The 119,469-nt window shown below is 38.7% G+C and overlaps 3 protein-coding genes and 4 pseudogenes across 3 annotated transcripts; 6 read left to right on the top strand and 1 right to left on the bottom strand.

Annotated features, from left to right (window-relative positions):
• The first annotated feature begins 7,472 nt into the window (after positions 1-7,472).
• LOC110258949 (olfactory receptor 1J4-like) lies at positions 7,473-8,420 on the top strand. Its single transcript, XM_021082240.1, has one exon. It carries the CDS (start codon positions 7,473-7,475, stop codon positions 8,418-8,420), a length of 948 nt encoding a protein of 315 aa, XP_020937899.1.
• A 679-nt stretch (positions 8,421-9,099) lies between these two features.
• Positions 9,100-10,018, top strand: LOC106508425 (annotated as a pseudogene).
• Positions 10,019-29,598: 19,580 nt separating this feature from the next.
• Positions 29,599-30,842, top strand: LOC100519758 (olfactory receptor 1J4-like). Its single transcript, XM_021082270.1, has one exon. It carries the CDS (start codon positions 29,693-29,695, stop codon positions 30,632-30,634), a length of 942 nt encoding a protein of 313 aa, XP_020937929.1. The 5' UTR covers positions 29,599-29,692; the 3' UTR covers positions 30,635-30,842.
• Positions 30,843-41,324: 10,482 nt separating this feature from the next.
• LOC110258957 lies at positions 41,325-42,590 on the bottom strand (annotated as a pseudogene).
• A 7,382-nt stretch (positions 42,591-49,972) lies between these two features.
• On the top strand, positions 49,973-99,466 carry LOC110258964 (annotated as a pseudogene).
• On the top strand, positions 76,682-78,440 carry LOC110258962 (annotated as a pseudogene).
• Positions 99,467-117,028: 17,562 nt separating the features above from the next.
• On the top strand, positions 117,029-118,807 carry LOC110258961 (olfactory receptor 1J4-like). The gene has a single exon (XM_021082249.1). The coding sequence runs from the start codon at positions 117,591-117,593 to the stop codon at positions 118,533-118,535; it is 945 nt and encodes a 314-aa protein (XP_020937908.1). The 5' UTR covers positions 117,029-117,590; the 3' UTR covers positions 118,536-118,807.
• The last annotated feature ends 662 nt before the right edge of the window (positions 118,808-119,469 follow it).

The following is a 119,469-nucleotide window of genomic DNA, read 5'->3' as shown; positions in this document are numbered from 1 at the left end:
TATCTGAGTACTGTAGCCTAGCCAAGTTGACAGGTAAAATTAACCATTATTGTAGAGTTTTTGGTTCTCTGTCTGATTTGGGAACCCACTGGAAGGGATTCAATAGAGGAATAATTTATTTTTGTTTCTTTAAAAACACCAAGATTTTTGGAGGTATAAGTGACATACAATAAACTTCATATAGCTAAAGTATACCATTTGACTTAGAAAACTGCACATAGGACTACCATATGATCCAGCCATCCCACTCCTGGGCATATATCCAGATAAAACTACAACTCAAAAATATACATGCTCCACAATGTTCATAGTGGCACTGTTCACAATGGCTAAGACTTGGAAATAACTGCAATGTCTGTCAAGGGATGAATGGATACAGAAGAGGTGATATATATACAGAATGGAATACTACTCAGCCATAGAAAGAATGCAGTAATGCCATTTGCAGCAACATGATGCATATAGATAGTCTCATACTAAGTGAAGTAAGTCAGAATGACAAATATCATGTGATATCACTTACACGTGGAATCTAAATTATGGCACAAATGAACCTAACTAGGCAACAGAAGCAGACTCGTAGACAGAGAGAAGAGACTTGTGGTTGCCAAGGGGGGGGGGGTATGAATGGGAAGATTGGGGTTAGTAGATGCAAACTATTACATTTAGAATGAATAAGCAAGGAGGTCCTACTGTATAGCAGAGTGAACTATATTCAGTCTTTTAGGATAGACCACAATGAAAGCGAATATAAGAAAGTTTATGTTGTATATATACACACAGATGTGCATGTGCATGAATGCACACACACACACACACACACACACACACACACTGTGTTACTTCGCTACCCTGCAGAAATTGGCAAAACATTTTAAATCAAGTATACTTTAATTTTTAAAAAGGTAGAAAAAGAGTATACCATTTGACCAGTTTTGACCTGTGTACACACCTGTGGAACTCTCACCACAGCCATCAAGTTCATGAATTTCCCTGATGCCTACCCTCCTTCCCTCACTTTGCTCCTCCCATCTGTCCTCAGCGGACCTACTAATCTCTTTCTATCACAAGGGTTAGTTTGCATCTCCTATAAACTTATTTCAGTGGAATCATACAGTGTGTATGCTTTTCTTGCTATCTTTACTTAGTGTAAACATTTTGAGATTCACTCATGTTCCACTGTACTAAAAGTTCATTCTTTTTATTGATGAGTAGTATTCCACTACATGGCAATACCAGAGCTGCTGCATCAACACACATTTAAAATTTTTTATTATTGTAAAATTTTAAATATTTTTAGTTTTTAAAATATCTCTTTATCGTCTAAAAAAATTTTGTTACTTTGTTATTTATCAGATTAGATCCCTAGCCTTTGAACCTCCATATGCCATTACAATGTTATGTTAATTTTGAATGTACAACAAAGTGATACAGTTATACAAACACATACACACACATGAACACACATATATTCTTCTCAGATTCTTTTCCCTGAGAGTTTATTAAAAACTATTGAGTATAGTTTCCTGTGCTGTATAGTATGTCCATTCATTACTAACAGTAAGTCCTTTGATGAAGATTTGTGGTGTTTCAAGCTATTATATAAAACTGTTAAATCAATAATAAATGATAGGAGTTACCACCATGGCTCAGCAGAAACATAACTGACTAGTATCCATGAGAACAAAGGTTCAATCCCTGGCCTTGCCCAGTGGGTAAAGGATCTGGCATTGCTGCGAGCTATTGTGTAGCTCACAGATCACAGATGCAGCTCAGATCCCATGTTGTTGTGGCTGTGGTGTAGGCCAGCAGCTACAGCTCAGATTAGACCCCTAGCCTGAGAACCTCCATATGCCAAAGGTTTGTCCCTAAAAATACAAAAAATAAAAATAAAAATAAATAAATAAATAAATAAATAAATAAAGGCTATTAAAGTTCTTATGAACATTCTTGTATAAACCTTTCTATAATTATTTTTTTTCTTTTTTATTATTTTTTTATTTTCCCACTGTACAGCAAGGGGATCAAGTTATCCTTACATGTATACATTACAATTTAATTTTTTTCCCCACCTTTTGTTCTGTTGCAACATGAGTATCTAGACAAAGTTCTCAATGCTACTCAGCAGGATCTCCTTGTACATCTATTCTAAGTTGTGTCTGATAAGCCCAAGCTCCTGATCCCTCCCACTCCCTCCCCCTCCCATCAGGCAGCCACAAGTCTTTTCTCCAAGCCCATGATTTTCTTTTCTGAGGAGATGTTCATTTGTGCTGGATATTAGATTCCAGTTATAAGTGATATCATATGGTATTTGTCTTTGTCTTTCTGACTCATTTCACTCAGGATGAGAGTCTCTAGTTCCATCCATGTTGCTGCAAGTGGCATTATGTCATTCTTTTTTATGGCTGAGTAGTATTCCGTTGCGTATATATACCACCTCTTCTGAATCCAATCATCTGTTGATGGACATCTGGGTTGTTTCCATGCCCTGGCTATTGTGAATGTGCTGCAATGAATATGCGGGTGCACGTGTCTCTTTTAAGTAGAGTTTTGTCCGGATAGATGCACAAGAGTGGGATTGTGGGGTTATATGTTGGGGTTATATGTAAGTTCTATGTATAGATTTCTAAGGTATCTCCAAACTGTTCTCCATAGTGGCTGTACCACCTTTCTATAATTATATCCATACTTTTACCTTTGACAAATACCTAGTAACATGCTGAGTATATGTTTAAGTTTTTTAAAAAAATTTCAAAATATTTTATATTCCCCCAAGCAGTGTATGAGTGTCCCAATTCCATCATATCTTCAGTGACATTGAGAGCAGCAATATTTTCAATTTTATCCAGTCCAATAGGTGTGTAATGGTGTAAACCAGTTTACAGACCTGGAACCACTTGATTGAAGGGGTGTTTGTGTTTCTTTGGAAAAAAATCCTGTGGCACTTGGGTATTTTTTAAAACTTCTTGAGTCTCCCTAGCTCCATGCATGATTCTCATCATTCCGCAGTACCTGTCACCATTTACCTGCCATTCATTTTGCATTAAATTTTTTTTTCTCTACCTTCTCCCACTTGGATGTATGATCTCAGAGAGGGATGTCTGTTCATGTTATTATCTGTTATGTTTCTAGAGAATATATCAGTATTATATGTGTGGGAACCTTAATAATTATTTAAGTGAATGAGTGAATGAATGAAAAGATGAATTCATTCAAGAGTTACCACTCACATTTGCCTATTGTGAGCCATAGCTGATCTCTAGTGATACAAAGACATTGATAATAAACCTTAACATTTAGTAAGCTTTTGTTAAGTGCACATTTAACCATCCTTCAAAGTCACAGAAAGACAATGATAATTATTTCCACTTTGAAGTAACTGAGTCTCAGTGGTCTTTCATAAGAAATTCAAGCAGGCTCTCTTAGTATGGGATGAACCCAGAGTCTTTTTTCCAGAGTGTTATATTCAATCCCCCTTCCTCTAAACAAGGCCTAGACTGTGCCAACAAAACCTTCCAGGGGAGTGGGAAGATGTGCACATTTTAAGAGGCTTTGTATTCTAATGAAAGCCTGTGTCAGTGTTGGGGAATCTCATCCACTTCCTGTGCCATACACTGCCATTGGGAGAAACTGTGCTCATGACACAGAGTCCTGAACCAATTTGGAAACTCCTGCTTCTCATCAGATACTTGACTAGAAGCCCAAAGTACCACTCATACCAGGGACACTTTCTCCTGTGAAACCAGGTGCAGCTCAGCCCCTATGGACCCTAATCATCCTCCTTCCTGAGGGGCCAGGAGGGAATTGGGCAGTTGACCCAGTGGACTGCTCCTCTAGTTGGGGACTTGGGATAGATTCCCCTTGGGTATCTTTAGGATGGAGAAAAGGAGAACTTGCACATGGCTTTGAAGCTGGAGAACCAACATGAGAGTTTGTACAGGTCCTCAGGCCACCAAGGTTTGCTTTTTTTCTTTGGATTCTGGGTCTTCTGGGAAAAAAGTGAGGATTCAGGTAACAGAATGAAGTAGAAGGTATTTGAACTCAGAGTGCAGGTATAGCTCAGAAGGAGCCCAGAAACATCCCTAGTTGTGCATGTATGTCTCTGTTTAAGAGAGTGCATGACCATTAGAGAAAGCGTGTGCATTTGTGTGTGTATATGTTGTGTTTCTCAAGTCTATGTGTGTATGTGTAACTTACAAACACACTGAATGCTACACACTAGGATATACAGAGGTCAGGGAAGCCTGGACATTTCATCAGAGTGTGCTTATTCTACATGCATCTGCTGTTTGTGTGCTGTGTGTAAGACCTTGTGCACTACGAGTGATTTGAATATGAATGACTTGTGTTGACAATGCTTTTGGTCTAAAATGCCTGACAGTTCTGTATGTGTAGCTGTGTTGTCTGTGTGAATTTTGTTTGTGAGTTTTGCATAGATTTGTGTGAAGCTGACTCAACCCTAATTGTATTTATCCTAGTGAGAGTATAAGCCAGATAAATCTATAAATCTCCTTTTATCGAGTGTTTCTGTGATATTGTGTGAGTTCTTTTGTGTAACAAATCCACACCTTGACTTCCTTCACACAGAAGAAGTAAATATCTGTGTGTGTGTTTTACATTTTCACATTTTTTATTCTCCACTTGCCTAAGACGAGAATCCACACAGTTCCACAGAAAACCTACTTTGCAGAATATTGTCATCCATTTTTCTGTGATTTGACTACTCCAGCACGGCTGCTGGAAGCTCAATGTTTTTGACACCTGCTTCAATTTTGATAAAACAGTTTAGAAATAAAATCCTCATTTCTGCGGTCACATATGTGGACCCCCAGATCTTTATCTTTTCCCCACTTAATGGATTGGTGGCCTTGGGTTTGACCATTGCGTTTATCAACATCCAGTGCTCTCACATGGGATCATGCTATTTGCTGACAGTCCTTGTCTGTAAGGTGCATAAGAAGCTAGGGACATTGAAAGCAGTTAGCAAACTTTAGCCTCATGGAGACCCTAAGCATTGACTCTCCATTTCCTTTTGTACATGGGACAATATTTGGCATGAATATGGGAAAATCAAGCCCATCCATAGTCTCTGTCTCTCAATGCCCCAGCCCTAGTTCACAGTCTGTCTCCTCTTCACTACTGAGCAATTATCCAGCCATCTCTTTGCACTTGGTGCTGATGGAATCAAAGTACCACATGTATTGTTCCCTTCTGTTCCCATTGCAGCTCCTGGGTGTCATTAGAAGCTCTTGTTCTCCTGCAGTTGATATGTGAGATCCTTGGCTAAGTCTATCCCAGCAGCTTTCAGTGAGATGTCTGTGCTTGGAAGGAGAGTAAAAGTGCCTGGTCCCTCCTTGTACCCCATGAACTGAATCAGTTAATGATCCTGAGCAACTCCCTGGTCTGGAACAAGCATCAGCTGACAGATTTTACACAATGTCAATTTCCTATCCCAGGCATATTTTAACATTTAACTTTAATTTTTTCACATTTGACTTTAGCATTTCTACCCCCATAAAAATGGGTGGATTCTTTCTCTAGTGAAAAGATGATCAGAAAATCAAACTTTGAAGGAGTTCCTGTAGTGACTTAGTGGTTTATGGACCTAAGTAATATCCATGAGGGTGTGGGTTTGATCCCTGGCCTCACTCAATGGGTTAAGGATCCAATGTTACTTGAGGCCTTGTGTAGGTCACAGACACTACTCACATCCCTAGTTTTTGTGGCTGCAGAGAAGGCAGGCAGCTGCAGCTCAGATTCAACCCCTGGCCTCAGAGATCCCACATGATGCAGGTGCAGCCCTAAAAATCCAGCAAAATAAGGAGAAAGGAAGAAAGAAAAAAGGGAGAAAGGAAGAATGGAAGGAAGGAAGGAAATCAGGCTTTGAACCAGCCTCTCTTATGCAATATACATGTGAGACTGCTTAAATGATTTCACTATTCCTGTTGGTAAAATGCAGGGAAAAAAACACAGTCTTCTCTACTTCCAAGAAACAAATAACATTTGATGGATTGAATGAAATTGAAGGTGTATGAAAGCCATTGGCAAAATTTATAACATGTGTGGACAGTTAAGTGAGCAGGAGCACTCATTCAAATCCTGAAATAGGTCTTCAGGTCCTGCCTATTTCTCTCACTAAAGAGAGGGAGAACTGTAGGGTCATAGGAGCAAAGATTCCAATATATTTTTAATAACATGGGAGAGAATTGTGACTGCAGCAGTTACTAACTATAATCATGCTAGTTTTCTACTCCTGAGTATGTTTTTAATGATGTTTTATTTGTTTGTTTATTTGTTTTACAGCCACATCTAGAAGTTCTCAGGCTAGGGATCAAATCAAAGCCACATCTGTAACCTATGCCACCACTTGCAGTAATGCTGGATCCTTAACCCACTGAGTGAGGGCTGGGGTTGATCCCACATCCTCAGAAAAATGAGGTCAGGGGTCCTTAACCTGCTGGGCCACAAGAGGAACTACTCCCTTCTTGGACTGTTTAAAACTTCAGTGAAGCAATCGTGCAAAAATATATGCCTGCCATAGTGTTTATTAACTGGGAATTATTATCAGTCTGAAGATCAACATTGGTAAATGGTTCTGCTCAAGCAGGTAACTGAATTCTAATAGACACCCCAATCCTTCAGTATCTCTCATCTCTCAACCCCATCTCAGATTTCAATTGTCTTCCTACTGATGAATATCCATATATGAGCCAACTAGAAAGATGAGATGTAGACAGAGATGGATGGAGGTACATGCACTGAAGTAAGGTTTCTCTCTTGGCAAGAACATAAGCATGTGTTAACACAAATTCCACCAGAGAACTTACTCCAGTGACAGGATATGAGCTCAGAAACTCACCTGAAGAGTGTGACAGCTCCAATAAGTTAACATAAATTTTAGTCACTTCTGGTACTTTAAGCTGACCACTTCATAATAGTGCTTTGTTAAATTCCTGAACTGGATACTATTGTTTTGGGGGGGGAGGAAGTCAGATCCTCTCATAAAAAATAATCTATGAAATTTTTGGTGTTTATTTTATGGTGGAAATTGTTCTTATATATTAACGACATTGAATTAGAATCCTTCTTGTTAATTCTAAGAATGTGTGATATTGGCATTTTCACATTATAGAGGGACAACCTGAGGCCAAGAGAGATTTAGCATCCCAAGTCTAAAATGAGAAAGGGGTGGGACCAAAATCATAACACAATGAATCTGGCTTCAGGTTCACACTGTTAGTCAGTCCTAAGTCAGCTATGCTCTCGAGGGTTAGTATTATGAGGAAAAAGATCCCATAGGTCCTATTTAATCTTGTATGTCCAATTAATAGCTTAGTGTAAGAATCATGGTTGATTAAAAAGAAAAAAAATAACTTATCTCTTGTTTTCACAGAAAAGAATCATGTCGACAGTATGTCATTTCCTTTGGCAAATGGTCATAAAAGAAATGCAGGCAGTTATTCTTTTTCTCCATGAGAAATTGTGAGACACTAGTGTGGAAACCAAATCTCAGTTTTAGTGTCTCTGATATTCCCACTCCCACCCTTCCCCAGAAAACAGGACAGGAGCATGAGGAGGGACAACCAGAGCAGCATGTCCGAGTTCCTCTTCCTGGGCTCCACATCCATCGAGAGCAGCAAGGCATGTTCTTTACCCTGTTCCTGGGCATGTATCTGATCACAGTGCTGGGGAACATGATCATCATCCTTCTCACCAGGCTGGACCCTCACCTCCACACACCCATGTACTTCGTCCTCAGCCACCTGGCCCTTACAGATGTCTCCTTTTCATCTGTCACTGTCCCTAAGATGCTGATGTACATGCAGACTCAGAATCAATCCATTTCCTGTGCAGCATGTGTAACACAGACATTTTTTTTCCTATTTCTTGGTTACACTGATAACCTTCTTCTTGCAGTGATGGCCTATGACAGGTATGTGGCTATTTGTCACCCTCTATGCTACACAATCATCATGAGGGAGGAGCTGTGCATATGTCTGTTGGCTGGATCCTGGCTCCTCTCTTGTGCTGATGCCTTGATACATACCCTTCTCATGGCTAAATTGTCTTTCTGTGATGACATCATCCCCCACTTCTTCTGTGACCTTGCTGCCCAGCTTAAGCTGTCCTGCTCAGACACCTCTCTCAATGAACTGGTCTTATTCACTGCAGGAGCTTTGGTTTTCTTTTTTCCATTGACTGGGATCCTGGTCTCTCATGGCTGCATTGGGGTCTCCATCCTGAGGGTCCCCTCTACTAAAGGGATCTGCAAAGCCTTGTCCACCTGTGGCTCCCACCTCTCTGTGGTGTCTCTATTCTATGGGACAATTATGGCCCAGTACTTTTCCTCCTCACCAGGCCAGTCCCATAACAAAGACATCATTGCTTCTGTGATGTACACATTGTTCACCCCATGCTGAACACTTTCATCTACAGCCTGAGGAACAGGGACATGACATTGGTTCTGGGGATTCTTTTCAGAAACAGTAATCTTTTTGCCAAGTGAGAATCACCTAACCTTGTTCTTATTTTACTCATTGACCATGCTAGTATATCCTTCTAAAGTTGTGTGTTGAACACCCATGTCTCTATCACTTTTCCTCACTTTCCTTTAAATAGATATGTTATTGGATCAGTCTCTTTCTGTTTAGTCATATCTCTTGTCCATTTATTCTTCCATAGCCCTAAATTTGCTATTGCTCACAATACACATTCATCTTAAATTCTTCAAAGCACCAAACTCCTTTGTGTGCATATGTGTGTTTAAATTTTGTTTTGTTCAATGTGTTATATTATTATTACTTTTGGGTTTTACAGATTTTTAAAGTGTGTATATATATTTTAAGTGTTAATATGGTCATCTATTTGGCATTTCTTTTTAAATTTTAGTTGATTAATTAATTAGTTTACTTGAAGTATACTTGATTCCTCCTGTGGCTCCCCATCTGCACAAAGCCTCAGAACATGTTCTTTGCCCTGTTCCTGGGCAGGTACCTGGCCATGGTGCTGGGGAACCCCCACATCATCCTGCTCATCAGGCTGGACCCTCACCTCCACACCCCCATGTACTTCTTCCTCAGCCCCTTGGCCCTCATGGGCATCTCCTTTTCATCTGTCACTGTCCCTAAGATACGGATGAACATGCAGACTCAGGATCAATCCATCCCCTATGCTGGGTACATTCCCCAAATGTAATTTTCCATAGTTATCTGCTGAGTTGACAATTTCCTTCTTACAGTGATGGCTTATAACAAATATATGGCCATTTGTCACCCTCTCCACTATAGTGCCATCATGAGGCAGGAACTGTGTTTCTCTTTAGTAGCTGGGTCCTGGTTTCTCTGTTGATTCCATATCCTGTTGCACACCCTCCTCTTGGTCCAACTGTCTTTCAGTTTAGACAATATCATCTCCCACATCTTTTGTGTCCTCGCTGTCCTCCTGAAGTTGAGCTGTTCAGACACTTCCCTCAATTATATGGTCCTCTTTACTGTGGGAGGAAGGCTTTTTATCCTGCCTTTGTGTAGAATCTTGGGCTCTTATATTCTTATAGGGACTGTAGTTCTGAGGGTATCTTCCACCAAGAGACTCTTTAAATTTGTTCCACTTGTGAACTTCTATCTCTTTGTGGTGTCTTCATACTATGGGACACTTGCTAGTGTTTACTTTTTTTCTCATCATGGAATTCCAATGACAAAGACATAATTGCTTCTGTCATGTATGCAGTCATTAGTCCCTTGCTGAATCACTTCACCTAGAGCCTCAGGAACAGAGACATAAAAGAAGCCTTAGACATATTCATCCGTATGCCTAACTTCTTGAAATGACAATCACTAAATCCTCTTATTGCAGTCATGAGGACAGTGAGATGTATCTCTTAAAATTATCATATGGTTGGCAACTCTGTGAATTTAAATGAATATTCACTCAGCTGTCATATATAGTGTTAATGTGTCAATAAGGTCCAGTTTGTTAATCGTATTGTTAAATATTCTTGATATTTAATTTTTTCTGCTTCTTCACCTCTTAAAAATTTGTGAAAAATCTTATGCAAAATATATCACATAATTATGATTGTGGTTTTGTATTTTTCTCCTTTTATATATGTTAACTATTGCTTGTATATTTTGTATATGATGTTATTGAGAACACACTGATTTATTATCATGTTCTGCTCCTTGTGGACTGATCTTCTCTGTAAGATGCACTAAAGTTGGCTTGCATTGGTTTCAAGTTGATTGTTAACATCTCTTTTTAGCTCCCACATCAATGACACCGAGCTGGCAGTTTGCAATCATCCATGATGGGCAAAATTACACTACAGAATTTGGCAAATGCCACAAAATAGTGCCCTCCTATGATAAGGATCCTTTTCTTATTCATTACACAGCACACCATTGGATTTATAGTGAGAGGAGATACCTCCTTAGCCATGACTTCTACCCTCACAACTCATTTTCTTCCTCTGATGTTAGTTTAGATATACAAGTTTGTTGTTATTTACCATATATTTCTTTTCCATCACTTTAAACTTTCTTATGTCTTTATATCTGGAAAGTGTTAGTTCTTAACAGTGTAAGTTGGGTTTTGATCTTTTTGTGTAGGTTGACAATCATTGTGTTTCTGGATAATTTGGTCTATTAACATCTAGTGTAATCAGAATATATTTGGGTTATTTTTCATTCTATTTGTTATTTTTGTATCTCCCCAATATATTATTTTTTTTCTACCGTACAGCATGCTGACCCAGTTAACATACATATACACATTCTTTTTTCTCCTATTATCATGCTCCATCATAAGTGACTAGACATAGTTCCCAGTGCTACATGGCAGGATCTCATTGCTAATCCATTCCAAAGGCAATAGTCCACATATATTAACCCAAAGCTCCCAATCCATCCCACTCCCCCCCTCCCCCTTGGAAACCACAAGCCCCTTCTCCAAGTCATTGATTTTCTTTTCTGTGGAAAGTTCCATTGTGCCATATATTAGATTCCAGATATAAGTGATATCATATGGTATTTGTCTTTCTCTTGCTGACTAGCTTCACTCAGGATGAGAGTTTCTAGTTCCATCCATGTTGCTGCAAATAGCATTATTTTGTTTTCATATTTATTCTCACTTATTTTATCCCTTTTGATTAATTGAATGTATATTTTGTTATTTCATATCCCCTCCATTAACTTATTAGTCATGCATTATTATTTTATTTTTCTTTTCTGTGTTTTATGTAAAGGTTATGACTTGATTTTTCCTAAAAAAATTATTGTGGCACAGTTTACTGCACAACATGAAGTTTACTATTTTAACCCTATGAGGCATATATTAGGTGGCATTAATACATTCATCACTGCTATTTTATTCTAGGGCTTCAAAAGGGAACTATGAAACATCAATGAAGTTGAACACTTCGTAGCTATGAAAAATAATGGCAAAGATACCTGTGAATCAATATGGAGGGATTTCTAGGATATATTAATTAATAGGAAAAAAGCAGTGCATAAAAGAGCATCTATAGCATGCTACTTCCTATGTGAAAAATAAGGGAAAATAATACATACATTAATCTTCCCACTGAGCAAGATAAGCATACAGGGAATCAATTTGAAATTAACGAGACTGCTTATCTTCAGGGGTAGGGGTGGGAATAGGATAGAAAAGATGGGGAGATGAGTATATTTATCTGTATAGCTTTGACTATATTATCTTTCCAGACTAAAAAATAAAAAGAAAGTTTTGGAAAATAAAGCAAAATATAATAAAGTAAAAAATGATCCTAACATATTTTGAGTTAATACCATAATCAGACTAAAGGGGAAAATAAAGTAATTAAGTTATTATTGAACAGTAAATTTTGTCTATAATATACTCTCACAATAATGGAAGCACATTTTTGGGTATGCAAATTTTTTGGAATTATTTTGTTATTAACAGTGGTTTTGGATCAAGATTCTGAAATTATGTATATTCAAAGATTAAGTAAACAAGTAAACGTATTGAAAAAGGGACTGAATCCTCACTGGAGGAAGGGTGTGATGTACATGAAAAAAGAGAGGCTAGAAAGAACTCTGTGGTCTTGAGCTAGAATTGAAGATATCAACTAGAACTCATGGGTTGCAATGTGTACAAAAAGATTGAAATTATATATCAATATCTGTTTGGTTCCCATCTCCCATTCTTTCTGTCCCACTCCTGACTCACCTCTTATGGATAACCATTCCTTTAATTTGCTTGTTTCTATTTTCTACATCCTGTGTTTCTGTTACATATGTTTCCTGGCTCTATTCTCTGAGATATTTTATAAGCCTTATATGCAATGAACACATGCAATGACAAATTTGATTTTTGAGTATGAGTGTCCTCTAACAGGAACCAAAGGTACTTAGAAAAAAATGTCAGATTCTAGGGCTGGGACCAGGACATGACAAGACCAGGGAAATTTTGATGAACTTGAAAATAAAAGGTGCTCAATGAATCATGGGGAAACAGGAGCCAGCTGGAAGGTCTCCCATTGGCCAAATCTAGAATAGTTAGAGCTTCAAAATGAATAATATAATTAATGGGTTACAACTCAAAGAATAAATAAGAATTCATGAGTCCATGTTCATATAAATAAATCAATGAAAAAGTAAATGGTTGTGGAGTAAGGGGAAGTTCCTTCCTATAGGAGAAAGAGCTAATCAACACAGAGGAAATGATCAAATTAGAAAATCACCATTTGGCCACCACATTTGCAATAGTTTTTTCAATATAAGTATAATCAATGGATGTTAGATGTAGTGGGTGAAATTGTATTAAGAAAAGTGTTGTGGTTATACAACTCAAAATATCTACCAAATGAAACTTAATTACAAAGTTTAAAATTGTATCTTACTGTAGAGAACATGGCCGAGGGCATCATAACCAGTTAAGCAATGATGAAATCACTAGTAATTCAAAATTTTTTTTTCTTTTTAGGGCTGTACCTGTGGCATATGGCAGTTCCCAGGCTAGAGGTAGAATCAGAACTACAGCTACCAGCTGACACCACAGCCACAGCAACAGCAACACAGGATCCAAGCTGCATCTGCAACCTACAATGCAGCTTGTAGCAATGATAAATCCTTAACCCAATGAGTGAGTCCAGGGGTACTAGTCAGGTTTTTAACCCTCTGAAGCGCAAAAGGAACTCCAAAGAATACAAATTCTTAATGAAGCTTCTACAATTTTTGAAAAAATCTGGGAATGTAAAGCCTACATTTGTTAATGGATACAATGAACCATGGGGTTGTGGGTTTGATCCCTGGCCTTGATCAGTGGGTTGAGGATCCAGCATTGCCATGAGCTGTGGTGCAAGTCACAGACACGTGGCTGGGATCCTGCATTGCTGTGGCTCTGGCATAAGCCAGTGGCTGCAGCTCCCTTTAGACCCCTAGCCTGGGAGCCTCCATGTGCTGTGGGAGCAGTGCTAGAAAAGGAAAAAAAAAGGACCAAGAAGCTGCCCTAAATTTTTTGTTAACTTACCTGAGCTCTCACAAACTTCAGGTGAGTTTCTGAGCTCATGTCCTATCACCAGGGTAAATTCCCTGCCTGAACTTGTCTAAATGCATGTTTATCTTCTTCCCGAGTAATAAACCTTAATTCAGTGCATATACCTCCATCAATCTTCATGTAAACTGGTTCGTCCAAGTCATCTCACTAATGGATAGTCATCATTAGGAAGACACCTGAGACTTGAGATGGGGTTTAAGAGCTGAGAGATCCTGAAAGATCAGGGTGTCTATTAGAATTCAGTGACCTGAAGACCAGCACTATTTCCCAATATTGATCTTCACACTGATAATACTGACAATTAATGAACTCTATGGTAGACAAATACTAAAAAAGTTAAGAGAAACAGTTTAAAAATTTTAAATTTAAAATTTAAAAATAACAAAAACATTAAAAAATTTTTAAATGTGAGTGGATACAACAGCTATGGTATATCCTTAAAATAGAATACTACTCAGCATTTAAAAGAATGAGCTATTGATCCATAGTACAACCTGAATAAATCTCAAAATACTAACACACAGTGAAAGAAGGAAGCAAGAAAAGAATACACACTGAATGAAAGTTTCCGCTGAAATAAGCTTTTAGGAGATGCAAACTAATCCATGCGACAGAAACAGATTACTGGTTCCCCTGAGGACATCTAGGAGGAGCAAAGAGAGGACAGGAGGGTAGACATCAAGGAAATTCCTGATCTTGATGACTGTGGTGGTAATTTCATGGGTGTGTGCAAATGTCAAAACTAGTCAAATGATATACTCTATTTTCTTTACCTTTTTTAAATTAAAGTTTATTTACATTGTTGTGCCCATATTTGCAGTATAACAACAAGACCCTGTCCCATAGATATACGTTCCCTTTCTTATATTCTCTTCCATCATTGTCTATCCCAAGAGACTGGATATAGTTCCCTGTGCTATACAGTAGGACCTCATTGCTTATCCTTTCTGAATGTAAATTTTGCATCTCATAACCCAAAACTCCCCATCCATCCCACTTCTCTCTCCTCCCCCTTGGAAAGCACAAGTCTGTTCTGTACGTCAATGACTATTTCTATTTTATAGGTAGGTTCATTTGTGTCATGTTTTAGATTCCACATGTAAAGGATGTCCTATGATGTTTGTCTTTTTGACTTATTTCACTTAGTAAGAGACTCTCTATATGCATCATATTGCTGCAGATGACATTACTGCATTCTTTTCTATGGATGAGTAGTATTCCCTTCTCTATCTATACCACCTCTTCTGTATCCATTCATCTCTTAATGGACATCTAGGTTATTTCCAAGTCTTGGTTATTATGAAAAGTGCTGCTATGTACACAGTGGTACATGCAAGTTTTTGAGTTGCAATTTTATCTCAATATATGCCCTGGAGTGGGATGGCTGGATCACATTGTAGTCTTATACTCAGTTTTCTGATCAAATAGTAAGTTTAGGTATTAAAGTTTATTGTATGTCATTTATACCTACAAAAATCTGGGTGTTTGTAAAGAAACAATAACAAAATCAAGTATGGCTCTGTTATCCCTCTATTGAATCCCTTCCAGCGGTTTTCAAATCAGACTGAGAACCAAAAATGCAAATATGATGGATAATTTTTTATGTCAACTTGGATAGGTTGCAGATATTTGATCAAATGCACTTCTAGATGTTTCCATGAAAGTATATTTGTGGGTGAGATTAACATTGTAATCCTCAGACTCTGAATAAAGCAGACTGTCCTCCATAATGAGGGTGGGCCTTATCAATCAGCTAAAGACCTTAAGAAAAAGAATGAGCTTCTTCAAAGAAGAGGCACTTCTGTCAGCAGCCTGCCTTCAGACTCAAACTACAACTTTTCCCTGGGTTTCCAGCCTGACAACCTACCCTGCAGACTTTATACATGCTGGCCTCCATAGCCAATTTCTTCCTTACTTTCTTTTCTTCTTTCTTTTTCTTTTTTCTTTTCTTTTCTCTTCTTTTATCCCCTTTCCTTTCCTTCCCTTCCCTTCCTTTCCCTTCCTTCCCTTTCCTTCCCTTTACTTTCCTTTTTTTCTTGTCTCATTTTGTTTTTCTTTTCATTTCCTTTCCTTTCTTTTCCTTTCCTTTCCTTTCTTTTCCTTTCCTTTCCTTTCCTTTCCTTTCCTTTCCTTTCCTTTCCTTTCCTTTCCTTTCCTTTCCTTTCCTTTCCTTTCCTTTCTTTCTCTTTCTCTCTTTCTCTCTTTCTCTCTTTCTTTCTTTCTTTCTTTCTTTCTTTCTTTCTTTCTTTCTTTCTTTCTTTCTTTCTTTCTTTCTTTCTTTCTTTCTTTCTTTCTTTCTTTCTTTCTTTCTTTCTTTCTTTCTTTCTTTCTTTCTTTCTTTCTCTCTTTCTCTCTTTCTCTCTTTCTTCTTTCTTTCTTTCTTTCTTTCTTTCTTTCTTTCTTTCTTTCTTTCTTTCTTTCTTTTTCTATCTGTCTTTTTTGCTTTTAGGACCACACCCATGACCTATGGAAATTCCCAAGCTAGGAGTCACATTTAGTTGTAGCTTCTGCCCTAAGCCTCAGCCAGAGCAATGTAGGATCCAAGCTGCCTCTTCAACCTATACCACAACTCACAACAACCCCAGATGCCTGACACTCTGAGCAAGGCCAGGAATTGAACTCACATTCTCATGGATGCTAGTAAGATTCATTTCCACTGAGTCAAACAGGAAATTCCAGCCAATTCTTTAAAATCAAAATCTCTCTCTCTTTTTCTTCTTTTTTTGGCCATCCCATAGCATACAGAAGTTCCTAGGCCAAGAATCCCATAAGAGCTGCTGTTGCAGTCTACACCACAGCTGTGGAAACTGGATCCTTTAACAAATTGCAGAGATGCCACCAATCCTATACTGTCACAAAAGGAACTCCATAAATCTCTTTATCTTACACACACACACACACACACACACACACACACCACACACACTCTTTGTTCTCCCTCTCTGGAGAGTCTTGGCTAATACATTTACTATGACCTTAACTGCCCTATGGATCTGGTCCTCTGATATCTCTGAAATTATCACCCACCATCCCTCTCCCACTTAATCCTGTCCAGGTACAGAGGCTCCAATAATATCCATCCCTGGGATAGACCAGGCACCCTCTCCCTTCAGAGTATTTGTAGGTGCTGATCTCCTTGCTTTTGCCCAGGTAGCCCCATGGTTCACTTCCCTGTCCTTGCAAGTGTCTTTGGATGCTACCTTCCCCATGAGCTCTACCTAGACCACATGGTCTTAAAGTATGAACCCCACACCAGCACTCTTCCTCTCCCACCCACCCCCATTTTTGTTTTAGTTTAGGGCCAAACCCCTAACTTATGGAAAATCCCAGGCTAGGGGTAGAATCAGAGATGCAGCATCTGGCCTATACCACAGCCACAGCAAGGCAGGATCAGAGATGGGTCTGTGACCTACACTGTAGTTCACAGCAATGTTGGTATATGTGTAAGTATATCAGTGCAGGCAAAAAATATGAAAAAAATATGTCTGTGTTACACACTCTCCTTGAGCAATGAATTGATCTTGAGTCTACTTCTTCATTAGCCTCTTAGGGACAATGGTAGGTGAAAGAGAGATATCTGTGAGGACCCAGTGGCTGAGGAAGTAATACACTGGGGTTTGGAGGAGAGGTTCCAGCCTGATGAGCAGGATGATGAGCAGGTTCCCCAGCACCATGGTCAGGTACATGCCCAGGAACAGGGCAAAGAACATGCCCTGCTGCTCTGGCTGGATGGGGAGCCCCAGGAGGAGGAACTCAGACGCACTTCTCTGGTTCTTCCTCCTCATACTCCTCTCTTGTCTGCTGGCATGAATGGAATAGGAGAGAAGCAGAAAATATCACTTATGATTTACAGCAGCAAGGTAAAGAGGAGGCTTTTCTAATGCTAAATATGCCAAGGTCTGTCTGCTTTGCCATGACCCTACAATTACCCTTTAAAGTGAATGGAATCATCATGTGATATGAGAGAACTTACTATCAGATAAGTGAGTTGAATACAGAAGAGAAACTGGATAAGTGGCATTTTTTTCATCATTTAGGAGAGAGTCAGCCTCTTAGTCATCATTTGCAGCTATGTATAATTTGTAGATAAAAAAATGACTTGGGACAGGAATATAAAATTAAAATCTACGTAATTTACATTTTGTTCCTTCACTTTTAGAAACAGACATAAGTCTTGACCTTCAAATTGTTAAATACTGGAGTTTTGAAATATAAATCTATTAATAAGTTTATTCTGAGGAAGTTTCTATGACATATAGCCAAAGCAAAGTGGATCAAAAATAGTCAAAATGTACATCATATAAAAGTTGAAGAAAAAAGAAGCAAACCTGTTGCTTGGACTCAAAATGTCCTGGAGCTCAGTATTGAAATACCTCTGCTTGAAAAACTAAAAATATTACTGCCAGTTATATATATTTTTGCTAGTACTTATGTTTATCTTTATTCTACATCTTCTGAATCAACAAACTCTCTATCCAATCTCATAGGATAGAAAATGATAGAAGATAATATGCAAAAAAGAATGTATATATAATATATATAGTTATATAAATAATATATATAAAGTATATATAAAGTGTGTGTGTGTGTGTGTATATATATATATATATATATATATATATATATATATATGACTGGGTGAGTTAACTCTCCAGCAGAAATTGACACAACAGTGTAAAGCAAATATACTCTAAAATATAATTATATATATACATATGTATATATATACCAAAAAATACCCTCTCATGACCTCATCTACATGCACAATCTAAAATCTAAAAAGCTCTTATGAGGAAAGTTCACAGATAGAAGCAAAGATTGTCTCCTCTATCCATCTTCAGGAAATAGGAATAATAAGTTACTTAAAGAGTTCATGGAAGTGCTGAGCACATATGTTCACATACACATGCACACACACACACACACACACACACACACACACACACCTGCTTCTTATGAAAGATATGCTATTCTGCTCTGAAATTTATACTCAAGTGATCTAGATGCCAGGAGTATGGACTGGCTTCTCACCTTTTCTGTAGGACACCCAGAGACCAGATATAATCACAACTCCTATGGTCCTGAATCTCTCATTGGGATCAGAGAGAAAAGTCATGATCCTGGAACTTTCTCCTCTTTTAGTTAATCCCCTTCAGAAATGGAGAGGTGAAGACTATGCTCTACCCACCAGGAAGAGGACACAAGGGGACAGGGCACCAAGCTCTTTGTAAGAGATAAGCATTAAACCTGTGTTAATTGCTCAGTATTCCTCCTCCTGCCTCCAGGACAGATGCCATAAGGCAGTGGTCCCTAAACTAGGGAGCTTGTTAAAGAAACAGATTCCAGCTCCACATACAGTGATACTCATTCATGAGGCCCGGGGCCAGGTGAATCTCAGTCAGATGGTTCTTAGGGAAGACTATGAGGCAACACTGTCCTTAGGAAGAGTTAGCAAGAAGATGCCCTGTGCATGGGAGCCCAGAAGGAGATGTGGGGAGACCTCCTTCCTGGCCCTTCCTATGAGATTCTTGTTTCCATGATAGATCATAGCCTAGGATGGGAAGAGGGATTTTTCTCCCCAGTGGACATTCATATTTGATTTACTGCTTTTAAAATTAATTCTGCTTCCTGATGGAAATCCAAATAAAACAGAATTGAAAATAAAGGATAAGGTCAAAGTGCTTCACCTTTCCATTCATTTTTATCTTCCTACCATGGTTTACATCAATTTTATGTTTTAATAAATGGAACTTATTTTATGTGGTATTTTATACTATTTTATATGGTAATTTATTATAATAGTATTTGCATTTCTACTTTAATGCTCATCAGTACATATGTCTACTTATTATTAGCTGATAATTTGTTGAATTAACACAAAGATTCATAGTGAAAATTTACTAAAGATTATATTATGCTTTGAAATCTCTTTTGACAGTTATCTGATGAAGGTAATACTGTTTTATTAAATTCTGAAATTTGATACTAGTTTTGGGGGTATACATATCCTCTCATAAAAATACTCTATTTATTTTTTGGTGTTTATTTGATGCAGGACAGTGTTTTTATGTATTTATGCCTAACAAATTAGAATCCTTTATGTTAACTCTATGACAATATAATGATGATGGCATTTTCACATTTAGAGGGACCACACAAAGCCAAAGAGAGATTTAGCATGCCAAATCCTAGAGCAAGAAAGGGGAGGGAACAAAATCATAACACAGTGAATCAGGCTTCAGGTTTACACCTTTATTTAGTCCTTGGTCAGGTGAGCCCTCTAGAGTTAGTATCCTGAGGAAAGAGGTCCTGTATGTTGTATTTATTCTTCTGCACCCAAATAGTAGCATAGTGTCAGAAACATGGCTGATTAAAAAGAGAAAAAGGGAAGAATTTTCTCTTATTTTCATTGAAAGGAATCATGTTGAGTATTGAGCTTGTGTCACCTGCTTTGACAACACTAGGTGATAAAAGAAATGCAGGCAGTTTTTCTTTTTCTCCATGAGAAGGTGAGAGACCTAGTGTTGTGGCCACAAACATGAATTCAAAGCCTCTGATATTCCCACTCCCCTCCTTCCCCAGCAGACAGGAGAGGAGGATGTGGAGGGAGAACCAGAGCCATGTGTCCAGGTTCCTACACATGGGGCTCCCCATCTGGCCAGAGCAGTAGGGCATGTCTTTGCCCTGTTCCTGGGCATGTATCTGACCATGGTGCTGGGGAACCTACACATCATCCTGCTCATCAGGCTAGACCCTCACCTCCACACCCCCATGCACTTCTTCCTCAGCACCTGGCCCTCATGGACATCACCTTTTCATCTGTCACTGTCCCTAAGATGCTGATGAACCTTCAGATGCAGGATTAAACCATTTCCTATGCAGGATGTGTAACACAGACCTATTGTTTTTCATGTTTTTTGGTTGCATTTGTAAACTTCTTGCAGTGATGACCTATGACAGGTATGTGACTATTTGTCACCCCCTATGGCAGGAACAGAGACATAAAATAGGCCTTAGAGATATTTGTCAACAGAAGTTAGCCCTATTGAAAATATCTATAAAGGCTTGTTTTATGTCTCTGTTCCTGAGGCTGTAGATGAATGGGTTTAGCATGGGAGTAATTACTACATACACAATGGAAGCAGTTATGTCTTTGTCATTGGAGTCCCATGATGAGGAGAAAAAGAAAACACTAGCAAGTGTGCTGTGGTATAAAGACACTACAAAGAGATTGGATCCACAGGTGGAACACACTTTAAAGAGTCTCTTGGTGGAAGAGACACTCAGAACTGCGGTCTCTATATGAATATATGATCCCAAGATACTACTCAAAGGCAGGATGAAAAGTAACAATCTCTAATTCCTCTTATTGCAATCATGAGCACAGTGAGATTATCTCTTTAAGTTGTCATAAGTTTGGCAACTCTAACTTTAAATGAATATGCATTCAGCTGTCATATATCGTGTTAATATATCAATAAGATCCAGTTTGTGATTTGTGTTGTTAAACATTCTTTAATTTTTTCTGCTGCATCATCTCTTATAAAATATGTGGAAAAATCTATACAAAATATGTCACATAATTGTGACTGTGCTTTTGCCTTTTTCCCCTTTCAGACATGTCTGCTTTCACATATATTTTTTATACTATGTTATTGAGAACACACCTATTTAGCATCATGTTCTGCTTTTTGTGGTCTAATTCTTCTCTGTAAGATGTGCTGAAATTTGCTTGCATTGACTTCAAGCTGATTGTGAACATCCCTTTTCAACTCCACCATCTATGACAACATTCTGGTGGATTGAAATAAGCCATGATGGACATAATTAAACTATGGAAATTGGCAAGTGCTACAAAGTAATGCTGTCCTATGATAGGGAGCCTTGTCTCATCCACTGAACAGCACACCATTGCAGTTATAATGAGGTGAGATTTCTCTTTAGCAATGGCTCCTACCCTCACATCTTATATACTTCCTCTGATATTAGTGTAGATATACCAGCTGTCTTTTGGTTGGTGTTTATATGGCATTTCTTTTCCATCATTTAAACTTTTTAATATCCCCATAGCTGTTAAGTGTCAGTGGGTAACAGTGTAGGATGTGTTTTATTCTTTTTATGTAAGTTGCCAATCATTGTATTTCTGGGGAATTTGATCTAACATCTAATATAATCAGATTGTATCTAAATTTATGTTTTCCAAGATTCCACATATTTTCTAAATGAGACATCTGATTTCATATATATTCTCACTTCCTTTGATCCTATTTGACTAATTAAATATGTATTTTGTTATTCCATATCCCCTTGATTAACTTAGTAATCATATATTATTATCATTTTGTAAATCTTTTTTGTTCTTTATGTAGAGATTATGACTTGCTTTTCCTTAATTTTTTTTATTATGGTATAATATCCTACAAAACATGAAATTTACCATTTTAACATTTTGAGGTATATAATTGTGTGGCCTTTAGTACATTTCTCACTGCTATTTTATTCTAGGGCTTCAAAAGGAAACTCTGGAATATAAATGCAGTTGAGTACTTTGGTAATTTGTAGCTATGAAAAATAATGGCAAATATACTTATGAATCAATATGGAGGGATTGCCAAGATATACTATTAAATGAAAATTAGAAATGCAAAAAGAGCATCTACAGCATGCTACTTCCTATGTGAAAAAGAATGGAAAATAATATATACATATATCTTCCCATTGAGCAAGAAGAAACACAAGAGGAATCAATTTTAAACTAATGAGAGTACTTACCTACAAGGGGTGGGGTGGGAATAGGCTAGAAATATGGGGAGGTGAGTATATTAGTTTGTATAGTTTCAACTGTTTTAACTTTTCCCTACTAAAAAATGAGAAGAACTCAATGGGAAATAAAGCAAAATATAATAAAATAAAAAATGAGCCTAACTATATTTTGAGTTCACACCATAATCAGACTAAAGGGGAAAATAAAGTAATTAAGTTATTATTGAACACTGAGTTTTGTCTATAATCTAGTCTCAGAATAACAAAGGAACTGTATGCTCATTTTTTTGGTAATCCAATTTTATGGGCTGGAATTAATTTGTCATTAACAATGGTTTGGTTTCAAGTTTCTGAAATTACATGTATTCAAAGATTTGGTAAATAAGTAAACTTGTCCTGGAAAAGAGAATGACTCCTGAATGGGAGAAAAGTGAGATTCACATGGAAAAATAGAGGCTAGAAAGAACTCTATGGTGTAAAACTACAGTTGAAGATCCCAGCTTGAACTCATAGGTTGTAATGTGTATAAAATGAATGACATTAGATATTGATATCTGTCTGGTCCCATCTCCCATTCTTTCTGTCCCACTCCTGACCCATCTCCAAGGGGTAACCATTCCTTTAGTTTACTTGTTTTTGTTTCTACATCCTGTTTTTCTTTTATATATGTTTCCTGGCTGTATTCTCTGAGATAACTTAGAAGCCTTGTAAGCAACAAGCACATGTAATGCCAAATTTGATTTTTGAGTATCAGTCTCCTCTAACAACAACATAAGTTACTTAGAAAAATGGCTGATTCTAGGGCTGGGGCCAGGACATGACAAGACCAAGAAAAGTTTGCTGAGCTTGAAAATTATAAGGGTTCTATAAGTCTATTCAGGGGAGGGTGAGGGAGGGACTGGGTGCTTGGGGTAAATAGATGCAGAATATTGCCTTTGGGCAGGATCAGCAATGGGATCCTGCTGTGTAGCATGGAGAACTCTGTCTAGTCACTTATGTTGAAACATGTAATGTGAGAAAAAAGAATGTATACATCTAATTGTAACTGTGTCACCATGCTGTACTTTAGAAATATATATATATAAATTTAAAAAAAAGTGTTCTATAATCACTGGGGCACAGTAGCCAGCTGGAATGGACTTGCATTGGCCAAATCTTGAATAATTAGAGTTACAAGATGAATAACATCAGTAATGAGTTACAACTCAGAGAATAAATAAGAATTCATAAGTTCAAGATAATATAAATAAATCAATGAAGAAACACATGAATGTGGAGTAAGGCAAAGCTTCCTATAGGAGAATTCAGCTAATCTGCATAGAGGAAATAATCAAATTAGAAAATAACCATTTGGCCACCACATTTGCAATTGTTTCTTTCAATATGTGAGTCATCAATGGATGTTAGATACAGTGGGTGAAACTGTATAAAGAACAGTGTTGTGGTTATACATTTTCAAAATATCTACCAAATGATAGTTAATTGCAAAAGTTGAAATAGATATTTACTGTAGAGATCCTTGAAGACACCATATTAATCAACTGATCAAGGATAAAGTCACTATTAATTAGAATTTTATTTTTCTTTTTATGGCCACACCTGTGCCATATGGAAGTTCCCATGATAGGGGTAGAATTGGAACTGCAGCTGCCAGCCTACACCACAGCCACAGCAACAAGGGATCTGAGCCACATCTGTGGCTTACAATGCCCACCTGCAGCAATGCAGGATCCTTTACCATTGAGCAAGGGCAGATATGGAACCTGCATTCTCATGGATATCAGTCGGCTTCTTAACCTACTGAGTCACAAAGGAACTCCAAAGAAAAGAAATTCTTAAAGCAGCTGTGCAATTTTTGAAAAAAAATCTGTGAAAATAAGGCTAATGTGTGGTATTAATTAGGTAACATGGGTAAAGTCTTTAGCCTAGAGCCAAAATATTCATTAAAATGTTCAGCATTCTAGCACCAAGCAGACTTACATATTTTTATTGAAATAGTTTGCAGGGCCTGGGTAGCTCAGTTAGTAGAGCATCATGCTTTTAATCTGAGCATCCAGGGTTCAAGTCCCTGTCCAGTCACTTTGTGAAGTATAGTTCATGAACAATATTACCTTAGTTTCAGATGTTTTATGTGGTGATTTGACATTTTCATACATTATGAAATGATTACCTCAATTATTAAACTATTAACTACCTATCCCCAAAATATTTTACAGTATTATGGATCACATCCTTTATGCTGTATATTAAATCACCATGACTTATTTATTTTATGACTGGAGGTTTGTTTCCCATCATTCCCATCACCTATTTCATCCCTCTCCCCGAGACACTACCCACTCTGGAAACCAGTGGTTTCTTCTCTGTATTTATAAGTCTGTTTTCATTCAGTCTCGTTGATATGTTTTTTTAATTTGATATTTATCATTGTCTCTCTGTCATATTTCACAGAATATAATACCTTCTAGATCAATCCATGTTGTTGGAACATGGCTGTGGATTGTGATATGCACTTGATTAACTCCCTCATGTCCAAGGTTTTGCCAACAAATGTGGCAAACATTTATGTCTCCATAATGGGATGGCACAGAAGTTGTTTTTACTGTTGGGGATTCACTTTCATGCTTTTGTGTGTATATCCAGTTTCACAGCACCATTTATAGAAGAGACTACCCTTTCCACATTGTGTGGTTTTGGTTCCCTGATTAAGGATCGATTGATCATACATGTGTGATATCTGGGATCCATATTCTGTTCCATTTTTCACATGTGTATTTTAATGTCAGTAATATTCTGTGTTGATTTCTAAAGTTTGGAAGTATAGTTTGCAATGAGGAAGTGTGATGCCTCCAGTTCTGTCCATTTTGCTCTAGATGGTTTTGGCTTTTGTGGGTCTTTTGTGGTTTCACATGGATGGAATAAATGGTGGTGATGGGATGTGAGCTCCAACACACTTCAGGGTCAGTGGTGTGGGAAACTCAAGATCTGGTCCTACTCTGGTCTTTTCTGCAGTGGATGGAATGGCAGATTTCCATTGTAGGTTCTTCAAAGTTCAAGGGTGTTCCTGGCCTCTCCTCCTCATGAGGAGGCAGAGAGAAGACTGATGTAGACATTAGAGAAATCTTCTGGGACTCCTGTAGTTCAGCCCCTTTGGTCCCTGCACTGGATCCATCTCAAGAGGAAGGCAAGAAATTGGACAATTAACTCCATTGTCTTCTTCTCTAACCAGAAGCTTGGGGGTGTGGCCTCTGGGATCTCAGTCCTGTCGGTAAATGTGGAAATTTCCATCATTGTTTTAATTCATGTAAAGAGGTGGGGAAGTGCTAAATATCCTCCTACCATGGAGGCAAAAGAGATCATTTCTCAGATAGTAACCTGGTCCAGCACAGATCACAGCAAGTTTGGGAACCATCACTTGGCCTAGATGTGTGTGTTGATGTGAAGACTAGGAGAAAGAGGTAGAGAAAATGTGTGTTTATGTTGCTTGTATAACCATGTGCTTTTAATGACTGATTCACACACTGGCATACGTGGTTCCACCAACCTCAAGTGGCCATAACATTAAAATTAATTTAAATGATCTAAAAGTAAAATGTGGATCCTTCTGTTGCACTACTTATATTTCAAGTCTCCAGTAGCCACATGAGACAAGTGCTACTGTATTGGGCAACACAGCTCTAGAGTATTTCCCTCCTTGTGGAAAGTCCTAATGTACAGTTCTAATAATAGACCATGGAGTCTGAAAATATGCAATACATGTGTGTGTACTTGGGTTTCTGTGTGCATGTTTCTTCTTTTTATGTTATTTGTGTGTTGGGTTTGTCCATAAGTGATTCTTTGTTCATGTAGTGGAGTTTCTGTGTGTGTCAGTGGTTTGTGAGTTGTGTGGGTGACTGGATGTGGTCTTGGTGTGTTATTTATTTTTAAACAGTTGTGAGATACAGTTGACATACACAAAACTCTACCTATTTAATGTACATTGTTTTGAGGCCTTTAGAAACACTTGTGCACACATTATGAAACTACCACCAAAATCAAGATCATCAATATATCCATTTCTTCTCAAAATGTCCTTGTGTCCTTTTCTTATGGTAAGAAACCTTAACATGAGATCTACTATTTTAAGGAATTCTTAGGCGCACAGTATAGTATTTTTGACTCTAGGCATGAAGCTGTATAGCAGGTTTTTAGAACTAATTCATCTTGTGTAACTGACACTTTATTTCAATTAAATATCAACACTACATTTCCCCTTCCCCTACCCTTGGTGACTGTCATGTACTCTCTGATTCTGTGAGTTTCTCAAAGTGAAATCATGCAATATTTGTCTTTGTAGGACTGGCTTATTTCAATTAGCATAACATCCTCCTGATTCATACTTATTGTCAGAAATGGCAGGATTTCCTTTTTTAAAGGCAAAATTATAGACCATTTTGTGTATTTGCCACATTTATCCATCCACCTGTTGATGGACATGTGGATTTTGTCTATACTTATCTATTGTGAACAGAGCAGTAATGCACATGGGAGAGGAGATACATCTTGAAATCCTCATTCCAGTCTTTTCTGGTCTACACCCAGAAGCAGTATTGCTGGATCATGTGGAAGTTCTAATTTAATGTCATGGGGAATCTCAATGCCATTTTCCATAATGGCCGCACCATTTTACATCCCCACCAACAGTGTAGATGTGTTCTTATTTACATGTTTTTAAAGTTGTGTGACAAAAGATTTCATTTTAAACTTGTAAATTAGTTGGTATGAGTCCATATAAACCTCACTTCCAACTTGAATCAGCATAGGTTGGAGAGGGCCAAAGAGGAGCACCTGGATTTTGTTTTTATGTCACTATGTGTCATGATGAATGTCTGTTTCTTTGTATAACACACTCACAATCTACTTTTCCTCTCCTTGGATGTCTGTAGAGGAGAGAGGGCCAAGTGAGGGGCTTGGAAATATGTGTATGCATTTGACCTGCTTAATTACCTCAAGGCTGACTGTCCCTTTCTCACACCTCTGGACATAAACAGGCAGCAAAGTCCTATTTATTTTAAGTTGTTGGCACTATGTCCAGATGGTTTGAAGGCTCCTGAACTTCTCACAATATTCGCTATTGATGTTTAATGATTTCCACATTTCCACTCTGGGGAACAAAGTGGGGTCAGTTTAGAAACCTTGTCTATTTAATCAGATGACTGTGAATTCTGATGTAGGCCCTCGGTCTTACAGCAGCTCTAATATCTTGGAGCTCTGGTCACTGCATCAGGCAAGTTCTCATGTCCCCCACTTTGCATGTATGCTCAGAACTGAGTCATTTTAAAGCCCTGGTTATGATAGTGAGAAAGAGTCAATGGCATATACGAAGGAAGCTATTCCTTTGAAAAAAAATTAAAAATGCAATGAGTCAAGTTCTGTGAATCCAGTCATCTTCAAGGGCCATCCATGTTCTGGACCTGTACTGTTTTCTGGATATGAGAGCGAGACCTCAGAAGTAAACACATATTTTTGGGAAGCTACTTTATCTTGATTGATGGCCTCCTGTATCTTTGTCATCTTTAGTTTCTAATGTCTGCTTACTGATCCTGCCCAAATCATGAGATTATTTATCTATTTATTGGGTCATTTTCATTTTGATTGCTAATTTTTTTTCAATATTTGTTGACATGATATATTTTCTAAATTAAAAAAGTATTGTGATAAAATATATGTAACAATATTTAACATTTCAATAATTTTTGCATACATTTCTGTGGAATTAAGTAATTCATGTTTTTCTACAACCACCACCACCATCCGCCTCCAGAATTTTTACTCTTCCAAAGGGGAAACTCTGTAACCACTGAAAAATAACTCCTCATTTTCCACCCCACACCACCCCATGGCAATCACCATTCCATTTTTTGTGTCTATTAATTTTACTCTTCTAGGAATCTCATATGAATGGAATCTTTCAGTATTTACACATTTGTGACTCCATGATTTTACTTAGCATTAGGTCTTCAAGGTTCATTCATGTTGTGGCTGTATCAGCATTTCTTTCCTTTTTTAAGGCATAATAGTATGCTGTCTTAAATATGGGCATATAAATACCTCTTTGGCCCCTGCTTTCAATTAATCTGGGTATACAAGCAGAAGTAAAATTCATTAGTCATATGGAAATTCCATTGAATTTTCTGAGGAACTTTTTTATTTTTGGCTCTCAGCTTTATTTTAATTTTTTACATTTATACATTCTTTTTTCTCACATTATCATGCTTCATCATAAGTGACTAGATATAGTCCCCAGTTCTATACAGCAGAATCTCATTGCTTATCCATTCCAAAGGCTATAGTTTGCATCTATTAACACCAAATTCCCTGTCTACCCCACTCCTTCCCAGGCTGGGGCCATTTGCTTTGATGGGAACAATAGCAGAGCCTGATCTCTGCCCCCCTCCCCTTGCTCATCATTTTTTTATCTATAATGAGTTTTACTATTTTCATTATAGCTGGTTTACAGTGTTCTGTCAATTTTCTACTGTACAGTGTGATGACTCGGTTAAACATAAGGTATAGATTCATCCCAAGTGATTAGATATAGATCCTAGTGCTATACAGCAGGACCTCATTGTCTATCCATTCCAAAGGCAACAGTCTGCATCTATTAACCCCAGACTCCCAGTCCATTCCACTCCCTCCCCCTCCCTCTTGGCAGAGGAACTTTCTTAATGTTTGTCTTTTCCTTCCTCCCTTCCTCCCTCCTTCTTATCTTATTTCCTTCCTTCATTTATTTCATCTTCTTTATCTTTCTTTCCTCCGTTTTTCTTCTTTCTTTTTTCTTTCTTTCTCCTTTCTATCTTTCCTTTTCCTTTCTTTTTATCTTTTTTTCTTTCATATTTCTTATACTCATGTTAATAATAAAAATTAACTTCTGTGTTGACCACTTTTTTTGTACATGGTACATTAATCTACCAAATAATGCTTAAGTGGTGTGACTGCGTATATAATATCCATCCGTGTGTGTGTGTGTGTGCAACACAGACAAAAGCACATAAGCAGCCTGAATATAGAGCCATTGGAAGGACTGTGCTTATTTATTACTCCCTCCCTACTGTCTATCATAATATTCCCACATTGTAAAAAAGATAATGAGCTGTTTTTTATATCTACTGAAGGTTTTGATTGAAGTCATATATTTTCTCCATGTGATAGAGTCAGTGTCCAGACAAATCAAGTTGTGTTGCTTTCACCAGACTGGATGAGGCATCAGTGTGTGAGTGCTGTGCAGGGAGATCTGTCTGTACACTGACATACTCATTCTGAGAAACCTTGTGACACTTGATAACTGATATGCTCAGTACGGCTAAATTCTTGGAATTTCTGACTGCTCTTCATTCTCAGAAGAGAGAAAATCAGCATGAGGAGGGAGAACCAGAGCAGCGTGTCCAAGTTCCTCCTCCTGGGGCTCCCCATCCAGCCAGAGCAACAGGACCTGTTCTTTGCCCTGTTCCTGGGCATGTATCTGACCACAGTGCTGGGTAACCTGCTCATCATCCTGCTCATCAGGCTGGACCCTCACCTCCACACCCCCATGTACTTCTTCCTCAGCCACTTGGCCCTCACGGATGTTTCCTTTTCATCTGTCACTGTCCCTAAGATGCTGATAAACATGCAGACTCAGGATCAATCCGTTCCCTATGCAGAGTGTGTAACACAGATGTATTTTTTCATAATTTTTGCTTGCATTGATAACCTTCTTCTTGCAGTGATGGCCTATGACAGGTATGTGGCCATTTGTCACCCTCTACATTATACCATCATCATGAGGGAGGAGCTGTGTCTGTGTCTGTTGGCTGGATCCTGGCTCCTCTCCTGTGCCATTGCCCTGACTCACACCCTCCTCCTTTCTCAACTGTCCTTCTGTGATGAAAACATCATCCCTCACTTCTTCTGTGACCTTGCTGTCCTGCTCAGGCTGTCCTGCTCAGACACCTCTCTCAATGAACTCATCATATTCACTGTAGGGTCTGTGGGACTCATTCTTCCACTGAGTGGCATCCTGGTCTCTTATGGATGCATAGGGCACTCCATCCTGAGGGTCCCCTCTACTAAAGGGATCTGCAAAGCCTTGTCCACCTGTGGCTCCCACCTCTCTGTGGTGTCTCTGTTCTATGGGACAATGATGGCAGTGTACTTTTCCTCCTCATCAGGCCAGTCCCATGACAAAGACATCATTGCTTCCGTGATGTATGCAATGGTCACCCCCATGCTGAACCCTTTCATCTACAGCCTCAGGAACAGAGACATGACATTAGCTCTGGGGAGTTTTTTCAGAAACAATAATCTTTTTGCCAAGTGAGAATCAGCTAACCATGTAATTACATACTCACTAACCTTGTCAGAAATGCCTTAAACATTTATATTGGTCATTCATGTCTCTAATACTTTCCTAACTGTCCTTTAAATGGTGATTGTTACTGGATCAATCTCTTTCCTTTTAGTCATATCTCTTGTCTTTTAATTCTTCTGTAACCCTAAGTATATCATTTGCAACAACACACACTTAATTTTTTGTTTTGAAAACAGTGAACTCTTCTGTTTGTATCTGTATGTGTTTTTAAATTTTTGGTTTTTTTTCATATGTTATTATGACATTTGGCTTTGTACAGTTTTAAAATTATATATATATATAATTATATATATACATAATCATATATATATATGTATACATTTGAAGTCTTATGGTCAGCTATTGGCCATTGGTTTTCCAATTTTTAATTGATTAATTACTGTGATATACATACACATATGACTTACAATGTTGTATTAATTTCAGGTGTAGAGCAAAGTGATTCAATTTTACATATATTATAGGTATATATTTTTATGGTTGTTCTCCCTTATATGTTATTACAAAATATTGAGTGTAGTTCCATGTGCTATACATTTGGTCCTTGTTCATTATCTACTTTATATACTGTAGTGTGGATATGTTTTCCTAAAATTCCTAATTTGTCCCTTCCCCCTTTCCTCTTTGGTAACTATTTTCTCTATCTGTGAATCTTTTTCCGTTTTGTGTGTAAACTCATTTGTATCATTTATTTAAATACCACATAAAAACAATATCCAATGATATATGATTTTCTCTGTATGGTTTACTTCATTTAGTATAGTAATCTATAGTCTCATCCATGTTGCTAAAAAGACATTATTTTATTCTATATATGGATGAGTAATATTCTATTATAGTATGTACCACATCTTCTTTATCATTCATCTGTTGATGTACATTGAGTTTGCTTCCATGTCTTGGCTTCATAGTTTCCAAAGCTACAACCATTCAGTTAAGTTTCTAATGTTTAGATTTAGAAAAACCCCAAACTCTTACCGTCTCAATCTAGTATCAAGTTAACAAAGTACTTCTGTTCATTTTCTAAACCTAAATAAACTTTAATTTGATTTTGATTTGACAATAGAAGAGCACACAATAGTCAATCTAATTACAAAATTTCCACATTCCAGGAAGACTAATTTCCCCCCTAAATTAGATGTTTATGTTTAGAACAGTCTATAGCTCTTGGATTAATTTTAATCTTGGAAATGAGTTTGTCTTTTCCCCAGAAATCTCACTTTTAATATGAAAAATCATAATGCATGAATTACAATTTATATATACCAAAATATCTATTGCATTACCACTATGTGTCAGGCAATGTCCTATATTCTGGGAATACATATAAAAAAATATATCACCTCATAGAGTTTACATTCAAGTGCTCCTGATCCAGCTCATTATGCTCCCTTTACTCCATACAAGGTTTTAACCTTCTAAAACACCATAAAGTTTTCTTATTTTTAAAATTGTCATGATTGAAAAAAAAAATGTTGGGGACTTTGTGTTCTATAAATAATGATATTAATGATATGTAATAGCTCAAAAGGGCAGTACATTGATCAAATGTATTCATTAAAATCTTGAAATTTTATCAAAATAAAGTATTATAATAATTAAAATATTATAGTAGAAAAAAATAAATAAAATTGTCACCTTTTTTTACTGAGATGAAAATTCTATAGAAGATGGGTTTATATGTATGAAATAAATACATTCTAGTTTTTTTGAAGCTAAAATTGTCTATGAATAACGGAGCCATAAAAATTGTGGAGGAAGGAGTTCCCATCTTGGCTCAGTGGTAATGAACCCGATTATTATTCAGGAGGACATGAGTTTGATCCTTGGCTTTGCTTAGTGGCTAAGGATACAGAATTGCTGTGAATTGTGGTATAGGTTGTAGATATGGCTTAGAGCCCGTGTTTCTGTTGCTGTGGTGTAGCCCGGCTACTGCAGGCTGATTTGAGCCCTAGCCTGTGAACTTCCACATGCCATAGGTGTGCCAAAACCTCCAAAAATAAAGGGGGGTGGTAAGAAAGAGAGCTGGGTTGTGGTTCATAATTAAATACCATATGGTCTAGGTAGAGCTCATTGAGAAGGTAATATCCAAAGACATTAGTGATGGCAGTTAAGGCAGCCAAGGTGATATGTGGGCAAAAGCATGGAGATCAGCACCTAGAAAAACTCTGAGATGAGATGGTGCCTGGCCAATTCCAGGGACATTAATGGGGCCACTGTAACAGGATGGGATTAAGTTGAGGAGGGATGGTGGGTGATTAGTTCAGATACCAGTGATTTGGAGGCACTTTAGGTCATGGTATGTGTATTCATCAAGATTCTCCAGAAAAGTAGAACAAATACGGTGTGTGTAGTATGTGTGTTTGTGTGTGTGTATTAGAAAGAGTGATTCATGAAGTTCTTACTGTCACACAAGGATTGTCACATTTCTGCAGCAGGTTAAAGGATGTCATTGCCACAGATGTGGTGTAGGTGGCAAATGCAGCTCTGATATTATCTTTGGCCTGGGAAATTCCACATGCCATGGGGAAGCCAAACAAGAAGAAAAAATAGAGATAGAGAGGGAGAGAGATTTATTTTAAATAATTTGCTATTATAATTTTGGAAGTTAGCAAGTATAAAGTCTGCAATGTAGATTTGCAGGCTGGAAACCCAGGGAAAAGTTGCAGTTTGAGTCTGAAGACAGGCTGCTGACAGAAGTATCTCTTCTGTATGGGAGGTCATTCTTTTTTTTAATGTCCTCAACTGATTGATGAGGCCCACCCTCAGTATGGAGCACAGTCTTCTTTATTCAGACTTTTTAGATTACACTGTTAATCTCATCTGAAAAGAAACCTTCATGTAATTATCTAGAATTGTGTTTGACCAAAAATATCTGGGTGCTGTAGCTTAACCAAGTTGACATATAAAATTAACCATTACAGTTTATTTTTTGGTTCTCAGTCTGATTTGGGAACCCTCTGGAAAGGATTCAATAGAAGAATCACATGACCATACTTGATTTTGTTATTGTTTCTTTAAAAACACCAAGATTTTTGGAGGTATAAATGATATACAATAAACTTGATAGAGCTAAAACATATAATTTGACTCAGAAAACTGCATATAGGACTACTATATGATCCAGCCATCCCATTCCTGGGTATATATCCAGATAAAACTACAATTCAAAAAGATACATGCACCACTATGTTCAAATAAGCACTTTTCAAATTAGGCAAGACATGGAAATAAAAAACCAAAATGACCATAAATGAATGAATGGATACAGGTATGTGAGATATATATATATATATATATATATATATATATATAGAGAGAGAGAGAGAGAGAGAGAGAGAGAGAGAGAGAGAGGGAGAGGGAGAGGGAGAGAGAGAGAGAGAGGAATACTATTCAGCCATTAAGAAGAATTAAATATGCCATTTCTAGCAACATGATGCAAGTACATATTCTTATCCTAAGTAAAGCAAGTCAGAAAGACAAAGACAAGCATCATATGATACACATATATGGGGTCTATAATAAGGCACAAATGAACCTGTTTACAAAACTGAAGCTGACTCAGACATAGAGAAGAGATTTGTGGTTGCCAGTGGGGAAAAGGATGGACAGGTAGTTTAAGGTTAATAGATGCAAACTATTACATTTATAATGGATAAGCAATGAGGTCCTACTGTACAGCTCAGAGAACTATATCCAGTCTCTTGGGATAGACCATGATAGCAGAAAATATAAGAAAGGGAGTGTGTGTGTGTGTGTGTGTGTGTGTGTGTGTAAATATGCATGCCTGGGTCACTTTGCTATGCTGCAGAAGAGGGCACAACATTGTAAATCAACTATACATTTATAAAAAAGGTAAAAAAATGAAGTATACCATTTTACTTGTTTTGATATATGTATACACTCATGAAACCATCACCACAGCCATCAAGATCAGGAATTTCCCTGATGTCTATACTCCTGCACTCTTTTTGCTCGTCCCAGCTGTCCTCAGGGAAACCACTAATCTGTTTCTGTCATATGGAGTAGTTAGAATCTCCTAGAAGCTTATTTCAGTGGAATCATATAGTGTGTAATCTTTTCTTGCTGCCTTCTTTCACTCAGCATAATCATTTTCAGATTCTTTTATATTCTACTGTGTATCAGTAGCTCTTTCTATTTGTTACTGAGTAGCATTCCATTGTATGTATGTACCACTGCTGTTGTGTCCACTCACATTTTATAAGAACACTGTAAACCAGCTATAATGGAAAAAAATTAAAAATCATTATATATATAAAAAGTTTAATTATTTATTTTTAATTTTAAAAGTTTCTGTTTATCTTTTATTTTACTTTGACATTATTTTTATTGAAGTATGGTTAATTTACAATGTTGTGTGAGTTTCAAGTGTAAAACAAAGTGGTTAAGTTATGCACACACACAATTTATATATTCTTATTATTTTAATTTTTTTTTTGGTCTTTTGTCTTCTTAGGGCTGCACATGTGGCATGTGAAGGTTCCCATGTTAGGGGTCGAAACAGAACAGTTGCTGCTGGCCCATGCCAGAGCCAAAGCAATACCAGATCTAGCTGCATCTGCAACCTGCACCACAGCTCATGCAGCACCAGATCCCTAACCCACTGAGTGGCTCCAGGGATCGAATTCACAAACTCATGTTTCCTAGTCAGATTCACGTCCACTGCTCCATGATGGGAACTCATATATTCTTTTGATATTATTTTCCATGAGGGGTTATTACAAAATATTGAGTATAGTTTCCTGGGCTATATTGTATGTCCATTCACTTACTAACAGTAAGTCCATTAATGAACATCTGGGCTTTTCCAGTACATGGCTATCAAATACAGCTGTATGAACATTCTGAAAGGTCTATGTGTAAATATACACATTCTTTTTCTTTGTACAAATACCTAGTTATGTGCTAAGAGTATGTTTAACTTTTTAAAAAATGTTCAAACTGTTTTGTATTCCTATGAGCAGTGTGTGAGTGTGCCAGTTCCATCCTATATTCAGTGACAACAAGAGTGGCAGTCATTTCAATTTTAGCCCATCTAATAAGTATGTAATGGTGTAAACCAGCATACAGATGGGGAGCCACTTGATTGAAGGGGTTTCTGTGTTCTTGAAAAAGAATTCTGTTACACTGGGTATTTAGCGAAATAGTTCCTTGCATGATTTTCAGCATTCTGCAGCACTTGTCACCATTTACATGCCATTTATTTTGCATAAATAATATTTTATGTACTCTCCCCACTTGTATGAGGTTTCTAAGAGAGGGATTTCTATTTATATTATTAACTGTTATGTCTCTAGAGAATATATCATTATTATATTTCTGGGAACCTTAATGGTTATTTAAGTGAGTAAGTGAATGAATGAACTGATGAATTCATTCAACAGTTACCAATCACATTTACATGATCACCATAGGTGATCTCTAGTGATACAAAGACTTTGACAATAAACCTTAACTTTCAGTAAGCTTTCATTAAGTTCTCATTTAACCATCCTTCAAATTCAAGTAAAGAGAGCAATTATGTCCATTTGAAGAAATTGAGTCTCAATGGCCTTTGATAAATTGCTCACATATGCTCTCTTAGTAGGCAAAAACACAAAGTCTTTTTTCCAGAGTTTTATATTCAATCCCCCTTCTCCTGAACAAGGCATAGACCATGCCCTACAACACCTTCCAGTGGAGTGTGGATACGTGTACATTTTAAGGGGCTTTGTGTTGTAATGAAAGCCTGTGTCAGTGGTGGGGAACCTGAAGAAGCCCTTCCACTTCCTGTGACATATACTGCCCTTGGGAGAAGCTGTGCTCATGAAACAGAGGACATGGGAATGGGGGAACTCCCACTTCTCATCAGAGACTTGACCAGAAGCCTAAGGTACCACTCATATCAGAGACACTTTCTCATGTGAAACCAGATGGAGCTCAGCCCCTGTGGACCCTAATCATCCTCCTTCCCAAAGGGGCAGTTGCCCCAGTGGACTCCTTCTCTAGTTGGGGATGCTGCTGGATTCCCTCCAGGGTCTCTTTACATGGAGAAAAGGAGATATCCTTGCATATATTTTTGAAGCAGGGGAACTGACAGGAGAGACCGTAAGGTCCTCAGGCCACCAATTTTTGCTATTTTTCTTTGGATCCTGGGTCTTCTGGACAGAAAGTGAGGATTCAGGTAACAGAATGAAGTATAAGATATTTGAACCCAAGCTGAGGTATAGCTTAGAAGGATCCCAGAAACCTCCATAGTCATGCAGGGCTAATAGGATAGTTAATTTCCTCAGGGCCAACAGTTAATTAGGAGCAGAGCCCAGACTCAGTTCTTCTGAATCTGAACCCAATGACTCAATTTATATCATGTACCTTTTCCTGGAAAAGATTTCTGGAAAACCTTTGTGTTCACTGGTCAATGCGTGTTTACATGTATCAATCTCTATTCAGAGTCTGAGTTCATATATGATATGTGAGTTTTAGGTGTCCTTGGTAGTTTTATGTTTGTTGAGGTTATACAAGAGTTGTTTATTCATAGTTATATGGATTATTTTGTGTGTACCATCTCATGTGTTATTTAGGTAATTATTTTTTTGAATCTTTGTGTAACTGAGCCATGAGCCATGGTTATTGTCCTGTAGATCATAGGTGATAAAGAAATTACATATAGTAATTTAAGTGTGCACATGAGTGTGGTTTCACATACAAGACTTAGGGACTTCTATTCTAATGCCTAGGAGCCCAAATAATCCTTTAACTATCTTTCAACAGTGGCTGTATCACTGCATTGGTGATCAGGTTCAGGTTCATTTCTACACCTGAGTAGGTGCTATGTACTAATGGATATGAACTGTGTACTAATGGATGTGTCAGACTGGGGCCCAATCCGCATTCTGGTCATTAAATATTTTTGTGATCTTAGGAAGTGAATTCCATTCTCTGAGGGTCATGAATCCTCACAGGAGCAGAAGAAGTTACTCTTCCTACATTAGAGTGTTATTTTGGGGAATAAGTGAGAAAAGCATACAAATTATTCAGCAAGAAGCCTGACACATAATTGGTGCTCAGTATAAAGGAGGTATTTTTATTATCTTGCTCCATGTCATGTTTGTGTCATGGAGATTCCTCTTTCACCCTTGTCTCCATCAGGACATTTAGAGGTCTGAGAAAATAGGTCCATCCAAAGGTTCCTTCTCAATCTTCAAGGTCACATTCTAAGCTCCTTTCCAGGGCTCATGGTCCAGCTGCCTCCTTCACAATGTCCTACCTGAATCAAGGATTCTTGTTGCTTCTACTCATCTTGTTCTCTTCCATTTTCTCTGTGAGGACTAACACAGTATATGTCAGGGAGTATCCATGACTCTATAGTCATCATTGTCCTCCTTGGTGGCCATGAACTGAAATAACAAGTGACCCAAGCAAGATCCTAGTCCTGTTATTATGTCCAAATGTATACTGCTTGCTTCATGACAGGCCAATAATTGAAAGACCATTTGTTGGGACAAGGAATAGGTATGTATTTGGAAAGCATGCAGATGAAGAAGTTGGTGTCCCAAAGAACCATCTTCCCTGAATTAAAATCCAGGCTTCTCTTTTCTTAAAGGTGGTTAGCACATGGGTGGTTTCTGCAAACTTCTTGGTGTTGGAATCTTTTCTTCTTACAACTGTCCACATAGGTCGGGACACAATGCTCCTATAATCTTCCAAAGAGGCAAATGTTATTCTTAGTTCTGCAACTTTTTATGACCATATTAGTGGGAAAGTGTTACATCATTAAATATCAGATGTGTGTGAATGGGCACTTCTATATATTTCAGGCTAGAGGTAAAATTCCTAACTTGTAGCAAAACAATAGATTTACAGAGGTGAAAGTAAAAGACACAAGTCCAATATGGAGTCAGATTTGTTCTTTTATTTCAGTCTGAGGTGGACTTGCTCTCCTGTCCCTATATTTGAGTGAGATTTTCCATCTTGAGTCCTTTTCAGGGCTATGTGGTTGGTAATCCTTACCTCTAACTTAACTTCTAAAGAATACTAAACTGGAAACCACCATCAAAAAGCCAAGCCACCTGAGGTAAGTAATTTATCCCTTAGCTATACTTTACACATTTATAAAATGAAGACATAGATTTGCCTTGTGTACCAAGCAGTCCTAAAATATAATTACTGTTTTGATAGGTAAAAGCATGTGAAAATCCTTTGTATGATGTATAAATAGGAGTCATAAATTTTTCTTAGTGGGAGTTAGCTAAGAATATTTTGGAGATAGGTAGCTGACAAAATAGAGTTTCTCTGGATATTTTAACTACTGAGGATGTATTTTCCATGCTGAGTGGTTAAATGCATGGATCTTGGCCAGACAGATGTGTGTTGTGATTCCAACTGATGCACTTAATTGTGTCTATCTTTGCACATTTAAATAATGTATAATTTTGTTTTCTTCTGCTTAAAATATGCGTAAGAATATTTATTAGCACTACTGTTAAGATTTAATTCGAAAGTACTTGTGAAACACAGTGCCTGGAACTACTGATATTTGGTTGGAAGCCTGGATTGGGAAATTTTATAACAGGGGATTTGAAGTGACTCAAAACATGTAGAATGGTGCTAAGTACCCTGAAAGCACATGACATAGATTTAGTAATTCTTTACATATGTAAGGAGTTTGATATTTTTTAAGAGGAAATGAATGACTGATACCTCTTATCTTGTACCTTTTCACATTTTCATTTTAGAAAATTACAGAGATTTAAACCTCTCTTGATCTAAAGATGTACATTTGAACAGAGAGACATCTCAATTCGTATTGATTCCTGTGTACTCAATATGGGAAAAAGCTGTTGTTCAGTAATTATTTATTGAATAAAGAATAAGTGTCTATTGGCTTCATTGGGAATAAAACTAGTTTAATGTAAGGGTTTGATGTATTATTGAGGCCAGAATTGGAAAGACTAATTTATTCACCAACAATTAAGAGAAGTAAAGTGCAATGTAGCCAAAATTAAGACTTTTCATAGTACGAAGGACATGACAATAATATTACGGCATGTTTACTGATATTTCCCACTTTTTTCATTTCCCAGCTGAGGCAAGAACAGCATGAGGAGGGAGAACCAGACCTGTGTATCTGAGTTTCTCCTCCTGGGGCTCCCAATGTGCCCAGAACAGCAGGGCATATTCTTTGCCCTGTTCCTGGGCATGTACCTGACCACAGTGCTGGGGAACCTGCTCATCATCCTGCTCATCAGGCTGGACCCTCACTTCCACATGACCATGTATGTCTTCCTCAGCCACTTTGCCCTCACAGACATCTCTTTTTTCTCTGTCTGTGTCCCAAAGATGCTGAGGGCATGCACACTGAGTACAAATACATCCCCTATGCCAAGTGCATAACACAGATGTATTTTTTCACATTTGATGACCTAGACAATTTCCTTCTAACCTCAATGGCCTATGACAGGTATTCCATGATTTTATGTTCTCTGGAAAGTTTCATTTGTGCTGCATATTAAATTCCAGTTATAAGTGATATCATTCAGTATTTGTCTTTCTCCTTCTGACTTACTTCACTCAGTATGAGCATCTCTAGTTCAATCCATGCTGCTGCAAATGGCATTATTTTTTTTTTATGGCTGAGTAGTATTATATTGTGCATATACACCACATCCTCCTAGTCCAACCATCTGTCAATGGACATTCGGGTTGTTTCCATGTCTTGGCTATTGTGAATACTGCTGCAATGAACATGCGGGAGCATGTGTCTTTTTAAGGAAAATTTTGCCTCACACCAGTCAGATGGCCATCATTTACTAAGTCCAAAATAAATTCTGGAGGGGGTTTAGAGAAAAGAGAACCCTCCTGTACCATTGTTGGGAATGGAAGCTCATATAACCACTATGGAGAACAGTATGGATGTACCATATAAAATTATACATAGAACTAAAATATGACCCAGCAATCCCACTCTTGGGGATATATCCTAACCATATTCTAGCCATAACTACAATTTTCACTCTTCCCTAACTTCTACCAGAGCCATAAATTAATCTACCCTTGGTCAAATTCTAATCCAACTGTTAGAATTTTAGGAATGAACTCATTTATGTTTTGGTACTGGTTAGTATCCTGAGGGATGGAATATGTAGCCTAAAAGGGATATTTTCCTCACCCATTTCTTTTCCATTATTTGGCATTAGAGGTTCTGAGGATGCTCTCTTGGGGTTAAGGTGAGCAGGAGCAGTCTCACTGGTTATGAAGAACCTTAAAAGAGAAAAAATCTGGAGGTGATTGAGGCCACAATATTCTTACCTTGTATATCTGGTAATCAGCTTCTTAGATGTACAAGTGGTGGGAGTTCCCTTGTGGTACAGTGGGTTAAGGATCTGGGGTTGTCGCTGTAAAGGTAGAGGTTGGACCCCTGTCATGGGAAGTTGCATATGCAGCAGAGGTGGCAAAAAATAAAATAAAAGTAAAGTAAAAAAGGAAAACAAAAAGTATAAAAGTACAAATGACAAGTAAACCAAGTATTGCACCTGATAATAAGCAGAAATGTATGTTTTTTGAACATTGAGGAACCTAAGGCAGTTGACAGCAAATTAATCTTGGTTTGTTGCTAGGTCTAGATTACTCAAGTTTCCTGCCTCCTGCCTGTAAACTTCAGTTTATCATCCTTTGCAGCCCCTCAAAAAATTTAAGACACCCAGACAGAGGAACATCCATTTTTATCCACAGCAAGAGGGGCCAGGAAGCGTGTCTCATTTCTTCAGAGTCAGTCCTAGCCAGCCTGCTGTGACCTCTTATCCAAGCACATGCTACACACAGAAGCACTGGCTCCAGGTACTTCTCCATACCTCCTTGACCTCTTTATTGTGGAGGCTGTAGATGAGTGGGTTGAGGGCTGGTGTGACAAGGGTGCAGAACAGAGATGCCATCTTGTCACTGTCCAGGGCATAGCTGGAGCTGGGGTGCAGGTACATGAAAATGAGTGTCCGTACATCATGGCTGGCCATAGCTGTGAGGTGGGATCCCTTGACCGAGCCCATGCACATCACAGTGCCAGCAATGAAGTCATATGACATGGCAATAGTCAGCACCATGGCTGTCTGGATGAAGCCACAGATAGCAAAGAGCAGGGGTTCATTCAGACTGGTGTCATTTCAGGAGATGGCCAGCAGTGGAGGGATATTGCAGAAGAAGATTTTCACCTCCTGGGAGCCACAGAAGCTCAGGCAGAAGGTGAAGGTCAAATGGACCATGGCACTCACTGCCTGCTCAGTCCAGATGCTCCCAGAAAGCCCAGTCACAGACACCAAGATATGGCCATGGTGTAGAGAAGAGGGTTTCCAATGGCCACATTGCAGTCATAGGCCATGGCTGTCAATAGGCAACACTTGGCATCCACCAGCCCTGCAAACACAAACATCTGGAGGACACAGTCTGCTTAGGAAATGGTGGCGAGGGGCAGCAGCACCTTGGGGCCAATAGCTGAGGAATAGCAGGCATTCAGCAGGGAGAATTTGGCCAGGGAGAAGTACATGGGTGTGTGGCACTGGGCACCCATGCAAGTCAGAAGCATCATGCCCACATTTCCCAGAAGGCTTACCAGGTAGATGGGCAGGAAGACCAGGAATAGGGTGATGTGCAGGTCCCAACAATCTGTGATGCCCAGATGGATGAATTCAGCAGGGGCATCCCTGGTATATGTGAAGTTCTCTGGCCTCATCCTGCTGAACAGAAACTGATGAAAGCAGAGGGAGGTAAGGGAAATGTCGTGACAATAATGGGGGAGAAAGCATTTTGTACTGGTATCAGGACTTGGGTGTTAGTCCTACCTGGCAACAAAATTGCTGTGTGACCTTGGACAAGCCATATCACCTCTCAGAACCTTTGTTTCTAATGCTAAGAAGTCACTTCCATTTAACCTTCATGAGGGAGGAAATCTTTCCTGTCTTAATATAATATACACAGAACTTAGAACAGAGCCTGGGACATAGTAAGTGCTCAATTGTTTTATTGAACTTTGCTTTATTGAATTTGGCTTTATCATGCTCTACAGATGGTGCTTGTTTTTTAACAAATTAAAGGTTTGTGGTGCATTTTTCTTTTTTATATTTAAAAAAGGTTTATTGAAATATAGTTGATTTCTGCTACACAACAATGTGATTCAGTTTTATATATACACACATCCATTCTTTTTTCAGATTTTCTTTTCCCATACAGATTATCACATAATACTTGATAGAGTTCCCTGTGCTGTATAGGTCCCAATCGGTGTGTCACCATCATTCCAACAGTGTTTGCTTACTTTGAGTCTCTGTGTCACATTTTTGTAATTCTCATAGTGTTTCACACTTTTTCATTATTATTAACTTTGTTATTGGTGATTTGTGATCTCTGATGGACCACCTTCATTGGTTCCCTGAAGGCTGAGATGATGGCTAGTTTGTTTGTTTGTTTTGTTCTTTGTTTTTGTTTTTAGCAATGAAGTATTTATTTATTTATTTATTTCCTTTTTAGTGCCACATCCAGAGCATATGGAAGTTCCCAGGCCGGGGGTTGAATTGGAGCTATAGCTACCAGCCTAAGATACAACCACATCAGATCTGAGCAGCATCTGTGACCTACACCACATCTCACAGCAATGCTTGATCCTTAACCCACTGAGAAAGGCCAGGGATCAAACCCACAACGTCATGGTTCCTAGTGGATTCATTTCTGCTATCCCATTACAGGAACTCCAGCAAGTAGTATTTTAAAGTTAAGGTACACACATCACTATTTTTAGGGATAATATTCTTGCATACTTAATAGACTGCAGTATAGCATTAAGGTAATTTTATACACAATGGGAAACCAAACATTGATGTGAGTCACTTTATTGCTATATTGCCTTTGTCTGGAACTAAACCCACATCTGCTTGAATTTGTTAAATGCATGAATGGTGAATAGGGTAGTAGTTAGTGTCTAAGCCAAGAATTGAAACCCTCCTGATTCTTTTTCTTTTTTTTACTTTTTGCAGCAAACATGTGGCATATAGAAGTTCCCTGGCTAGAGGGTGAGTCTGAGCTGCAGCCAAGACCTATGCCATAGCCATGGCAACACCAGATCCAAACCACATCTATTACCTATGCCTCATCTGTGGCAATGCTGGATCCTTAACCCACTGAGTGAGGCCAGGGATCCAACCTGCATCCTCACTGAGACTATATGGGTCCTTAAAATGCTGAGCCACAAGGGGAACTGCCAAACTTCATTATTCTATGTGCCTTCCCCTCTCCAGTTTCCCAAGGAGGAAAATAAGCAATGGAATGGCCAGAGTATCCTGTAAAGGTAACTAGCTATGGGTCTTGAAGATGGCTGGGAGGACATCTTCCCAATGGAGTAAGAGCTGTGAAGGGATAGTGCAGCAGTGGTTGGCATCTGGAGGAGACAGCCAGGAGGGGAAAGAATAGATTTGAAAATATTCCAGGACTGGGCTCTTCTTCTCTCCAAGCCTAAATTTTCTCATGTGTTTAATGAGAAAAACAAAGCTACAAGGATATGATGAGATCATGCATGTAAAGTATCTCACACAAAGCATGGCACATAGCAGGCTTTTAATTGTCAGTTAATTGAATGAATTGAGCTAGATGTCTTGCCTTGATACTGGAAGGAAGCAACTTTATGGCAACCAAAGGTACTGTGGTTTCCAGAAAATATAACATTGCTTCACACTCCCGTGCATTTTCACTTGTTCCTTTTGCTTAGAAATCATTTCCTCCTTTTGTGTTAAAAAAAAAAAAAACTGTCTTGGAAGTAAAGCCTTCCTTCAAGTGTCTCAAAGGAAAGTAAACTTCTCCCTTAAGTGTGCTGGCTGCACTGGAGCCTATGTCTATCACAGTGTTTCCTTATTCTATTGAACATATTACTTATGTGACTATCTGTCCTGTGGGCTTTGATATCTTTTGTTCAATATTAATTCAACAAACATTTATTGAGTCCTTGTCTGTGCTAAGTATGGCCCTGTGATTCATTTTTGTCCCTCCATGGTCTGATATGTAATCAGTGCTCATAAATATTAGTCAAATATATAAAACTGAAAATAATGTGAATTTTAATAGCATGCAGACTTGGCTTTAAGTCTGGGTTCCACCACTTTGTGGCGTGTAACTTAGGGCAGGTCACTTCACCATCCACAGGCTGTTTTCTCATTGTCAAGTGTAAAGTGGGAGATGTAATATCTCTGTTGGAGGCAAGCAATGTGCAGCACCTGGAACTGAGTAAATGCTCTTTGTACTTAAGAGGAGTTTAGGAGTTCCTTGGTGGCTCAGCAGGTTAAGAACCTGGTGTCATCACTACTGTAGCTCAGGTTACTGCTGTGGCACAGGTTGGATCCCTGGCTGTTAACTTCCACATGATGTGATTGTGGACAAATAAACAGACCAGTTTAAAAGTTTGGGACCTTACCTGTGGTTGGTGAAGATGATGAAAAGCTTCCTACAGAGCATTATTTGGATAAAAAATTGTGATTATATTGAGTTCCCATCTTGGCTTACAGGCAACAAACCCAACTAATATCCATGAGGACTCAGGTTTGATCCCTGGCATCACTCAATGTGTTAAGGATCTGGCCTTTCCTTGAGCTGTGGTGCATGTCACAAACAGTTTGGATCACCTGTTGCTGTGGCTATGGTGTATGCTGGCCACCATAGCTCTGATTCCCCTAGCCTGGGAACTTCCATAAGTGCAGGCCTAAAAATAGACCAAAAATTGATTATATAACATGTTAGTGAGTTTGTGCTGGTAGAATGTAAAATGATTTACCCACAACCATTTATATGCTATGTCTTTGACTGCTTGGTTTGATGTCAGGAAGTACCATAGACTGGGTTGCTTAAGAAACAGACATTTATTTCTTGCAGTTCTGGAGGCTAGGAATCCCAATATCTGGGTGTCAGCCTGGTTGAATTCTGGCAAGGGCCCAATTTCAGACTTTCTGATGGCTATCTTCTTACTTTATCTCATACATTAGAGACAGACAGAGCAGGTTGTCTAGATTCTTCTTCTAAGGGCACTAATTCCATCATGAGACTCCACTCTTCTGACCATATCTAAACCTGATTACCTCCAAAGGCCCCTCTCCAGGTACAACTACATTTGGGTTAGGGCTTCAACCTAGGAATTTTGGGGGATGGAGACACATTCTCCTCCTTGGTGGGGTTCACTGCTAGAGGTCAGCCAATGTCTGGGGGTAGAAAGTTTGTGGACCTCCAGCTCCACCCAACCACACATTCTCCATGAATGAAATCTTGCCAGCTGAAGTTCTGCATCCAGAATCCAGCTGGTAGCAAAGCCCTTGTGTGTGTTCATCTATTCACATGGAAGCAAACATTACTTACCATCACAAATCAGGAGCATCTGTAAAATGCAGACCATGAGACTTCAAGACTTTGAAATTGCTTTGAAATTTTGGGGTGCAAGGATCCCAAACTTTACTTAAGCAGTTACTATGGAGTGTGTGTGTGTATGTGTGTGTGTGTGCACAAAACATAGAGTGAACTCTCCATTAATTTCTCTCTGATGCCTTAGTGCCCATGAGGAGTAATCCTGACATTCAGGGACATTTGTTTCATTCCTTGAAGGAAAGAAGATGGAATTCAAAGGAAGGAATGAGATAAGATACACAGCTATGAAGGTGTGGAGTTGGGACTTGAACTCAGATCTGGCCCCAAATCCAAGTTTCTTTGTCTCTAGGCAGCAACCCTAATTAGATCTCTTAAAAGATGACCAAATTAGTGTTGCTACTGTCTTGCCTCAGTCCTGTCATCTTTAGATGAAGCACATTGGGCCAGATCAGGGTTTCAGTCTACTCTCTGGACCTCTGTCACTGGAATTACTGGTGGAGCTTTGTGAAAAACTGTATGGCTCTACACAATGGTCAGAAACTGATTCAGGACTCAGAAATTTGTACTTCTAAGAAAATATTCCAGGTGACTATAATATGTAGCTTGATTTGGGAGCAACCCCTGAGTGTCCAGAGCTTCTCAAACATTCTTTCTTTTCTCTTTTCTTTCTTTTCTTCTTTTCTTTCTTTTTTCCTTCCCTTCCCTTCCCTTCCCTTCCCTTCCCTTCCCTTTCCTTTCTTTTCCTTTCTTCTTTTTTTTTTATCTTTTATCCTTCTAGGGCCTCAAATGCAGCATATAGAGGTTCCCAGGCTAGGATTTAATTGGAGCTCTTGCTGTAGGCCTACACCAGAGCCACAGCAATGCCATATCCAAGCCACATCTGTGACCTACACCGCAGCTTGTGGCAACACCTGATCCTCAACCCACTAGGCAAGGCCAGGGATCAAACCCACAACCTCATGGTTCCTGGTCAGATTCATTTTTGCAGCACCATGATGGGAACTCCAGAGCTTCTCAATCTTTAATGCACCTAGGTAGTTAAATGTAGGTTCTGCCTCATAAGGATGGGGAGGGGCCTGAGATTCTGCATTTCTAACAGACTCCCAGGGGATGCTGATGCTGCTGGTTTGGGTACCATGCTTGGGGTATCAAGAGCCTAGGTCATATTGGATGGCATTCCAGGACACATATTTTTTTCCTCTTTTTTTTTCTTTTCAAGTTTGCACATGCATCATATGGGAAGTTCCCAGGCTAGGGGTTGAATTGGAGTTGTAGCTGCTGACCTACACTGCATCCACAGTAACACCAATCTAAGCTGCATCTGTGAGCTATGTTGCAGCTCATGCCAATGCTGGATCCTTAACCACTGAATGAGGCCAGGGATCAAACCCCATCCTCATGGGTTATTAACCTACCAATCCACAATGGGAAATCCCCCAACTCTGACATCTTAAGATTCTAGCTTGCTGGAGGGTTCTCAGCTCCTCCTGCTAGCTCCTCTCTCTCTGCTGATGACTTGGTTTTGACCCTTCCTCTCTTCCCAGGCCCCACTATACTCATGCACATTTTTAGTCTAGTGAGGCTGGACTCCTGGTATTTATAAGGATGTGGCCTAATTTCCTAAGGAGCCCCTGTTCTTATCTCATTCCTCCTTGGCACACAGACATTTTATAAGTCTCAGGCTTCTGTCACTGTGATGTTGCAGGGTTAGGGGAATGGTAGGACATAACTAGAATCTGGAGGTGGGTAATGAGTTCCTCCCACAGAGTAGGTTCTGTCCTGCCATGGGGTGATGATGGGAGGGGTTGGTGGCAGGGACATGCCCCACCACAGACATAGGAACTGGGGGACTTGTATTCTCCTTGGACCCTGAGGGAAGGGTCTCTATTTGCCTGCCAACTCCTCTTCCCATCTCTGCTGTCCTGAACTCCACAGAGACTCCCTCTCCACAACCTTTGAGGACTCCATGAAGGTGGTGGCAGGGGAATGCCCAGGATGATGCATGCATTGGAGCCTGGGGAGATTTAAAAAGTGTGGCTGAGTGGGTCCCCAGGCTCTGTGTGGTGAGGACAGTCATGCTGCTTGTTTAGAGGCATCCTCTGGGCTCCTTTTCCCCACCCATTCTCCCCACCCCCACCCCAGTCTCCAATCCATTCTTGGGACTCCATAAATTTCTTATGTTTTATGACCTTTTACTCAACACAAATTCTTTATTTGGGTCTCCTAACACTTCACATTTTCCTCTTGCCTGGAATGCCCAGCCTCTTTCTTTTTTTTTTCTTTTTATGACTGCATCCATGGCATATGTGGCATATGGAAGTTCCCAGGCCAGGGGTCTTATCTGAGTTGTACCTGCCAGCCTGAACCACAGCCACAGCAATGCCGGATCCTTAACACACTGAACAAGGCCAGGACTGAACTTGGATCCTTATAGATACTAGTCAGTTTTGTAACCTGCTGAGCTACAGTGGGAACAACAATGTTGTGTTAATTTCTACTCTAGAGCAATGTGGTTCAGTTATACATATATACACATTTTTTTTCAAAAGTTTCTCACAGGATATTAAAAATAGTTCCCTGTGCTATACAGTAGGACCTTGTTCTTTATCTATTTTATGTATAATTGTTTGTATCTGCTAATCCCAAGTCCCAATCCTTCTCTCCTCTACCCACTTTCCCCTTGGCAACCAAAAGTCTGTTCCTTATGTATCTGAGTCTGTTTCTGTTGGTAGACAAGTTTATTTATGTCATATTTTAAGTTCCACATATAAGTGATATCATGGGGTTTTTGTCTTTCTCTTTAAGACTACTATTGATCCATTTGATATTACCAGTACTAGTCTAGAAATTTGGCCTGGGGCACATGCAATCAATAACATTAGATATGAATATTCTTTTTATGTAAATCACAGTATGCAGATGACCCATCAATCTGCTGATGGGGGGATTTCATTGGTGGTTCATCATATTAAGCAACTGGTATTGTCACCCTTGTGGCATATTCCTGGCATGTGGCCCTGAAAAAAAAAAAAAAGGGATGGTCTGGACAACATTATCACTGTCTTGCAAGGAGGTGCTTCTGCAATTTTCCAGAGTGTTGTGTGTTCATACCTGATGAGACTATGAATGTATCATTTTATTAGATCACATGAGGGCGCATGTGACTATCCTGAGTCCCCAGCCTAGGGGACTTAATAAGTGATTCAGATCATAGGCTTGTGGTGGAAAAAATCTGTTACTTATTTTGGAAATCATTATCCTAAACTGTGGTTTTTCCTGCAGGAACTTTCACTGTTGCTGTGATGCCTGTCTCCAAATGCAGCCAGTTAGGCACCAGACAAGCCACCTCCAAGCAAATGACACCCATTTATGACCATTCAGAGCAATTGCAGAAGAGGGAGACATGTGAGATCATAGGAGCTGGTCACCAGATTGTTGCTGTCACCAAGCCAAATTTCAGTCTGTTCGCCTGTGGGCAGTAAAGCCTCTCCTGACACTGGGTTGTGGTGGAGGAAAGGGCAATATTTATTGCAGGGCACCAAGGTGGCTGACACTCAAAAAACCCAGTGGATGTGGAGTTTCCATCATGGCTCAGAGGAAATTAATCTGACTAGTAGCCATGAGGATGCAATTTTGCTCCCTGGCCTCACTCAGTGTGTTAAGGATCTGGTGTTGCCCTGAGCTGTGGTGTAGATTGCAGAATTCTGCATTGCTGTGCCTGTGGCATAGGCCAGAGGCTACAGGTCCCATTCAATCCCTAGTCCAGGAACTTCCACATTCCATGGGTATGACCCTAAAAACAAAACAAACAAAACTGATGGCTTTTATGGAAAGGTTTTTAAAGATAAAGGGAGAGGGTTGCAGGTATAGGACCAGCTGGCAGACATTCCTCTGATTGATTGGTGGTGAGGTAATCAGGAGTCAACATCATCAGCCTTCAGTTTCAGCCTGGTCCAGTTGCTTGTGATTTGCAAGCAGTTAACTTTTCCCACCTGGTAGGAGTTTTAGTGTTTTTAGTGCCAAACAGCTCGAAGGATATGGCTGAGAATGTTACCTGTAGCACTTTAGGAGGAACTAAAAGTCCTTAACTTTGTTTCATGGCTAAATTTTTCTTTCTTTGTCTGGCTTGATTGTTTCCCTTTCTTTCTGTATTTTTTCACTGCTCTGCTTAAATGTGTTCTTTGGAACTCAGGGAAGCCCTAGGAGGCTAATGTTTGTCTATAAACCAGCAGCAGGCTGAGGACATGGGGTGGAGCAGGGGAGGGGAGGGGTTTCATTTCCTAGGAAAACCCCCTGGGGTCCTGTTCAATTTAACCCTGAGATGTCAGAGAGGACAGAGAAGAGGTGACTGCTGATTGACCTGCAAGTTGGACTTGGGTGATTGGAGGCACTTTGACCCCACCTGTGTCTGAAATGTACACTTTGCCCTCAGTTCCCAGGCTGGGAGCCATTTTTGAGGAGGCAGCCTTGAAGGAACAGTGTGTTGCTGAGTCTCTCTGGACAATATGAATTTATGGGCCCACTGAAGGCCTCTGTAAAAGCTTTCAAGATCCTGGCCAGTGGGAGTGGAGAGCTGCTTTTGGCTACCATGACAAGTCTTGTAAGTAAATTTTCTTGCTTATTAAAACTGCCTGCTACCATTCTGGGGTGGGGGAATGGTGGCTGGCTTTTTTTTTTTCAGGAGCATGTTTGTGAACAGACAGGTGGGTTTTATACCCCCCTCCTCCATGGCAACTGAATTGCACTTTATGTGAATGGAGGGGCTTGTGTTTGGGGGTCTTTCCTGTACTCTTTATCATTCATAAGCACCTTCTCTAAGGTATTTTTCCCCTAACAAGGTTTTGGCATTTGTTTATTGTGTGCCAGAACTTATACTACATTTAACAGAAAATTTTCAGCAGTCATGTGCTTTTCAGATGGTTTCTGCTCTTTGGTTATTATGAATAGTGCTGCTATGAACATTCATGTACAAACTTTTATGTGGACATAGGTTTTCTTAGTTATATTCCTAGGAGTGGAATTGCTGGGTGGTATGTTAACTCAATGTTTGAACTTTTTGAGAAACTGCCTTCATTTTCCAAATTGGGTGCATTATTTTAAACATTATTACCACCAATACAGAAGGGTTCACCCTCCTCTAATTCCTTGCTACATTTTGATATTGTCCATTAAAAATTTTGAAAAATTTAACCATCCTAGTGGAAGTGAAGTGGTATCTCATTGTGATTTCGATTTCTGTTCCCTGATGATTAATGATGTTGGGTATTGTTCATGTGATAATTGGCCATTTGTATTTTTAAATTTGGAAAAATATCTCTTTAAATCCTTTGTACAGTTTAAAATTGTGTTATTAGTCTTTTTGCTGAAGTGTAAGAATTCTTCATATATTTTTATACAAATATCAACTATATGATTTGCGTACATTTTCTACCTTTCAGTGGGTTGTCTATTCACTCTCCTAATGGTATCTTTTGAAGTAAAAAACCTGGTGATTTTGATGAATTCTTGTTGATCCATGTTTTCTACTACCGCTTGTGCAGACAAGCAGTTTGGTGTCATACTTATGAAACTATTGCCTAATCTAAGGTCAAAAAGACTCTCACTCCCATGTTTTTCTCTAAGTGTCTTATAGTTTACACTCTTGCATTGAGCCCTATCATCCTTTTGAGTTAATTTTTGCATAAAATGTGAGGTGAATGTCCAGCTTCATTATTCTGCTTCTGACTATTCTGTTGTCTCAGCACAGTTTGTTGAAAGCACTGTTCTTTCCCCCTTGAATTTCCCTGGAAGCCTTCTTGAAAACAAATTGCCCATAAACGTGAAGATTTATTTGTGGACTCTCAATTTTCCTTTGTCTAGCATTATTCTAGTATGGCATTGTCCTTTTTAATTGAAGTCTAGTTTCTGTGTGGCAATTATATAGCATACAGGTATGCTATATATAGTGATTCATAATTTTTAGTGTTATACTCCTTTTATAGTTATTATAAAATATTGGCTATATTCCCCATGCTGTGCAATATATCCGTGTGGCTTATTTTATACCTAATAGTGTGTAACTCTTAATCTTCTGAACTGATCTTGCCCCTCCCCTCTTCCCTCTCCTCACTGGTGACCACTGATTTGTTCTCTATATCTGTGAGTCTGCTTCTTTTCTGTTAACTAGTTTGTTGTACTTTTAAAATTCCACACATAAGTGATGTCACATATTAGTTGTTTTTTTCTGACTTTTTTCACTTAGCATGATGCCCTCCAATAACATCCATTGTACTGCAAATGGCAACATTTCATCTTCTTTATAGCTGAGTAGTAGTCCATTGTGTATATACATGTATATGGATATGTGTGTGTTTGCGTGTGTGCATATACACACACATTCATTTGTCGATGGACATGTAGGTTGCTTCCATATCTTGGCAATTGTAAATAATGCTACTATGAATATTGGGATTCATATATGTTTTTGAATTAGTGTTTTGTTTTTTGGATTTTGGGGGGTTGTTATACACCCAAGAGTGTAATTGTTGGGTCATAGGGTAGTTCTATTTTAGTTTTTGGAGAAACTATTATACTTTGTTACATAATGGCTGTACCAATTTATACTCCCACCAACAGTGTAACTGGGTTCCATTTTCTTCATGTCCTTGCCAACACTTGTAATTTATTTTCTTTTTAATGATGGCCCATTCTGACAGGTGAGGTAATATCTCATTGCAATTTGATTTGTATTTCTCTGATGATTAGTGATGAGCATCTTTTCATGTGAAGTACTAAGCATGAATTAGTACTTAGTTACTTAGTTTGTAGTAAGTTTTGAAATTGGGAAGTGTGAGTCTACCAATTTTAGTCTTCTTTTTCAAGAATGCATTGGTTATTCTGGTTCTATTAAATTTCCATATGAATTTTAGTATCAGCTTGTCATTTTTTTGCAGCAAATATAGCTGAGATTTTTAATGGTGATTGTATTGAATTCAGACCATTTATTATTTCTGCTAGGTTTTGGGGGTGTTGATTTCTTAAGAATTTAAAAATGTAGAGCATCTGCTTTTTGCAAGTAGAGATAATTTCCTTCTTTACAATCTAGATGCCTTATATTTTCTTTTCTTACTTAGGCATGCTAGTTGGAACCTCTGGTACAATGTTAAATGGAAGTGGCAAGAGTTATTGTTACTCTCGGTATTAGAAGGTCAGGAATTGAAAGACTATTTAAAGGGATTGTGGAGCTCACAAGAAAAAGAGATCATGTCCAGTGATTAGAGTGGGCTGGTGTAGAGGGTACTTTTTGAAGATGACATGGCACTTTTACTAGGTGAGCTTATAGTAAAGTGTCTCAGAGGAGGAAATAATAGTAGAAAGGCCCTGAGGGAAAATGTATATGCTATATAGTGAATGAGAGCTCCACTGTAGTCAGCATCCTGGTTTTGAATAATGATGGGACCTTAAATGGAGGGGAAAAATTTTTTTTGGCCACATGCATAGCATGTGGAATTTCTCTGACCAAGGATGGAACCTGTGCCATAATTGTAACATGTATCACAGCTGTGGCAAAGCTGGATCCTTAACCTATTGCACCACAAAGGAAGTTCCAGGAAATTCTGGTAGAGGGTGAGATATGTAAGGAGTAGAGCCATCTAAATATGTAATATCATTCTAAAAGTCATATATTGTTCAGTAAAATCAAATTAAATAACACACTGGAGTTCCCTGTGGCACAGTGGCTTAAGGATCCAGTGTTGCCACTTCTGTGGCTCAGGTCACTACTGTGCCACAGGTTTGATGCCTGGCCTGATAAATTCTGCATGCTGTGTGTGTAGCTAAAAAATAATAATAAAAAACACACCACATACTAAAAGCCACTGAATTATAGACTTTAAAATGAATTTTATGCTATATAAATTACATCTCAGCAAGGATCTTCTTAAAAAATAACACATCTTATTGAAATGAAAAAAAAATTCCTCACATGAACTCTACATAGAGAAGGATTTCCAATGATAATACTGGCATAAGAGTTACAAGGAGGAATTTTTTTTATCAGTTTCATTTTTGTAAACTGAAAACCCATTTAGGTCAACATTTCAAAAAGAAAATTGAAGGAAGAATGCTGACTGGGGAAAGTTTGCCCTAGATGCCTTCTATTTTTCTAGGAGTATGAGAGCACAAAGTTTAAAACTTTAATATAAAGAAGACTTGCACAAGTCCTTAAAAGAGTGAAACAACATGAAAAAATTATTAAGAACAACAAACAAAATGTATTTAAAGGGAGTTCCCATCATGGAGCAGCAGAAATGAATCTGACTAGGAACGATTAGGTTGCTGGTTCAATCTCTGACCTCTCTCAGTGGGTTAATGATTGGGTGTTGCCTTTAGCTGTGGTGTAGATCACAGACATGACTTGGATCCTGTATTGTTCTATCTGTGGCGTAGGCTGGCAGCTGTATCTCTGATTTGAGCCCTAGCCTAGGAACCTCCATATGCCATGGGTGCAGCCCTAAAATGCAAAATATATATATATATATATATATATATATATATATATATATATATAAAATAAAATTTGAAAAGATAAAATGTATTTACAGACTTATAAAAACTGTCAGGAAGCAAAAATTCAAACAGAAAAAGTATTATTTTTAGCTTATAATGGTTGCAACAGTTGAGTCAAAAATTGGAACACAAAGAATACAGAGAAAATGTAACTCCCATGAGACCATCAGTTGGGACGTAAATCACTAGCAATGTTTTTTTTTTTTTCCTTCATTAACAGTATTGTAAACTATTTTCGGAACTTGTATCATGAGCCTGAAAAATGCTCCACCTGGCAACTCCAGGTCTTGAAACTTATTGAAAGTACATGGTAAAATCTCTCTCTCTCTCTCCATGGTTTATTCACAATGATCTTCTCTGCATTATTACTTATAATATTATGTATAATTAGAAAAATTAATTACCCCAAATGGAAGAAGATTATATTAAAAATGGTAGCTGCTTCTGATATATATATTAATTATGAGACTGTTTATAAAAACTTATAGCAGTGTGGATAAGCATAGTGTGGAAAACATTCATGCTTTAAGATTATGTGAAAAATTATCATTTTAACAATATAAAATAAATGCACAGGAGAAAGGACCATAAGAATTTGTGTAAAGTATTCACAGTGGTTTCTTTCAAGAAAGTATGTGAAAATTTTTTTTTTATATTTTGCACATTCACAATAATGAAATGAATGATTTTTCAGTGGGAGAAAAAAAATGAACCACGGCTTAAAAAAATAAAGAATAAAGACTGATCACTGCTAACAAAAAAAAAAAAATCACTTACCAGAGACAAAATCTAAGCCCAGATATATGATCTTGGACACACATCTTCATCTTTCTTTCCTATTCTAGACTATTTTGCCCCTCCCAGGCCACACACAGATTCTGTCTACTTGGTGTGATACTCTCCATGTTGATGTTGGTCCCCATGAGTGAGTTTCATTTCAGGCAGGATCAGAATTTTTTCTGAAGCCTAGTGACCAATTTGGCTGAGGTCCTAACATGCCTAGTCTTGCCAGGGTTTGTGGCTCTTGCGGAAGAATTTATAGTCCTACATGTGCTTCTACTGGCATTTTTGATGTTCCCAATCTTGGATGAATCTGCCTGGATATGTATACCCACACATGAAATCACCCAGTAAGGACTGCTGGCCACTCCCTCTCTCCAGATTGCAGTTCTGACCTTGGTCTGTTGACCCTATTTCAGTCCTGCAAAAGTCTAGGTGCTGAGACCAGCTCAGCAGGATGGGGCTGAATAATGGGTGCTATGAAACTTAAGGAAAAAAGTTAGCATAAAACAAGACACAGAGACATTTATATTAAGTAAATGTGGGAACCGGGGGACTCAAGTTCTCAGGGACCAAGAGTGCCACCTCAAGAAACCACACTGCTTTTATTGATAGGGATTGAATTGACTCTGTAGATTGCTTTGGGTACTATGGCCATTTAATAAAATTAATTTTTCCAACTCAGGAATATGAAATATCTTTCCATTTCTTTACATCTTCTTTAATTTCCTTGATTAAAGTTTTATATTTCTCAGCAAATAAGTCATTTACATACTTGGTCAGGTATATTCCCAGGTTTTTATTTTTTGGGGTGCAATTTCAAAGGGTATTTTATTTCTGTATTCTTTTTCTAATATTTCATTGTTTAGTATACAGAAATGTGCCTGATTTCTGAATGTTAATCTTATATCCTGCTACTTTGCTGAATTTGCTAATTAGTTCAAGTAGTTTTTGTTTTGAGTCCTCAGGGTTTTATATGTATAGTATGATGTCATCTGCATACAGTGACAGTTTTTTCTCTTCCTATTTGTATGCCTTTTGTTTCTTTTGTCTAATTGCTGTGACTAAGACTTCCAATACTATACTGAATAACAGCAGTATGAGTGGGCATCCCTGTCTTGTTCCAGATTTGAGTGAGAAGGCTTTCAGTTTTTCTTCATTGAGTATTATATTTGCTGTGGTATTGTCATAAATGGCTTTGACTATGTTCAGGAATGTTCCCTCTAGACACACTTTGGTGAGGGTTTTTATCATGAATGGATGTTGTACTTTGTCAAATGCTTTTTCTGCATCTATTGAGATGATCAGATGGTTTTTGAGTTTTCTTTTGTTAATGTGATATATAATGCTGATTGATTTATGTATGTTGAACCATCCTTGTGTACCTGGGATGAATCCCACCTGGTCATGGTGTAAAATCTTTTGATATGCTGTTGGATTTTGTTGGCAAAAATTTGTTGAGAATTTTTGCATTTATATTCATCAAAGATACTGGCTTATAGTTTTCTTTTTTGGTGGTATCTTTGCTTTTTGAATTAGGGGGATGGTGGCAGAATAGAATATCTTTGGGAGTGTTCCTACTTCTTCAGCTTTTTGAAAAATTTTAAGGAGGATGTGCACCAGTTCTTCTATATATGTTTTGTAGAATTCACCTGTGAAACCATCTGGTCCTGGACTTTTATTTTTAGGGACTGTTTTTATGATGTATTCAATTTCTAGTGATCGGTCTGTTCAGTTGATCTATTTTTTCTTGACTCAGTTTTTGCAGGCTGTAAACTCTAGAAAGTTGTCCATTTCTTCCAGATTGTCAAATTTGTTGGCATATAATTGTTGATAGTATGCTTTTTTTTTTTTTTTTTGTATTTTGGCAGTGTCCATTGTGATTTATCCTTTTTCATTTCTTATTTTGTTTATTTGGGCTCTTTCTCTCCTATTCTTTGTGAGTCTAGCCAGAAGTTTGTCAAATTTGTTTACCTTTTCAAAGAACAAGCTCTTGATTTTATTTATTTTTTTGATTTTTTTTTAAATCTCTATGATCTATGATTTCCTTCCTTCTGCTGAATTTAGATTTTTTTTCTTCTTTTTCTAATTCATTTAGGTGGTGGGTTAACTTGTCAATTTGAATTATTTCTTCTTTTTTGAGGAAGGCCTGTATTGCTATGAATTTCCCATTAGCACTGCTTTTGTGGGATCCCATAGATTTTGAGAGTTTTTGTCTTCATTGTCATTTGTCTCAATGTATTTTTTAATTTCCTTCATGATTTCCTCATTGACTCATTGGTTTTTTAGTAGCATGTTGTTTAGTATGCATGTATTAAGTTGTTTTCTCACTTCTTTTCCTGTGATTAATTTCTAGTTTCATGCCATTGTGGTCACAGAAGATACCTGAAATAACTTCTGTACTCTTAAATTTGTTGAGGTTATATTTTGCCCCAATATGTGACCAATTCTTGAGAATTTTCCATGCACACTTGAAGAGAATGTGTATTCTGATTTTTTTGGATAAAAAGTCCTGAAAATATCAATTAAATCTAAATTTTCCATTGTTTCCTTTAGGATCTCTGTTGTTTTATTGGTTTTATGTCTATAGGATCTGTCTATTGATGTGAGTGTGGTGTTAAAGTCTCATACTATGATGGTATTCCCATCAATTTCTCCTTTTATGTATGTTAATATTTGTTGTATGTATCTGGGTGCTCCTATATTTTGGGCATATATGTTGATGATTGTAATATCCTCTTCTTTTTTTTGTCTTTTTGCCTTTTCTTGGGCTGCTCCCATGGCATATGGCAGTTCCCATGTTAGGGGTCTAATTGGAGCTGTAGCCACCAGCCTATGCCATAGCCACAGCAATGCGGGATCTGAGACATGGATGTGACCTACACCCCAGCTCATGGCAATGTGGTTCCTTAACCCACCAAGCAAGGCCAGGGCTCGAACCTGCAACTTCATGGTTCCTAGTCAGATTCATTAACCACTGAGCCAAAACAGGAGCTCAAATATCCTCTTCTTGAATGGATGCTTTAACCATTAAATCATATCACACTTTGTCTTTCTTTATGGCCTTTGTTATAAAGTGTATTTTGTCTAATATGAATACTGAAACTCCTGCTTTCCTGTCTTTTCCATTGGTATGAAATATATTTTACCACCCCCTCACTTTCAATCTATATGTGTCCTTTGACCTAACGTGGGTTTCTTGTAGGCAGAAGATGGAAGGTTTTTGCATTTTTATCCAATCTGCCACCCTGTGTCTTTTGATTGGGGCATTCAGTCCATTGACATTTAAGGTGATAATTGATAGATGTTTATTTTTTGCCATTTTAAACATAATTTTCCAGTGGATTCTATGATTCTCCATTCCTTCCTTATTTTTTGGTTTGATAGTCTCCAATTATTTTCTGCTTGAGTACTTTTCACTTTTTGTGAATGTAATATTTGGTTTTTGATTTGTTCTTGCCCTGTTTTTTAAGTATGATAACCCCTTCCTATTATTGTTTGTTTTAGCCTGATAGTCCTGTAGTTTAAAACACTTCATTACTGTAATATAATTTAAAAAAAGATAAAGTAAAAAAATCTATTCATTTCATTACTTCCCTTGCCCATGTTTTATAATTTTGATGGTTTTTTTTTAATTTTATTTTATTTGAAGCACCTTCATGATTAGATCTGTATTCTGGCTTATTTAAGTGACTGCTCTTTGATGTGGCTTCCTTCATCCTAGTTCTTCCTCTTTTTTTTTTTTTTTTAGAGAAGCCCTTTCAATATTTCTTTTAGAATGGGTTTTGTATTACTGTTTTCTGTTAGATTTTTGTTGTTGTTGTTGGAGAAAGTTTTTATTTCCCCTTCTATTCTAAATGATATTCTTGCTGGATAGAGTAATCTAGGCTGCATATTTTTCCTTTCAGTACTTTAAGTATCTCCTGCCATTCCCTCCTGGCTTTTAGAGTTTCTGTAGAGAAATCAGCTGATAGCCTTATGTGGGTTCTTTATAAGTGACACTTTGCTATTCTCTTGCTACCTTTAGGATACTCTCTTTATCATTAACTTTTGCCATTTTTATTATAATGTGTCTTGGTGTGGGTCTATTTGGGTTCAACTTGTTTGGGGCCCTCTCTGCTTCCTGTGTCTTGAAATCAGTATCTGTTAGATTTGGAAAGTTTCCAGTGATAATTTCTTCAAATATATTTTCAATTCCCTTTTCTTTCCTTCTCTTTATGGAATTCATATTATGCATAGATTGGCCCACTTTACATTATCCATAGGTCTCATATTGCTTTCATGTTTTTTTTTTTTTCATTTGGTTTTCTGTCTGCTGTCCTGTTTGGGTGATTTCTATTATTTTATCTTCCCTGTCTCTAATTTATTCCTCTGCATATTCATTCTGGTTTTTACTGCCCTAGCTCCATTTGTATCTCTGCAAATGAATTTTCTATTTTTTCTTGTCTTCTCCTCATATTTTATAGGTCCTTTCTGAGGGAGTCGGCATTACTGTTTACATCTTCTCTTAATTCTTTCAGTATTTTCACTGTCTCCCTTTTGAACTCCAAATATGTCAGACAGTAGAGTTCTGTTTCATTGTTGACTACTTTAGGTGATTTTCCTGTTGCTTTAACTGGGAATGGTTTCTGAGCTTCTTCATCTTGCTTGTGTTTTTCTTTTTCATGGTGGATGTGCAATCCCCTTGGCCGGGCAGGGCTTGCCTTGGTGCTCCTGGGCCACAAAGCTCTTCCTAAGTGTGGCTGGTGCTGGTAGACTTTCTTGGCACAAGTGCAGCACTTCCTGAGGGCCAGTGGGGCTCAATGTCTTTCTCTGAGGCAAAGGAGACATTCTCAATGGCTGGAAGGACTGATAGGTGCACACTGGGGTGTAGGTGCACTTACTATGGCTAGGCAGGGATTGCCCTGGTGCTTCTGGGCCATGGAGCTCTTCCTGAGGGTGGACATTGCTGGGAGACTTTCTCAGTGGAAGTGCAGCACTTCCCAAGGGACAACACAGTTAACTGGCTGGCTCTGAGGCAAAGGAGACCTTCCAAAGTGTGGGCCAGACTAGCTGGTGTGCACTGCAATGTAGGCACATTTCCTGTGGCTGGGCAGGGCTTACTATGGTGCTTCTGGTCTGCAGAGCTCTTCCCAAGGGCTTATGGTGCTGGATGGCTTTCTCTGTGGGAGTGCAGCACTTCCCAAGTGTGGCCAGGGCTAACAGGATGGCTCCAAGGCAAAGGACTGCTTCCTGAGGGCTGGCGGGACTGGCAGGTGCACACTGTGGTATAGGCACACTTCCTGTGGCTGGGCAGGGCTTACCCAGGTACTCCTGGGCTGTAGAGATCTTCCTGAGGGTTAGAAGTGCTACACAGCTTGCTCTACAGGAGTGGGGTGCTTCCTGTGTGATGGCAGGCCAGCCAGGGAAAGCGGCAGTGGTGCATGTTTTCCTGAGGGTGGTGAGGCCAGTCTACCAGGAGGGCAGGCAGTTTCTGGTCAGGCACATGTGGTATGGGGGAGGGGGGATGCACTGGGAAGCCCTGCTCTGTTCCAGCTGGCAGGCAAGCATGCACACTGGGGCAAAAGGAGTATTCTATGGCATCCCACCCTTCATTCTCTCCCCTCCCCAACAGTGGTACCTTGTCTCTCCTGTGGGTCCATACTTTCTCCTGGGTTCCCTCTGTGTGGCTTTCCACTACCCAGCCCTTAGTGTATTGCTCCCTCTGCCTGCAATTCAACACTTCCTAGTTCCTCAGGCTGTCTCCATACTGCCAACCCCAGCCCACTCCCAGGACTAACCTCCAGGGCCTAGGTCTCAGTGTCCAGCCCCCACCCACGTATCTCAGTTTTTGGTGTCTGTGCCAGTGGTTCAAATGAACTGTGTGGCTCTCTCTCTGCTTTTTATTTTTTTCTTATTATTTTTTTTTATTTTCCCACTGTACAGCAAGGGGGTCAGGTTATCCTTACATGTATACATTACAATTACATTTTCCCTCACCCTTTGTTCTGTTGCAACATGAGTATCTAGACAAAGTTCTCAATGCTATTCAGCAGGATCTCCTTGTAAATCTATTCTAAGTTGTGTCTGATAAGCCCAAGCTCCCAATCCCTCCCACTCCCTCCTCCTCCCATCAGCAGCCACAAGTCTCTTCTCCAAGTCTATATTTCTCTTTTCTATGTAGATGTTCATTTGTGCTGGATATTAGATTCCAGTTATAAGTGATATCATATGGTATTTGTCTTTGTCTTTCTGGCTCATTTCACTCAGGATGAGATTCTCTAGCTCCATCCATGTTGCTGCAAATGGCATTATGTCATTCTTTTTTATGGCTGAGTAGTATTCCATTGTGTATACATACCACCTCTTCTGAATTCAATCCTCTGTCGATGGACATTGGGTTGTTTCCATGTCCTGGCTATTGTGAATAGTGCTGCAATGAACATGGGGGTGCACGTGTCTCTTTTAAGTAGAGTTTTGTCCGGATAGATGCCCAAGAGTGGGATTGCGGGGTCATATGGAAGTTCTAAGTATAGATTTCTAAGGTATATCCAAACTGTTCTCCATAATGGCTGTACCAGTTTACATTCCCACCAACAGTGCAAGAGGGTTCCCTTTTCTCCACACCCCCTCCAGCACTTGTTATTTGTGGATTTATTCATGATGGCCATTCTGACTGGTGTGAGGTGGTATCTCATGGTAGTTTTGATTTGCATTTCTCTTTTAATCAGCGATGTTGAGCATTTTTTCATGTGTTTGTTGGCCGTCTGTATATCTTCTTTGGAGAAATGTCTATTCAGGTTTTTTGCCCATTTTTCCATTGATTGATTGGTTTTTTTGATGATGAGTTGTATAAGTTGCTTATATATTCTAGAGATTAAGCCCTTGTCAGTAGCATCATTTGAAACTATTTTCTCCCATTCTGAAAGTTGTCTTTGTGATTTCTTTTGGGTTTCCTTTTCTGTGCAAAAGCTTTTCAGTTTGATGAGGTCCCATGGGTTTATTTTTGCTCTAGTTTCTATTGCTTTGGGAGACTGACCTGAGAAAATATTCATGAGGTTGATGTCAGAGAGTGTTTTTTGCCTATGTTTTCTTCTGGGAGTTTGATGGTGTCCTGTTGTATATTTAAGTCTTTCAGCCATTTGGAGTTTATTTTGTGCATGGTGTGAGGGTGTGTTCTAGTTTCATTGCTTTGCATGTGCTGTCCAGGTTTCCCAGCAATGCTTGCTGAATAGACTTTCTTTTCCCATTTATGTTCTTGCCTCCCTTGTCAAAGATTAATTGACCATAGGTGTCAGGGTTTATTTCCGGGTTCTCTATTCTGTTCCATTGGTCTGTCTGTCTGTTTTGATACTAGTCCACACTGTTTTGATGACTGTGGCTTTGTAGTATTTCTTGAAGTCTGGGAGAGTATGCCCCCAGCTTGGTTTTTGTTTCTCAGGATTGCTTTGGCAATTCTGGGTCTTTTGTTGTTCCATAAAATGTTTGGATTGTTTGTTCTAGTTTTGTGAAAAATGTCCTTGGTCATTGGATAGGGATTGGTTGAATCTGTAGATTGCTTTGGGTAGGATGGCCATTTTTACAATATTGATTTTTCCAATCCAGGAACATGGAATATCTTTCCATTTCTTTACATCTTCTTTGATTTCTTGATTAAAGTTTTATAGTTCTCAGCATATAGGTCCTTTACCTCCTTGGTCAGGTGTATTCCGAGGTATTTGATTTTGTGAGGTGCAATTTTAAAAGGTATCGTATTTTTGTATTCTTTTCTAATGTTTCATTACTGGTATAGAGAAATGCAACTGACTTCTGAATGTTAATCTTATATCCTGCTACTTGGCTGAATTTATTAATCAGTTCGAGGAGTTTTGGGGTTGAGTCCTAGGGTTTTCTATGTATAGTATCATGTCATCTGCATACAGGGACAGTTTGATCTCTTCTCTTCCTATATGGATGCCTATTATTTCTATTGTTTATCTACTTGCTGTGGCTAGGACTTCCAAATCTCTGTTGAAGAGCAGTGGTGAGAGTGGGTATCCATGTCTTGTTCCAGATTTGAGTGAGAAGGCTTTCAGTTTTTCCCCATTGAGGATTATATTTGCTGTGGGTTTATCATAAATGGCTTTGATTATATTCAGGAATGTTCCCTCTATACCCACTTTGGCGAGGGTCTTGATCATGAATAGATGTTGGACTTTGTTAAATGCTTTTTCTGTGTCTATTGAGATGATCATATGATTTTTGACTTATTTTTGTTAATGTGGTGTATGATGCTGATTGATTTGTGTATGTTGAACCATCCTTGTGAACTGGGATGAACCCAACCTGGTCATGGTGTATAATTTATTTGATATGTTGTTGGATTCAGTTGGCTAAGATTTTGTTGAGAATTTTTGCATCTATATTCATCAATGATATTGGGCGATAGTTTTCTTTTTGGTGGTATCTCTGGTTTTGGAATGAGGGTGTGGTGGCCTCATAGAATGTCTTTGGGAGTATTCCTTCTTCTTCAACCTTTTGAAAGAGTTTAAGGAGGATGGGCACCAGTTCCTCTTTATATGTTTGATAGAATTCACCTGTGAAGCCATCTGGTCCTGAACTTTTATTTGTAGGGAGAGATTTTATGACCTCTTCAATTTCATTTCTAGTGATTGGTCTGTTCAGTTGGTCTGTTTCTACTTGATTCAGTTTTGGCAGGCTGTAAGATTCTAGAAAATTGTCCATTTCTTCCAGATTGTCAAACTTGTTGCCGTATAGTTGTTCATAGTATTCTCTTATGGTTTTTTGTATTTCTGCTGTATCCGTTGTGATTTCTCCTTTTTCATTTATAATTTTGGTTATTTGGGTTCTTTCTCTTCTCTTTAGTGAGTTTGGCCAGGGGGTTGTCAATTTTGTTTCCCTTAACAATGAACCAGCTCTTGGTTTTTTTAATTTTCTCTCTTGCTTTTTGAATCTCTATATTATGGATTTCTTCTTTGATCTTTATAATTTCCTTCCTTCTTCTGACTTTAGGACTTTTTTGTTCTTTTTCTAATTCGTTTAGGTGGAGGGTTAAAATGTCAATTTGGGATCTTTCTTCTTTTTTGAAAAAGGCCTGTATTGCTCTAAATTTCCCTCTGAGCACTGCTTTCGCAGCATCCCATAGATTTTGAGAGGTTGTGTCTTCATTATCATTTGTTTCAAGGTAGTTTTTAATTTCCTTCTTGATTTCCTCATTGACCCATTGGTTTTTTAGTAGCATGTTGTTTAGTTTCCATGTAGTAGGTTTTTCTCTTTCCTTTTCCCAGGGTTGATTTCTAATTTCATGGCATTGTGGTCATTGAAGATACTTGAGATAATTTCTATGCTCCTAAATTTATTGAGGTTAGCTTTGTGTCCCCATATGTGGTTGACTCTTGAGAATGTTCCACGAGCATTTGAGAAGAATGTGTCTTCTGATTTTTTTGGATGTAGTGTCCTGAAGATATCAATTCAGTCCAACTTCTCTATTGTTTCCTTTAGGATCTCTGTTGCTTTATTGGTTTTCTGTCTAGAAGATCTGTCCATTGATGTGAGGGGGTATTAAGGTCTCCTACTATGATTTTATTCTCATCAATATCTCCCTTTATGTCTATTAATATTTGTTGTATGTATCTGGGTGCTTCTGTATTTGGGGCATATATGTTGATGATAGTAACATCCTCTCCTTGGATGGATCCCTTAATCATTAAGTAGTGTCCTTCTTTTTTCTTTATGCTTTTGTTTTAAAGTCTATTTTGTCTGATATGAGTGTTGCAACTCCTGCTTTTCTGTCATGTCTATTGGTGTGAAATATTTTTCCCCACCCTTTCACTTTCAATCTATATGTATCCTTTGTCCTAAGGTGAGTTTCTTGTAGGCAGCATATTGAAGGTTTTTGCATTTTTATCCACTGAGCCACTCTGTGTCTTTTGATTGGGGCGTTCAGTCCATTGACATTTAAGGTGATAATGGATAGATGATTATTTATTGACATTTGTACCTCATGTTCCAGTTGGATCTATGGTTCTCCATTCTTCCTTTCTTTTTTTTTTTTTTGGATGGTCTCCTGTTATTATCTGCTTGAGTGTATTTTTTTTTTCATTTTTTGCAGATGCAATATTTGGTTTTGGCTTATGATTGCCCTGTTTTTTAAGTATGCTAACCCCTTCCCATAATTGCGTGTTTTAGCCTGATGGTCCTGTAAGTTCAAACACTTCATTAATATATTAATATTAAGAAGATAAACATACAAACAAACAAAAAGGGTTATGTACTTTCTAACATCCCTTGCCCACATTTTATGGTTTTTTGACTCCTTTTTCTTTTTTTAATTTTATTTTGTTTGAAGCATGTTCATGATTAAATCTGTATGCTGGCTTATTTGAGTGACTTCTCTCTGATTGTGGTTTCCTCAGTCCTAGTTCTTCCTCTTCTTCTTCTTTTTTTTCTTTTCTTTTTTCTTCCCTTTCCTTCCTTTCTTTTTGGTTTAGAGAAGCCCTTTCAATATTTCCTTTAACCTGGGTTTTGTGTTGCTGTATTCTTTAAGTTTTTTTTGTTGGAAAACATTTTTATTTCCCCTTCTATTTTAAATGATATTCTTGCTGGATAGAGTATTCTAGGTTGCATATTTTTTCCTTTGAGCACTTTAAATATCTCTTGCCATTCCCTCCTGGCCTGTAGTGTTTCTGTAGAGAAATCAGCTGATAATCTTATGGGGGTTCCCTTGTAGGTTACATTCTGTTTTTCTCTTGCTGCCTTGAGGATCCTCTCTTTATCACTGACTTTTGCCATTTTTATTATGATGTGTCTTGGTGTGGGTCTGTTTGGGTTCAGTTTGTTTGGGGCCCTCTGTGATTCTTGTATCTTGAATCCAGTATCCTTTAGATTTGGGAAGTTTCCAGCAATAATTTCTTCAAATATATTTTCCATCCCCTTATTTTTTTCTACTCCTTCTGGAATTCCTATTATGCGTAGATTGGCCCGCTTTATGTTATCCAATAGGTCTCTTATATTGCTTTCCAGTTTTTTGATTCGGTTTTCTGTCTGTTGACCAGATTGAGTGATTTCCATTATTCTATCTTCCATATCACTGATTCCTTCTTCTGCATTATTCATTCTGGTTTTTACTGCCCTTAGTTCAGTTTGCATCTCTGCCAATGAGTGTTCTAGTTTTTCTTGACCCCTCCTTATATTTTCTTGTTCCTTTCTGAGGGTATCTGCATTACTGTTCATATATTCTCTTAAGTCCTTCAGTATTTTCACTATTTCTCTTTTGAACTCCAGGTCTGTCAGACTGCAGAGGTCTGTTTCATTGTTGACTGTTTTAGGTGAGTTCTCCTGTTGATTGACTGGGAGTGGTTTCTCAGCTTCTTCATCTTGCTTGTTGTTTTCTTTCTCCTGAGGGAGTTGTACTCTCCGTGATCGGGCAGTGTTTGCCTTGTCACTGCCGTGGAATATTTCCTGAGGGCTGGCGTTGTTGGTCAATCTTTTTTGAGGCAGTGTGGCTTTTCTGGAGTGTTGATGGGGCTAACAGTGTTTCTTTGAAGCAAAGGAGGGCTTCCTGAGGGCAGACAGGACTGGGACATCCACACCACGATGGTAGCAGATTTCACTTGGCCATGCAGAGCTTTCTCTGGTGTTTTTAGGCTGTGGGGTTCTTGCAGGGGGTTGGCGGTGTTGGGCAGCTGTTCCTCAGGAGTGCAGCACCCCCTGGGGGCTGGAGCAGCTATCTGAGTCTCTGAGAAACTAAGAGGCTCTTCCCTAGGGCAGCTCAACTCAGAAGGACGGCCTGAGAATGTAGGTGGATATTTTCCAGTCTGGCCAAGCTTGTTGCAGTTTTTCTGAGCTGCAGGGGCTCTTTTAGGGGGCCGGTGGTGCTGAGCAGCTATTCCGTGGGAGTGGGTCACCCCTAAGGGCTTCAGCGGGTAGCAGGGCCACTGGAAACCCAAGAGGCTCCTCCCCAGGGCAGCCCGACTCAGAAAGACCATGTGAGATCTTTTCCCAGCTCAGCCAAGCTTGTTGCAGCTTTTCTGGGCTGCAGGGGGTCCTGCCTGGGCTGGCAGTCCTATGCCGCTGATCCACTAGGGCACCCCCTGGGGGCTTGGGTGGGTAGCAGGGCCATTGGAAACCAAAGAGCTCCTCCCCAGGGCAGCCCGACTCAGAAAAACTGTCCGAGAATTAGGCAGATCTATTCATGGCCTGGCTAGACTTGTTCTAGCTTTTCTGGGCTGCAGGCCTTTTCTCAGGGGCTGGTGGTGTTTGGTGCTGCTCTGCGGAAGTGTAGCCCCTCCAAACGGCAAGCAGGCCTATGCAGGAATAGCCCCTGTGGTGGTAGGCTTCAGGCAATTGTTGAGGCCAGCCCTCCTGGATGGCAGGCACCCCAGGTCCGGCGAGAGCATAGGGGGTGGTGGGGTGGGGGGAGGGGATGCACTGGGAAGCACAGCTTTCTGCTAGCTAGCGGGCCTGTAAGCTTACTGTGGTGTAGGGGGTATTCTATGGGGACCCACCCCTTCTTCTCTCCCCTCCCCAGCATGGGCGCAGACCAGGCTCTTCTCCCAGGTTCCCTCTGATGCAGCTTTCCACTTCCCCGCCCCTAGAGTATTGCTCCCTTCCTCTACGACAGCTTTGTTTTCTAGTCTCCCAGGCAGTCTCTGCCCCGTCAAATGGTTTCCAGACCTCCCAAGCAGTTTCCGCTCTGCCCCGCACCCCCAGCCAGGGGACTAACCTTTGGAGGCGAGTTCATGGTGGCCAGCCCCCACCCAGGCTTCCCCTGGCCCTTTCTCGTGGACTAACGTTCGGAGGCGAGGTCTCAGTGCCCAGCCCCCACCCAGGTGTCTCAATTTTTGGTGACTGTGCCCGTAGTTCAGATGGTCCGTTCGGTTCTTGATCGGCTTTTCCGTACTCCAACTTACTGCTACACTCTTCTCTGCATCTGGAAATTGCTCCAGTTTGTTTGATCTTTCCCCTGAGTAGGTGACTTTCCAGGGTGCGGGATCCCTTTCTCCTCCGAAGTTCCCTTTCGGGAGTGCCCGTCCCCTGCTCGGATTCACCTTCTCTCATTCTCCTCTTTTCTCCCGTTCTGCCCAGTAATGTCACGAACTTCTTGCCATTATTGGAGTTTAGGTTCTTCTGCCAACAATTGGTTGCTGTTCTGTGCGAGTCATTTATTCTGTAGATGTGCTTTTTTTGTTGTGTCTGTGGGAGAGGGCGAGCGTGTCCCCCTACTCCTCCGCTATGTTGTCATCTCTCTCCTCTCTCTTCTTTTTAGATCTCAGACCTGCTGCTGCACCTTTCTTGGAGTCTAGAGATCCCTCAAACTCAGTTGAACTTTCAGTCAGTTAGGTGACTTTCCAACACATGGGTTCCCTTTCTCCTTCAAAGTTCCCTCTTGGGAGTGCCAGTCCAGTCCTAATTCCCCTTTTCTCTCTCTCTCCTCTTTTCTGTTATTTTACCCAGTTATGTCAAGAGGTTCTCACAATTTTTGGAGGTTTAAGTTCTTCTGCTAGCATTCAGTTGTTGTTCTGTGTGAATCATTTTATATGTAGATGTCTTTTTTTTGTTGTGTTTGTGGTAGAGGGCGAGCACATCCCCCTACTCTTCTGCCATTTTTGGAACCCTTGCAATATCACTTAGCCTTAATTTTTTTTTTTTTGCTTTTCATCATCTCTCATAAAATATCTGAAAAAATCCTATATAAAGTATGTCACGCAATTATGACTCTGTTTTTTTTTTCTTTTTCTCCTTTTAGATATATCTGTTTTTACATATATATTTTTATACTAGTTTATTGATAACACACCTATTTATCATCATGTTCTGCTTATCGTTGACTGATTCTTCTCTGTAAAATGTGCTGAAATTGGCTTGCATTGGCTTCAAGGTAATTGTGAACATCTCTTTTCAACTCACAGTCAGTGACACAATGCTGGTGGATTGAAATCATCCATGAAGGGCATAATTACATTATCAAAATTGATAAATTCTACAAAGCATTGCTTTCCTATGATAGGGAGCATTTTCTTATTCACTGAACAGCACACTTTTGCATGTATAGTGAGTGGAGATTTCTATTAGCCATGGCTCCTACGCTTTCATCTCATTTACTTCCTCTGGTATTAGTTTAGAAATACCAGCTTTCTTTTAGTGAATGTTTACATGTATTTCTTTTCCAACACAAGTAACTTCCTTATGTCCTTTTATCTGGAAAGTGTTCATTCTTAGCAGTGTAAAGTTGGGTTTTGATCTTTTTATGTTGGTTAACCATAATTGTTTTTCTGGAGAATTTGATTTATTTACATCCAATATAAACAGAATTTATTTGAATTTATGTTTCCATATTTGTATACATTTTCTAATTGAGACATCTGATTTCATATTTATACTTGTTTTTCTTTATCCTTTTTGCTTAATTAAATATATATTTTGATATTTCATATTCCTTCAATTAACTTATTATTCATACTTATTATTATTTTCTGTGTTTTATGTAGAGATGATGTCTTGATTTTTCTTAAAAAGTTTTTATTGTGCTATAATGTGCTACCCAACATGAAATTTACCATTTTAAGCATCTGAGGAACACATTAGTTAGAATTTAGTATATACATCACTGCTATGTTATTCCAGGCCTCCAACGAGTAACTATGGAACATCAATGCAATTGAGTACTTCACAGCTATGAATAAATAATGACAAAGATACCTATGAATCAATATGGAAGATTTTCCATGGTATATCATTAAATAGAAAAAAGCAATGCATAAAAGAGCATGCATAGCAAGCTACTTCCTATGTCAAAAATAAGGGAAATTAATATATACATACATCTTCCCACTGAGCAAGAAGAAACACAAAAGGAATAAATTTGAAACTAAAGGGACAGCTTATCTCTAGGGGTTGGGGTGGGAATAGGATAGAAAAATGAAGAGATGAGTATATTTATTTGTATAATTTTGACTATGTTATCTTCACCACTAAAAAATAAAAAGAAGGTGATGGAAAAAAACAAAATAGAATAAAACAAAAAAATGAACCTGGTTATATTTTGAGTAAATACCATAATCAGACTAATAGGGAAAATAATTAAGATGTTATTGAACAGTGAATTTAGTTTATAAACTACTCTCAGAATAATGAAAGCACATTTTTTGGTAAGCACACTTTTTGGTAAGCAAATTTTTGAGGTAAATTAGTTTGTCATTAACAGTGGTTTCAGTTCAAGTTTCTGATATTACATGTTTGCAAAGATTTAGTAAATAAGTAAACTTGTCCTGGAAAAGAGAATGACTCCTGAGTGGGGGAAAAGTGCAATGTATTTGGAAAAAGAGAGGCTAGAAAGAACTCTATGGTGTCAAACTAGAATTGATAATACCAGTTTGAACTCATGGTTTGTAATATGTATAAACCAATTGAAATTATATATCAATATCAGTCTGGTCCCCATCTACCAATCCTTCTGCCCCACTCCTGACCCACCACTTATGGGTAACCATTCCTTTAGTTTGCTTATTCCTTGTTTCTTTATCCTGTTTTTCTTTTATATATATTTCCTGGCTGTATTCTCTGAGATCATCTAGAAGCCTTATAAGTAACAAACACACATAATGCAAAATTTGCTTTTTGAATATCAGTGTCTTCTAACAGGAACCAAACGTACTGGGACAAATGGCTGATTGTAGGGCTGGGCCCTGGAAACAACAAGACCAGGGAAATATTGCTGAGCTTGAAAATAAAAACTGCTCAGTTAATCAAGGAGATATGAAGCCGGCTGTAAGGGGCTCCCATTGGCTAAATCTGGATAATTAGAACTTCATAATTAATATCTGTAATTGCTTACAACTCAGAGTATAATTAAGAATTAATGAGTCTGTGATGATATAAACAAATCAGTGAAAATAAAAATGAATTAATGTGGATAAGGGGAAGTTCCTTCCTATAGTAGAATACAACCAATCAACATAGAGGAAATCATCAAATTTTAAAATCACCATTTGGCCACCACATTTGCAATAGCTTTTTTTTTTTCCATATAGGAATCATCAGTAGATATTAGATATAGTGAGTGAAAAGTGTCATGGTTATATAGTTTCAAAATATCTACCAAATGATACTTAGTTAACTAAAAAGGTTAAAACTGTAAGTTATTTTAGAGAAGCTGGCAATCACCTTAAGCAACTTATCAATGATAAAATCACTTGTAATTGGAAAAAAGTTTTGTTTTTTTTAATTTTCAGGCTGCACCTGTGGCATATGGAAGTCCCAGTCTAGGCATAGAAACAGAGCTGCAGCTTCCAGCTAACACCACAGCCAGAGCAACAGGGGATATGAACCATATATGCTGCCTACAATGCAGCCTACTGAAACACCAGATCCTTATCCCAATGAGTAAGGCCAGGGTTTGACCTGCATCTTCATAGATACTGAACAGGTTTGTAACCTGCCAAGCCACAAAAGGAACTCCAAAGAACACAAATTCTTAATGAAGTTGTGCAATTTTTGAAAAAATCTGGGAATGTAAGGCTTGTTTTGGTATTATTTAAGATATATGGGCAAAGTCCTTATCCTAGGACCCAAATGTTCATAAAAATTTTCAGCGTTATGAATGATAGTTTGTGGACTATTCTAGCACCAATCCTTTACTAAATTCCTTATTGAAATATAATTTTCAGGGCCTGTGTATCTCAGTCAGTAGAGCATCAGACTTTTAATCTGAGGGTCCATGGTTCAAGTCTATCCAGGTGCTGTGTGAAATATAATTCACAAACAATATTATGTTAGTTTCAGGGTATTATGTGGTGATTTGACATTTTCATACATTATGAAATGAACATCATAATTATTCATCTAGTATCTATCTATCTCTAAAAGTATAATTGATCATATACCTTATGCTGTACATTGCATCCCAAGATTTCTTTATTTTATGGCTGGAGGTTTGTTCCTCTTCATCCACATCACCTATCTCATCCCTCTCCCCCAGACACCATCCCCTCTGGCAACCACTGGTTTCTTCTCCGTATTTATGAGCCTGTTTTCATTTTATTTAGTTGATTATTCTTTTGATTTTTAGACTCCAGGTAAATGTGAGATACTGTGATATTAATCATTGTCTCTCTGTCTTATTTCATAGAGCATAATAGTTGCTATATCCATCCATGTTGTTGGAACATGGCTGTGAAATGTAAGATGTATTTGAATAGCTAGCTATGGCCACATTGTTGCGAATGAAGTTGTTAAACATTTTTGTTCCCATAATGGGATGGCATAGACAATTTTCACTGATGGGGATTCACTTTCATTCTCTTGTGTGTGGACATCCAGGTTCTTAGCACCATTTATTGCAGAGACTAACTTCCCCATTTTGTGTTTTTGGCTCCCTTGTCAAAATCAGTTGAGCATATATGCGTGGGATTATTTCTGGGCTCCATATTCTGTTCCATTCTTTTTATTTGGTTATTTTAATGCCAGTAACATACTATGCTGATTTCTAAAGGTTTGTACTATAGGTTGTACTCAGGAAGTGTGATGCCTACAGTTTTGTCCATTTTGCTCAAGATGGCTTTGGCTTTTCTGGGTATTTTGTGGTTTCATATGTATGGAATAAATGATGGTAATGGGAAGTAAGCTCCAACACATTCAGGGTCAGTGGTGTGGGATCTCAAGCGCTGGTCCTACTGTTTGGTCCTTTCTGCAGTGTACAGAGTGGCAGATTTAATTATGGGTTCTTCAAAGTTCCAGGGTGTTCATGGACTCTCCTTTTCCTCATGAGCAGGCAGAAGGGAGGCCAATGTGTCACTGACATTAGAGACATCTTCTGGGACTCCTGTTTTGGTCCCTGCACTGGATCAATCTCAAGAGGAAGGCGAGAAATTGGGCAATTAACTCTGTTTTATTCTTCTCTAACCAGAAGTTTGGGGGGGTGTTCCCTTGTGTCTCAGTTTTGCTGGTAAATGCAGATCTTCCCTGTTCATTGTTCTCCTTCTTGTAAACAGGAGAGCAGGTGCTAAATATCCTCAGGCCATGGAGACATAAGAGATGTGTCCTCAGTTAGTAGCCTGGAGCAGTGGAGATCAAAGCAAGGTAGGGAACCATCACTTTGCCTAGATGTGTGCACTGATGTGAGGTCTAGTAAAAAGAGATAGAGAAAATGTGTTTATGATATTCCTATAACCATGTGTTTTTAGTGACTGATTCACACACTGATGTACATGGTGCTACCAGTCTCAAGTGGCTATAACATGAAAATTAACTAAAATGACCTGAAATGAACATGTGTGTTTCTCATTTACACTAGCTATATTTCAAAACTCCAGCAATCACAGGAGACTGGTGCTGCTGTATTAGACAACACAGCTATAGTTCATTTCCATGGTTGTTAAAAGCCTTATTATACAGTGCCAATAATAGACAATGGAGGCTGGAAATCCACAGTATGTGTGTGTGCTTAGGTTTCTGTGTGCATGTTGGTTCTTTTTATGTCATTGGTGTGTCAGGTTTGACCACACATGTTTCTCATTGTGTGTAGTGGAGTTTCTGTGTGTGTGAGTGTGTATGGTTTGTGAGTTGCATGGGTTACTGGATGTGGTCTTTGCATATTTGTTTAAAACATCTTGTGAGGTGTAATTGATATACAAATTCTGCACATATTTAATGTATGTAATTGGAGGAGTTTGGACATGTGCACACACTTGTGAAACTACCACCACAATGAAGGTCATCAACATATCTGTCTCTCAAAATGTGCTTGTGTCCTTTTTATGTGGTAAGAAAACTTAACATGAGATCTACTCTTTTAAGGAATTTTTAGGTACACAGTATAGTCATTTTGACTCTAGGCATTATGCTGTAGAGCAGGTCTCTAGAACTAATTCTTCTTGAATAACTGAAGTTTTATTTCAATTAAATAACCACACTGCATTTCTCCTTCCCTCCTAGCCCTTGGTGATAGACATTTATTCTCTGCTTCTATGAGTTTCTCAAAGTGAAATTATGCAATGTTTGTCCTTATTTCACTTAGCATAATATTCTCTGTTTCATCCGTCTTGTCAGGAATGACAGGATTTCCATTTTTTAAGACCAAATTATAAAACATTGTTTGTATATGCCAATTTATCCATTCATCTTTTGATCGACCTGTGGCTTGTTTCCATAGCTTATCTATTGTGCATAGAGCTGCAATGCACATGGGAGAGTTGATACATCTCTGAGATTCTGATTCCAGTTCTTTCTGGTCTACACCCAGAAGTGGAATTACTCTATCATGTGGTAGTTATATTTTCAATGTCTTGGGGAATCTCCATACTGTTTTCCGTAATGGCCACATCATTGTACATCTCCACCAACAGTGTAGAAGTGTTCTTTTTTTTGTGTTTTTTAAATTTTGATTGACAAAAGATTCCATTTTATTATTTTTTAAAATTTAATTTGTTTTGTCTTTTGTCCTTTTAGAGCCACACCCACAGCATATGGATGTTCCCAGGCTAGGAGTCTAATCAGAGCTGTAGCTGCTGGCCTATGCCAAAGCCATAGCAATGACAGATCTGAGCCATATCTGTGACCTACACCACAGCTGGATCCTTAACCAAGTGAGCAAGACCAGGGCTAGAACCCACAACCACATGGTTCCTAGTCAGAATTGTTTCTACTGGGCCAGGTTGGGAACTCCAGAGGATTCCATTTTAAAGTTGTAACTTAGTTGGTATGAATACATACAAACCTCATTTCTGACTAGGATGAGCATAGGTTGGAAAGGGCCAAAAAACAGCACTTGGGGTTTTGTTTTTGCATCACTGTGTGTCATTTGGAGTGTCTATTTCTGTGTATAACACACTCACAATCTCCTTATCCTTTCTTTGGATGGCTGTAGAGCAGAGCAGAGAGGGCCATGTGAGGGCCTGGTCAGACAGCCTCACAGCCTGAGTCTTCCTTTGTCTCAGCTCTAGACATGAACAGGCAACAAAGTCCTCTTTATGCTAAGTTGGTGGCACTCTGTCCAGATGGTTTGAAGGCTACTGAACTTCTCACAAGGTTCCTCATTGATGTTTAATGACTTCCAAATTTCCACTCTGGGGAAAAGCGTGGGATCAGTTTTGGAACCTTGTCTAGTTAATGAGACAACTGTGAATTCTTGTATAAGTCCTTGGTCCTACAGCATCTGTAATATCTCAGCTATCTGGTCACCTCACTGGGCAAATTCACATGTCCCTCACTTTGCCTGTATGCTCAGAACTGAGCCATTTTAAAACCCTGGTGATGGAAGGGGATAGAGAGACAATGGCAGATATGAAGGAAGTTATTTCTTGGAAAAAATTTTAAAAATACAATGAGTCAGGTGCTGTGGACCTTCTAATCTTCAAGTGGTGTCCGTGGTCTGGGTTTTTACTGTTTTCTCGATGTGAGAGCTAGACCTCTAAAGTAAACACACATTTTCAGGAAGCTACTTGATCTTGCTTGATGGCCTCCTGTATCTCTGTCATCTTTAGTTCCTGGTGTCTGCTTATTCATCTTGCCCAAATAATGAGCTGATTTATTTAATTTTGTGGTCACTCTTGTTTTGATTGCTATTTTTAGTCAGTATATATTGACTCCTTTGATATATTTTCTAACTTAAAAATTTTATTGTGATAAAATATATGATACAAATGTAGCAATTCAATAATTTTTGTGTACATTTTGTGGCACTTAGTAATTCATATTGTGGTAGAACTGTCACCACCATCCACCTCCAGAATTTTTTATCTTCCCAAATGTGAATTCTGTACTCACTGAAAAATAGCTCCTCCTTTTCCTCCCCACACCACCCCCTGGTAGTGACCATTCCATTTTTTGTCTCTATTAATTTGACTCTTCTATTAATCTCACACAAATGGAATCTTACAGTATTTAAAATTTTGTGAGTGCATGAATTTACTTAGCATAATGTCTTCAAGGTTCATTCATATTGTGGCTACATCAGGATTTATTTCTTTTTTAACTCTGACTAATATTCCACTGTATGTATAGACCACAGTCATTAGCTATAAGACATGTTTGTTTTCTGTCATTTGGCTTCTGTGAATAATGCTGTTAAAAATATGGGTGTATAAATACATCTTTGTCCCATGTTTCAATTATTCTGTGTATATAAGCAGAAGGAAAATTCATTAATCATATGGAAATTCTATCAAATTTTTTGAGAAACTTTCATCATGTTTATCTTTTCCTTCCTTTCTTCCTCCCTCTGCCTCCCTTCCTTGCTTCCTACCTTCCTTCCTCTTCATTTCTTCCTCTTTCTCTTACATTCCATCTTTATTTCTTTCATACTTTGTTCTTTCTTTTGTATTTCTTACATTATTTCTAATGATAAAAATAAGATTTTGTGTTGAGAACTTCATTTTGTACATGGTAAAATAATCTTCCAAATAATGCTTTAAGTGGTTGGGTGGTTGGTGTGTGTGTGTGTGTGTGTGTTTGTGTGTGTTAGAGAGACACAGACACATAAGCAGTCCGACAGTAGAGTCATGGAAGGTACTGTGTCTTATTTATTACTCCCTCTCTACTGTCTATCATGTAAAAAAGAGAATGATATGTTCCTTATTTCAACTGAAGGTATTGATTAAAATCCTACACTTTCTCCATGTGACAGAGTCCGTGTTCAGACAAATCAAATTGTGTTGCTCTCACAAGACTGGATGAAGCATCAGTGTGTGAGTGCAGTGAAGTGAGACCTGTATGAGACAGAGTTACTCTGAGAATCCATGTGACCACATGGTAACTGATATGCTCAGTACTTCCAAGTTCCTGGAATTTCTGATTTCTCTGCATTCCCAGAGCAGAGAAAAGCAGCATGAAGAGGAAGAATGAGAGCACAATGTCTGAGTTCCTCCTCCAGGGGCTCCTCATCCGGGCCAATCAGCAGGGCATGTTCTTTGCCCTGTTCCTGGGAATGTATCTGATCACAGTGCTGGGGAACCTGCTCATCATCCTCCTCATCAGGCTGGACCCTCACCTCCACACTCCCATGTACTTCTTCCTCAGCCACCTGGCCTATTCTGATGTTTGCTTTTCATCAGTCACTGTCCCTAAGATGCTGATGAACATGCAGACTCAGGATCAATCCATTCCCTATGCAGGGTGTGTAACACAGACTTTTTTTTTCCTATTTTTTGGTTGCACTGATAATCTCCTTCTTGCAGTGATGGCCTATGACAGGTATGTGGCCATTTGTCACCCTCTGCGCTATAGCATCATCATGAGGGAGGACTGTGTCTGTGTCTGCTGGCTGGATCCTGGCTCCTCTCCTGTGCCATTGCCCTGATCCACACCCTCCTCCTGGCTCAACTGTCCTTCTGTGATGACAATATCATCCCCCATTTCTTCTGTGACCTCGCTGCCCTGATTAAGCTGTCCTGCTCAGACACCTCTCTCAATGATATGGTCATATTCACTCTAGGGTTTGCATTTCTCATTTTGCCATTGAGTGGCATCCTGGTCTCTTATGGCTGCATTGGTTTCTCTATCCTAAGGGTCCCCTCTACTGGAGGGATCTGCAAAGCCTTGTCCACCTGTGGCTCCCACCTCTCTGTGGTGTCTCTATTCTATGGGACAATGATGGCAGTGTACTTTTCCTCATCAGGCCAGTCCCATGACAAAGACATCATTGCTCCCATGATGTACACAGTGGTCACCCCCATGCTGAACCCTTTCATCTACAGCCTGAGAAACAGAGACATGACACTGGCTCTGGGGAATATTTTCAGAAATAGTAACCTGTTAGCCAAGTGAGTATCACCTAACAATGTTCTTTCACTCACTGGCATTATTAGAAAAGCCTTAAAATTTGTGTTGGTCACCCATGTCTTTAGCACTTTCCTCACTGTCCTTTAAATGTTCATTGTTATTGGATCAATTTATTTTCCCTTATTCATATCTCTTATAAAATTATTTTTACATAACCCTAATATGGCATTACCCATAACACACATTCAATGTGTGGTCTTCAGTGCACCAAACTTCTTTGTGTATATGTGTAAATATTTATTTTTTGGAGAGAGGACAAGATGGCGGAGGAGTAGGAAGACATGCTTGCCCTCTCCCACAAACACAACAAAAAAAGCACGTCTACAGAATAAATGACTCACACAGAACAGCAACCAATCGCTGGCAGAAGAACCTAAACTCCAATAACGGCAAGAAAATCGTGACATTATTGGGCAGAACAGGAGAAAAGAGGAGAGTGAGAGAAGGCGAATCCGAGCGAGACGGGGCTCCCGAAAGGGAACTGCGGAGGAGAAAGGGATCCCGCACCTGGAAAGTCACCTACCGGGGGAAGATCAAACGAACCGGAGGAATCTCCAGATGCAGAGAAGAGTGTAGCAGTAAGTTGGAGTACGGAAAAGCCGATCAAGAACCCAACGGACCATCTGAACTATGGGCAGAGTCACCAAAAATTGAGACGCCTGGGTGGGGGCTGGGCACCGAGACCTCGCCTGAAGGTTAGTCCGAGAGGAGCGGGGACGCCTGGGGGGGCTGACACCGAGACCTCGCTCCGAAGGCTAATCCTGAGAAAGGGCCGGGGACGCCTGGGAGGGGGGCTGGGCACCAAGACCTCACCGCAGAAGGTTAGTCCCTGAAAGGGCCGGGGGGCTCCGCCTGGGTGGGGGCTGGGCACCGAGACCTCAGCTCCAGAGCTCCAGAGATTAGTCCCCGGGCTAGGGGGGCGGGGCAGAGCGGAAACTGCTTGGGAGGTCTAGAAACCAGTTGATGGGGCAGAGACTGCCTGGGAGACTAGAAAACAAAGCTGTCGCAGAGGAAGGGAGCAATACTCCAGGAGTGGGGAAGGGGAAAGCCACATCAGAGGGAACCTGGGAGAAGAGCCTGGTCTGCGCCCATGCTGGGGAGGGGAGAGAAGAAGGGGTGGGTCCCCATAGAATACACCCCACACCACAGCAAGCTTACAGGCCCGCTAGCTAGCTGAAAACTCTGCTTCCCAGTTCATCCCCTCCCCCCACCCCCCCACGCCCTATGCTCTCAGGGACCTGGGGCTGCCTGCCATCCAGGAGGGCTGGCCTCAACAATTGCCTGAAGCCTACCACCGCAGGGGCTGTCCCTGCACAGGCCTGCTTGCCCTTTGGAGGGGCTACACTTCCGCAGAGCAGCACCAAACAGCACCAGCCCCCGAAAAAGGCCTGCAGCCTAGAAAAACTAGAACAAGCTTAGCCAGGCTGTGAATAGATCGGCCTAATTCTCGGACAGTTTTTCTGAGTCGGGTTGCCCCGGGGAGGAGCCTCTTGGGTTTCCAACGGCCCTGCTACCCGCCCAAGCCCCCAGGGGATGTTCTAGTGGACCAGCTGCATAGGACTGCCAGCTCCAGGCAGGACCCCCTGCAGCCCAGAAAAGCTGCAACAAGCTCAGCCAGACTGTGAAAAGATCCGCCTACATTCTCAGGCTGTCCTTCTGAGTTGGGCTGCCCTAGGGAAGAGCCTCTCAGGTTCTCAGTGCCCCAGATAGCTGCTCCAGCCCCCAGGGGTGATGCACCCTAAAAAGCAGCTGCCCAACACCGCCAACCCCCTGCAAGAACCCCACAGCCTAAAAACACCAGAGCAAGCTCTGCATGTCCAAGTGAAATCTGCTACCATCGTGGTGTGGACCTCTCAGTCCTGTCTGCCCTCAGGAAGTCCTCCTTAGCTTCAACGAAACACTGGTAGCCCCATCAACACTCCAGAAAAGCCACACTGCCTCAGAAAAGATTGACCAACAACGCCAGCCCTCAGGAAATATTCCACGGCAGTGACAAGGCAAACACTGCCCGGTCACGGAGAGTACAACTCCCTCAGGAGAAAGAAAACAACAAGCAAGATGAAGAAGCTGAGAAACCACTCCCAGTCAATCAACAGGAGAACTCACCTAAAACAGTCAACAATGAAACAGACCTCTGCAGTCAGACAGACCTGGAGTTCAAAAGAGAAATAGTGAAAATACTGAAGGAATTAAGAGAAGATATGAACAGTAATGCAGATACCCTCAGAAAGGAACGAGAAAATATAAGGAGGAGCCAAGAAAAACTGGAACATTCATATGCAGAGATGCAAACTGAACTAGGGGCAGTAAAAACCAGAATGAATAATGCAGAAGAACGAATCAGTGATATGGAAGATAGAATAATGGAAATCACTCAATCTGGTCAACAGACAGAAAACCGAATCAAAAAACTGGAAAGCAATATAAGAGACCTATGGGCTAATATAAAGTGGGCCAATCTACGCATAATAGGAATTCCAGAAGGAGTAGAAAAAGATAAGGGAATGGAAAATATATTTGAAGAAATTATCAATGGAAACTTCCCAAATCTAAAGGATACTGGATTCAAGATACCAGAAGCACAGAGGGCCCCAAACAAACTGAACCCAAACAGACCCACACCAAGACACATCATAATAAAAATGGCAAAAGTTAGTGATAAAGAGAGGATCCTCAAGGCAGCAAGAGAAAAACAGAATGTTACCTATAAGGGAACCCCCATAAGAATATCAGCTGATTTCTCTACAGAAACACTACAGGCCAGGAGGGAATTGCAAGAGATATTTAAAGTGCTCAAAGGAAAAAATATGCAACCTAGAATACTCTATCCAGCAAGAATATCATTTAAAATAGAAGGGGAATAAAAATGTTTCCCAACAAACAAAAACTTAAAGAATACAGCAACACAAAACCCAGGTTAAAGGAAATATTGAAAGGGCTTCTCTAAACCAAAAAGAAAGGAAGGAAAGGGAAGAAAAAAGAAAGGAAAAAAAAGAAGAAGAAGAAGAGGAAGAACTAGGACTGAGGAAACCGCAATCAGAGTGCAGTCACTCAAATAAGCCAGCATACAGATTTAATCATGAACATGCTTCAAACAAAATAAAATTAAAAAGAAAAAAAAAAGAGTCATCAAAACCATAAAATGTGGGCAAGGGATGTCAGGAGGTACATAACCCTTTTTGTTTATATGTATGTCTCTCTTCTTAATTTTAATATAGTAATGAAGTGTTTGAACTTAAAGGACCATCAGGCTAAAACACACATTTATGGGAAGGGGTTAGCATACTTAAAAACAGGGCAATCACAAGCCAAAACCAAATATTGCATTTGCAAAAAATGAAAAAAAAACCACTCAAGCAGATAATAACAGGAGACCATCCAACCAAAAAAAAAAAAAAAAAAAAAAAAGAAAAAATGGAGAACCATAGAATCAACTGGAACTTGAGGGTCAAATGGCAATAAATAATCATCTATCAATTATCACCTTAAATGTCAATGGACTGAATGCCCCAATCAAAAGACACAGAGTGGCTGAATGGATAAAAAGGCAAAAACCTTCAATATGCTGCCTACAAGAAACTCACCTTAGGACAAAAGATACATATAGATTGAAAGTGAAAGGGTGGGGAAAAATATTTCACGCCAATAGACATGACAGAAAAACAGGAGTCGCAACGCTCATATCAGACAAAATAGACTTTAAAACAAAAGGCATAAAGAAAGACAAAGAAGGACACTATTTAATGATTAAGGGATCCATCCAAGGAGAGGATGTTACTATTGTCAACATATATGCCCCAAATACAGGAGCACCCAGATACACACAACAAATAATAACAGACATAAAGGGAGATATTGATGAGAATACAATCATAGTAGGAGACCTAAATACCCCCCTCACATCAATGGACAGATCCTCTAGACAGAAAACCAATAAAGCAACAGAGATCCTAAAGGAAACAATAGAAAAGTTAGACTTAATTGATATCTTCAGGACACTACATCCAAAAAAATCAGAAGACACATTCTTCTCAAATGCTCATGGAACATTCTCAAGAGTCGACCACATATTGGGACACAAAGCGAATCTCAATAAATTTAGGAGCAAAGAAATTATCTCAAGTATCTTCTCTGACCACAATGCCATGATATTATAAATCAACCATGGGAAAAGCAAAGAGAAAAAACCTACTCCATGGAGACTAAACAACATGCTACTAAAAAACCAATGGGTCAATGAGGAAATCAAGAAGGAAATTAAAAACTACCTTGAAACAAATGATAATGAAGACACAACCTCTCAAAATCTATGGGATGCTGCGAAAGCAGTGCTCAGAGGGAAATTTATAGCAATCCAGGCCTTTTTCAAAAAAGAAGAAAGATCCCAAATTGACAACTTAACCCTCCACCTAAACGAATTAGAAAAAGAAGAACAAAAAAGTCCTAAAGTCAGCAGAAGGAAGGAAATTATAAAGATCAAGGAAGAAATCAATAAAATAGACTCAAAAAACAATAGAGAAAATTAATAAAACCAAGAGCTGGTTCTTTGAAAAGGTGAACAAAATTGACAAATCCCTGGCCAGACTCACTAAAAAGAGGAGAGAAAGAACCCAAATCACCAAAATTATAAATGAAAAAGGAGAAATCACAACGGATACAGCAGAAATACAAAAAACCATAAGAGAATACTATGAACAACTGTATGGCAACAAGTTTGACAATCTGGAAGAAATGGACAATTTTCTAGAATCTTACAGCTTGCCAAAACTGAATCAAGCAGAAACAGACCAACTGAACAGACCGATCACTAGAAATGAAATTGAAGAGGTCATAAAATCTCTCCCTACAAATAAAAGTCCAGGACCAGATGGCTTCACAGGAGAATTCTATCAAACATATAAAGAGGAATTGGTGCCCATCCTCCTTAAACTCTTTCAAAAGGTTGAAGAAGAAGGAATACTCCCAAAGACATTCTATGAGGCCACCATCACCCTATTCCAAAACCAGACAGAGATACCACCAAAAAGAAAACTATCGCCCAATATCATTGATGAATATAGATGCAAAAATTCTCAACAAAATCTTAGCCAACCGAATCCAACAACATATCAAAAAAATTATACACCATGACCAGGTTGGGTTCATCCCAGGTTCACAAGGATGGTTCAACATATGCAAATCAATCAGCATCATACACCACATTAACAAAAAAAAGGTCAAAAATCATATGATCATCTCAATATACGCAGAAAAAGCATTTGACAAAGTCCAACATCCATTCATGATCAAGACCCTCGCCAAAGTGGGTATAGAGGGATCACTCCTGAATATAATCAAAGCCATTTATGATAAACCCAAAGCAAATATAATCCTCAATGGGGAAAAACTGAAAGCCTTCTCCCTCAAATCTGGAACAAGACAGGGATGCCCACTCTCACCACTGCTCTTCAACATAGTTTTGGAAGTCTTCGCCACAGCAATTAGACAAACAAAAGAAATAAAAGGCATCCATATAGGAAGAGAAGAGATCAAACTGTCACTGTATGCAGAAGATATGATACTATACCTAGAAAACCCTAAGGACTCAACCCCAAAACTTCTTGAACTGAATAATAAATTCAGCAAAGTGGCAGGATATAAGATTAACATTCAGACGTCAGTTGCATTTCTGTATACCAGCAATGAAACATTAGAAAAGGAATACAAAAAAATGATACCTTTTAAAATTGTACCTCACAAAATCAAATACCTCGGAATACACCTGACCAAAGAGGTAAAGGACCTATATGCCGAGAACTATAAAACTTTAATCAAAGAAATCAAAGAAGATGTAAAGAAATGGAAAGATATTCCATGTTCCTGGATTGGAAAAACCAATACTGTAAAAATGGCCACACTACCCAAAGCAATCTACAGATTCAATGCAATCCCTATCAAATTACCCATGACATTCTTCACAGAACTAGAACAAACAATCCAAACATTTATATGGAACCACAAAAGACCCAGAATCGCCAAAGCAATCCTGAGAAACAAAAACCAAGCAGGAGGCATAACTCTCCCAGACTTCAAGAAATACTACAAAGCCAAAGTCATCAAAACAGTGTGGTACTGGTATCAAAACAGACAGACAGACCAATGGAACAGAATAGAGAATCTGGAAATAAACCCTGACACCTATGGTCAATTAATCTTTGACAAGGGAGGCAGAACATAAATGGGAAAAGGAAAGTCTATTCAGCAAGCATTGCTGGGAAACCTGGACAGCTGTATGCAAAGCAGTGAAACTAGAACACACCCTCACACCATGCACAAAAATAAACTCCAAATGGCTGTAAAGACTTAAATATACGACAGGACACCATCAAACTCCTAGAAGAAAACATAGGCAAAACACTCTCTGACATCAACATCATGAAATTTTCTCAGGTCAGTCTCCCAAAGCAATAGAAATTAGAGCAAAAATAAACCCATGGGACCTCATCAAACTGAAAAGCTTTTGCACAGCAAAGGAAACCCAAAAGAAAACAAAAAGACAACTGACAGAATGGGAGAAAATAGTTTCAAATGATGCAATGACAAGGGCTTAATCTCTAGAATATACAAGCAACTTATACAACTCAACAGCAAAAAACCAATCAATCAATGGAAAAATGGGCAAAAGACCTGAATAGACATTTCTCCAAGGAAGATATACAGATGGCCAACAAACACATGAAAAAATGCTCAACATCGTGATTATAAGAGAAATGCAAATCAAAACTACCATGAGATACCACCTCACACCAGTCAGAATGGCCATCATTCATAAATCCACAAATAACAAGTGCTGGAGGGCTGTGGAGAAAAGGGAACCCTCCTGCACTGTTGGTGGGAATGTAAACTGGTACAGCCACTATGGAGAACAGTTTGGAGATACCTTAGAAATCTATACATAGAACTTCCATATGACCCTGCAATCCCACTCTTGGGCATCTATCCGGACAAAGCTCTACTTAAAAGAGACACATGCACCCGCATGTTCATTGCAGCACTATTCACAATAGCCAGGACATGGAAACAATCCAAATGTCCATCGACAGATGATTGGATTTGGAAGATGTGGTATATATACACAATGGAATACTACTCAGCCATAAAAAAGGATGACATAATGCCACTTGCAGCAACATGGATGGAACTAGAGAATCTCATCCTGAGTGAAATGAGCCAGAAAGACAAAGACAAATACCACATGATATCACTTATAACTGGAATCTAATATCCAGCACAAATGAACATCTCCTCAGAAAAGAAAATCATGGACTTGGAGAAGAGACTTGTGGCTGCCTGATGGGAGGGGGAGGGAGTGGGAGGGATCGGGAGCTTGGGTTTATCAGACACAACCTAGATAGATTTATAAGAGATCCTGCTGAATAGCATTGAGAACTATGTCTAGATACTCATGTTGCAACAGAAGAAAGGGTGGGGGAAAAAACTGTAACTGCAATGTATACATCTAAGGATGACCTGACCCCCTTGCTGTACAGTGGGAAAATAAAAAAAAAAAATTTATTTTTCAATATGTTGTATTATTATTACTTTTGGCTTCTTTTTATAGCTTTTTAAAATATTATATATATATATAGTTTTATTGTGTTGATATAATCTTGGGCATTTATTTTTTGATTGTTTAATTGATTATTAATTAATTTGAAGTATAGTTGACTTACAATATGTTAGTTTCAAGTATAGTGCAAATGAATTTGATCTTTTATGTATTGTGTTGTATATATATGTATATTTTCAGGTTGTTTTCCCTTATATATTATCATAAAATATGAGTACAGTTACATGTGCTATACAATTTGTCCTTGTTAGTTATCTATTTTATATAGACTGTGAATATGTTAATCCCAAACTCATAATTTGTCCTCCCCCCCTTTCAGCTTTAGTAACCATAAGTTTGTTTTCTATGTCTGTGTGTCTATTTATGTTTTGTGTATAAGTTCATTTGTATCTATCTATCTATCTATCTATCTATCTACCTATCTATCTATCATCTATCTATCTATCTATATTTTGGATTTTTAGGGTTGCACCAGCAGCATATGGAAATTCCCAGGTTAGTGGTCAAAGCAGAGCTATAGCTTCCATCCAACCACACAGCCATAGCAACATGGGATCTAAGTCATTCCTGTTACCTATACCACAGCTCAGGGCAACACTGGATCCACAAACCATTGAGCAAGGCCAATGTTTGAACTCACATCTTCATGATACTATATGGATTCATTTCCCTTGAGCCACAAGAGGAACTCTGTATCATTTTTTTCAGATACCACATATAAGCAATATCATATGACATATGTTTTTCTCTGTCTGGTTTACTTGTTTAGTATGATAATCTCTATCTCCATGACACTATTTCTTTATTTTTATGGCTAAGCAATATTCTACTATGTTATGTACCACATCTTCTTTATCATTCATCTGTTGATGGGCATTTGTGTTGCTTCCATGTCTGGCTTCTCACCTGCCAAAGCTACATTTAGTTAAGTTTCTAATATTTCATTTTAGTAAAGTCCAAAATGCTTATATTGTCAATGCTGTATCAAGTTAATATAGTACTTTGGGTGGTTGGCCAAACCTAAATTAACTTTAGTTTGATTGTGCTTTTGACAATAGAGAAGCATGAAGTAGTCAATCCAATTACCAAATTTCCACCTTCCAGGAAGTCTAAATTTTTCCCCCTAAACTTGATGTTTGTGTTGAGACCAGGCTATAGTTATTGGATTAATTTTAGTCTTGGAAATGAGTGTTGTATTTTCCCCAGAGATGTTACTTCTAATATGAAAAATGATAAATACCTGAATTTATATTTTTGCACACAAAAAGAGTGACTGCATGACTACTAGGTGCCAGGCAATTTTCTATATTCTGAGAATACAAGTTAAAGAAAATGTATCCCCTTGTAGAGTTTACATTCCAGAACTCCTGATCCAGCTCATGATGCACTTTTTCCTCATAGCAAGATTTAACCTCCTAACACACCATAAACTTCACTAATTTTTAAAATATGTCATCATAGAACTGGGCTGAAAGTTCTATGGTACATGGATTTCTATGTCTGAGATAAATAAATTCTAAGTTTTTGGCATATAAAGTACATCCATGAATAAAGGTGGCATAAAAGGGGAACCAAGAATTTCCTGTTGAGGCTAAGTTGTCACAGACCTGACTAGTATCAGTGAGAACACAGGTTCAATCCCTGACCTCACTTAGTGGGTTAAGGATCCAGCATTGCCCTGAGCTGCAGGGTAGGTCCCAGCTGTGGCTTTGTTCCGTCTTTGCTGTGGCTGTGGTTTAGGCTGGAAGCTACAGCTTTGAATCCACCCCTAGCCTGTGAATTACCATATACACCATATTTGGCCCTAAAAATCAAAAAAGGGGGGGCAAGAGTGCTGGTTTGGGGTTCATAATTTAACATAATGTTGTCTAGGTAGAGCTCATTGGGAAGGTAACATCCAAAGATGTTAGTGAGTACAGGGAAGTGAGCCATGGGGCTACCTGGGCAAAAGCATGGTGATCAACACCTAGAAACACTGAGGGGAGATGGTGTCTGGCCTATCCCAGGGACATTAATTGGGCCTCTGTACCTGGACAGGACTAAGTGGGGGAGGGGTGTTGGGAGATGAGTTCAGAGATATCATAGGATCAGATTCATAGGGCACTTAAGTTCATGGTAGGTATTTTAGTCAATATTCTCTAGAGAATTAGAATTAATGTGTGTGTGTGTGTGTGTGTGTGTGTGGTGTGTGTGTGTGTGTGTGTGTAGGAGAAGGAGATTTATGGAGTTCCTGTTGTGGCATTATGGGATTGGTGGCATCTCTGCAGTGGGTTAAATGATCCTGTTGCTGCAGCAGCAGCATAGGTGGCTACTGCAGGTCTGATCTGATCCCTCAGCTGGGAACGTCCACATGCTACAAAAGAGAAAAAAACAAAAAGTGATAGTGAGGTTTATTTTACAGAATTGGTAACATAATTGTGGAGGCTAGCAAGTATAAAGTCAGTATAAAGTATAAAGTGTAAAGTGGAAGACTAGAAACCCAGAGAAAAGTTGAAGTTTGAATCTGCAGGCAGGCTGCCAACAAAAGTGCCTCTTCTCTGTGGGGGGGGGATCATTGTTTTTCTAAAGGTCCTTAACTGACTGGATAATTAGTACCATATTTATGGAGGACAGTCTACTTTATTCAGAATCCATGGATTGCAATGTTATTCTCATCCATAAAGATACTGACATGGAAATATCTGGATGTGTGTTTGACCAAATATCTGGATACTGTATCTAGCCAAATTAACATATAAAATTATCCATTATAGTTGAGCTTTTGGTTCTCAGTCTGATTTGGGAACCTGCTGGAAGAGATTCAATAGAGGAACAACATGGCCATACTTGATTTTTTTATTGTTTCTTTAAAATCACCCAGAGTTTTGGAGGTATAAATGACATAAAAAAACTTCATAGCATATACCATTTGACTCAGAAAACTGCATATAGAACTACCATATGATCTAGCCATCACACTCCTGGGCATATATCCTGTTAAAACTAAAATTCGCAAATATATATGCACCCCTATATTCTTAGAAGCACTGTTAATGGTAGCCAAGACATGGGAATAACCTACCTGTCCACAAGAGATGAATGGATATGGAAGATGTGGTACATACAGAGAATGGGATACTACTCAGCCATAGAAAAGAATGCAATAATGGCATTTGCAACAACATGATGCAACCAGATAGTCTCATACTAAGTGAGGTAAGTTAGAAACAAACATCATATTATATCACTTATAGTGAAAACTAAAATATAGCACAACATAAGCAGACTCATAGACAGAAGAGACTGTGGTTGCCATGGGGGAGGAGAGGGTTGTGGGATGGATGGGGAGTTTGGGGTTAGTAGATGCAAACTATTACATTGAGAATGGATAAACAATGAGATCCTACTACATGACACAGTGAACTATATCCAGTCTCTTGGGATAGACCATGATGGAAGATAATATGAGGAAGTTTTATATATATATACACACATATATATACACACATACACATCTACTCTGTCACTTTGCTATACTGCAGAAATTAGTGCAACATTGTAAATCAACTATAATTTTAAATAAGGTAAAAAATAAATTATACCATTTGACCAGTTTTGATATATATATATATATATATATACACACACCCATTAAATTATCACCACAGTGGTCAAGGTCAGGAATTTCCCTGATGTCTGCTCTCCTGTCCTCTCTTTGTCCCCTCCATCTGTCCTTAAGGGAATCACTATTTGGTTTCTATCACATGGATTAGTCTGCATTTCCTAGAAGCTTGTTTCAATGGAATCATAGAGTGTGTATTCTTTTCTTGCTGTCTTCTTTCTCTGAGTGTAATGTTTTGAGATACCTTCATGTTCTACTTTGTTCCAGTAGTTCATTCTTTTTATTGATGAGTAGTATTCCATTGTATAGATATACCAGGGTGGTTACATTCACATACATTATTTTTTTAAATTATTCTATTACTGTAAATTTTTAAATTATATTTAATTTTATTATGTTTCTGTTTATCTTTTTAAGCTTTCATTAGACCTTATTTTTAACCAAAGTGTAGTTTATTAACAATGATGTGTTAGTTTCAAATGTACAAAAATTATACAGTTATACAAATATACACAAATACACACATACATATATTCTTCTCTGATTCTTTTCCCTGAGAGGTTGTGACAAAATATTGAGTGTAGTTTCCTAGCAAGTCCATTCATCACTAACAGTAAGTCCATTGGTGAACATTTGGGGTGATTCCAGCTTCTGGCTATTAAATAAAGTTCCTATGAACATTCTTGTATAAACCTAGGTATAACTATGTACATGCTTTCTCCTTGGACTAATACCTACTTGCATGCTAATAATATGTTTAACTTTTTAAATTGTTCAAATTGTTTTGTTTTCACATGAGCAGTGTATGAGTGTTCCATTTCCATCATATCTTCAGTGACACTGAGAATAGTGTTCTTTTTGATTTTACCCAGTCTAATAGGTGTGTAGTGGTACTGTGTGTAAGACCTTGTGCACTGATTGTGATTAGAATAGGAATGACTACTGGTGATGAGAATCCCTCTGGTCTAGGATGCTTGACATTTCTGTGTGTGTAGCTGTGTTGTACATGTGTGTTTTGTTTGTGAGTTTTGCATAGATTTGTGTGAACCTGACTCACACTCTGACTATATTTATCTAGTGAGAGTATAAGCCAGAGAAATCTATAAATTGCCATTTGGCAAGTGTGTGTCTGAGATAGTGTGTGAGCTCTTTTTTGTAACAAACCCACATCTTGAGTCCTATACAGAATATATAAACATCTGTGTGTGTGGTGGCATTCTCTCATTTTTTACCATCCACCTGCCTGAGACCAGAAAACACAAAGGCAGTACATAGGAAACTGAATTTGCAGAGCTATTGCCATCCATTTTCTGTGATTTGCTTACTCCAGCAGGGCCTCTGAAATATCAAGGTTTTTGATACTCTGATTCACATTTACTTAAACAGTTTAGAAATGAAATGATCATTCCTGGAATCACATTCTTCGATACTCAATTTTTTTTTTCCCCAGTTAATAACTTGGTGGCCTTGAGTTTAGCCCTGGTGGTTCCCAGCATCCAGCACTGTTACATGGGATCATGCTAATTGCTGACAGATCTTGTGTGCAATGTGCTTAAATTAAGAAGCTAGGCACATCATCAGCACTTTGGAAATTGTATCCTCTTGGAAACACAAATACTTGACTCTCATTTCCTATTTTTCTGGGAACAGTATTTTGTATGAAAAGAGGAAAATCAAGTGCATCCATAGTCTCTCTCAGTGCCACGCCCCTAGGTCACACACTGTCTCCTTTTCACTATTGAGCCATTCCCAGGCACCTCTTTGCACATGGTGCTGATTGAATAAAAATACCACATCTGCATTGTTCCCTTCTGATCACATTGTAGCTCCTTGGTATAACTAGGAGCTCTGGTTCTTCTGAAGGAGATCTGTGAGATCCTGGGCTAAGTCTGACCCAGCAGCTTTCAGTGAGAAGCCTATGCTTGGCAGGAAGGTCAAGTGCCTGGTCTTTCCTTGTGCCCTGTGAACTGAGTAAATTAATAATCCCAAGCAATTCCCTGGTCTGGAGCAGGCATCTACTTACAGACTCTTATACAATGTCAAGTTCCTATCCCAAGCATATTTTAACATTTACCTTTAACTTTTCACATTTATCATTTGACTTTAACTTCTCTAACCCCCATGTAAAGAAATGGGTGAATTTTCTTTGTAGTGAAAATATGATCAGAAAATCAATCTTTGAGGGAATTCCTGTTTTATCTCAGTGGGTTATGAACCTGAATATTATCCATGAGGATGTGGCTTTGAGTCTTGGAATCACTCAGTGGGTTAAGTATCCTACATTCCTGTAAGCTCTGGTGAAGGTCACAGATGCTGTTTGGATCCCTCGTTGCTGTGGTTGTGGAGTAGGTGGGAAGATTCAGGTCCAAATTGATCCCTAGCCTCCAAACCTCCATATGCCTCTGGAGCAGCCATCAAAAGCAAGCCAAAAGGAAGGAAATCAGGCTTTGAACCTGCCTCTTTTATGCAATATCTGTGTAAGATTAAGTTATTTCACTACTCCTGTTGGTAAAATGAAGGGAAAAAACACAGTCTTCTCTACTTCCAAGACACAAATAAAGGTTTATGGATTGAATGAAATTGAAAGCATATTGAAGCTATTGGCAAACTAAAGGGCTGCAGGAAGACGAGTGTGGACCATTATCTGAACAGGAGAACTTCAAATCCTGAAATAGTTCTTCAGGTCCTGCCTATTTGTCTAACTAAAGAGAGGGAGGAACTCTATGGCCATAGGATCAGAGATTTCAGTATATTTTAATAATATGGGAGAGAATTGTGACTACAGCAGTTACTAACTCTATAATTATGCTAGTATTCTATTCCTTATGAGTATGTAATTAATGATGTTTTATTTGTTTATTTTCTTTTATTACAGCCACACCTGTAAGTTCTGTGGCTATAGGTCAAATCCGAGCCGCATCTATAACCTATGCCACTGCTTGTGGCATCATGGTTCCTTAACCAAATGAGCCAGGGCTGGGGTCAATCCAACATCCTCACAGAGACAACAGCCAGGGTCCTTAACCTGCTGAGCCACAAGAGGAACCCCTCCCTTCTTGGACTATTGAAAACTTCAGTGAGGCAATCATGCAAAAATGTATTTGTCTGCCATTGTAGTCATTAATTGAGTTATTATCAATGTGAAGATCAATATTGGGAATGAGTTCTGGTCAATCAGGTCACTGAATCCTAATAGACACACCAATCCTTCAGGATCTCTCAGTTCTCAGACACCACCTCAGATCTCAAGTATCTTCTACTGATGAATATCCAGATCTAAGACATGTGGACAGAGATAGATGGAGGTCCATGCACTGAAGTAAGGTTTCTTTCTTGTAAGAAGATAAACACACATTAAAACACATTCCATGAGGAAACTTGCACTGGTGATAGGATATGAGCTCAGAAACTCACCTCAGTAGTGTGAGAGCTCAGATAAGTTAACATAAATTTTAGGCCAGCTTCTTGGTCCTTTAAGCTGAGGACTTTACAATACTGCTGTATTAAATTCCTGAACTGATACTGTTTCTTTGGGGGAGGATATGCAGATTCTCTCATACAATTAATCAATGCAATTTTTGGTGTTTATTTGATGCAGGGCAGTGTTCTTAGATATTAATGCCTAATGAATGAGAATCCTTTGTGTTAACTCTATGAATGTGTGATATTTGCATCTTCCCATTATAGGGGCACAACCTGAGGTCAAGAGATATTTAACATCCCAAGTCCTATAGTGAGAGTGTGGTGGGACCAAAATCATAACACAGCAAATCTGGCTTCAGGTTCATTTAGTTAGTCCTTGGTCAGGTGTGTCGCAATGGTTAGTTTCATGAGAGAAGAGGTCCCATACATCCTATTCAATTTCATATGTCCATTTAGTAGGGTAGTGTCAGAAACATGGTTGATTAAAAAGAAAAAAATAATGAATTTACTCTGGTTTTCATCAAATGGTATCATGTTAATTGTGTCACTTGATTTGATAACACAATTTGATAAAAGAAATGTAGTCATGTATTCCTTTTATCCACAAGAAAGAGAGCCCCTGGTGTGGTAGTCAAAATTGTGGCTTCATGTCTCTGATGTTTTTGACTCTGCTCCTTCCCCGGCAGACAGGAGAGGAGCATGAGGAGGGAGAACCAGAGCAGTATGTCTAAGTTCCTCCTCCTGGGGCTCGCCATCCTGCCAGAGCAACAGGGTGTGTTCTTTGCCCTGTTCCTGGGCATGTACCTGACCATGGTGCTGGGGAACCTGCTCATCACCCTGCTCATCAGGCTGGACCCTCACCACCACACCCCCATGTACTTCTTTCTCAGTCACCTTGCCCTCATGTATATCTCCTTTTCAGCTGTCACTGACCCTAAGGTGCTGATGAACGTGCAGACTCAGGATCAATCCATTCCCTATGCAGGGTGTGTAAAGCAGACATATTTTTTTCATAATTTTTGGTTTCATTGATAACCTTCTTCTTGCAGTGATGGCCTATGACAGGTATGTGGCCATTTGTCACCCTTTGCACTACACCATCATCATGAGGGAGGAAATGTGTCTATGTCTGTTGGCTGGATCCTGGTTCTCTCCTGTGCCAATGCCCTGACCCAAGCCCTCCTCCTGGCTCAACTGTCCTTCTGTGATGACAATATCATCCCCCACTTCTTCTGTGACCTCGCTGCCCTGATTAAGCTGTCCTGCTCAGGCACCTCTCTCAATGATATGGTCATATTCACTCTAGGGTCTGCATTTCTCATTTTGCCATTGAGTGGCATCCTGGTCTCTTATGGCTGCATTGGTTCTCTATCCTAAGGGTCCCCTCTACTGGAGGGATCTGCAAAGCCTTGTCCACCTGTGGCTCCCACCTCTCTGTGGTGTCTCTATTCTATGGGACAATGATGGCAGTGTACTTTTCCTCATCAGGCCAGTCCCATGACAAAGACATCATTGCTCCCATGATGTACACAGTGGTCACCCCATGCTGAACTCTTTCATCTACAGCCTGAGAAACAGAGACATGACATTGGCTCTGGAGATATTTTTCAGAAATATTAACCTATTTCCCAAGTGAGAGTCACCTAATCATATTCTTATTTCACTCACTGACCTTATAGAAAAGCCTAAAAATTTGTGAGTTGAGTACCCATGTCTCTAGCACTTATCCTCATTCTCCTTAAAATGTTCATTGTTGTTGGAATAATCTCTTTCCCTTTAGTCATATCTCTTGTCAATTTACTCTTCCATAACCCTATATGACATTACCCACAATGGCAAATTCAACTTTTTTTCAAAGCACCAAACTCCTTTGTGTGCGCATATGTGTTTCAATTTTGTTTTTTTCAATGTGTTATATTATTAATGCTTTTGGCTTTTTTACACCTTTTCAATGTACATATACATTTAAATCTTATGGTCATCTAATGGGCATTGGTTAAATTTTAATTGATAAATTAGTTAATTAATTTGAAGTATAGTTCACTTATAATGTTTAATATTTTCAGGTGTATAGCAAAGTATTTCTGTTTCATTATTGATTTTTAATGATTCTTTTATTTCTTTATATATATATATATATATATATATATATATATATATATATTTCCTACTGCATATCATGGTGACCCAGTTACATATACATGTATACAATCTTTTTTCTAACATTACATATTCAATCGTAATTGACTAGACACAGTTCCAAGTGCTACACAGCAGGATCCCATTGCTAATTCATCCCAAATGCAATATTCTGGATATATTTACCTGAAGCTTCCAGGCACTCCCACTCCCTCCCCTTCCCCCTTGACAACCAAAAGTCTATTTTCCAAGTCCATCACTTTTTTTTCTATGGAAAGTTTCCTTTGTGCCATATATTAGATACCAGGTATGAGTTATATTATATGCTATTTTTATTTCTCTTTCTGATTACTTCACTCAGGATGCGAGTCTTAAGTTCCATCCATATCACTGCAAATGGCATTATTTTGTTCTTTTTAATGGCTGAGTAGTATTCCATTGTGTACATATACCACATCTTCCTGATCCAATTTTCTATCATTGGACATTTGTGTTGATTCTATGTCTTAGCTATTGTAAATAATGCTGCAATGAACATGTGGGTGCATTTTTTTAAGGAGAATTTTGTCCAGATATATGCCCAAGAGTGGGATTGCTGGGTTACATGGTAGTTCTATGTATAGATTTCTAAGGTATCTCCATAATGTTCTCCATAGTGGTTGTACCAGGTTTCACTCCCACCCACAGTGCTGGAGGCTTCCCTTTTCTTGACATCCCCTCCAGGATTTGTTATTTGTGGACTTATTAATGATGGCCATTCTGACTGGTGTGTGGTGGTTTCTTGTGGTTGTTTTGATTTGCATTTCTCTAATAATCAGGGATGTTGAGCATTTTTTCAAGTGCTTGCTGACCATTTGTATAACTTCCTTGGAGAAATGTCTATTCAGGTGCTTTGCCCATATTTCAATTAAGTTGTAGGCTTTTTGCTGTTGAGTTGTATAAGTTGGTTGCATATTTTAGAGATTAGGCCCTTGTCAGCTGCACAATTTGAAACTATTTTTTCCCATTCTATAAGCTATATTTTTGTTTACTTTTTGGTTTCCATTTCTTTTGCAAAATCTTTTCAGTTTGATTATGTCCCATTGGTTTATTTTTGCTTTTATTTTTGTTGCTTTGAGAGACTAACCTGAGAAAACATTTCTAAGGTTGATGCCAGAGAATGTTTTGCCTATGTTCTCTTCCAGAAGTTTGATGGTATTTCTGTTTCAAATATATTATATACTACATAATTTTTTAAATTGTTTCCCTTTTGTATTTTTACACAATATTGTATATAGTTCCACATTCTATACAGTTTGTACTTGTTATCTATTTTATATATAGAACTGTATATATATTATCCCCAAACTCCTAAGTCGAACCTTCCCCCTTTCCCCTTTTGGTAACCATAAGTTTGTTTTCTATGTCTGTGGGTCTATTTGTGTTTTGTGTATAAGTTCATTTGTATCATTTTTTTAGATATCACATATAAGGAATAACACATTACATATGTTTTGTTCTATCTGGGTTACTTTATTTAGAATGACAATATCTAGCTCCATCTATGTTGCTACAAATGGCATTATGTCATTCTTTTCATGGCTGAGTACTATTTTATTAAATGTATGTACCACTTCTTCTTTACCTTTTATCTGTTGAAGAACATTAAGGCTTCTTCCATGTCTTGGTTTCTTACCTTCCAAAACTACAAACATTCAGTGAAGATTCTGTTGTTTACATTTGTATAGTCCCAGGTGCTTATCTTTGCAATGAAGTATCAAGTTAATAAAGTACATTTGATTGTTTGCAATGTGATTCCATCTCTTGAAATTTAATTGTGTGTATCATTTCACATTTAAATAGTGCATATTTTTGTTTTCCTATGGTTAAAATGTGTGTAATAATATTTGTTTGGGCTGCTGGGAAGATTTAATTTGAAAGTGTGTGTAAAACCATTGGGACAGTGCCTTGAAGTATTGGCATTGTCCTGGAAGCCTGGATTGGACATTTTTGATAACATGGGATTTTAAGTGACTCAAAAAATGTAGGGTTTAGCAAACTACACTGAAAACCCATAACATAGTTTCAATACTTTTGTTCAAATATAAAGAATTTTGGAGTTCCTGTTGTGTCACAGTGGTTAACAAATCTAAGAACCATGAGGTTGTGGGTTCAATCCTGGCCTTGCTCAATGGGTTGAGGATCTGGTGTTGCCATGAGCTGTGGTGTGGGTCGCAGATGAAGCTCAGATCCCACATTGCTGCAGCTCTGGCATAGGCCAGTGGCTACAGGTCAATTTGACCCCTAGCCTGGGAATCTCCATATGCCATGGGAGTGGCTCAAGAAAAGACAGAAAGACTAGTTTAGAAATACCAGTATTTTGTTATTTTTTACATATATATGTATGGAGTTTCATATCATTTTTAAGAGGAAATCAATGATTGATAGCTCTTATTTGGTGCCACTTTTCCACTTTCATCTTAGCAAATTACAGAGGTTTGAACCTGGCTTGATGTAAAGATAAGAACTTGAACACAGAGGATTCTCAGTGCTCGTTGGCTCCTATGTAATCAATAGGGGACAAATCAGTTGTTCAATAAATATTTATTGATTGAAGAATAAATATCCATTGGTTTCTTTGGGAAAAGTCTTGGTTGATGTGGTTGGTTGATATATTATTGGAGCCAGAATTGGAAAAACTGACTCATGAACCACCAATTGAGAAAAATAAAAGGAAAGATAGCAAAAATTAAGACTTTTCAAAGGACTGAGGACATGACTATACTATGGCATGTTCTTTTTTGACAACTGAGGCAGGAACAGCATGAGGAGTGAGAACCAGAGCAGTGTGTCCAAGTTTCTCTTCCTGGGGCTGCCCATCCAGGCAGAGAAGCAGGGCATATTCTTTGTGCTGCTCCTGGGCATGAACCAGACCATGGTGCTGGGGAACCTGCTCATCATCCTGCTCATCAGGCTGGGCCCTCACCTCCACATGCTCATTTATTCCTTCATCATCACTTGGCCCTCAAAGATGTCTCCCTTTCATCTATCATGTTTCCAAAGATGCTGATGAACATGCAGGCTTGGCTACAATCCATCCCCTATTCAGGGGATGTATTCTTTCTCACTCTTTGGGTGTCATGACAATTTTCTTCTCATAGTGATGGCTTGTGACAGGTATGTAACCACTTATCAGCCTCTCTAGTACACCGATGTCATGAGGCAGGAACTGTGTGTCTCCTCAGTAGCTGCGTCCTGGTTCCTCTGTTGTATCCATGCCCTGTTACACACCCTCCTTTTGGTCCAACTGTCCTTCCATGCTGATAATGTCATCCTCCACTTCTTCTGTGACCTCACTGTCCTCCTGAAGTTGAGCTGTTCAGACACCTCCCTCAATTTTCTGGTCATCTTTACTGTGGCAGGAATGCTTTTCATCCTGTGTTTGAGTAGTATCATGGGCTGGTATAGTCATACAGGGACCACAGTTTTGACATCTCTTACACCAAGAGACTCTCTAAGTTTTGTTCCACTTGTGGCTCCCTTCTCTTTGTGGTGTCTTCATACCATGGGACACTTGCTAGTGTTTACTTTTTCTCCTCATCATGGGACTCCAATGACAAAGACATAATTGCTTCTGTTGTGTATGCAGTATTTAGTCCCATGCTGAACCCCTTCATCTCCAGCCTCAAGAACAGAAATAAAAACAGGCCTTAGAGATATTTGTCAATAGGGCTAACATCCTAAAGTGTCAATCACTATATCCTGTTGCAGTCATGAGCATAGTAAGATGTATCTCCTAAAATTATCCTTTGGTTGTCAACTCCAAATTAAAATGAATATGCATTCAGCTGTTATATATCATGTTAATATGTCAATAAGGTCCAGTTGTTACTGAGCATTGTTAAATATTCTTTATATTTATTTTTTTCAGCTTCTTCGTCATCTCTTAATCAATATGTGAAAAATCCTTTGCAGAAATATGTCACAGAATTGTGATTGTGGTTTTGTCTTTTTCTCCTTTTAGATATGTCAGTTTTTGCTAATATATATTTTATACTATGTTATTGATAACACACCAATTAAGCATCATTTTCTGCTCCTTGTGGATTGATTTTTCTCTGCAAGATATGCTAAAATTGACTGGCAGTGGCTTCAAGAAGATTGTGAACTTCTCTTTGCAAGTCCATGGTCAGTGACACCAACTGTGGATTGAAATCAGCCATGATGGACATAACTACACGATGGAAATTGGCAAATGCTACAAAGTAATGCTTCTTTGATAGGGAGACTTTTCCTATTCATTGAACAGAACACCAGTGCATTTAGAGTGAGGGGAGATTTCATTTTAGCCATGGCTTCTATCTTCACATCTCATTTATTTCATCTGATAGTTTAGAAATACCAGGGTTTTTTATTTTTTACATGTACTTCTTTTCCATCACTTTAAACTTTCTTATGTCTTGATATATGGAAAGTGTTAGTTCTTAGCAGTGTAATGTTAGGTTTTTCTCTTTTTTTTGGTCTTTTTGCCTTTTCTAGGGCTGTACCCACCGCATATGGAGGTTCCCAGCTAGGGGTTGAAACGGAGCTGTAGCTGCCGGCCGACACCAGAGCCACAGCAGTGCAGGACCCAAGCTGCATCTGTGACCTACACCACAGCTCACTGCAATGCCAGATCCTTAACCTACTGAGCAAGGCCAGGGATTGAACCCACAACCTCATGGTTCCTAGTCAGATTTGTTAACCACTGAGCCATGATGGGAACTCCTAGGTTTTGCTCTTTTTATGTAGGTTGACAATCATTGAATTTCTGGAGAATTTGATCTATTAATATCTCATACAATCAAAATGTATTTGAATTTGTTTTCCATGTTTCTCTATGTACTCTTTTTTTTTGTATTTTTGCCTTTTCTAGGGCCACTCCCACAGCTTATGGAGCTTCCCAGGTTAGGGGTCCAATCAGAGCTGTAGCTGCCAGCCTATGCAGGAGCCACAGCAATGCCAGATCTGAGCTGCATCTGTGACCTACACCACAGCTCACAGCAATGCCAGATCCTCAACCCACTGAGCAAGGCCAGGGATTGAACCTGCAACCTCATGTTTCCACTTCAGATTCTTTAACCACTAAGCCATGATTAGAACTCCTCTCTATATATTCTAAATGAGAAAACTGATTTCATATTCATTCTCACTTCTCTCTATAATTTGTTATTCCATATCGCTTCTATTAACTCATTAATCATACATTATTATTATTTTATCATTCTTTTCTGTGCTTTTTGTAGAAATTATTACATGTTTTTTCTTTTAAAAATGTATTGTGGTATAACTTATTACACAACATGAAATTTACCATTTTAACCCTTTGAGGTAAACAGTTAGGTGACATTTAGTACATTCATCACTGCAATTTTCTTCTAGGGCTTCAAAAGGGAAGTATGGAACATCAGTGCAGTTGAGTACTTCACAGCTCTGAAAAAAATAATTGCAAAGATAGTTATCTGATGGGATTTCCAAGATATATTATTAAATGGAAAAAAGCAATGCATGAAAGTGCATTTATAGCATGCTACTACCTATGTGAAAAAGAAGGGAAAATAATATATACCTGTGTCTTCTCATTTAGAAGAAACACACAAGGAATCAATTTGAAACTAATGAGACTACTAAGATACAGGGGGTAGGTTGGAATAAGAAAGAAAAGATGGGAAAATGAGTATATTTATTTGTATAGTTTTGAATATGTTATATTTTACCTACTAAAAAATAAGAAAGTGATGGAAAATAAAGCAAAATAGAATAAAACAATAAATAAGCCTAAATATATTTTGAGGTAATACCATAATCAGTATAAAGGGGAAGATAAAGTAATTAAGCTATTATTAAACAATGAGTTTTGTCTGTAAACTACTCTCACAATAACAAAAGCACATTTTTTTTGGTAAGCAAATTTTTTGAGCTGAAGTTAGTTTGTCATTAACACTGGTTTCAGATCTAGATTCTTAAATTACATATATTAAAAGATTAAGTAAATAAGTAAACTTGTTCTGAAAATGGGACTGACTCCTGAACGGGGAAAGGTGCAATTTACATGGAAAAAGAGAGGCTAGAAAGAACTCTATGGTGTTGAGCTAGAATTGAAGATAGCAGTTTGAACTCATTGGTTGTAATGTGTATAAACAGAAATTGTATATCCAGTATCTATCTGGTCCCCATCTCCCATTATTTTCATCCCACTCCTGACTCATCTCTTATGGGTAACCATTCCTTTAATTTGCTTGTTTCTAGTTTCTACATTCTGTGCTTCTTTTTTATATAATGATTTTTTAATTTTTTTCCACTATAGCTGGTTTACACTGTTCTGTCATTATACTGTAGACCATGGTAACCCAGTTACACATACATATATATTTTTTCTCATATATGTTTCCTATCTGTATTCTCTGAGATTACTTAGAAGGCTTGCAAGCAACAAACACACATAACGCCAAATTTGATTTTTGAGTATCAGTCTTCTCTAAGAGCAACCAAATTTATTTAGAAAAACTGCTGATTCAGGGCTGGGGCCAGGACATGACAAGACAAGGGAAATTTTGCTGAGAGTGAAAAAAAAGTGCTTAATGAATCATGGGGACACAGGAGCCAATTGGAAGAGCTCCCATTGACCAAATCTGGAATAATTACATATTCAAAATGAATAACATTAGTAATGGGATACAACTCAGAGAATAAATAAGAATTGATGAGTTCATGATGATATAAGTAAATCAATGAAAAAATAAATGAATGTGGAGTAAGGGTAAGTTCCTTCCTACAGAGAATACAGGTAATCAATATAGAAGTAATGGTTGACTTAGAAAATCACCATCTGGCCACCGTACCTGTAACAGTTTGTTTAATATAAGAATCATGAATGACTGTTAGATATAATGGGTGAAATTATATTACTAAAAGTGTTGTAGCTATAAAAATATCTTCCAAATGATACTTAGTTAATTACAAAGGTTAAAATATTAAATTACTGTAAAGAACCTGGCAAATAAGACCTTAACAAATTGACCAAGGATAAACTCACTAATAATTTGAATTTTTTTTCTTTTTTAGGTCTGCACCTGTTGCATATGTAATTTCCAAGGCTAATGGTATAATCAGAACTGCAGTTGTCAGCCTACACCACAGCCACAACATCTGCAGCCTAAAATGCAGCTTGTGGCAATGCTGGCTCATTAACCCAATGAGCAAGATATTAGTAACGTTCTTAACATGCTGAGCAACAAAGGGAACTCAAGAGAATACAAATTCTTCTTTTTTTATTTTATTTTTTTTCTAAGTTTTTCCCACTGTAGAGCAAGGGGATCAAGTTATCCTTACATGTATACATTTTTTCCCCCACCCTTTATTCTGTTGCAATATGAGTATCTAGACATAGTTCTCAATGCTACTCATCAGGATCTCCTTGTAAATCTATTCTAAGTTGTGTCTGATAAGCCCAAGCTCCCAATCCCTCCCACTTCCTCCCCCTCCCATTGGGCAGCCACAAGTCTATTCTCCAAGTCATGATTTTCTTTTCTGTGGAGATGTTCATTTGTGCTGGATTATTAGATTCCAGTTGTAAGTGATATCATATGGTATTTGTCTTTGTCTTTCTGAATCATTTCACTCAGGATGAGAGTCTCTAGTTCCATTCATGTTGCTTCAAATGGCATTTTTTCATTCTTTTTGATGGCTGAGTAGTATTCCATTGTGTATACATACCACCTCTTCTGAATCCAGTCATCTGTTGATGGACATTTGGGTTATTTCCATGTCCTGGCTATTGTGAATAGTGCTGCAATGAACATGCGGGTGCATGTGTCTCTTTTAAGTAGAGTTTTGTCTGGATAGATGCCCAAGAGTGGGATTTCTGGGTCATATGGAAGTTCTAAGTATAGGTTTCTAAGGTATCTCCAAACTGTTCTCCATAGTGGCTGTACCAGTTTCCATTCCCACCAGCAGTGCAGGAGGGTTCCCTTTTCTCCACACCCCATCCAGCACTTGTTACTTGTGGACTTATGAATGATGGCCATTCTGACTGGTGTGAGGTGGTATCTCATGGTAGTTTTGATTTTCATTTCTCTTATAATCAGCAATGTTGAACATTTTTTCATATGTTTGCTGGCCATCTGTATACCTTCTTTGGAGAAATGTCTATTCAGGTCTTTTGCCCATTTTTCCATTGATTGATTGTTTTTTTTTTTTTTTTTTTTTTTTTTTGCTGTTGAGTTGTATGTGTTGTATATATAATCTAGAGATGAAGCCCTTGTCCATTGCATCATTTGAAACTATTTTCTCCCATTCTGTAAAGTGACTTTTTGTTTTCTTTTTGGTTTCCTTTGCTGTGCAAAAGCTTTTCAGTTTGATGAGGTCCCATGGGTTTATTTTTGCTCTTATTTAGATTGCTTTGGGAGACTGACCTGAGAAAATTTTCATGATGTTGATGTCTGAGAGTGTTTTGCCTATGTTTTCTTCTAGGAGTTTGATGGTGCCCATCTTATATTTAAGTCTTTCAGCCATTTTGAGTTTATTTCTGTGCATGGTGTGAGGGCATGTTCTAATTTCATTGCTTTGCATGCATCTGTACAGGTTTCCCAGCAATGTTTCCTGAACAGACTTTTTTCCCATTTTATATTCTTGTCTCCATTGTCAAAGATTAATTGACCATAGGTGTCTGGGTTTATTTCAGGGTTCTCTCTTCTGTTCCATTGGTCTATCTGTTTTGATACCAGTACCACACTGCTTTGATGACTGTCCCTTTGTAATATTTTTTGATGTCTGTGAAATTTATGCCTCCTGCTTGGTTTTTGTTTCACAGGAATGCTTTGGCAATTCTGGGTTTTTTTGTTGTTCCATATAAATGTTTGGATTGTTTGTTCTAGTTCTGTGAACAATGTCATGGGTAATTCGATAGGTATTGCATTGAATCTGTAGATTGCTTTGGGTAGTGTGGCCATTTTTACAGTATTGGTTTTTCCAATCCACAATCATGGAATATCTTTCCATTTCTTTACATCTTCTTTGATTTCTTTGATTAAAGTTTTATAGTCCTCGGTATATAAGTCCTTTACATCCTTGGTCAGGAGTATGCCGAGGTATTTGATTTTGTGAGGTGCAATTTGAAAAGGAATTGTGTTTTTGTATTCTTTTTCTAATATTTCATTGCTAGTATACAGAAATATGACTGACCTCTGAATGTTAATCATATATCCTGCTACTTTGCTGAACTTATAATGTTTCAAGTAGTTTTTGATTTGAGTCCTTAGGGTTTTCTACATATAGTATCACGTCATCTGCATACAGTGACAGTTTTATCTCTTCTCTTCCTATATGGGTGCCCATTATTTCTATTATTTATCTACTTGCTGTGGCTAGGACTTCCAAATCTATGTTGAAGAGCAGTGGTGAGAGTGGGCATCCATGTCTTGTTCCAGATTTGAGTGAGAAGGCTTTCAGTTTTTCCCCATTGAGGATTATATTTGCTGTGGGTTTATCATAAATGGCTTTGATTATATTCAGGAATGTTCCCTCTATACCCACTTTGGCGAGGGTCTTGATCATGAATGGATGTTGGACTTTGTCAAATGCTTTTTCTGCGTCTTTTGAGATGATCATATGATTTTTGACTTTTCTTTTGTCAATGTGGCGTAGAACGTTGATTGATTTGCGTATGTTGAACCATCCTTGTGAACCTGGGATGAACCCTATCTGGTCATGGTGTATGATCTTTTTGATATGTTGTTGGATTCAGTTGGCTAAGATTTTGTTGAGAATTTTTGCACCTATATTCATCAAAGGTATTGGCCAATAGTTTTCTTTTTTGTGTGGTATCTTTGTCTGGTTTTGGAATGAGGGTGTTGGTGGCCTCATAGAATGTCTTTGGGAGTATTCCTTCTTCTTCAACCTTTTGAAAGAGTTTAAGGAGGATGGGCACCAATTCCTCTTTATATGTTTGACAAAATTCACCTGTGAAGCCATCTGGTGCTGGACTTTTATTTGTAGGGAGTGTTTTATGACCTCTTCAATTTCATTTCTAGTGATCGGTCTGTTCAGTTGGTCTGTTTCTACTTGATTCAGTTTTGGCAGGCTGTAAGATTCTAGAAAATTGTCCATTTCTTCCAGATTGTCAAACTTGTTGCCATACAGTTGTTCATAGTATTCTCTTATGGTTTTTTTTTTTTTTTGTATTTCTGCAGTAGCCATAGTGATTTCTCCTTTTGCATTTATAATTTTGTTTATTTGAGTTCTCTCTCTCTTTATAGTGTGTCTGGCCAGGGGGTTGTCAGTTTTGTTTACCTTTTCAAAGAACCAGCTCTTGGTTTTATTAATTTTCTCTATTGTTTTTCAAATCTCTATTTTATTGATTTCTTCTTTGATCTTTATAATTTCCCTCCTTCTGCTAACTTTAGGACTTTTTTGTTCTTCTTTTTCTAATTCGTTTAGGTGTAGGGTTAAGTTGTCAATTTGGGATCTTTTTTCTTTTTTGAGAAAGGCCGGTATCGCTATAAATTTCCCTCTGAGCACTGCTTTCGCAGCATCCCATAGATTTTGAGAGGTTGTGTCTTCATTATCATTTGCTTCAAGGTAGTTTTTAATTTCCTTCTTTATTTCCTCATTGACCAATTTGTTTTGGAGTAGCATGTTGTTTATTCTCCATGTAGTAGGTTTTTTCTCATTTCTTTTCCCATGGTTGATTTCTAATTTCATGGCTTTGTGGTCAGAGAAGACATTTGAAATAATTTCTATGCTCTTGAGTTTGTTGAGGTTAGCTTTGTGTCCCAATATGTGGTTGATTCTTGTGAATGTTCCATGAGCATTTGAGAAGAATGCGTATTCCTATTTTTTTGGATGTATGTCCTGAAGATATCAATTAAGTCTAACTTTTCTATTGTTTCCTTTAGGATCTCTGTTGCTTCATTGGTTTTCTGTGTAGAGTATCTGTCCATTGGTGTACGTGGGGTATTAAAATCTCCTACTATTATTGTATTCCCATCAATTTCTCCATTTCTGTCTGTTAATATTTGTTGTATGTATCTGGGTGCTCCTATATTTGGGGCATATATATTGATGATAGTAACATCCTCTCCTTAGATGGATTCCTTAATCATTAAATAGTGTCCTTCTTTGTCTTTATGTCTTTTGTTTTAAAGTCTATTTTGTCTGACATGAGTATTGCACCTCCTGCTTTCCTGTCATGTTTATTGGCATGAAATATTTTTCCCACCCCTTCATTTTCAATCTATATGTATCCTTTGTCCTAAGGTGAGTTTCTTGTAGGCAGCATATTGAAAGTTTTTTCCTTTTTTCCACTCAGCCACTCTGTGTCTTTTGATTGGGGCATTCAGTCCATTGACCTTTAAGGTGATAATTGGCAGATGATTTTTATTGCCATTTTAAACCTCGTGTTCCAGTTGATTCTATGGTTCTCCATTCTTCCTTTGTTTTTTTTTTTTTTTTTTTTTTTTTTTGGTTGCATGGTCTCCAGTTATTATCTGCTTGAGTTTTTTTTTTTTTTTTTTTTTTTTTTTTTTTTTTTTGTGAATGCAAAGTTTGGTTTTGGCTTGTGGTTGCCCTGTTTTTTAAGTATGCTAACCCCTTCCTATAATTGTGTGCTTTAGCCTGATGGTCCTGTGGGTTCAAACACTTCATTACTATACTAAAATTAAGAAGAATAACAAACCAAAAAATGGATCTATTTATTTCCTATTATCCCTTGCCTACATTTTATGATTTTGATGACTCTTTTTTTTCTTTTTAATTTTATTTCGTTTGAAACATGTTCATGATTAAATCTGTATGCTTGCTTGAGTGACTGCTCTCTGATTGTGGTTTCCTCAATCCTTGTTCTTGTTCTTTTTCTTTTTTTGTTCTTTTTCCTCCCTTTCTTTCCTTCCTTTCTTTTTGGATTAGAGAAGCCCTTTCGGTGTTTCTTTTCGAATGGGTTTTGTATTGCTGTATTCTTTTAGCTTTTGTTTGTTGGAAAAAAATTTATTTCTCCTTCAATTTTAAATGATATTCTTGATGGATAGAGCCTTCTAGGTTGCATATATTTTCCATTTAGCACTTTAAATATCTCTTGCCATTCCCTCCTGGTCTGTAGTGTTTCTGTAGAGAAATCAGCTAATAACCTTATGGGGGTTCCCTTATAGGTAATATTCTGCTTTTCTCTTGCTGCCTTTAGGATCCTCTCTTTATCACTAACTTTTGCCATTTTTATTAGAATGTGTCTTTGTATGTCTATTTGGGTTCACCTTGTTTGGGGCCCTCTGTGCTTCCTGTATCTCTGCTTTTTACTGCCCTCACTTCAGTTTGTTTATATTCAAATGAATTTTCTATTTTTTCTTCTCTCCTCCTTATATTTTCTAGTTCCTTTCTGAGGGTATCTGCATTACTCTTCATATCTTCTCTTAATTCCTTCATTATTTTCACTATTTCTCTTTTTAACGCCAGGTCTGTCAGACTGCAGAGATCTGTTTCATTGTTGACTGCTTTAGGTGAGTTCTCCTCTTGGTTTGACTGTGGGTGGTTTCTCAGCTTCTTCATCTTGCTTGTTGTTTTCTTTTTCCTGGTGGAGTTGTACTCTCCACAGCCAGGCAGTGTTTGCCTTGTCACTGCCATGGAATGTTTCCTGAGGGCTGGTGTTGGTCATTCTTCTTTGAGGCATTGTGGCTTTTCTGGAGGGTGGCAGGACTCACAGTATCTCTCTAAAGCAGAGGAGTACTTCCTGAGGGCAGACAGTACTGTGAGGTCCACACCATGATGGTAACAGATTTCACTCAATGGGCAGATCTTGGTCTGGTGTTTTTGGGCTGTGGGGCTCTTGCAGGGGGCTGGAAGTGCTGGGCAGCTGTTCCACAGGATTGCATCACCCCCTAAGGGCTAGAGCGGATAGCTGGGGCACTGTGAACCCAAGAGGCTCTTCCCCAGGGCCGCCTGACTCAGAAGGACTATCTGAGAATGTAGGCAGATCATTTCATGTCACGGCCCAGCTTGTTCTAGTTTTTCTGCATTGCAGGGGCTCTTGCAGGGGGCTGGCAGTGCTGGGCACCTGTTCTGCAGGAGTGCAGCACCCCCTGCGGGTGGGAGAAGCTAGCTGGGTCACTGGGAACCTAAGAGGTTCTTCCCCAGGGCAGCCTGACTTGGAAGGACTGTCAGAGAATGCAGGCAGATCTTTTCACGGCATGGCCAAGCTTCTTCTAGCTTTTCTGGGTTGTGGGGTCTCCTGCAGGGGGCTGGTTGTTCTGGGCAGCTGTTCTGCAGGTGTGCAGCACCCCCAAACTTCTGGAGTGGCTAGCTGGACTGCTTTGAACCCAAGAGGCTCTTCCCCAGGGCAGCCTGACTCAGAAGTACTGTCTGAGAAGGTAGGCAGATCTTTTCATGGCCTGGCCAAGCTTGTTCTAGCTTTTCGGGGCTGCAGGCCTTTTTCCTGGGGCTTTCCACTTCCCCACCCTTAGCATATTGCTCCCTCCCCCCACGACGCTTTGCTTTATAGTCTTCCAGGCAGTCTCTGCCCCATCAAACTTGACAGACCAGTTCCTAGACCCCCCCAAACAATCTCTACTCCACCCACCCCAGCCCTTTCCCAGGGACTAACCTCTGGAGCTGAGGTCTTGGTGCCCAAGCCCCACCCAACATCTCAATTTTTGGTGACTGTGCCAGAAGTTCAGATGATCTGTTTGGTTCTTGCTCTGCTTTTCAGAACTCTGAGTTAATGCTACACTCTTCTTTGCATCTGGAGATTCCTCCAGTTCAGTTGATCTTTCTGTAGAGTAGGTGATTTTCCAGGGTGTGGGATTCCTTTCTCCTCCACAGTTCCCTTTTGGGAGCACCCATCCATTACGGATCCAACTCTTCTCACTCTCTTTTCTCTTGTTTTACCTAGTAATGTCATGAGACTCTTGCTGTTATTGAAGTTTAGGTTCTCCTGCCAGCGATTAGTTGCTCTTCTGTGTGAGTCATTTAACCTGTAGATGTGGGGTTTTTTTGGTTGTGTTTGTGGGAGAGGGAGAGCGTGTCCTCCTACTATTTCACCATTTGCCTCCCAACTAAGAACACAAATTCTTAATGAATCTTCTGCAATTTTTGAAAAATCCTAAAAGATAAAGCCTATGCTTGGTATTAATTAGGAAACATGGGTAAAGCCCTCATCCTAGGACTCAAATATTCATAAAAATTTTCATCATTGGGAACAATATTTTGTGGACTATTCTAACACCCAGCAGATTTACTAAATTCTTTACTGAAATATAATTTGCAGGGCCTCTAGATTTCCCATCACAACTTAGTGGTTAAAGAACCCAACAAGCTTTGGGAGACTGACCTGAGAAAATATTTGTAAGGTTGATGTCAGAGAATGTTTTTCCTATGTTCTCTTCCAGGATTTTCATGGTTTATTGTCTTATGTTTCAGTCTTTCAGCCATTTTGAGTTTATTTTGTGCATGGTGTGATGGTGTGTTCTAGTTTCATTGCTTTGCATGCAGCTGTCCAGATTTCCCAGCAATACTTGCTAAAAAGACTGTCTTTACCCCATTTTATGTTCTTAGCTCCTTTGTTGAAGATTAATTGACATAGGTGTCTGGGTTTATTTCTGGATTCCCTATTCTGTTCCATTCTTCTGTATGTCTATTTTGGTAGCAGTACCACATTGCCTTGATGACTGTGGCTTTGTAATATTGCCTGAAGTCTGGGAGAGTTATGTCTCCTGCTTTGAAATTGTTCCTCAGATTTACGTTGGCAATTCTGGGTCTTTTGTTGTTCCATATAAATTTTTGAATTGTTTGTTCTAGTTCTGCAAAAAGTGTCATGGGAAATTTGAAAGGGATTGTATTGAATCTGTAGATTGCTTTGGGTAGTTTGGCCATTTTTACAATATTACATTTACCAACCCAGGTGCATCGACTATCTTTCATTTCTTTATATCTTCTTTAATTTCCTTGATTAATATTTTATAGTTCTCAGCATATACATCCTTCATCAGGGGTATTCACAGATATTTGATTTATTAGGGTGTAATTTTTTAAAAAGTATTGCATTTCTGCATTCCTTTTGTAACATTTCTTGTTTGTATACAGAAATGTGACTGATTTCTGAATGGTAATCATATATCCTGCTACTTTGCTGAATTTGTTGATCAGTTCAAGTAGTTTTGGTGTTGAGTCCTTGGGGTTTTCCATATATAGTATCATGTCACCTGCATACAGTGACAGTTTTATCTCACCTCTTCCTATTTGCCTTTGATTTTTTTTTGGTTTTTCTGATTGCTGTGGCTAGGACTTCCATTACTAGGTTGAATAACAGTGGTTAGAGTGGGCATCCTTGTCTTGTTCGAGATTTTAGTGGGAAGGCTTTCAGCTCTTCTCCATTGAGTAGTATATTTCCTGTGGATATCTCATAAATTTCTTTGAATATACTAAGGAATGTTCCCTCTATACCCACTTTGGGAAGAGTTTTTATCATGAATGGATGTTGGAATTTTCAAATGCTTTTTTGGCATCCATTGAGATGCTAATATGGTGTTTGACTTTTCTTTTGTTAATGTGGTGTATAACATTGACTGATTTATGTATGTTGAACCATCCTTGTGAACCTGGGATGAATGCCACCTGGTAGTGTTGTATGATCTTTTTGATATGTTATTGGATTCAGTTGTCTAAAATTTTGTTGTGATGTTTTGTGTCTAAATTCATCAAAGATATTGGTCTATAGTTTTCTTTTTTGGTGGAATCTTTTTCTAATTTTGGTTTTAGGGTGATGGTGGCATCATAAAATATGTTTGGGAGTATTCCTTTCCTTCAACATTGTGAAAAAGTTTAAGGAGGAAGGGTATGAGTTCCTCTTTGTAAGTTTGGTAGAATTCACCTGTGATGCCATCAGTTCATGGACTTTTATTTGTAGGGAGTGTTTTTATGACATACTCAATTTTATTTCTAGTGATTGGTCTGTTCATTTGATCTATTTCTTCTCAATTCAATTTTGGCAGGCTGTAGATCTCTAGAAATGTGTCCACTTCTTCTAGGTTGTTGAATTTGATGGCATGTAATTGTTGATAGTATTCGCTCATTTTTTTTTTTATTTCTGCAATATCTGTTGTGGCTTCTCCTTTTTTATTTATTATTTTATTTGTTTTTTTTTCTCTCCTATTCTTGATGAGTCAAGCCAGAGGTTTGTCAATGTTGTTTACCTTTTCAAAGAACCAGATCTTGATTTGATTGATTTTTTCTATTGTTTTTTGAAACTCTATTTTATCGATTTCCTCTTTCATATTTATGATTTCCTTCCTTCTGTTGACTTTATATTTTGCTTGTTCTTCTTTTTCCAATTCATTTAGGTGGTGGGTTAATTTGTTGATTTGAGATTTTTCTTCTTTTTTGAGGAAGGCCTGTATTGCTATGAACTTCCCTCAGAACACTGCTTTTGTGGCACCCCATAGATTTTAGAGGTTGTGTCTTCATTATCATTTGTCTCAAGGTATTTTTAATTTCCTTCTTGATTTTCCCCATTAACCCATTGTTTTTTTTAGTGCATGTTGTTTATTCTCCATGGAGTAGGTTTGTTCTAATTTCTTTTCCTGTGGTTGATTTCTACTTTCATGCCATTGTGGTCAGAGAAGATACTTGAAATAATTTCTGTACTCTTAAATTTGTTGAGGTTTGATTTGTGCCCCAATAAATGATCAATTCTTGACAATGTTCCATGTGCACTTGAGAAGAAGATATATTCTGAGCTTTTTGAATGTAATATCCTGAAAGTGTTGATTAAGTCTCACTTTTCTATTGTTGCCTTTAGAATCCTTTTGCTTTATTTATTTTTGTCTAGAGGATCTGTCCATTGATGTAAGTGGGGTGTTAAAGTCACCTCCTATGATTGTATTCCCATCAATTTCTCTTTTTATGTCTTTTTCTATTTGTTCTAGGTATCTGGGTGCTTCTATATTAGGGGCATATATATTGATGATTGTGATATCCTCTTTTGAAAGGATCCTTTAGCCATTAAAGAGTGTCCTTCTTTGTCTTTCTTTATGGCCTGTGTTTTAAAGTCTATTTTGTCCAATATAAGTATTGCAACTCTTGCTTTCCTGTCTTGTCCATTGCCATGAAACACTTCCCCTCACATTCAGTCTATAAGTGTCCTTTGCCCTAAGGTGAGTCTCTTGTAGGCAGCAGATTGTAGGTTTTGCTTTTTTATCCAATCTGCCACTCTGTATCTTTTGATTGGTGCATTCAAACCATTGATATTTAAGTGATTATTAATAGATATGTATTTTTGCCATTTTAAACCTTGTTTTGCAGATGACTCTATGTTTCTCTTCCTTTCTTTTCTTGGTTGGATGATTTCCATGTATTTTATGTTTGATAGTTTTCAGTTTTTGTGAAGGTAATGTTTGGTTTTGATTTGTGGTTGCCCTGTTTTTTAAGGATTTTAACCCCTTTATATACCTGTTTGCTTTAACCTGATATTCATATAAGCTAAAACACATCCCTAAATAAATGAAAAAGAATCGATATTTTATTGCCTCTCTTGTGCAAATTGTATGAATTTGATGTCTTTTTTCTTTTTCTTTTAAAATAGTCATGTTTAGATCAGTATGCTGGTTTATTTAAGCGAATGCTTTCCTATTGTGGTTTCCTCCATTCTAGATTTTCTCTCTCTCTTTTTTTTATTTATAGAAGCCCTTTCAGTATTTCTTTTAGAATGAGTTTTGTATTTCTGTTCTCTTTTAGCTTTTGTTTGTTGGATAAATTCCTTATTTCCCTTTATATATTAAATGATTTTTTTGCTGGATAGATTATTCTAGGTTGCAATTTTTTTTCCTTTCAGCAAATTACTTATATCTTGCCACTCCCTCCTGGCCTGTACTTTTTTTGTAGAGAAATCATCTGATAGCCTTCTGGGGGTTCCTTTATAATTAATGCTTTTCTTTTCTCTTGCTGCCTTTAGAATTCTCTCTTTATAAATTTTGCCATTTTTATTATAATATGTCTTGGTGTGGACCTGTTTGGGTTCAGTTTGTTTGGGACCCTCTGTGCTTCCTGTATCTCAATATCAGTATCCTTTAGATTTGGAAAGTTTTCAGTCATAATTCATTTAAATATATTTTCAATCCCCTTTTCTTTATCTTGTCCTTCTGGAAATCCTATAATGTGTAAGATAGGCCTGCCTTATATTATCCCATAGGTCTCTTATATTACTTTCCTGTTTTTTTTCAGTTGGTTTTCTGCCTGCTGACCTGATTGGTTAATTTCCATTATTGTATCTTCCATGTCAGTAATTTGTTCCTCTGCATTATTCATTCTGGTCTTTATTGCCTTTAGTTCAGTTTGTATCTCTGAAGATGAATTTTCTAGTTTTTATTGGCTCCTCCTTATATTTTATAGTTTCTTTCTGAGAGAATCTGCAGTACTGTTCCTATCCTCTCTTAATTCCTTCAGTATTTTCACTCTCTCTCTTTTGAACTCCAAGTCTGTCAGACTGCAGAGCTCTATTTCATTGTCGACTGCTTTTAGTGAGTTCTCTTGTTTTAACTGTAATGATTTCTGAGCTTCTTCATCTTGCTTGTATTTATTTTTCCTGTGAATTTGGTGAAGCCAAACTGTAGTCTTGTATGTCTATTTCTATTCAAGAATACTCCTTTGTATTTTTGGGGAGGGTAATTATTATTATTATTATTATTATTATTATTATTATTATTTTGGTGTGGGCATTTGACTCTTTGCTGTCTCTTTCTTTGGTGTTAGCAGTATATTATCCCCAGGATGCCCAGTGTGTTTTCAGGGAAAAGGGGGCAAGGGTAGGGCTAGCATTCAGTGCATGATCATTGGGGCCAACACAATCAGAGACCTGCAGGGAGGTAGCACAAGTTACTCCTATTTTCAGGGCACTGGTCAGTGGTAATGAGCTCTAGAAGGTGACCAGAGAATTTGGCTGTAGCTGCAGCAGAATGTGTGAATTCTCAGGGGACTGTGAAGAATAAAAGCTTGTGTTTGATTGCAATGTCCTCATTTGAAGTGGTTTGAACCACAGGTGATGCCAATTCAGGGAACCCTAGTGGGAGTGGGCCATAACCATCTCTAGCTTCTGTGACAACTGCCATGGTTTGCCTCTGCCAACTGTAGACCACGTACATGGGTGATTGGTCTAACATAGCCCACATACGTGGTGCTGCACAGGCTCATCCTAGTTGTAGGATCCTGGGAAGTGACAGAGATCTGGCATATGGGTACTTCCCTGAGCATTCAGCAGTGGCAGGAGCAGGACTTGTGTGTTTGCAAGGGTGCAAGAGCACCAACATTTGATTTGGTCACAATGCCTTCCTCTGTGATGCCCTTGAGGTGAATGGGACTACAAGTGGTGCCTGTTCACCAACCCCGAGTGGTGGGCCACTACCACCTCTGGAGCCAGAGGTAACTGTGGTGGTTTGCCCCTACCAGCTCTAAATCATGCAAGAAACACCTGGTACTGCTTAGCCCCCATAGGATGTGCTCAACAAGGCACTCTTACTTGTAGGTTCTTCAGAAGGGACAGTGATCAAGCATCTGGGACCCTTCCAGAATGTTTGGCAGTGGCAGCTTCAGGGTGTGTGTGGTCTCGGGGAGTGAGAGAAATATCAAATTGTGTTCACTTGTAGTGTACTTCTCTGTGATGACTTCTGAAGTTATTGGGGTGCAAGTGATTTTTTTTCAGATATCCCTAGCTGTAGTAGGCCATGCCACTTCTGCAGTCAGGAATAATTATGGTGGTTTGCTCCCAGCACCAGCAGGTCCAGTCCATCATGGGCTAGCAAGCGGCTTCCCACTGCTGAAGACATGAGGTCTATGGTGGGCCAGCAATAGACCTCGGGTCATGAGGGCTGCACATGAGAGGCACAGTCTAGGGTGGGTAGCATGGCTTCCTGTGAGGTGAGGTGGCCTGGAGTGATGCGGGCTTCCCATGGATAGGGGATGGGCCCAGAGTGCCTCAAATCAGCATGCAGCTTCTCACAGGGGCAGGGCAAGGGAGCAGGGTGCTATGTAGAGCAGCACACAGATTCCCCAGGTTGAGGGCAGGCTGGATCACACCCATAGCACTGCAAAGCCCCAGTGTGTGGCTTCTCACTGGTTGAGGCAGGGCCATGAGTGAGGCAAAGCAGTGCATGGCTTCCTGTGGGGTTGGGCAGGGCAGCTTGGAGGAATGTTGAGCAGTGCAGGACTTTCCCCAGATTGGGGCATGGCTTGGCATGCTACAACATGGTGAGTGGCTTCTTGCAGGTCAGGGTGTGGCCCAGAGTGTGTATGTGCCACTTCAGGAGGGGTGGTGTGCTGTGCCAGGGACAGTCTCCCCTCTGCAATTGCAGGGTCAAGCGTGGGCATGCTGGGACACAAGGAGTTTTCTATGGCATTGGCCCACCCTTTCTCCTCTCTCTGCCCCAGTAATGGCACCTTATGTCTCCTGTGGGTCTGGACCTTCTCCCATGTTCCCTCTGCCTTGGCTTTCCATACCCCAGCCCTAGTGTACCACTTACCCCCCAGCATGACACACTGCTTCCTTGACATGTAGGCTGTCTCTGCACCCCCAACCCAGCCTGCTCGCAGGGACTGCCCAGAGTCTAAGTCTCAGCACTGAGCCACCAACATGGGCTTCTCCTGCTGTGGTGTTTGCACAAGTGGTTCAGATTATCTGTGCTTCTCTCACTTTGATTTTGATGTTTTCCTCAGTATCTTTGAGATCCCTCTGATTCTGCTGATTTTTCAGAGGGTTAGGTGGCTTCCCAGGGTGTGGGTTGCCTTTCTCCTTCACAGCTCCCTCTCAGGAATGCTTGTCCCGTCCTGATTCATTTTCTCTTTTTTTCTTCTTTTGTTCTACCTAGTTATGTCAAGAGTTTCTTGCCCTTTTTGGAGGTTTAAGTTCTTCTGTCACCATTCAGTTGATATTCTGTGTGAGTCATTTTACATGTAGATGTGTGTTTTTTTTTTTAATGTGGGAGATGGTGAACGTGTCCTCTTACTCTTCCACCATCTTGCCTCCCATTTCTATATATTCATTTTTATTTTTTTCCATTATAGCTGGTTTACAGTGTTTCATAAATTTTATACTGTACAGCATGGTGACCGAGTTATACATACATGTATACATTCTTTTTTCTCACATTTTCATGCTCCATCATAAGTGATTAGATGTAGTTCCCAGTGCTACAAAACAGGATTTCATTGCTAATCTATTAAAAAGGCAATAGTCTGCATCTATTAACACCAAGCTCAGATTTTTTAAGGATTGCACCTATGGCACATGGGAATTCCTAGGCTAGTTGTTGATCCAGATCTGCAGCTGCTGACCTATACCATAGCCACAGCAATGTGGGATCCCAGCCGTGTCTGCTACCAACACTGCAGCTCACCACAACACTGAATCCTTAACCCCCTGAGCAGGGCCAGAGATTGAACCCACATCCTTGTGTATGCTAGTTGGGTTCATTACCACTGAGCCAGAATAGGAACTCCAAGAAATTTTTAATCTTCCCAAATGGAATCTCTAAACCCACTAAATATTAGATACCCATTTTCCTTCCACCACAGCCCCTGGCTGTCACCATTCCATTTTTTGACTCTATTAAATTGACAATTAATCTACCTCATATAAATGGAATCTTGTGGTATTTACACTTTTGTGATTGCATTGATGTTACTTAGCATAAGGTCTTCAAGGGCCATTCATGTTGTGTTTTTGTCAGGATTTATTTCCTTTTTAAGGTTGATAATATTCCATTGAATATATAGGCCACATTTTACTTATCCATTCATTTGTTAAAGGACATGGGTTGTTTCCATCTATTGGCTAATGTGAATAACGCTGTTTTGAACATGGCTGTATAAATAACTCTTTGGCGCCTGCTTTAACTCCTTTGGTTATATACCCAGAAGTAAAATTTCTGAATCATATGGTAATTCTATGTTTAATTTTTTGAGGGACTGTCATAATGTTTGACACTTTCTTCCTTCCTCCCTTCCTTCCTTTTTTTTTCTTTTTTCTTTTTCTTTCTTTCTTTCTTTCTTTCTTTCTTTCTTTCTTTCTTTCTTTCTTTCTTTCCTTCCTTCCTTCCTTCCTTCCTTCCTTCCTTCCTTCCTTCCTTCTTTCTTTCTTTCCTTCTTTCCTTCCTTCTTTCCTTCCTTCCTTCCTTATTGTAGTCCCTCTAATGAGAAGAAGTGAGTTATGTGTTGGTCAGTTCGTTTTGTACATGGTACACCAATTTCCCAATAATATTTTAAGTGGTGTGTGTGTGTGTGTTCATCCATGAATAGTTGTGTAAGACAGACACAAACACATAAGCAGCCTGACTGTAGATCCATTGAAAGGACTGTGTCTTATTTATTACTCTCTCCCTACTGTCTATCATAGTGACTCCACTATGTAGAACAAAGAATGAGCTATTACTTACTTCCACAGAAGTGTTTGATTGAAGTCATATACTTTCTCCATATGATAGTCAGTGTTCAGACAAAGCAAGTTGTGCTGCTCTCACCAGAATGGATGAGGCATCAGTGCATGATTGCAGTGCACTAAGACCTATCTGTACACTGACACAGTCACTCTGAGAAACCATGTGACCAGGTGGTAACTGCTATGCTCAGTACTTCTAAATTCCTGACATTTCCCAATACTCTTCATTCCCAGAAGAGAGAAAATGAGCATGAGGAGGGGGAACCAGAGCCATGTGTCTGAATTCCTCCTCCTGGGGCTCCCCATCCAGACAGAGAAGCAGGGCTTCTTTGCCCTGTTCCTGGGCATGTACCTGACCACAGTGCTGGGCAACCTGCTCATCATCCTGCTCATCAGGCTGGATCCTCGCCTCCACACCCCCATGTACTTCTTCCTCAGACACTTGGCCCTCACAGGCATCTCCTTTTCAACTGTCACTGTCCCTAAGATGCTGATGAACATGCAAACCCAGAACCCGCCCATCACCTATCCAGTGTGCCCTTCACAGGTGTATTTTTATATGATTTTTGGTTGTGTTGATAATCTCCTCCTCATGGTGATGACCTATGACAGGTATATAGCCATCTATCACCCTCTCCACTACACCTCTGTCATGAGAGGAGGACTCTGTGTTCTGCTGGTGAGTGGCTCCTGGATTCTCTCCTGTTCCAGTGCCCTTCCTAACACCCTCCTGCTGGGCCAGGCATCCTTCTGTGCTGACAGCATCATTCCCCACTTTTCCTGTAGCCTCCCCAAACTACTCGAGCTGTCCTGCTCAGACACCTCTCTCAATGAGCTGGTCATATTCACTGAAGAGTCTGCAGTTGTCATTTTTCCATTGAGTGGCATCCTGGTCTCTTATGGCCACATTGGTCTTTCCATCCTGAGGGTCCCCTCTACTAAAAGGATCTGCAAAGCCTTGTCCACCTGTGGCTCCCACCTCTCTGTGGTTTCTCTGTTCTATGGGACAATGATGGCAGTGTACTTTTCCTCCTCATCAGGCCAGTCCCATAACAAAGACATCATTGCTTCCATGATGTACACAGTGGTCATCCCCATGCTGAACCCTTTCATCTACAGCCTGAGAAACAGAGACATGAAATTGGCACTGGGGATTCTTTTCAGAAACAGTAACCTTTTGGACAAGTGAGAATCACCTAAACATGTTCTCCTTTCACTCACTGACATTTTCAGTAATTGCCTTAAAAATTTTGTGTTGATCACCCATTTCTCTAGCACTTTCCTAAGTATCCCTTAATTGGTCATTGTTATTAGCTCAATATCATTCCCTTTAGTCATATCTCTTGTCCATTTATTCCTTCATACCCCTAAATGTGACATTACCCACAACATGCATTCAACTTGTGGTCTTCAAAACATCAATTTTTTGTATGCATGTGTTTGTTTTAATTTTGTTTTTTTTTTTTTGCAACGTTTTATATTATTATTATATTTGGATTTTCACAATTTTTGGAAATATACATATATATATTTATATTTTATTATGGACATCTATTCTTGGGCATTGGTTTCTTAATTTTTTAAAACTTTTATTTGAAGTACAGTTGTCCTATAATGTTGTGTTAAAGTGTATAGCAAAGATATTCAATTATATTTTTTTTCAGATTCTTTCTCTTTATATGTATTACAAAAATATTGAGTATATTTCCCCATGCTATGCAACTAGTCCTCGTTAGTTATCTATTTTATATATAGCATTGTGTACGTGTTAATCCCAACCTCCTAATTTATCCCACTCCCTTTCCACTTTTGCAAGCCTAATTGTTTTCTATGACTGCAGGTCTGTTTCTGATTTGTGCATAAGTTCATTTATATCATTTTTTTTAGATCACACATATGAGTAATATCATAGGATATTTGTCTTTCTCTGTCTGGCTTACTTTACTTAATAAGATAAACTCTAAATACATCCAGGTTGCTGCAAAAGGCATTGTATTATTCTTTTTTTATATTGAGTAGTACACTACATGTGTGTACCAGATCTTCTTTATTCCATCTTCTATGGATGGACATTTAGGTGGCTTCCAATTCTTGGCTTCTTGGCTTCCAGAACTACAAACATT

Source organism: Sus scrofa, unplaced genomic scaffold, assembly GCF_000003025.6.
Source record: "Sus scrofa isolate TJ Tabasco breed Duroc unplaced genomic scaffold, Sscrofa11.1 Contig59, whole genome shotgun sequence".
In the NCBI taxonomy this organism is placed as follows: domain Eukaryota; kingdom Metazoa; phylum Chordata; class Mammalia; order Artiodactyla; family Suidae; genus Sus; species Sus scrofa.
Note: the sequence above shows the minus strand (reverse complement) of the source record. Positions and strands in the feature narration are given on the sequence as shown.

Excerpts from the sequence above, each read along its gene's own strand:
- LOC110258949 (XM_021082240.1), top strand. The coding sequence starts at position 7,473 with ATGAGAAATTGTGAGACACTAGTGTGGAAACCAAATCTCAGTTTTAGT.
- LOC110258961 (XM_021082249.1), top strand. The coding sequence starts at position 117,591 with ATGAGCATGAGGAGGGGGAACCAGAGCCATGTGTCTGAATTCCTCCTC.
- LOC100519758 (XM_021082270.1), top strand. The coding sequence starts at position 29,693 with ATGAGGAGGGAGAACCAGAGCAGCGTGTCCAAGTTCCTCCTCCTGGGG.